General features: G+C 40.5%; 3 protein-coding genes across 4 annotated transcripts; 2 read left to right on the top strand and 1 right to left on the bottom strand.

The window, feature by feature from the left end:
• The first annotated feature begins 3,432 nt into the window (after positions 1-3,432).
• zgc:163098 (uncharacterized protein LOC100037380 homolog) lies at positions 3,433-20,735 on the top strand. Its single transcript, XM_049592324.1, has 24 exons — positions 3,433-3,690; positions 5,503-5,587; positions 6,366-6,477; positions 7,082-7,191; positions 7,350-7,417; positions 7,521-7,657; positions 7,749-7,813; positions 7,894-8,059; positions 8,165-8,364; positions 10,872-10,915; positions 13,773-13,877; positions 13,960-14,026; positions 15,598-15,767; positions 15,854-16,016; positions 16,110-16,189; positions 16,291-16,378; positions 16,482-16,610; positions 16,758-16,947; positions 17,215-17,289; positions 17,371-17,434; positions 17,544-17,694; positions 18,592-18,702; positions 20,152-20,297; positions 20,392-20,735. Exons 2-24 carry the CDS (start codon positions 5,510-5,512, stop codon positions 20,510-20,512), a joined length of 2,640 nt encoding a protein of 879 aa, XP_049448281.1. The 5' UTR covers positions 3,433-3,690; positions 5,503-5,509; the 3' UTR covers positions 20,513-20,735.
• A 148-nt stretch (positions 20,736-20,883) lies between these two features.
• Positions 20,884-32,130, bottom strand: wdr44 (WD repeat domain 44). The gene is made up of 20 exons (XM_049592323.1): positions 31,561-32,130; positions 30,217-30,250; positions 29,033-29,116; positions 28,064-28,679; positions 27,583-27,722; positions 27,401-27,496; positions 27,159-27,295; positions 26,795-26,878; positions 26,586-26,692; positions 25,701-25,852; positions 25,467-25,605; positions 24,767-24,828; positions 24,523-24,639; positions 24,285-24,407; positions 23,987-24,178; positions 23,799-23,900; positions 23,575-23,690; positions 23,334-23,461; positions 21,934-22,068; positions 20,884-21,846 (listed from the first exon to the last, which is right to left on the bottom strand). Exons 1-20 carry the CDS (start codon positions 31,635-31,637, stop codon positions 21,758-21,760), a joined length of 2,730 nt encoding a protein of 909 aa, XP_049448280.1. The 5' UTR covers positions 31,638-32,130; the 3' UTR covers positions 20,884-21,757.
• Positions 32,131-36,602: 4,472 nt separating this feature from the next.
• Positions 36,603-86,668, top strand: klhl13 (kelch-like family member 13). 2 transcript variants are annotated; one of them, XM_049592329.1, is made up of 8 exons: positions 36,603-36,684; positions 38,579-38,649; positions 64,867-65,008; positions 67,404-67,536; positions 69,316-69,512; positions 71,116-71,911; positions 77,236-77,349; positions 85,617-86,667. In XM_049592329.1, exons 2-8 carry the CDS (start codon positions 38,597-38,599, stop codon positions 86,102-86,104), a joined length of 1,923 nt encoding a protein of 640 aa, XP_049448286.1. In that variant the 5' UTR covers positions 36,603-36,684; positions 38,579-38,596; the 3' UTR covers positions 86,105-86,667. The 2 variants fall into 2 exon arrangements, with proteins under 2 accessions (XP_049448286.1, XP_049448285.1); XM_049592328.1 differs by lacking the exons at positions 36,603-36,684; positions 38,579-38,649 and adding an exon at positions 44,211-44,492 and having other exon boundaries at positions 85,617-86,668.
• The last annotated feature ends 14,433 nt before the right edge of the window (positions 86,669-101,101 follow it).

Genomic DNA, 101,101 nt, shown 5'->3' with positions numbered 1-101,101 from the left:
TCTTCATCATCTACTGCTACTGCTGGTTAGGGAACAGCTACCGGCAGACTGAATAATGGAAGCTCTGAGCAAAATAATTTACATAGATCGTTGCTGCGATAACCTCCACAGCAGGAAATATCTGGGTCCTAATGGTGCAGTTCATTTTCTCCCCTAACGTCACACTAGAGGAGCACAAAGGTAGCACAAGCTGCCGTCTTCTGCAGAATTGCACAGACTGTGCTCTAGTGTGCTGAAACACACCTTGTTATCCCAAAATGTTGTTTGGCCCACATGCTCCTGTAAGCACCCCTCTGGTCAACACTGCTGCAACACACAGCTGGTTTCTCCAAGCTCCAATGTTCATTGAATTTCATTGCTTTCTGTTTTTCAAGCAAAAATATCACTAACAACAAGTGTGCTAATTTTTGTGTTTTCTGCAGTTATGGCTGTACGTACTGTGAATGAATTTAGCCTACAGTCTATATGTTGACTTTCTTTTTCAGTTCTCTGCATCAGATTATATCACCACCACAAAGCTTATAGATGCTTTTAATATTATCATTGGTAAATAGCAATAATGTATTGTATAATCTGCTAACTCCATGACACAATGGAAAAATGTGTCAAAAATATGCCATCATCTACACTTTTTTGTCTCAATATAATGAGACGTGTAATATTCATATGATGATCAGGTTTGCTTTGGTTGATATTATACTGTATTCTGTGTTGCGGAGTAACTAGTCACATGTAATTAAATGACAGAATTAATATAATTGTAACCACTTACAGTTACAGAGAAAAAATACGTAATCATAAATAATAAATAAATAATCAAAATGTTGGTGATTACAAAGACGTTACATCTGAATATATTCTTTTCTTTTCAAATTTTAGACTGTATGTGGAACATTACAGTTTGTTGTTATACATCTTTTTGCCTTGCAGTAATTCACAATATTTTTCAGCTTTGCTGCCCAGTTTAAAACATTAGTTAGCGAAGTAATCAAATGTTATAAGTTGCATTATTTTGAAGTATTAAAAATAGTTACATTACTAATTAGATTTTTTTTAACAGTGTAACTAGTAATCTGTTTTGTAGAGATGTTCTCCACCAGATTGCTTCTGTCATTGATCAAATGACTGATTATGAGGGACATTTAAAATCACTTAGGGACTGTTTGTTACTTATGAGAAGGGAAGGGGTGGTGCAGAAAGTGAGAGGCATGCCAAATGTTTTTTTTGAGCACTGGGGAGGGACTTATGTTTTTTATTTTGGCTTACAGGAGGGGCATACAACTTTAAATGTCTGTATTTTGTATTTATTTAACTATCGTGGTTTCTTTAAAAAAAAAAAAAAGAAGCCAAACTTACACCATTTATCATAGCCAGAAACTTTAAAAAGAGAAATTATCATTGACACAACACATTTTGTGGGACGAACACTTCGGTCAGAAAAAAACATAACCAGCTGCTGCTGTCAAACTGCGCCTACTTGGGGCAACAGAAAAGTTTGTCTTGGGTGCGTCGGGATACAATAAACAAACGAGAACTTTCCTATCATTCTGTGTACAGTTGTGTTTTTTTGTACATTCGTTTCTTACTTATCATATATTGGTATTTGAGGATGTTGTGAATAGTGAAGTACTTGTATGACAGGTCATTGTGATTTGGTAGTCAGGCTTCTGCTCCTCAAAGTTGATCTCATGTGATGAGTGGCACCAGCTGATTGATTTATCACCTGGAAGGAATCTGTCTGTGTCTATATCCAACCCCCGGGCAAGGGGGGTGGGGGGGGGGGGTCAAAAGGCACAGATGACCCTGGCCCAAGGCCAATAGGGGGCCCATGTAAAGTCTTTGGTAGACCCTTGAATGGGATCAAGTACGATTCACTTACTGACTTAAACCACTTACAATACAAGTTCTATGTATTTACATGATAAACAAATGTAATTTTAAATTAATACACATTTCAATGTGCCATCTGATACTCCCAACCCCTGGAGTATTGTGAAATGGAGCGGGTCAGGTGCACCATGGAGAAAATGCACAAGTGTGACTGATGTAAACATGTGAGGTGAAGTGCAACCTGATGAGCTAAGTCAGAATGCCTCACAAAAAGTCAGGGGCTCCTAAAGGAAAAGTCAAGGCACAGAGAGAACAAGAAAATGAAAGAAGCAGAGAGGGGATGACCAAATGTCTGACAAAAAATGTGAAGAAGCAGCAAGTATGACAGGCAGAGCTGAAGGTGAGGAGTGGAGCAAATAAAACCTGCTGTATCAGATCAAGTTAAAGCCACAGTGAAGATGCAGGTATCATATTAAAGTAGAGGACCTAAAAGGCATCCATTGGTACCAACAGTCTTATGCTATCTTGATGGAAAGGGGGCAAAATAATGCTCCAACATAACGCTAATTTATCCAATTTCCTCAATCCATGTTTGACTTTACTTTTCTCTAATCATTCATTGGAGGGGATTTCTTTGGCCCAGGACACGTGACTACCTCTGCTTTTCAGGTAAGAAAACATGTCTTAACTAGGGATGTTCCTGGCGGCTGACTTCCCTGTTGACTAAACAAAAATTTTAATTAAGTCGACAAGTCCAAAAAGAGAAGCACAATTTATTGTTAAGTATTTGAAACACTGTCCCAAAAAATATTGTGTACATTAAGAGCCCTTTGAAGTCTTAAATCACAATCTTCATCGACCATGTTGGATTACAAATGCCCCTGAAGTATGAGACACTTTGCTCTGTGCAGTATGAATGTGAACATGAACATACAGGCTCAACATATTGCATTAACTTCCTGAAGCTTTTACCTTTGACAAAGTTAAATGGAAGCATATCTTGTGAGATCATCGTCGTGATGAGCTGCGTTATCCTCACAGCGTCTCCGGGTGAAAGATTCTGCTGCTTTTACTCACTTTTTTGTTTTATTTTGCACTTTTAGCACCTTTTTTGTGCACAGGTGTCTTAAATAAATAGACTATTTTTGCACTGATCCCAGCCTGTGGACTTTTTGTGGCTCTCTAGCCCAGTTGCATTGGTGTGCAGGTACCTCCTCTGACATCATTTCTCATTTAAAATTTGGCCAAAAATAAAGCAGTTGCACAAACTAACCTGCATGCGAGAAACCAAGGCTTTTTTCCAACTCCAGAATTTTGTCTTCAGCTTTTAACTTTTTAAAATCTAACAAGTTTATAGTGGAGGAAGGCTCATTCATTCATCCCCTCCTCTGATAAGTCAAGAACAGTCCCTTATTCTACCATGCTCCTAACATTACCAGTGAAAGAGTGAAAGAAACAGAGAGAGGCTTTGTTCAGTGGACACTTACACAGATTTTAAAACCTTAATGAGACCTGGTTAAACCTCAAACTTCAGTACAGGTCATATGTAGGCTGTTAGATATGAGCAAACTACCACAACACACATGGGAATATAAATAGGGAGCACTCCATAAACTGTATCAGTAACATGGATAACTCGACTACATACCTATGAAAGTCAAATTTCCATGAGAAAGAGTCTCCTTCATGAATATGTACGAGCAGAGACAGACTCATTTATTGAATGTGCAGACGGAGCAGGCGTCCTCCTCACTCCACAGCTCCTCTTGGATATCTGTCGCCTCCTCACAGCTTCATGTTGTTATAGAAATCAATTGTCGTCGCAGCCAAAAATGGTGAAGCAATAGCATGACCCACATAGTAAGTCACAGTTTAAGATGAAATACGAAGCTATGTGCATGCTGTGTGGGTTTACAGTCTGCTGTGCGGCCAGTCGGTGCTTGTTTTGTGGCGATAACAGAGGAAAATAGACTGTTGTGTTAGCTAGCGTTAGCTAACAGTGTCACTGTGTGTTATCTACAGTTAGCTGCAGATGATAGCGGTGAGATAATGTTGCATCTGTGTGGCTCATGAAATTATCAGGATAATGCTCGACTGAGATATATCAGCTGTATTCAGCGTTACTCATCTAAAGGCTAACGCAGGGTTAGCTAACCATGTCACTAGAGTTCAGCTACAGTTAGCTAAGCTAATCATTATTATTAGCTAACGTTAGCTAAGTGTAGCTCATATTTAGTTCAGGCCTTTTAAACAGCGTTTGTTCACCAAGCTGACCAAAATAACTGCAGCAGAGGATATGCAGGACATTTATTGAATGGTTTTATCAAGTTAAAACAGCTAGTTGTGTATAATATTATGGGGTGAATGTGCTTTGCTGCAGCTGTCTGCTAACTTATTAGAGTATCCCAAATGTCCATCCCCTCTGACCATATGTTTAAGCTGTTTGCAGTGTAAATAAGGAATGACTAGCACCTGATGTTGCTTTGTTTTGGCAACTCCTGTTTGTTTACCTGATACACTGCCTGTCTGACCTTAGAAGAAATGCCATAATGATACAGGTAAACTTAATAGCACACACATATTTATGCAGTTTTTGCCCTCCATTGCATGTGTGCTGTGGGTCCTGCCCTGTTCCCCAGAGGATAAGGGAGATGTCTTAATATTTATTGTTCTCCACTGACCCTGACAGTGATGCGCAGTGTGCACAAAGCATAGAGGATGTTAGACTTGTTTGAGACAAGGATACATACACTGCAAAACTTCAATTAGTAGCCCTGGACTATTTGCATAAATCACTGAAAGCAACAGGCCTATATTTGGGACAGGCCTTTAATTCCTTTGACACAAAACTGTTAATCAGTAAAGATGGGAAATACAATGAAATTGTTGATTTAAAACAGTATGAATAATACTTGTTTAAAAATTAGGCTTCAGATAATATATCTGATCGTGGATACAAGCGTTGAAAGGGGTCAGTTGAGGTGGTTCGGGCATCTGATCAGGATGGCTCCTGGGTGCCTCTCGCTGGAGGTGTTTCGGGCACTGGTAGGAGGCCCCGGGGCAGACCCAGAACACGCTGGAGGGATTACATATCTCATCTGGCCTGAGAACACCTTGGGGTCCCCCAGGAGGAGCTGGAAAGCGTTGCTGGGGAGAGGGATGTCTGGGGTGCTTTGCTCGTCCTACTGCCCCCATGACCTGGCCCCAGATAAGCGGTTGAAAATGGATGGATAATATATCAATTATAAATCATTCATTTGATCTAGCTCTAGCATACCGACACAACACCACTTTATCCTGCTGAGGTAGCCAACAACCCGCTTTCATACATCTGAAGAACTTCTGTTAAAGTGAACTGCTTGGCAACCAGACCAGGCCTCTAATTGAGACAGGCCTTTATTTGTCAAAATGTGTAGCCACACCAGGCTAGTAAAAGGGACTGGGCCTTTACTTGAAGTTTTACGGTAATAAGATTAGAGCCATTTGAACACCTATTGAAGATAAACTATCTTCTATTGATATACTATTAAAAGAATGGGTGTTTGGGATATAATGATATAAATAAAGGGATTATGTCATGAATTTAACAGAGATGCCATTCTTATTTCGAACAATTTAGCATTTTGGTATTTTTATTTTATTCATGTACTATTATTGTTGTTATTTTTGCAGTGTGAGCATGGCAGATAGAAAGGGAAAACCTGTCACTCCGATCAAAACACTCACAAAGAAAGAACAAGAAGAACTCAAGAAAAAGGTAAGGACATTTGGGGTGTTATGATACTGGATAAGATTTAGTGCTTTTTAAATTTAGAAAACTGCATTTTGTAGTATGAAGATACATGTGTTCCCAATAAAAATTGTGTGTGAAATAAATGCATAAGTAATCACCAAGTCTAGAATTTTGAATTTGATTAACAGTGAACTAAAGCAGAGTTTCTCAAATGGTGTGCCGTGGGATTTTGTGATAAACGCACATTATTATTAAAATATTCAACTGGGCCTATACGAAAGTTTTTATTTTATATTTTATTGACTGCATCAGTATGTTGTGTGCACCCATTTACTAATAAAGAGGCAAGCTCTAGATATAAAATGTTATCTAATTTGATTTAATTAAAAAAAAACAAACCCCTTCATTAGGAATCTATTTGTTATTATTAGTGTGTGACACATCAAAAGCCCTGACTGGCAGCCAGTGTGAGGGGTGATAACATTTAAAAGGAGTGGGACAATGGATCGCTTTATTGTATGGAGCAAATTACAACAAAGCACCAGCAAAGACGACCTACCACTGTCAGTAGACAGTGTTATGAAAGCTGCCTGTCTTGTTTTTGTCTTATTTTCATTGTCTTTCGTTGTGAAGAGTGACAACACACATTATAGAAGCTACTGTGCACAGATATAAATACAGGTGTGCCTTGAGATTTTGGCTTGCCCTTTGATGTGCCTTGGGTACAAAAAGTTTGAAAAAAAAAACACTGAACTAAAGGATGGATAAGATACATGTGTTGTGTTTCTGTGTGATGTTTTAGGAGGAAGAGAAAGCAGCAGAGGTTTTTGAAGAATTCTTGGCATCATTTGAGACCAGCGAGAAAAGTGGAGTGAAAACTTTTGTCCGTGGGGGCATCGTGAATGCAACTAAAGGTCAGCAGCAAGGACTTTGAATCCAGCATTATGACAGCACACAGTTACATCTTAGTCCTGTCCACTTCCTCTGTGACTCATGAGTTATCTGCTCCAATAATATTAAACTGAATTGCCCTGAACATCTAAAGAGAACTGAAAATAATTATTGAAGAATATCAGGCTGACTCAGCAGTGAAATAGTTCACCTTCATCATTTTTCAGGGCCCCTATCTTTTGAATAGCTTAATAAAAATCACCCCTCTGGGGACCCGTAGTCAGCAGTCCATTATCACTTTAATTAAAAATAAAATAAAGCTCTTTCAATACTGAGCACTTCTTCAACTTTCTGTTACACATAAAGACATCCAGATAATTTAAATCATTACAGCAAACACAGCAGGAAGACCAAGCCTCAACAAATACATCAGTTGTTTTTTAAACCAAGGTCAACCTGTCTTCTAATTATACAGGAAGCTGCTCACATATCCTGCAGACCAATAAAAGAACAGTGGTGACAACAGAGCCTCCTCCTGTTTTTACAGACCTAACTTACTATTACCGAAATAATAGTTTGCACACCTAATCATCATTGTTCAGGGATCACTTTGATTATTTTTTGCAGAGGAGGAAGCAGCAGAGGTCAAGAAAAGTAAGCTGTATCGACCTGCAACAAAGTTTGTCCCCGTGTCCCAGCATATCTCACCAGTTTCATCTGCTGAAAGCAAAAAGTCTGTAAGTTTGTACTCTGATATTTGTGTTTACAGAATTTATTATTACTACTTACATTCATCTTTAAATGTGTCTCATGACCTCTCACTTAAGTCAGTACAGTTGTACAATGAGTCAGTCATTGTAATAATAACCACAGTGGCTGCCTATCTGATTAACAGGCATTTAAAAGAAAGACAGAAGAAAAGAAGAAGAGTAATCTTGAACTCTTCAAAGAGGAACTTAAGCTGTAAGTCTATCTGTAAAAGTGCCTGATGCCATGTTTCAGATCAATAAGTTGACTCTTTTTTGGGTATATGTAAGCCTGTTTTCATGTTTGGAAAAAAATGCAGAATACAAGAAGAGCGTGAGGAACGATATAAAAGGAAGAAAAATGACTCCAGTGGAGGAGCAGCAGGAGGAGGAGGAGCAGGAGGAGGTGGAGGAGGAGGATATGGAGATCTTGACACACCATTATCAGGACGGTCAGGTAAGAGCCCCTCTCCAAAATGAGAGTTTTATAAGTTGAAAATTGCTAACCTCTGTATCATTTTAACCTCAATCCTGCTTTTTCCCTGCAGTATTATATGACGACCTAACAGTGCCAACCACCACTAACCTCTACATTAGCTGCATTAGCCCAAAGGTAACGCAGCACGCTGACTTTAATTGGCTTAGCGCAGCATAGATGTACATTTCTCACTCTTCATAGTTCTTGTTTTCCAGATGAATGAGGAGATGCTCTGCAAAGAGTTTGGTAAGTATGGTCCCCTGGCCAGTGTGAAGATCATGTGGCCCCGGACAGACGAGGAGCGCTGCAGGACCTCCAACAGAGCCTTCGTGGCTTTCATGACACGCAGAGACGCAGAGAGAGCCTTGGCTGCACTTGATGGTACAGTTGGCTCATAACAAGCAGGTTGATCTAATAACCATTCCCCCACTGCTCTTATCGTATAGTTATGTTCCTCACTGACTGTAATTTTGTTTTGTATCGCAGGTAAAGTGATTATGGGGTTTGAAATGAAGCTGGGATGGGGTAAACCAGCTCGTATTCCACCTCAGCCTCTCTACACACCGGTGGGGGTGAGGGCCACGCCGCCACCCCCATCTGGTCTGCCTTTCAATGCTCAGCCAAGGGATCGCTTCCGCAATGACTTCACCAAGCCGCTGGGCATGTCCAAAGGAGAGCTCGACAAGGTAAAATTGTCTCTGTTCTCTGGGGGTGTCTGCATGACCATTTTTCTCTGTGATGTGCGCTCCGCTAGGCACGACAGGCTCTCATATTTAAGTGACAAGTGATGGATGTTAACTGCATTGGGGTGGTGGTGCACTAGAACAAGAATTACAGTCTATACAAAAATGTGAATATTAAAGGAGGGTGAGCCTTTTACTGAGGGTTTTCCTTTATACTGGAACACAGAAGTAGAAGAAGAATCTTTCTGCCACTTTTTAGAAAAATACACTCCCTGAAAATGTATCATTTGACCTTAAAGGGATAGTTCAGATTTTTTGAAGTGGGGCTGTATGAGGTACTTACTTGTAGGTGCCGGATTACATATAGTAGATAGCGGTCTGTAATCTCCTTGTTTGGAAAAGCAGACCAAAAGAACACCAAAGAAGCTCACCGATGTATGGCTGTGAATAGGGCTTAGCAAGAAAATGGATTTTAGCCACTTAAAAAAAGCCTACTTAAAAAAACATCCCTATCAGTCTGAGCAGACGCTATATTGGGAAATATTTTCACTGCTTTACCTCGCTGTCAGGCAGCCCTTTTCTTTGGCACCACATTTTCTCAACTGTATAACCTCCTTATTCCTAGCCATGCACTGCATCATGCCGCAGGTCAGCTGTTGGGGTCAGAAAGTGCTGTTGAGCAATCCAACTGATTCTGACTTTTCTAAAGATTGTAAAGATGATGCTTGTGTTTTTCCTGGTCAAACAGAAATTAAAACAGTTGTAGCTAGTTGCATTGAATATAGACATCAGCTCCACCTGCAAGACTAAGACAACTCTGTGTTTGCAGTTAACATTGCTCCCAAGAAGATTATGTAAAACTACCACCAAATAAGCAAGAGAGAATCTTGCTGAAGTGCACTGCTATGCTTAACCATCAGGTAAAAATAGGCAAAATACCTAAAGTAGATTAAACTAATTGCCAAACAACTAGTAAAGTGTGAAGCAGTGGCATCCTCTGCTTCAGAAAGATTGTGAAGTGGTGTTGTAACCAAGTCTCACTCATGGCAGCAGTAGCTCTCTGGGACAGTGAGCATGCATTCCAGAGTTAGTCTGAGCTCTTTCTTGGCCTCCAGTTTGCACAGAAGCTCCCCCTCCTTTTTCGGCCTGTTCAGTCCCTCTCCGCAAAGCTCTTCTTCCCTGTACTTTATAACTTTATAAAGGTATCCTTTTGTCTCCATGGTAAACTGCATTTCTTCCTCGCTGTCATAATAACTCAGTTTTTGTATTGTCTTGTATTTGTCATTTCTTCCATAAAATGCTGAAAGTCTGACCCAAACAGCTGACCTGTGGCACAATACAGTATGTGGCACCTTTCTATAGGATATAGACATTATACAGTTGAGAAACATGTAGTGCCAAAGGAAAGGGCTGTCTGACTGCATGGTAAAGCCATGATCATCATTATAGTATCCACTCAGCCTAATATTGAATTGTTTTTTGCTGGCCTTCTTTAAGTGGCTAAAATACGTGTTGCTGCAAACCCTAATCCACGACAATGCATTGCTGAGCTTCTGTGGTGCTAGTGCCCAGGGCTGGGAATCACCAGAGGCCCCTCAATATGACATTATTACGATACTTAATTCATGATACAATATTATTGCAATTTTAAATGTTTTGCAATACCCTGAGTATTATTACTGTTTTTCAGCTGCAAATCATGTCCCAAAGGAAACTTGGTCAAAATGTTTCAGCTAATAAGATAAAGTGTTCAGTCTGTTCATCTTGCTTCAGTTACTGTTATTGCAGCAAAATGTATCCAGTGGACTTAAAAGCCAAATTGATTTATTCTAGTAGGTTACCAAAAGTTTAATTTTTGTTTGCAGTATTAATAATTCATAGAATTAAAAAAATCAATACTTGGCGTCTACGCAAAAATATCGCTGTACTATGCTGTATCAGTTTTTCCCCCCATCCCTAGTAGTGCTGTCCGCTTCTCCAAACAGGGAGCGTGCTGACCACCATTTACTGTATGTAAAACACTGATAATAGATGTGTATCTCATGCTGCCCCACTTTACATTATCTGAACTGTCCCTTTAATAATAAATTGAAATATAAGCATGTAAAACTGCAGTTAGTTCTAGCACTAATTTAGAATATGTCCATGTCTAAGAAATCATTGTACAAACTTGGGAATCAGACTATTATATGTTGCATGTTTGTTCATTCGTTTAATTGACCACCTTGTCCGTGCAGTGTCATATCACAGGATGCAGGGGTATAGAAATGCACAAATGCATAACAGTTTGAGTGTTTATACAAAATGTTAATATAAACTTTTAGATCATTTAGCTAGTATAGATGGTCTAGCATTTTTGAGTAGTTGACTAAAGCTGTGTCACCCTCCCCCCATTTCACTGACTCTGAATGCTATCGTGGTTTTCTATGCTGTATGTATCCTGCAGTGTTTCATCTGTACAAGTACTCACTCTTTAATACTTTCACTATTTGATTTGACTTCACAAACAGACTCTGTCCGAAGCCGTAGTCAAAGTGGTTATCCCAACCGAAAGGTACACACACTCTTCTTACTACGACTGACCCGCTGTTCTTACACAAGTGTTGTAGGACCCACACAGATTCTGTCAGGCAGGAGGTTCCAGTCCTAAGATCTGTTCATGCATCTGACATATAGATCATGGTAAACAACACATTTTGACATCTTTAAATTAGGACTGAGGGTTCTTGTTGTAGATGTCAAAGGTCCCATCAGATTTACACATAGTGAATGCAGTTTGTATTTTTTTCCTAGTTTACTCAAATACCTCAGATAACTCATGTTGTTCCAATATTTATATATTAATGTGTTACTATGAAAAGTGTAAACCAGTAGACATTGTAAAGGACTGTTAGAGCCACTGATTTAAACCAACATCTTTGAGCCCTGGGTTTCCCATGGGTAGGCTGAGACACTGCAGACCGATACAGCTAGAAGGCAGATAGATGTAATATTAACTCAAGTCAGACGATGTAGATTCATGCTAGTGCCATAAGTCAAACTAAGTCCCATGTCAGGTTAGAGTAGTGAGTAATATATAAGTCTAAACTGCAGTGGTAGATCTGACACAAAATCAGCAACACTGCGTAAACACACTTTACACTGATGCTTCACTTCAGAGAGGTTTCAGGCCTGAAGCCCCAATCCACAGTAACTTCTCTACATAACTGCCTGAAGAGATGTTGTCACCCTGATGCTGACCTATCACTCATTGACTATGTTCTGTTACAAGTTATTTTCCAGAGACATACATTTTCAGACCATTATACCTAAAGAAAATATCTTAAATTTGATGGCCTTACAACTGAATACCAACTACGTATAAATGTTGTAGTTGAGACTTTTTATTACATCCTTAGAATAAAAACTGGCCTCTAAACTCGTGTTGTGTTGAATTTGTGAAGAAAACTTTTTTTGTATCCTTCCAGTGAACGAAGAATTAAAAAAGTGAGAATATTCTCAACGAATTGAAGTCATGGGGGCCATGTTTAACAACAGAAAAACTATATAAAAGCATTGATTCAAAACCTCTCACACAACTCGTACAGTATAATCCAAGTCTCATTTATCCAATTATATGCTAAATACCTCCCAGACACATGCATTCATTTTTCACTAAACCATTACTGTTTATAACTGAACTGAAAGTACAATTTTTTTTTCCATCACCCTTAGCCGATGACCAATTATGGACTGCCAATTTTCTTGAGCCGATATTTGGGGCCGATACTGCTTTTGCTCCCTCAATTTACATCAAAAAAATGACACGATAACAAATATTACAGGTCTCAAGTTTAAAATAAGAAACATTTATTGAACAGTAAAAAATACTAAAACAAGATGGAAAGTTGAGGTAGAACAGGTAGAATATTATTATTATTATTATTATTATTATTATTATAATACATTCAAATAAAAAAAAGAGTTCAGTGCTCTTAAATCTTCCAGTAATGTCTTTATAAAACAAACAAATATTTAAGCTGAAGCATAAATAAAACAACAACTACTGTACACAGTAGGATTCGCTGCATGTGCGCTGCAGGGTCTTCCGGCAACACAGAGCTGCCCGTGGATGCCTGTCTGTAAATCATGCCAGGGAAAAATAAATCCGCAAACCCACACGTGTATCGGCCGATGCAGATACAAGTAAAAAAACTCAAATATCGGCCCGATATATCGGCCGGCCGATGTATCGGTCTATCCTTACTCCACGGCATGAACAGTGGTTACATGAGCCTCAAAACCAGCCACAACCCAGCCCTGAGCAGAGTGACCGTCCTCTATTGACCAATCAACAGACTGCAGTGTTCACAGCTCCACCTTGTAGTACCAGATCTGTGTGCTAGGTACCCCAAGAGAGGGAGGACCAAAAATGTGGACGGTACGGAGTTCCATCCGTAGTTCCATCGGTACCATCCACAACTTTTCAGAGTGGAACGGAAAAAAAGCGTACTGAACTGAACCGTACCGTACTGCTCAGTGGAAACTGGGCCTTAGATCACTGAACGCAGGACTTTGTTGTTTTAAAGGATTAGTTCAGATTCACCAAAGTCATACACTAACTCAAACAAACTACAGATTGAGGCAGCAGTAGACCAGCAGCTCTCATGTTCAGTGAGGGAAAATTACTTTTTGTTTGAGTCTGGTTTTGAGGAGAGCATAGATAAATCCCACCTTAAGTTTAGTGCTAAATTGTAAGGTTTTAGCAAAATGCATGTGTGTGAGAAGTACTGAACATTTGACTGGATAGATGAGACCTGGACTATACTACATGAGTTGTGTGAGAGTTTGTAAACGGATGTTTTGATATAGTTTTGCTGTTGCGGCTTCAATTCATCAAGAATTTTCTCAGTTTTTGGATTCTTCCGTCACTGCATAGGCATGGAAAAGCATGGAAGTTTTCTTCACAAATTCAATGTAACACACTGATATATGATTGATAATTGATTTACAAATGGTCGTATGGGGGTTAAAGTATCCTTTTAAACTTTGGATTGGGGCTTTCACATCTTAAAAGCTAAGTCAGTGTTCATGAATAAATATTGTGTGATTTCTTTTACCCCTTTTCATGGACACAGTGACCCGGGAATATTACAGTGTGCTGACATTGTCTGTCCAGAAGGCAGTGACTCTGCAGTTCTTGCACAGTGAAATATCCCTCAGGCTGTCGCCTTATTATGGTCAACATTCTTTAAAGTAGTGAACGCTGTGACATGGAACGACACTGTTAGCGGTCAGCTACATTCAATCAGACGGTCAGCCTGCAGTTTGCATGGGTCACTAGTTCAGTGTAAAGAGGTGTTAGAGATCTCATACTGTAACTGACAGGCAGTGTGCAAACCCTGGTCTGATACGCTCTTCTCTCCCCACAGGAATCTGTTATTCCTCATTCACAGAATGATAGAGTTTGTGGTGCGTGAAGGCCCCGTGTTTGAAGCCGTAATTATGAACAAGGAGAAAAACAATCCAGACTTCAGGTGGGTGTTGCTGCACCTGGCTGTGTGTTGGCTGTGACCTTGAAGGGTTCGTATTAAATTTGCACATTCTTTACCGTCTCAGGTTCCTGTTTGACAACAAAAGCCAGGATCATGTGTACTATCGTTGGAAATTGTTCACCATCCTCCAGGTATGTTTTTACAGCACCACCTTGTTTCTAAAAATGTCTAGGATTTTATGTGGAGGAACTAAAAAACTATTCTATACTATAAAAGCTGTTGAATACCTGAATTCTCTCTAGCTTTTACTCCATGAAAATGAAACTGCGGCAGTGGTGCGAACTTGACACCTCTCAGCAAAAATCACCTTTTTAAATACAGAATAGGTCATTTCTGAGATTTGTGTAGATTGGATGAGTACCCACATGCCTGTAGGTAAGAATGTCTTACAATTGCGTGATGATAACCTCACTTGGATTATATGAGGATCTGTGATGTTGTTCTGACACAGTGGATGCTAGCCGGTGTTTCCCCTCCATGCATTTAGCAGCAGCGCTGCAATAAAATCTCCCTATGCACAATTAACTCGCTCTTTCAAGGCTTCTCTAAACAGCTAGAGTCGTGGACCAGCAAGAATTATAAACAGAACACCCCCAGATATTGGAGCTCTGATTGATCAGCCACTGACTGTTATTGGCAGATATTCTTTCTAAATAGTTTGAAGGCCGATGAGATGACACAAAACAGGAGAGACTATTTTTATAAGCAGTACTGACTGAACTGAAGCTCACACTGAACATTCACTGTCACATTCATGGTTTACTGCTAATCTGATGTCCATCTCACCTGCCGGTCCTGAGTGCAGACACACCGTGTCTCTCTCCTCGCTTGCAAGACACACACACACACACACACACACACTGCACAGAATGCTTCTGTAGAGGCTACAGTACACTCCACTGTTTTCTGACAATGTCAACAAGCTGCAGTTCAAAGGTGAACAGTCTTATGATGGAGCATTACATTAGGTTACAGTTGTGTTATTTATTCTTGTAATGTATTGAAAAAATGTCAGTGTTTGAGTGCTTCAACTCTTGCAGTGAGAAATATGACCAATGAGCCACAGTTGAATGTTTAGATTTTTCAAAATAAATGAAAAAATGTGGGCAATTAGCTAAAATGGACCTAGGTTACTTATAATGTATTTAAATTAAAGGCTTGTTACAGTACCCTAATATGTAGCATAAGAAAAGGGCAATTGCTAAGCTCACTGAAAACAATAGAAGCTGAATCTACTTTGTTACAGGTTTACTTTTAGTTGTAGTGGCTGTGAGATTAATTTCTGAAAGGCATATCGAAGCCCTGTCTTTAAAATGACCAAACAGCAGTCATTCTAACTGTAAAGAGCAACCCCCCCCTGATTTTTAATAGCTACACCAATGTAGTAAAGGGCACTTTAATAGATTTTTGGACTTGGCTCTGCACTACTGTGTCCTGACCTGATGTCCCCCTTACATTACTTTGACAGTAAGATCAGATTTATTCTAGGAGGTGTTTGTCACAGTATGGTTGTGCTGAAATCAGCTTAATATCCACATTTAAAAGCTGATATTTAAGTATCCTCCCAGGGGAGCATGCCCCGGAACATCCTAGAAGGTTCGCAATTCACATCACAGTCACCTTTTTCACCCGGATGAGTCTGCACCCCTGCTATGATGTATCCGTATGTAAGTTTCCATGTCCCTGGCCTTCATTACCACAGGGACAGTCACCGACAGAGTGGAGGACCGCAGATTTTCGTATGTTCCGGGGAGGATCCATGTGGAGACCTCCTGTCCTAAACAATTACTCTCAGAGAGTTGAAGAGAAAGCCGAGGTGGAGGAGGATGCTCCCCCTGAGGAGGAGGTGAAGAAAGGGCAGCTCAGAGCTGAGTAAGTATATCTAGCAGACATAATGACATTTATGTATAGATATAACTTTAGTTAAATCAAATTATTCTTCTGTTAATACCATTCAGGCACAGACAGAGGCTCGAGACGTTGCTGAAGGAGCTCACTCCGAGCAGAGAGGATGTCGCCAATGCCATGCTGTTCTGTCTCGAGCGAGCAGACGCAGCAGAGGAAGTGGTGGGGCACATCACTGAATCTTTTTCCTTGCTTCAGACGCCACTTCAGAAGAAGGCCAGTCTCCTTACTCTAAAAGTTTTTTTTTTTTTTTAATAAAGTGTAGGTGATTTCATTTACATTATGTATTCTCTGTCCTCGTCTCTACAGATTGCCAGATTGTATCTTGTGTCAGACATCTTGCACAACTCGTGTGCCAAAGTAGCCGGTGCATCATATTATCGTAAATTGTAAGATACTTTCCCTCAATTCTATCCTCCTTTAATTCATCACCATCTGATAATCTTAAAATGGTCTTAAATCCCCTCTCTCTGTTGGTTTTTTTTTTCAGTTTTGAAACAAAGCTAACACAGATATTTGGAGACCTTAATGCAGCGCATAAAAACATACAAGCCAGGCTGCAGGCGGAACAGTTTAAGGTAAACACGTGTTTCATTTGCCTCACACAAGGGCATTTATTAAAAATAGAACATCAGCAACAGCAACAACAACAACAAAAATTAATTCTCTCTCTCTCCACAGCAAAAGGTCATGAGTTGTTTTAGAGCATGGGAGGACTGGGCCATATACCCGGAGCCTTATCTAATCCACCTTCAAAACATCTTTCTGGGCTTCGCCAAAGCAGCGGAGGAGCCGACAGAGACGCCAGAGGTGAGCTGAATATTTATCTGCTCATTACACACAGTATTACCTTTCTCTGATGACATTTCAGCCAATTACACAGCTGCTCATGCTGAAAAATATTTGAACACGAAGAAGATCATGCTCAAACATATTTGGACATCTGTCTCCTCGCAGGAAGCATCCTCTGATCTCGACGGTGCTCCGATGGACAGCACGCTCATAGATGGGTTACCTTTGCAGAGCACTCCAGTGGATGACCTTGACGGCTGCCCCCTAGGCTGGGACCCTCTTGATGGAGTCCCTGTCGATGACATAGACGGCGTTCCCTTAGGAGCAGGCATTGACGACATTGATGGAATGCCCTGTGAGTCCAACACATATCAAAAGCACATCTTTCAACCAGAGGTCCACCGTTTCCTGTTGGTGTCGTCAATTATCTGCCCAACTCCAGTGTCTTAGATCAATACACAATCAATCCTCCCTCTCGTGGGTTGTTGTCTTTAGCTGAGTGTGCACTTTAAACTCTATTAGAACATGACAATGCAGAATTTTCCAGCAGGGATTAATGAACTCATCAACACCATTAAATGATGTCACTGTCCTGACCCTGCTGTGTCTCTTGTGTCCTCAGTGGATGAGAGCAATGCTCCTCTCTCCGGAGTGCCTTTGTCCAAGTGGGAGAGTGACACAGGGACATTTTCTCAAGGTAACACAGGTCAAGATGCACTTGTGTATCATATTAATCTCCCCCCTATGATCCTGCTCATCTTTCCCTTTTCTCTCTAAGCCAACCCTGAGTCTAAGTGGGACATGGTGGTAGAGAATAACAGTGAAGATGAAGTCAATGTAAGGTAAGGCCTCTGTGTTTGGTTTGAACGCACCATCAGTCTGCATACAGAGTGTACATAAACTGTCAAATAGTATGTAAATGTGTTGTTCTCCTCCCCCTCCTGGTGACAGCATCAACTCACAGGACCGAGAGGAAGACTCGGAGAGTGACAGTAGTGATGACTCGGGCGGTTCGTCCAAATATGAGAGTGCAGACTTTCAGAGCTCCCTCAGAAGTTTTCAGATGTCTGAGGGCAAAAGGAAGAGGTTGAGAGAGCTGGAGGCAAGTACACATTTAAAAACAAAACAAAAAAACAGATGAAAACTGTGTTTGCTTTTAAATAAACTGTGGTTGTCGTCCTGTGTTATCTGCTGTGGTTCAAGCCATCCAAATTTGAAAATCGCCCTTCAGTCCGTGTCAGTATCCTGCTGAAAGGGTACCTTAAGTATTTCTCAACCTGGACCCCATGTTTTTGTGTCAAAGCAACTAATTGGAAGTGTTTGAAACTGGTTGAATATTGAGGGATATTGCTGCAGCAGACAGCAGCGACACAGGCTGAGTTTAGTCCCACTAAAAATGTTTCTTTTTTGCCACTGACAGGCTCAGATTGTTATTCTAAGTGTCTGACAACTTTATGGGAAGGATCCCTCAGAAATAGACCTTTTTGTTTAAGAGTAAGATCCTTTTTGTCAAACCAGAAACTCCCCCGAAATTGCCATTGCCAAACCCACCAGACATCTTTAAATAATACTGTAATTTAAGTGTGCAACGAGCCAGAATATTTTTTACATCTAACTGGGTGAATCAAGGGTTTATTTCAACAAGACCAGAGTTGGTGATTGTTGGAACAATAATAAGACTGGGGATGAGGTCTCACTCAGTACTGGACCAGTTTCAAAAGATGTTGTCTCTATAAGTCACTTAGACACAAAAACATGGGGAAACTGGGTCCAGGTTGAAAAATACTAAAGTTACCCTTAAGATCAGAAATATACAGTTTTTAATTTCAGAAAGAAATGTCACCAGAGCAGTTAGAGCCATAACTGTATTGGCATATCCCAGTTCCTTTCCACCTCTTTAGACCTCAAGTGTTAGCTGCGTCCCCACTTCTTCAACCATATTAAAATGTCAAATTATAGTTAATAAACTGCAGGACTAATGAGATGTGTCCTGACACAGGTAAAGGTTATGAAAATCCAAGATGAGCTGGAATCTGGCAAGAGGCCAAGGAAGTCTGGAATGAGCATACAACAACAAGTGGAGCACTACAGAAACAAACTGTTACAGAAGGTGGGCTATGGGACACTTTTTTATTTCATATTGCATGTTTGAGTTTAACCTTAGATAAATAGGAGGTGTCCTGAATTATTAAAGCAGTTAATTACGCAGTATTATTTACACCCAGTGTTTGTTCTGCAGGGAAGGGTCCTTAAAGGAATATGTCACTCAGAAAATTAACATTTGTATTTCAGTTTCTCACCCAGTGTTATATTGAATTTGTGGGGGACAACTGTCTTTCTTGCATGCCTCCATGGAGAACGAAGAATCCAAAGAATTCTTGATGAATCTGAGTAAAAGGGCGCCACGTTTAACAACAGCAAAACTGTAACAAAACATCCATTTGCAAACTCTCACACAACACGAGCGGTATGATCCAAGTCTCATTTATCCAGTCGTATGCTCAGGACTTAGTAAACACAGATTTTTTACTAAAACCTTAATATTTAAAACACATGCACATGAGTAGAGCATTTGAACTCTGCTCATACTCGCTCAATAATGCTACTGGCCGTGTGCATTTATGTGGAAGGGTTTTCAATAGTAAGGTTTTTGCAAATTTGCATGTGTTTGGGAAATACTGAGCATAAAACTTGATAAATGAGACTTGTAGTAAACAGATGTTTTGATATAGTTTTGCTGTCGTTAAACACAGTCCCCTTTGACTTTCATTTATCAAGATTTTTTTCAGTTTTGGGATTCTTCGTTCACCATTAAGGCATGCAAGAGTTTTCTTTACAAATTCAACTTAACATCGAATGATCATTTTGTGGGTGAACTATTCATTCAAAGAAAAAATGCAACCATCACTGATGTGCAATAGAAAGAGTTCTTTAATCAAGAACAACACGGGGCAAAATATACAAAAGTTCTTGTTCTGCGTACATTAAAATTAGACTGTTAAATCAGTTAATTAGCACAGTAAAAAAACAGTGGCACTAAAAACCAGACACAGCTGATGGAGAGCCACGGTAGCAGTTTCAGATCTGCAGATTTAGTCCAGCATGGCCATCTACAGGAGAGGAGAGTCTAGCTACAGTTGCTGTTTGTATTTAACAAGTAAAACATACAATATTGATGTTTTGTTTACTGGAGCACAATCTGTGTTTAATACTAAAGTAAGCAACAGTTTGCTCAAAGTATTATGAGCTTTTTTTGACACTAATATTTTTGGCCACACAGAGAAAACGATTGCTCTCTCTGCCTGTAGGTGTCGATGTTGATATGCATACATCTCTAGGTCTGAATGAATTATTTTTCCATTACAGTAGGTGGAACAGTTTAGCATGTGTTGAACTCATCTGACACTGACCAGACAACTCCCCCTTGTGGAGGAGCCGCAGGCTATTGAGCGTGAATGAGTGGGTGTGTTTGAGTTACAAGCCAGCTCTGTTTTCTTGACAGGCAAAGATAAAGAAATATGTCTGACCTCACTGGGATGTTTTACTTTGTCCATTATAGGAGTTTGAAAAAGATGAAAACAAGATTGAGAGGTCGACGTCGAAATCTAAAGACAAGTCAAAGGACGACAGGAGGGACAGAAGACGAGGATATAGTGGAGATCCTGACGACCAGAGCCACAAGTCAAGGAGCATCTCTCCTTCAAAGTAAGTGCCATGAGATGTTGTTGTAGAGTGCTGCCAGCGTATTCCTCCTGATTGTTATTCTTGAATCTATTATACGTTGAACCCTTTTAAACAGGACAAGGTCTCCCAAATGGTCCAAGCGTTCCCGATCGCCATCTCCAGACCGTAAGGCAGGGAAGTCCAGGTCACGGTCGCCGCATCGCTCCCACAAAAAGGCAAAGAAGAGCAAACACTGACTCTCAGTGACGCTCTGGACCCTGTCATCCATTAGCCTGCTGGGTTACACAACGCAGTGCTCTTTAAAGAGACTTGGTACGTCTGTTGTCTTGGTCCCCTCTCACACTATCCATGCAAGATTCAGCACTCTTTTGTATGATGAAGTTTGAACACTGTAACTAATTATATATATTTTGTTTTAATGTTTGTTTTTAAAATGATAACCAGAAATGTTGCTGCAAAGTTCTGACACTAAATAAATCACTGCTGGTGATAAATGTGTGTGTGGAGGACGTGTTTCAGGGCCAGGTATCAAAATGTTACTCACTCACCTAAGTTGTTGGCAATGATTTTGATTTCTCAAGGTTAAAAAAAAGGTTATCAACAAGCATTCTTCTAGTTTGTGTTTGCTTTTATTGAGGAAATTAATAGAGCATTTGGTTCTGTTTACAAAAGCAGCAAGTATGCAATGTTAAACACTGAATTTACAGTACTATTTTATAATGAAATGTGCTTTCATTGAACAAAACAATTTATCAAAAGTACGTAAGAGCCAGTATTGTTTCTGAAAAAAATTTAAGATACCCAGCCCCAATCACAAATAACCATATACAGATTTCCTGTACTGCAGATTTGCTGTCATCCGCTGAAACATCTGATAAACCTTAGAGGAAAGCTTGAAGTTAAATTTAGAAAAGCGATCTAGATTTCGGAGGCACAAATAATTTCAAACCACCTTGCTTTCGAGACAAAGGGTTACATCTCTTTACATAAGACACATTGAAATTTGTGACTGACGTTAGGACAGTGTCTTGCACATAACTCTTCTGAAATGTGGGAGCAAAAGAAATTAGTAAGGTGCCCATACTGTTACAAATAGCCTTCTAGCTATACTCAAGTCTTACAGCTGTAAATTAGCACATACATATCTGAACAGACCGCACACACTCAACATATGCAGCTCTTTTTGTTTCTCGATGCCACACCATTCACAGTTCCTTGGTATTAAAGATAAAAAATAGAAATGTGACAGGGAATCACACAGTCTGTTCTGTACAGTCAGTTTTCTTCCACCCATTCCCTCATCTTCCATTTTAAGGGTCCCTGTTCTCCTGAAAAAGCTACAGACGGCTCTTTGTTTCAGAGGAATAACCGTTAGGTAGTTGGGTGATGTTAGATGGCCCCTGACGGGCTGTCCTTCATCTTCAGGACTGATCTCCGGCAGGCAGGCCTGAGTGCGGGGAGCCGACAAACCTCTGAAGTGCTCAGTACTTTTTTACATTGATGAAAACCTTGATGGCTCCAGTGAAGTCAGCGGAGAGTAGAACCTCCGTGTGATCGGTCTTCAGGGCTCCTGCCAAGGACAACATTGTTTTATAGCTCTGAAGTGACAGTCTGAGTGTCATGAAATCTGTCCGTGAATTAATTCAAGCCAACATACCTGAGGGTATCGTCTCAGAGTCTGTGGAGTCCAGGCTCTTGCACTCCGCTTCTGGTTTGTCTGCTCCAGCTTCCTGTGGAACAATAAGGCCCGGGTGCGGTGCAAAAATCGCTGAGGTGACCACTGCGTTGTGTGCTGAAAGATAAAGAAAGCTTCAGTACCAGTTCAATCAAGGGGGCACAAATAGAGCGCTCCAGACAGATGGGTTAGTTAGCATCACCCTAGTTCCCTTGACAAAAAGTCTACAGGATTTTTCCACTGGAGTTTGGATTATTGTAGACAATACAATATTTACACATTTTGTTCAGTAGGATAATCATCTTAAATGAACCCCACATTTAAGAGTTCGGTTGGCAGAGGTACAAAGCTAACGGACTTCACCAGGGTGAAATAACTTAACATTCCTACTACGGCAAGGCTGTTTGGCATGATGACTTTCTGTAGTCTCATTTAGCCACTTGTTAGCAACTGCCTTTTTTAAGAAACATAAAAGCTACAAAACTCACAAGTGGGTTATTTCGTGACATATTGTATGTCAGAGAAGAAAACATGAAAGCATCTAACCAAAATGCCCTTGACTTCGAGACTAGGGAAATGGGAGATGCCAAATTCCTCATTTCCAGGTTTCAGGACTCATTTCTGGGGCACATAATTCGTCAGACAGGTAGTCACATAAAAGGGGCAGTTCAGTTGCCCCGTGTCGGAGATATCAGCTGTAGAGATGTCTGCCTTCTCTCGAATATAATGGAACTAGATGGCACTCAGCTTGGGGTGCTCAAAGTGCCAAAAAAATACATCTGACAAATTCAACAGCACTGTCTCTTTCCAGAAATCATAACCTGGTTTCTCAAGATAATCCACAGACCTTGTTGTGAGCAGTTTCATGTAGAAACTATTTGCTTTCTACGAAACTACATTCACCAACCACATCACAGTGCAGAAGAAGTGTGCATCTATTCCTGCACGAGAGGCTTGTGCTCATGACAGCGCAAGGTGTTAACATTAATGGTGGCTGAGCTGTAATGTATGTTAGCTCAGTGATACTAGGTGAGCTAGCTATCAGATGTACGCTTCCCTTTGCGTGGTGATATGGTTTGTAGTCTGTAAATTATCTTGAATGACCAGGCCATGATTTCTGGAAAGAGACATTGCTGTAGAGATTTTCAAAATGTATTTTTTGGCCCTTTGAGCACCACAAGCCGAATGCCACCTAGTTCCATTATATTGGAGAGAAGACAGACATCTCTACAGGCAATATCTCTGACACTCATCAACTCACACCAAAACAACCTAGACTGATAAACAGCTCTACAGGTAAAAGCAAAAAATATGTATTTTTGATTTTCAGGTGAACTGTCCCTTTAAAATCACCTTTGTCATCCAACACACAGCACAGTTACCTTTAATTCCTTCCCAGAAGTCATTGCGGTCCCGTCGTACAGATGTGAATTTGCTCAGGTCGTGGTAAGTGCTCCAGATGTACACGTATTTATCCTCTGAGCCACTGACTATGAAGGAGTAGTCATGACTGTAGGAAGATAACCCGCAGTAAATCAAGGTAAAGAACAATATATAAACAAGACTTTTGTGACTTGTTCAAAATGGTCAAGTTGAAACTCCAAAAAAGGGAGTCATCCTCACCTAAAGCTCGCCTTGATCTGGCTGCTGCTGTTCACATAACCTTTGTACTTCATGGATAAAGACAAGTCCCTCAGGTCATAAAGGCGAATGCGGGAATCATTTGAGGTCACCAAAATCTATCAGAGGGAGAAGAGGGAATTCATCATTTACAAGTCTGACTGGCGTCTCATTATACGGTCATCAAACCAACTCTAGATGTGTTTGTAGTGGTGATGAGATGTTACCTTATTCTCTCCAGGTAAAGGTTCAATTCCAGTGATTTTGCGTCCAACTTTGTTCCTGCCTCTGGTGGACCTCACGTGAATTTGTGTATGGTACTTCAGGCGCTACAGAATGGACAAACAGAAAAATAAGTTCAACCTGGAATGACAAAAACTCATCATAAGGTCGTAATGAAACCACTGCTGGGTACCTCTGTGTCATAGAAGATGCATCTGCCATCATAGGTGCCGATGACGGCGTACTTCCCATTTTGACAGAAGTTAGCTGCCGTGATGAGGCGTGTCTGACCGTCCACCTCGTTCCAAAGCGCCACCTTCTTGTCAGGAATGTTCCAGAGTCGTAGCTTTCCATCCAAAGAGCCACTTAAAAAGTATCTGTCATCCTGGAAAAAAACAGAAGCGAGTGCTAGTATAAATACAGTCTGAGAGCCAAAATTAATAGATGTCTGATTTTTGCTGAGAGAAGTAACGCAAGGTGACTCTACTTACTCTGGGATGGAAAGCAATGGCTGTGACAAAATCAATGTGCTGAAAGCAGCAGAGACACTCTCTCCTGGATATGTGCCACAATCTGACTGTTTTATCCATGGAGGAGGAGAGCAGGAAGAAGTTCTACAGTGACACAAAAATGGAAAAAAGTAAGGTGAAGATAAAACCAGTGCTGAGAGTGTCTAATGTGTGTGAAGAGGAGGGATAAAAGGACAAAGAGAGGGCAATAAGATATCACCTTTGACCAGGACAAGTCCAATAGATCAGCCGTATGACCTTTATACTTGCAGAAGGGGACTTGACGGAAAGGGGCATTCCTATCTTCTGTGTCTGGGTCCTCTGGAGCACAACTTGCCTAAGATGAGAGTACAATCTGTTAAGAATCTCAAGACTGTGAAAGACACAACACTGCAATAGTCGCACTACTATTCTTAGCATTTTTGGATGTCCCCCAAATTAAAGGGATCATTGATTTCACTCACCCCAGGGTCATCAGATTTAGAAGAGCATAGACTTTCCTGAGAGGGAGAAGGTGAAACTCGACCTGGAGAAGCCAAACAAATAAATCTAGAGTTGTCTTGCTTTGGTCTGAATCAGGGACTAATTTTGTTACAAAGCTGTATAATTGCCTAGAGTTGGTTCGTGTTCTCACAGCAGCATTTACAAGCGGACCGGATCAAATGCCTTGCGCAAGAAAGCTGCTCTTGATTGGTCAGAATTTCCATGTGGGAAAAATCCAGGAAGTAAACAAACCATACAGTTTGCAAACAAGGCGCGACTCCAACTAGAAAATGTTTTGATGCATTGGATATGCTGAATGTGCATATTAAGGCAGTACAGGAGGAGGTGCACATTAATAATCCTCCAGGACTGTAACATGCTCATGTTTAACCCAAACAATATGTCATGTGACTGCAGTTGGTTCGGATCGAGGTTGGAACTAAATGAAATGCACCAGAGTTCGTTTGTAACTGGACTGAGACCACCTCTACAACAAGGTCTGGTTGTTTTGGTGCACACTCAAGTGCGATTGCTGTGTTCACACCTGCCCAAATGAACCGCAGTTTGGGGGCAAACAAACTTGACATCGATTGAACCGAACCAAACGGGCCAGGTATGAAACCATTAACATAATCAATCATCATACAACAACAAAAAAATCTGAGATTTCGATGATGTTACCTTCAGTATTGTACTTTAATCTCATGTTATTAAAGTAGTCAAAGGCAGTCTTCAACACCCAGATGCGAACCACATTATCTTGGCCTGCTGTCGCCAGCAGCCTCCCGCAGTGAGAGAACTTCATTGTCCAAACGGCCCCCTGAGGACAAGACACAGATGGTGTAATTCCAGCACTCATTGGTGCACATCTTCTCTTAAACATTAATATCACACAAAAACCTAAGCTCCTCTCACCATGTGCTCTCCACTCAGGTCCTGCACAACTTTAATCTGATCAAAGTCAAAGGGACCCTTGAAGCTGTGCGCTGCCTTGAACTTGGCGGGCCGGGTGTAAGGCATGCCCTCATCGTCACTTGACGACGGATCGTCCTGATCTGTATGGAACACTGACCCCACCGGAAACAAAAAGCATAACTGATGTTATCAAAACATTTACAGCAGGAGCATTAATATTTCACAGGCATGTCCTGCCAAATCCTGTAAAATGGATGTACAATTTTGTAGCAGCATTCAATGTGAGATATTTAATAAATTGCTTTAGCCATATCAGACAGAATTGTCAGCTTCGGGGGAGTGGGTGGATTTCAAAGCCTGGACCCAGACAGCATTAGCAGTTACCATCCTCATGATTATGTGGAGCTTGAGCCAGATCTAATACAGTGAAACATTCCTCAGGGAACGATGTCAAATCTTGTTAACTCATTGGAAACAGTTTAATAAATACGCACAAAGTGAACGCATGTAGAGTCACATAGTTCACCAAGCGGAGAAAAATAATTGAATAGTGTCATTGATTTGTGGGTTTTGATGAGTCAGTGGGGCATTTACTTGACTTCTGCCATTTATGGTTATCACAGTGAGAAGTTTGAACTCAGCTGTGATACCCTCAGCACCCACATCCATTTAGAAATGGCAATCTCAACCAAGTCTCTTCTCCTGCTTGCACTTATCACTCTGCATCCTGTTGTCCTTCCACTTATCCAGCACTTTTGTTGACAGAATAAAATATAAAAATACATGGCTGCATTTAAAATGTTTTCCTGAAATTTAACTTTCTGCCCAAATTCTTCAAATAATAATATTAATAATAATAATAATGATAATGATAATATCTTTTACCTTCATCGCGCACACTCTTCACTTTGTTGACCGCCTTCTCTCCGTACTCCTCAGCAAGATGCTTGGCCTTCTTCACAGACTTGCCCAGGAATTTTTTAAACTGGGTTCTGGATACAAATGAGAGACAACAAATGATTATATTCTATATTTGATCACATGGTGAGAAGATGAAAATCAATTCCAGCAACAGGCTATAAGAAGACACTTACGTTTTCTGTTTCAGCTTTCCACCATCTGTGTCTGCCAGCGGAGCCGCAGCCTTGTCATCATCATCTGATTGTGCTGCATCATTCCTGAGAAGAAAAAATAGAACAGATGAACTTCCTCCAGAAAATGTTACATGTAAATGTACTTAGGTTAAAAACAAAACACTGCCAACACTGGCAGAAAAAAGGGTTTTACTTGAAGCTTGTTTTGACAGTCAAGTGTCTGGATTCAGTAAGTGCATATGTTGTAATATTAGACAAAGCACCGCCTTATTCTTTTATACACACTGGTTTCTCAGTTTATAGAACAGTGTTGAGAAAGATGCATAATATTGCAGCTAATAGAGAAAAATAATTTTCTGCTCACGTGATGTACTCCTTGGTCCTCCTCATGATGTGCAGAGTGAGGGGGTTAATCCCTGCAGGAAGTTTCTCCTCTGCCTGGATTAAAGGGATCTCTTCCCCAGTGTCCAAATTCTTGATCATCACACTGGCCAGGATTTCCTGTTTTCAGATAACACACATTTTGAGCGTACAGTGCCGGTGGAAGGAATGTGTGAGGGGTTGGGTGAATAAAGGCAATAAAAACAAACACAGAGGGAATCTTACTTCATCTGTCAGCTCTCTACCAGAGTTGGAACGTGGACGCTGAGGGCCTGGAGTTTGTCCTCCACTCTGAGACGAGGCCTGTTCATCCTCATTTTCCTGGAGAGAGAAAAAAAAAAAAGCATATCCTAGCATCTGAGCATATTTAAAAGGAGGACAGAGATTAGGTCTGCAGCCTCACTGACCTGTGCTGTCACCACTTTGTCCCCACTGGTGGCACTGGCCAGATCCAAGGAATGCTGCAGCTCTTTGGTTAGACTCCTCACTGTGCTGCTGGGAGACACCAGGCCGGAGGGCTCCAGAGTGTCGACGCTGACTGCAGACACTGGACAATCATATCACAGAACACACTTCATTTAAAAAAAGACTACATATTTTCAGAAACTGGTGTAGCATTGAGCACATTTTCTGGCCTTTTGTGAGCAAAAATGAAGTTCACTGTTAGAAAATCATAAAAATAAAGGTAAGCTGTAACATGGGAAGTGATATATCAGCATTACCCTGAAATATTTGACTTTTTAGTATGAGATCAGTGCTGTTCTTAAAGATTTTCCACACATGGTATTGCTCTAAAGGCTGTACACACAACAACATCAAATGCTTTAAGTTACTATTCCAGTGATGTCTTGTATCAAGCACCTATCAGCTGTGAAATGTTTTCTCTACCTTCCAGTCCACTTGGCCTCAGACACTCCTGAGACTTCTTGGAAGGTAAACTCTGCCAAGCTGGCGGAGGCGGTCTCGGGGGAGGACCTCCAGTGGGAGGCGGTGGACGTGAGGGAGGAGGCTTCTTGGTGCTGGCTACGATATCCGGTTCCACTGTGAATTGCCGTGGGGGCTTTGTAGGCCCAGAGTCCGAGTCAGCCGGCCTGTCTGTGAACGGGACCTGTTCTAAGATATCTGCAGGTCTCCGCTCCTGCTCCCCTTCTGCACCCGCTCCAGCCCCATCAGGCTGACACAGTCCTACAGTGCTGGTGATGTCTGGGGGTTGAACACTTTCTTGCACCCCAGCCGATGGCCCGGGGAGATCTGCAGGTTCAGGGGCAGGTATAGAGCATGCTCCGTTCGTCGCTGCGCTTTCCTGTTGTTCCTCCGGCCTCTCGACAAGCAGAGGTTCGACAGCTGGTGCTGCTAGATCCGCAGGAACTTCCTGAGCATCACTCCCTTCCTTTGGCTCCGGTTCTTCTCTTACATCAACATGGAGCTGATCTAACAGCTGATCCACCTCAACAGCATCACTAGCACTTCCCTTTTGACTCTCCTCAATGATGCTATCAATGATCTAGGAGGAAGAGAAAATAATAGGCAGTTTAACAATACAGCAACTACAATGCAAAATCCAGGTGTCCAGCTCACCGTTAACACAAATATGTTACTGTCTGTACATGTACCTTTTCTTTCTTTCTTTCTTTTCACAAAACAAAAACTCACAACTAGTGATATTCACATAAAAATCTGAGAGGTACAGCAAAGGATGCACTGCAGGATATGCCATTTCTAAAAATGACTACCACAGATATCTATAAAGTCCACACTAGTTTACACTTTTCTTATACAAAAGAAAAAATATATATGAGAACATTTGATCTGAGTCATCTTGTGCAGGACACTGTGCAACAACAGAGAAAACCATACCAGTAGGGAATCATCTTGCTGAGTCTCAGATGCAGCCACTCCACAGCTCACATCTTGTGCAGCGTTCACTGTCCTCTGTGAGAGCTGTTTGGAAACAATAAAAAATGTTTCACTTACAATAGATACACACTGGACATAACAAAAGTCACATGCCAGCTTTGATTTATATCAGGGTTCATTAAGCACATCAAGAGAAAAACCTATATTCACACACACATTTCTTTAAAATTTACAAAGTTCTCACATCCAGTTAACTTTTACTTTTATCTGTCCATTTTTCATTTGATGCAGACATTTTGCCATGTGGGTAAACTCAGTGCCCTCTGTGACTGCCCCTATAGTCATATTCAGGGTCTTCACGCTGGTTTAATCTATGTATGACACATTGTTCTATAAGTTAATTTCCATGCAGGGCTAATATTGCTCTGTGAGAAAGGTTCACCACCTGGGTCCAGTCCAATATCACTTCAGTATTGTTAAAGTAGTTCTTATTTGCAACCTCTCGTGAGCAGGGGTAATTTGAATTTCAGTTGTAACGGTCTGTGTGGGAAGGGCTGGCAGAGCAACAAGGTCAGATGATTCATTTTCATTTCATTTACATTTTTCTAGCTGTCAGGTACGAGACGCCGACTAACCACTGTGGGCGGCAGACATCGTGGCAAAGAGTTGAGTATTTGTAGTCAATGACTCATTACACAACAGGCTGCGGTAATGTTTTCACACAGGCAGGAACCAATACCTTACTCTGACGTCTCCTGAGGTTGGGGCAACTTCAAGGAGAGCTACTATAAACACTGCAGTCACCTCTAGATAGTTACAGACTTGTTGGAACGGTGTACTGTTTTAGTAGGTTTCAATTCCAAAGGTGCCTAAATCTGGTAAAATACCAGATTAATTTAGGTGCAATTCTGGCAAAGTCTCTCTTTTTTTAATGAGAAAAGAACAGCAGTTGACAGTAAGTCATTTTGCTTAATAAAAACATTCAGAAGTAATCTATCTGGCAAAGATAACTCCATAGATTTAATAAAGAATATGACAGGAATGTCATGAATTTTATGTATGAGCTACCTCCACTTCATGTCCAAGCCTTGGTAACATTGCAACCGCAGTTAAAGTAACCATTGCAATAGTGACTGAGCAGATACTGCCTTGTTTCAACAGCAACTGGGCTTAGATAAACATACCTGAGGGGAAGGAATGACAAACTTTGCAGGTGACCTAAAAAAAACACAAAGGGATAAAGTTCAAAAAGGCGATGCAAATCAATGTCAAAAACACAAGCTAAACATCACAAAACAAATCTAATCTGAAATCACATTTGTTATGATTTTATCTGTCCCTTTGAGCAACACTTTTATCCTAAAATGAAATACAGATTTTAAGGCCTCTACTATCACTTAGTGCAAGACATAGCAGTCATGCACATGCAGAAACTGTTTAAGTGAGATGGTGGACAAAAGAATAGCAATATACAACATGAAAAAGGCTGCACACTGTAGCTCTCTTAAGTGCAATTTATTGGCACATCCACAAGTGGCATCTCGAGCTGAATGCTGTTCTTCACACTTGTGGATGTGTCAATAAATTGCACTTAAGAGAGCTACAATGCACAGACTTTCTCCTGTTGTTTATTGCTCTTATATCGCTTGACGAACTTTGAGGACATGGCTGCAAACAAGTAAAAGACACAGCATCAATAGGCTTTGATTCGGCGGTGTGCTGAATGTTGTTGAGTAAACATGACTTGATCAATACTCAAAAAAAAAAAAAAAAAATCAACCAGATACTGCAAAAATTTGGTTTCTGAGTGTGGTCAGTGCTAAATAGCAGCAACATACAGCCAAATTGTCGTTTCAAAAAAGCTTTAATAACTAACATACAATGCATGTGATCTTACATGGCAGCTTCAACCATTTATTTTTACTCTGGAAAAAACAGTCACTTGCTTTCATGTCAAATGGACAAAAAGTGGCAGAGTTAAAGTTTAATCTTGCTGTAGTTTACCCTTTCCCCCTAAATTGACAGCTTTTAGCATTACTTTGAAAACATGACAATGTTTCTTGGTTAAGCTTGACTGAAGTCGTCCCCACCAACCAAAACAAACAGCTCCCACAATGACAGGCAGTAGCATCTTTTTGGTGACACAATAAACAAAGTTTCTGTCCATTTGATCTCAGGAAAAACATCATGTGACTGTGTGTGTTGGGGTTAACTCCGCCTGCATTGACATCAAACAGCTGGTAACCTGAAGCATCGTTACTGTATCACTGTATACAACATATTTTAACAGTTTAAATACTAAATTGACTGGACATTAATTTGCCCCCTTAAAGACTTATCTCTGAAGCAGCTCAGTTAACTTGATGCTATCGGCAGCAATCTGGATTTTGCTAACTTAACGTTGGCTAGCTGTCATTGCTAAACTGACTTGTGACGTTAACATGACACAAGATGGCCTAAAACAAGCAGAAAGACGTGTGCATTAGTCACTGTTATCTGAAATAATATTACAAAAAGTGTTTCCTTACACTTTGGGAGATGGAGTGAAATTAACGTCCTCAGCAGCATCATAGAATTCCTCGGTGTCACTTGTATCTGACGCCATGCTAACATGAATTTAGCTCACTAGCTAGTCAAAGTTCGTCGCCAGGCAGCTATCTAAAAGCCTAACCTGCGAGAGGAAGTGTTACACACATGCGCTTGTCTCTCTATACCCTGCCCCCTCTATATTTATGTTATAATTTAAAAGGCTTGACCCAGGCGTCGTCAACCACTTTCCTGTCCAACGTCACTCCATAACGTTACAGTAACAGTGAGACGCTAGCGCTACTAGCCAAATGCTAGGCTAACAAATGTAATCTGGCCGTAGGACTGACCAACGCCTAATGCTAACTAGCTTTCTACCCTGATATAAATCTGTCCCGCTCACAGCGAGAGTCTTCTATGAAAGCAAACACCAAAAAGCGCGTTTTAAAACAGCGTACACTTGATCAGACGTCAAACTAACGGAGCCAGGGAACAGCGTCATAAACAAACCAGTAACACAAAAAATACATTAGCGAGGTGAGTCAAAGGGCGGGGCCCAGGCGAGCTCTTCTTCTACCTCATTGGTGGAGATGACTGTGACGTGTCACTGCCCCCTACTGGACGCATTACAGAACAACAAGCAGGGAAATGATAAAACAAGGGATGAGCTGTTGATGTGTCATGGGATGCTGGGTGTGGAGATTTTTGAGCCATATGACACAGAGATATTTGACAATATGATAAATCTATGACATAAACAAAGATTTCTTTTGACAATAATGTCTAAAATTTTGTTAAAGGGGGACTACACCCATTTTCAAAGTTCACACATGTTATTCCTGTGGTTTAAGACAGTCCAAATATATAAGTAAACACTCTCCCAAATCCAAAAATTAGAGCGCTAACTCAAATTTGTGATAATAAAACAAAAATAATAATAAACTTTATTTATAAAGCACCTTTCATACAAGAAATGCAGCATTAAGTGCTTTACAACAATGGCAGTATAAGCAGAAAATAGACAGAATGAACATAAAACAGAATTGATTCATAAAATCATAGAGCTGTAAAACTATATATCATAAAATCAGGTAAGATTTTAAAAGAGTTGCAGCAACATGGAGTGTAAAAAAAAGTAAAAGCGTAAAAAGAGTTTCAGACCTGTATCACGAAGTCAGAGCTAGTTAAAGGCAAAAGTGAACACATACATTTGTAGCTTTCTTTTTAAAAACATTTAGCAATGTATCTAAAGGTAGTGTGTTCCATAGCTTTGGGGCGTAATCGACAAAGGCTGCATCCCCGATCTTCTGGCTGTTGCTGGGAGACAATAAATGTCATGGGGCATAAAGTCTGGAGCTGCTCTATAGATGATGAATTTGGAAAGATGACACTGAGAGCGCCCAGGGGAATGTTCTGAGTATATGGGTACATGATTGGTTTCAGAACTGAGAACACTATGATACAATAAAGCTCATTTAGGTATAAAAAAGAAAACAAACCTTCTGTGAGTCCACAAAATCAGTCTCCAATGTATTGTCTATGGAGCAGCTCCAGACTTTATACCCTGTGACATCACAAGTTTGAGACCTATGTCTCTGGCTGTTAGAGAGTAGTTCATGTTCACAAATATTTATTGAACTTTCCTAAACCATGGAAACAACATATTGATATTCTTAATCTATGTGGTGCCCCCCTTTAATAATAAAATATAGATGTGTAGGCCACTGACCAGGACATTTTACAATTAAAAACTAACCAGAGAGCACTGAGACTGAGGTTTATCTGACTGAGGTTTATCCACACACTTCCCCCAGCAAACCTCCGTCATTTGATGCACCACCTGCTGTAATCTCTATTTCTGAGACTCAATTCCAATGAACTCCTGAAGCCAAGGGTCGGCTGTCGCTAACTGGCCGTCCATATTTAGCTGAAAAGGGGTACTACAGGCACTATTTTTCCATTTATGAACGCCTTATAGCTCTAAACGCTGACTTTGCTTATTTACTGTATTTAATACTAACAAGAACAAGACCTAATGGGAAATCAACACAAATGAACACCCTAGCTAACAAACAGTAATAATGCTAAACACAACAAGAAGAGAATTTACAGTATGTGCTTGTTTTTGTACCACGTCTTGGATGGCTTTTGCCTCTCCATCTTCTCTAACTCTAGTGCTCTCCACACCCTACTCTCCATTTCCCTTATGTTCAATTAATTTTAAATGTTTAAATTTCCTCAAACATATTCCTGACATGTTTGCAGTGTAATTTCTTATTACTTGTGTGCTTACATACACACCTATACAGATCTGTGATGATTCCTTTGTCTTTCTATTCATGAGGCTATCTTTGATTATGAATTTTCATTGTACTACAGAGAATGTAATTACAAGGCACTGTATACCAGTTGGATGCCTCCTCAGCAGCCAGTGCAAGTCACGAGGTGAGAATTGGTTGGTAAAACATGCACATAAATTAGCAGCTGCAGGTCCCATTCATTCACACATAATGTAGGCAGGCACATAGAAGTGTAGAGTCGCCAACAGTTCAGCAGAATTACCCCTGAATTTGAAGCCTGTTCCAAAGCACTCTTTGTTCCAGATCAATGCAGCAGCTGATTAATAATGAGCCTGCAATTTAATTGATGATTGGAGAGGACAAAAAAAGGTGGTGGAGGTAGAGGAGTGATTATTGAAAGAGCCTCATGCATTTTAATGAATGCATACATTAAACTGTTTTGGTCATACTGTAAGAGCGTAGCTGCATTAATATTATCAAGCATGTTGAATATGCATTGCAAAAATAATCACTGTCATGCTTTAAGCTATTAATTATCCTCAGCCATGTTTAAATGTTGATAATTAAACTCCAAACACACAGCGTGTTTTGATGCATAAAGATGCATTTTAAATTGTAGGCTTCACTAGTAAACAATTACCAATTCTTCACAGACTCATTTTTAAATATAGGGTTGACTCCTTGTCTATATTTTCTTCATTTTTTTTTGTTTTAAAGTGAAGTTATCAGTTTGTAACTACAACAAAATGCTGAGATTTAATGGGTGAAGAATCCTTAAATTTCTTCAGCATTAAACAACACTTAAAGAGAAATATCAGACATTATGAAATAAATAAATGAGCATTATTCCTGTGCCCAAACAATTTTTGTGAACGCATCCAATTTGAAATGCTAAAAATCTGAAAGATAACTCTAGAACTGATGGAGTGCAGTAGCCTATAGAATTATTTTTATATGAGCAATGAATTGATTGACCTACAGAGATGTATCACCTGAAGCTATTTTACGTCATTATTTCATTCTTTTTGATTTACATATTTACATTACATGTTTTCTTCTGTTGGGGAAGCTTCTGAGTTTGAAGATAATGAGGATGTGTGTGTGTGTGTGTGTGTGTGTGTGTGTGTGTGTGTGTGTGAAGAGAGAGAGAGAGAGATACTTGAAGTTGAAAGGAGACACTAAAGGCAAAAGCATAGTTTTTTGTTGTAGTTTTGTTTTATCTTCATGAATTTTGAGATTTAGGCCTATTTAGCTCCCATGTCTTATTTCAGATTAGTGGAAAGAAATAGTCCAAATTCCAGAATTAGGTATTTATTTAAGTTCATGCATCATTTGCATGTTTAAACCTAACATTTTAAAAACCTGTGCTACAAAAGAATTATTGTCCCAATGTGAGTAATCAACTGGGAAAGTTTCATTTTATATCTTTTAATTAAAAATTGCACTTTCTTCCCCTGTGTACTTTTTGTCTATAAATATGGAATTTAACAATACACATTTTAAAACCACTTTCTCCACATTTTTTTCCTCATTCACTTACATACACCAAACTCTCCAGTTTTATTCATGTCTATATTGTTAAGGTTTTCACAGGGGGGTTTGTTCATTTATCATTTTACATAACATATTCTTAAAAACCTAACAGAAGTGTATACTTTTATGGCTCCTGATAGTATTTTTTATTCATGGAGTGACTAAAGGAGATGACCAAAATCCCCTCTGTAAAACCTTTGACTCCAGTGTTTAGATTTCTATTTGGGAATATGCAAATTACTGCATATTAATTAGACAAAGTCCCATTTGAATATGTAATCATAAACTTTTAATAAACTTGTAGTACGAAAACTAATTTACTTAGTTTAGTTAGTTTATTTATTTGTAAATACATGTATATAAAAGACAAGAAATTAAAAGTTAAAACATTGTCCAGGAGTGGTTAGAAGCCAAAAATGGCTTATGAAGATACCTCCCCTATTAAGTTACAGCAATCATACATAAAAAGAAAAAAGATAAATCAACTTTATGTGAGTAATCAACTGGGAAAGTTTCATGGTGATGTCTTTTATATTTTATATATGATAGTTTTACCCTGTTTACCTGGAGTGTCTCCTCTTGAGAGAAAGAGATAAGGATTTGAAGAGGCAGCAATTGTTTTGATGGTACCAAAAATAGGGGGTTATTATGCAAACTGAAATATTTAACACATTTATTTGTTTCAATGTACATTATTAGCAATGTGTGTTGACTTCAATGTCAGCAATCACATCCACTGTAGGTCTGCTGTTAAAACGGACAGCTCCTGTCATTAACTCATCTGGAAATGTACAGTTTCACCACACTTATATTAAAGCACTCAAAAAAATCCGACTTCTGCTTTTGTGAACTTCACAAGCACATCACTGAGTCCTTCTTTGCATCATATACACTGTTTGCTTGTTACAGTAAATTCTAAATTGAGTGGAAGGCTTTTCTGTAAGTTCATACTTCATAATTTCCCTTGTAGCTATAACTGGGCGTTGGGAGGACTCTAAATGATGACAATTTATCGTTTTGGAGCAGAGCACTACAGACATTTGTTTGAGGGTACAAACGCTTCACAGAAAGACGACTCGTCTTTAGAAACACTTTATTTAGTAACGGAAGTTTTGAGCCAATGAGAAAAGATTGCCATACTCTCCAACCAATGGAAAGTTCGGATGTTCCAGCTCTCCGAGTAAGACGCGATTTCATTGGATAAAACAAAGAAGGAGGCTCCAGTGGTATAAGTGGATTTGAGGGCTTGGAAGGAAAACAAGGACGCTAGTTAACGATATCTCGTTTTTGAAGGTATGGAATCTGATTTTTAAAAGTTTACAGAGTGTATTTAAGCTACATACGGTGATTGAAATATAATATATAGCATATTAAGGTCAACAAATACCAGCTTGACAGGTAGTCACAGTCATATGTTGGTGGTGGCAAACCAACCAACCAGACTAACTAACAACTAACCCAACTAACTCATGTTAAGACCCCGGTCTTTTACGCTGTCTTTAGTTAAGCTAACGTTGCTAGCATGTGATATTTAACTGTAACCAACTTAACAGTCGACTGTCCGCATCTAACGTTAACGTTATGTCAAGCTAGCCAGTGTTAACGTTAAAGGGCTAGCTCAGCTAGTTAGCTTTAGCCTGTTCCCACTGGAGATGTAAGGACTGTGTTGAGCCAACATGGCCAGAAAATGAGCAAAGCTCCGATCTGACAGCGTTGCCTCTTGTGACAATATAACTGTCTAATCCGGCTAAATTATCAGTAACATTTTAAATCACGATAGCCTAGAGCCGTTGCTAGCAAGCAAGTTAGCTAACGTTACCTCGCCGTGCACTTAGTTTCTCCATACATGTATCACACTTAGCTTTAAAAGACTAACCTTACCGGCTTTGTGTCTTGTCTAAGAGCTCAGCGAGCAACACTTGGCAAAGGAAAACTGTCAACTATATCAGTTTTGTGTCACTGAAATCATGTCACTTCAATTTGTTTACAACAACAGGCACTTAGCAGCAAGGAAACTTTATTGTATCCACATTCACGTGTGTACCAGTTGCAGTTGTTTTGAAACATCGAGACATCGTCCTGCTTTCTTTCATTTCTACACCACATTAGATGAATTTTAAAATACCATGAAGATCTTTCTGTCAAGTAACACACGCGGCTGGTATTTTTAGCTTCAATTAGCCTAGTTCTGGGTAAAGCAACAAGTTAGAAATGTGATGCAACTGTCACATTTCAGCAGGGGATAGGGGTCAAGAAACGTCCATACATCTTGTTATTATTTCCCGAAGGACATTTTATATCCAAAGTGAACATGAATTTACAGTGTGACTCATAAATAATAAGGCCAGAGGGTGTGTGGAGCTAAAGGCTACCAAACACGCTAATGTTTTCTTTGAGAAATAAATAAGTTTTGATGATTACTGAATTCTGGTGCCATTATGAGATCTTGTTAGACAATTTTGAAACTTTTGTAAGTTTAAAGTATGTTAGGCATTGTGTAATTGTCCATCTCAGTTGCAGAAAATAAGCATTTAAGATGTGTATTCACATTTTTTGAACTGTGAGACAGTGTTACTTGTGATCTGTGGTACAATAACGATTTTGTGTCCATGTAATTTTAAGAGATAGCATACCAAATTCATAAAACTTACATGCATTAGTTATTATATGGAAAAGGATCTCAGTTACAGCACTGAGATATTGCACCCATTAGGCAATATAGTGTGCAGACTGAAAAACAAAAAACAGGTGCCATTATTAGATCTTGTTAGACAACTTTGAAACTTTTTAAAGTTTAAATTATGTAAGGCATTGTGTAATTGTTCATCTCAGTTGCAGAAAATAAGCATTTAAGATGTGTATTCACATTTTTGCAAATGTAAGACAGTGTTACTTGTGATCTGTGGTGCAATAGTGATTTTGTTTTCCATTTATCTTTTAGAGATAGGACACCAAATAAAAAAGATGTATATGTATGGTTTATTATATGGAAAAGGTTTCTCAGTTACGACACTGACATATTGCCCCCATTAGGCAATAAATTGTCAAAAATAGTCTACAGACTGTAAAACATAAAACAGGAAGTTCTATTAAAAGTACACATGCGAAACTGACATGCAAGTGCTGAATTGAAACCTGTCTGTGTGTTAATTCAGATGTTTAAAGTACTGTGTTTATGTTTTTTGAGGTGTGGTTTGGCGAGGGTATGGAGCACCCTGTACACAGAGGGGAAACGATGCCCATCGGACTACATGACAGGTAATGTGCAATGTTTCTTATTCCATTATTTTGCTAGCAACTGTGAATATTTTTTGAACACATTCCACTTTTTTTGCTCACAAACTCGGGATAGTTAGAGAAAAAAAACACATTTTGAGGCAGGATTGATGGTTGACTGCACTTAAATTGTACACAGGACAGCAGTTATCAGTCCTGGGGTCACCCCAGGCTCGGAAATGGCTTCCGCCCAGAATCACAGGTGTTAATCAAGTAATCCCTGATTAGATTGTGGGATAGAATAGCTGTAGGGCTGTTGCGCCCAGTGACCTGGGTTGAGAACCACTGCTAAGAGTTTTACCAGAGTGTTGTCCAATGGCTTGAAAGATAATTCAGTGTTTCTGCTCCATTAATTCACCTGTGGCAATTGTCCACACCTGAATGGCCTGAGGATAATCTAATTTATCACCATTTCTCAGCAGTCATTCTTTCACTCAGACAGTATTGTCACAGCCCCCTTTTTTGGTACGCAAACACTGAAAATTGGGTTTTTGACTGGGCCCACTGTTGGTGCCTGGAAACAAACAAACCATTTTACAAGCTGGCCACGTGTGGGAGTTTGATTTACATAACAAAAACTATGGTGGATCATGCACTTTATTCTCAACTTCTAACAGAATATCTGCAAATAAATCAAAGTTAGGCATCAGTCACATTTCTCAAGATCAAGCCTACGACTTATGGCATCAGAGAAAATGACAGATGGGGTGATATATTTGGCCAAGTTTTTCTTTTAGCTGGCTACAGATGAATATTAGTTTGTATGTGAGTAAGCTGCAAAAGAGCAAAGACAAATGGAGATGATACAGGAACTGTGGTTTAATAATGAAAACTTGGCTTTATAATGAAGCAGGGATTTCTCACATTACGATCAACAGAACTCCTTTTACTCCCTGTCAGTCATGATTGGGCACACCCAAACACATGACGGTCAGGGAGAAATATACTGTGGGCTTCAGCCACATATTTCAGAAACCCTCTCTGTGCTTCTTTCTTATTTGTGGGATTTCTATGGGACCTCACTTTCTCCAGTAAACAGTGACTTGTTTGTTTATGTGGTAATTATGTTATATATCGGAACATAAAAACAAGAAAGTTGCCAGCCACTTGAAGCATTGCCTTCTTGAAATGTATGAGTGTGGATAAAAGATCTGACGACATATTTACGTACTTTTACTGATTATTTCTTGCATACCTTACCATATGTAGTACTGAATAGTTGAATTCAGCCTCCTATTGGAATGAGACCTGCATGTTGAAATACTCACGAAGGCAGCTCGCCTGATAGTTTCTGTGTGTTTGATCCAATCTGTTGGCAAAAAATTCTCCTTTACTCGTGAACAGAATTCTGACTGTGTGGAGGTGGATGAGACACTACACCAACTGGATGGGATGTTATGGTACTTCAGATACTAGAATAAACTGTTGGCCGGTTTATATGAATGAAAGAGGCATAACGCAGTATCAAGTCTCCCTCACTTTATCGTGTTCCTTTCTTTTAAAATGATTATCTTTACATGGGAAATGTGTGGGATTTTTTGCAGTTAGGGATGTCACATTTATAGATTTTCTTGGTCCAATTATTGTCAGAGAAATAATCACGGTTTTACAATTATCACAATTATTATGCATTAATTAATTTCACACTATAAATGTGTAAAATCACATGAACACTCCTTATAGATCTTTAAGTTTCATTTATTTCCATGTGCTCCTGCTTTTTCTTTTATCTCTCAACACAACAGTGATCGTTATAAGTACGTGTGGCGACTATTTTGTTCATGTATGAAAATATAGTAGCCGTACAACCGGGCTTGGTAAGGTTGGAGTGTTTTTAAGTTGATGTAAAAATTAACGATGAGCATTTGTGAAATCCCGCACTCGTGTGGACGTGAGTTTCTACCTGTCGTCTCACTCCAAAGAGCTACACGGACCCAAAACCATTACAACCTCACGCTGTGTGCACACAAACTTCAAAACTATCCATCAAAAAAGTTTTTGAGACGTGCCTTAGCTTGTCACGTTGCACTGTAAGCCCAACTCGTATCATACCAGTACACCATTAATTGCAAATGACACGCTAACATATAATTTTTTAATTCAGTTTACATTAGATAAATTGAGATTGACGTATTTTAACCCAGTTATTGTGCATTTACCTTTACTTGGGAATGTAAAGCCGGGTGGTTGTCCCGCAGGTGTTGTATCATGTTGCTCTTGTTTGATCCTTTGGCCGCGACTTTTTTGTGGCATGTTTTACAAACTGGAAAGCCGTCGTCAACATTGACCCCTTGGTCATTTTGCGATAGCCAAAATGATCCCACACGGCTGACTTTATCCGTTTTTTGGGGGGGGGGATAAGTCTTCTTCATCCATACTTCATCACTCGGAGACGCCGCTTGTGTAACTTTGTTTTCGTTCTGTGCGAGTTGCGCTGACCTACTGTATATGGTTCCGCGTCACGGCATAATCTTTGGATAGTGACGGTGAGGAATCTTTACGAATAATTAACCGTGGCGTTTAAAATCGCGGTTAGTAGTGAAATCAAGTAATCGTGACATCCCTATTTGCAGCGCTACAACGGGGATTATTTGACTTAGATGTCTTTACAAGGGGGGCAGAGATTTTGGGAGGAGAGTAATATAGTTGAACTGAGGATAACAGGTGCAGCAGTGAGTTTTCAGGCTTTGACAGAGGAGAGGGAATGACTGCTGCCCTTGCAGGCGAGGCAAGGTCATTCTGCTATTAACAGTGTAAGCTGGGATGGAGGATGGTGGAAACTTGAAGGTTTGATGACAAGGTTATTATCAGGATGGAGCTGCAGGTGGAAGCAACTTGTGCCCCCACCTCAACATCTCCCTTGAAGCCTTTTCCTGTAATAGCTGGACAATCTGAAGGTGATCTGAACTTTGGGATTGAATAACATGGAAAAAGATTACTTTTACTTTGAGCTACCATGGACTGCTGTTCTTTATCCATGCCGCTTTTTGTACTCGTGAACCCTAATAGTGATTATGTATCCTAATTTTGTGGGTGCCATTGCTTTTGTAGTAATTTGACTCATACTGAGGTTTTTTGTCTGTGTGTCACAAGCCAGTAAGAGGGCATTTGCTTTGTTCCCCTGATTGAGGTCTTTAAACTGGAATTAATCTCTTAGATACCGGTTGCTATGGGCTTTTATATAGTTCAAAGCTTCCCTTTTACCTCAGATGACTTTGAATATATTATAGAATTATGAATTACATCAGCAGTTGCTGTGTCTTAATCTCTTGCCCAATAATCCAACAAATCTAATTGATTTGATAAAAGTGGGGCGAGACGATAGGCATGACAGCTTCTGTTTTCAGTGAGATATGAATTTTTCTCTTCTTTTTTTGGGTCCCACATTAGGTACAGCTTTGTGCCCTCTCATCTGCTCAAACCTTCTTTGATTGTTTTCCAGTGATTTTTACATGAGCGGTTTTAAATTGAGAGTTGATTGGGCGTCCTGGTGGCTTAGGGGTTAAGGCAAAAGTGGAGATGAAACGGTATGAAAATTACATATCATGATTATAGTGACCAAAATGACCACAGTGTGCTTAAAATGTTCAGAAAGCACTGATGCACACACATCATTTCACCAGGTTTTGTTTCATACTGGTGCGTAAGCAGTCTGTCTTAGAAATGCTTATTCGAGTGACACTGCCACTGTAGATGACCACAAAAGAATAAGTTGCATCACTGGGTTTGCCTGCCGCACGCCCACTCTGTAAACAAGGGAATAGCAAAGAAAAAAACCTGTTGCTTGCGAGCGTGCGTCTGGCAGCTTGTTGCTAACTGTGGTTGATGCTGGGCAGTATTTACCATGAGCTTTTATAAAGCACTGTAATCAAACATGGTTTTAATGATGATCAAAATTTGAAACAGGGGATACTAACCCTTGGGAAAATTGTTCTTTTCCAGCATACTCCGAGCATGAGCCTCAACATCTCCTGTTTGTGTCTGGCCCTAAAGCTTTGTTGCATAATTTAGGAAAAGTTTCTAATACCAGAAGTGTAGCTAGCACCTTGACGTTGCACTGACAATGACAATCACTTCCAAAACTGGCAATTGATTTCAGTTGTGGAGATTTGTGAAATCGACAGCATGTTTATTTCTGTGGTCATTTTCATTGGTAACCTTTGAAGATATACAGTTAAACATGGTGGTCCGACCTAGCACTGTGCTTATTTTATGTACTGTGTTGCCATGCTAGCATCTTTGAAAAATCATATCTACTACGACCAAAGCTGGAATGTACTACTGTGGATGGGATCCGCAGCAAAACGTAGCCTGTCAGTTTAACTGTACGCTATATTTGGAACATTTTTTCCGCTCACACACTAACCAATCGAGGCAGCGGTGGACTGCCAACCCTCATCTTCAGTAAAGTGAAGTTTTTGTCAATGGAGTCTGGTGGCTTTGAGATAAAGGCTTCGGTTTCCTGTTAGAAAGGGCTGTCTGATGGCAAGTTGAAGTGGTTCTCTTTAGATGGACATGGTAAGTCTTAGGGAACCAGATATACAGTGATAGTGGTTGGACTAATGAGCGCACCGTGGCATTCACACCACGTTGCCATTCAAGCCCACAGGGCCAGCCACTGTGGTTCAGCCCAAAAGGATGCAATATGGATTTGAGGCTTATGTCTATGAGAGCTTAAAACTGGAGTTTGTGAAATTGTTATTGGCACTTTCTAGCAGTTTGCAATGGTCATTAAGTTTATAAGATGTTTGCCGAACTGAGTTGGTCCCCCTTTATTGCTTTACATTGATTGCACTTGGCCTGACTACGGCTCACTCCACCCATGAATGCTCCAGAATAATGCTCATTTATCCTACTGTCTGTTTTGTTTAACCAAAGCACAAACACAGCCGTATCCAGACATGATATGTGGGAAAGGCCTATATTTTAAGCAGAGGAATTTGTGAGCATGCTTTCAGAATTATCAGTTAATTCGCCTGTGCGGCTTAAGAGTCTAAAGACTTGGAATGCCAATGTTGACAAAGACATATGGTGAAGGATAATACAAATTTTAATTTTGTGGCTTCTGTCTATTACATCCTCCAGAAGGGTAATATAGTGCTCCTATGGTTTTCTGACACATAATTGATAAAATTAAAACCCACACTTCATCACATAAGGAACAACTGGCCTGGATGTATGTTGCAGATTTTATTTTGAGCTTTGACACATTCCACAAATTCACAATAAATCCTAGGCCAGCAAAATTATTTGCTTCAAAGTAATTGAATCATATCAATGTCAAAATAGTTTGTTCTCTTTCTCTCACTCCTTTATCTCCCTCCTAATTCTCATCATAGCGAATTCAGAACTGTAATCACATCTCCTTTAACAAGGTGGCGCTGTTGCTCAGCTACTGGGCTACTCACAAACCCTGAAAGGGTGATGGGAAGGCTGGGCTTCTCCCCCCCCCCTCCTACCACGAGACAACCGTGAATGCAGCAGGGCAAGTAGTCGTGGTGGATGCAATCTATTGGCTTCTCAGTGCTGCCGCTAAAGTCACAACCCTGACTGTAGCCTGCACTGCCTCTACCAGGGTATTTCTGTAGCTGCTGCTGCTGCCGCTGCTGCTCTCCCTCCCCCTTAAATGGTGTGGGCAGAGTGGGATGGAAGACTGCATTGGAAACCTTTTCATGGAAATGGTCTTTGCTGTTGGTATTGCTGTAGCACCATTCTGGTGACAACAACATGCCGTTAAAATGGAAAAGCGGTTCTCCTGTCAGCTGGAAATTCCCAGTGCCAGTTCTTAAGACATCCAGGTCCTCACCCCTTTCGCCTGCCTACATGTGAGTAAGAGCTAAATGGCATTCTCATTATACCGTTGTGGCAATTTATGTGGAGATAGATTTTTGTGCTTTTCAGTTAGTTTTTTTATTTTTTATTTTTTTTAAATAAATTATTGTGACAGCATTATATTTTGTTGCAGCCCTAATTAGGCAGAATGCGCTTGAGCCTCGTAGTGTGTCAGGAGATTCGACTTGTCCAGCATGCATTTTATGGTTCGCTGGCAGAATGCTTTGCTCCTGTGCGGAAGGACTCATTTTGCCGCTAGTCTGGTCATGGCAAGCACCACATCCCCGACTCCTGCCCTCTCCCTGTGGCTATGTTTATTTGGGAACAGGGACTCAGCAGCTTGGGAGGAGCCTGCCTTTGTCAGGATGTCTGGCGTGCCCTGGTTTAGAAGCTATTGTCATCTGCTACTGTTCAGGAGGGGGGGGAGGGTAGAATGGAAGTGCCTCTCACAGCCTCTCGCCATCCTCTCTCTTCGCCCCTGTTCCTGGGCTCTGCTGAAATGGACAAGTGCCTTGTTTGACTTTTGTGACATGGCTTTGGCTAACAGAGAGTGAGAACCAGAGTCTTGGAAAAACAAAACAAAACACAGTTTTAATGACATGCTAGGCTAGCAGATAGCCTGGAGGTAATTTTATAGGCTAACAAGGCTTACTTGGGTGGCTTTTTACAAAATTGGATTTATGCAGTCTCCAGTTATCGTGGAGCTTTACTTATGAGCTTAAGAGCTTAATTTTGCTAGTTTTACAGAAATGTTTATTTTAAATATTAATGCTTCACAGCAAGAGACATCTGAAACCCAACCCCAGTGAAACAGGTGACAGCTGAATCTAAATTTACAAAATAGGTACATTTACCACATAGCCTGTACCTTCCAAGTAAAAGGACGTCTTGACAAAACCGTCACTTTGTAAGCTCTTAACAAAATGATGATGATGATGAATGCTTCACTATTGACATTATTGACTTGGTAATTATGGTTTTAATCTTTATTTAACCAGGGTAGTTTAGCTGGAAAACCCTGTTTCAAATTCACACACACACACACACACACACACACACACACACACACACACACACCTGGAAGCTTTCCAGTACAACCACAGTCTTATCTGCTGGCAACTGAGCAGCTCCACTGGAGCAGTTAGGGGGTTAAGGGCCTTGCTCAAGGGCACCTTAGTGGTTGTAGCAAGCGAGGGGTGAGTAAAGGTTTTACACTTCCCCACCCAGATTTATCCAGACAGTCTATGGAGGACACAGGCATCCTTCCAGTTATTTCAGCTTCCTTGCTAACACTGTGGAACAGGATCTGTAATATATTGGCCAAAAATATGTTTCAGCACAGAATTAAGTGAAAATCTTGTCCATGAACATTTGAAATCTTCGAGTTTGCAGATGACTGTGTGCCTCTTTGCGTCTTCAAATATAACAGTGCAAGGCAACACTAAAATGGGACCATGGGTGCAATAAATATATTTCTAACTGGTTAATATTTTTGATTGTCATGAATGTTTTGGAGAAGTGTTCTTAAATGTTCCCATTGCCTATTTTAAATACTCTGTAGTGTGTCTGTAGCAAGACAGCAAAGGTTTATACTTGCTATAATATTTTTAGTTTCTATATAAATAGTGTTAGACCTGCCTCATGCTGTGTGGTTCTCTGTGGTGTACTCAATTGCATTATATCTCAGGATACTTAAAACTCACTCAAAACCCCCCACAAACACTGACGAACAAGTGGCTTCTGTCTTTAGTGGGAAAGGTTACAGTGGGCATTCGTGCTAATTTTTGCCCCCTTTCCGGCACGATGCAAATTACCTCTGTCTCTTTCCAAACCATGCTCGAACATTGTTCCAGATTAGGTGGCACAGAATTTGAAAGAGAGACTGAATAAGTAATCAATGTATATAAAACAGAAGTAACCACCGTAACATTTTACTGGCCTCCATGCTGCTTTCTGCTGTTTACTAGCCCTGTTTTCTGATGTGTTTGTGATGTTGAAGGAGACACACCACTACAAAAAAACAGAAAGGCATTCTCATCTACATGGCTTTGGTGTACTGGCAATGAGACGGGAGGCTATCACGTATTTTAGCAGTTTTGTAAGCCTTGAAAAACCTTGCATTTATGTGCTAATTTCTGTGGAAAAAGGTCAGGCTATATGTTATCAGTTACTGCTGGTGTTCTTCCTGCTACGGCATTAATCAAAAACCAGTCAGAGGCTGCATGCATTGTGTATGCACAGTATTTATTTTCACCACTTGACATTGCACAAAAGCACAAAGAGAATCTTCACCAGCACATCACCATGTCTTATGGAGGGCTAAGATAACTCTCCCAATGAAAGCGCAAGGATCAGAGTGCATTAAGTGTCTTTAAGTGGCTACGGATGGCGCTTGTTTGTCTTCATAGTGTGTGCACACACACTAGCAAGTGAAGCATATTCAAACCTTGAGGCTCCACCTTACTCTGCCCAGTGTGGCTGTGCCCCAACATACCATGATCTATTTTGAAACGTGTATATTGTAAGCTGTGTTCTTAGGCAGGCTGATATTGGGCCCCCAATTATAGGTTACTCTGTGGTCAGGGAGAAGTCACTCTTTATAGTTCCTTTGAGTGTCGCGTCTGTCCATTGGAGACATTTAAAACTTGGTACCATGCTACAGTTAGGATCTATGTATCCAAAGCAGCAGAATGATGGAGGACACAGGAGAGAGTATTTTTGGAATTTCTGACACACATGATGTGAAAAGAACTACTCTCTGTTTTCACAATGTGCTTGTCTGTTTTGAACCCGCCCTAATCTATATATAGACCCGTGAACTGCCCATGGTGCAGATTTCATGCTAGCAAGGGAGGAATGGTTAAGGTTCACTGCCAGTGCGGCCCATGAAATGATCCTCCTCTTGGTAAAACGTCACTGGGTTTATCTTTCATTCCACAAAAAGTCCTTGAAATGAATGCCATCCCTCATCTTACAGTGGTTCAGCACTAAGCACTTAATATGTGTGACTGCTGTCTTTAGTAATCACCTCTTGGAGGCGTCATGGCGAGCCAGCAACCTCAACTGTGGCAAAGCCTGTTCGATTCCAGTCAGGGACCTTTTAGAATATGTCATATCCTTTTTCTCTCTCCCCATGTTCCCTGTCACTATTTGTCAGTCTCATTGAGGCAAAAATGGGAAAATCAATCCCTCAAAGAAAATCTAAAAATGAAATCACATCTTGAACATTTTGATCTTCATATTTTAGCGACTTACCTTTCTTTCACCCTTGGTTCTACCGATTTTATATTTTGTTTGCTTGAAAGAAAAGCACAGTTTTAGAAAATACAATCTTCTCTAAACATGATGGATTTTACTCAAAGCTTTACTCAAAGCCACCGACTAGAAATATTCCTAGTGTAAGACTATAGTTAAAGCCAGTGTGACCATATTAAATTCCACACAGATTGTACAGCTACAGGTAAAATGAAACCTTTGAAAGTCTTTTTAACAGATATTTGCGAAATGGAGATGCTTCACATGTCTCATGTGGCCGTCAAATCCTTCTGCTGAATCCCCCTGTGCTGCTGCTATGAGATGATTTTTACAGTCTCTGAGGTAAATGGCCCATTAGTCTACATTCTCTGAAACCCACTTCATTACCAAGCTGCATTAATTTGTTCAATCAATTAAACAATCCATCTAATAGGAACAGTTGATTTGACAGCTGATATCTAACTGAATAAGAGCTGAGGTTCTTGCTGGAGGATTTTTCATTTACTTTGAACATCATCCGACAAGAAGGACATTTTTTACGTTTAAAAATACATAAAACTGGAATGATACTCGAGGGTCTCCGCTGATATATCACAATGTGATTTATGTGTTAATTGGACTGTGTCGGGGCTGATATGCCAGCAGAGATGTTAAAACCATGAAACTGTTCTCAGCCAACTGTATGATTGTACTCTAAAGTGCAACTACAGTTTAATCGCACATTCACACATTAATGTAAAGATAACGGCACATTCTTAAAGATGTAGCACACATTATTTGGACTACATGCCTTTTGGGGCTGGTGTCAGAACCTCTTGATGTATTGTTGGTTGCTTGGGTCTTATTCTAATGTGTTGGCTTCTCCCATTCAATGGAAGGCAGATAATTACTTTAACAGCCTGCTCTTAAATGAATGCATTATAATTGAATGATTAATATGCTCTCTAAATGCCTGGCTAGAAAGTCACTGATCACAGTGATGTGAAACAATATGATAATTTTCATAAAACATTTTAAATGAGCTTGATTAATTGTTTTCTTGAAACCACAGAGTAATTCCCCTCTTCCTGAGTGCAACATCTGCCAGGGTTTTTAAGTGAGAGTAGTGGTTTTGATGTCCATTTTCTGGTGTGACACATGGGCTCTGATGCTGGAAAAATGATAAACTTAAGAACATTGTGGTGGAGCTTTTAATTTACCTGCCCCTCGGAATGGACATTAAGTTCTTGCTGACTTGTGGCCATTTTGTACGAAATGCAAGAGCCACACGGGGATCATTTATTTTCATTGAAAGGCCAGAGGGGAGGCACAGGCAGTCTGGCTGGCAGAGCATCAAGTGAAGAGTTCAGTCAGGTGAGACTGTCATGTCTGTGCTCATCACACACACACACACACATATACACACACACACACACACACACACACACACACACACACACACACACACACACACACACACACACTTGCCTACTCAAATCTAAACTAAGATGAAGTGGGTAGAGTTTCACCACAGGGTTGACCAGTCAGGGGATTTCATTATGTCTGATAAAAAAAACCTGCTGCCTCGCCAAAATTTGATTGAATTGAATTAATAATCTTACATTTTGCGTTGGCAAAAATAACTGTTGTTGCAGTTTTTACAACTGGACTGGAAAAATATCAGCATCCAGTCTACATCAGAGGTACCAGTACATCATACTAAACACAGACCCTACCATCAGGTCATTTCAGCACTAACTTACTCTTTGCCAGTTCCATTCTTATACCATTGTATAAAATAATGGACACAGCCATCGTGAGGTCACCCATTGGTTCATAGAATCCTGTTTTTTGTTTTTTTTTTTTTTTTTTTTAAATGTTGTATTTTTGACATTTTAGTCATCGCTGTCTTTTGACTTTTGGAGCCAGAAGTGACCATAAAGCTAGCTGCTAGCCTGGATACCACAGTGAATTTAAAGCTATAGATAACAGTGATAATGCAAATGCTAATTGTTGCTAAGCAGAAAAAGAGGCTTAAAACCATTTAAACAAAACATATGTAACAGAAAACTGAACATCCGATTCCTCAGATGGTCTTTTGTACGACCTAATGCTAAACGTTACAATTAACTTTCATGAACTGAAAGCACACTAAACAGTGTCAGCTGTAGCCCTTATGGAAAATGTCTCCCAACTGCCTAACAGTGTCACTATAGCCCCTTTTACACTGCCAGATTTTCTGCGAATGTGGCCGTTGTGCCGGCAAGCTGCGAGTGTTTAGACACACAGAGCCGGATTGGCAAGTTGATCCGAGGTGCCCATTTTGCTGCCTCGTAGGGTAGTCATATTGGTGGAACCCTTTTTGGTTTGAAAAGACCAAGGTGGCCTACCACAACAGGAGGGGAGGGGCTGTTGAAGACTTGTGGGAGGAGCTGTTGATGACGCCACACACGCGAGCCACTGGCGACGGATAAACAGGAAACAGCTGATAGCAAGAATTAGCGAGCAGCTAGTAGCAAGAGAGAAACGCAAACCTGACAGACACTGTAAAGATGAGCAACTGGAGAGACAAGGAACTGCGCGCCCTCCTTGTCCTCGCAAACGAAGAGGCCATTAACCGTCAGATGACAGGAACGGTGAAGAACGGGCCGACTTATGAGAGAATTGCCGAAGGACTGACCAGCCGCGGCTTCCCTCCCACGTCACTGTTTACGTCACACGCTGAGCTACATGTTTTGTTACTTGCTCAAGCCCCCCATTGCCCCGAAAAAGGCGCATTCTGTATAAACAAAAGTAGGCAGGCGGCATTTTGCTGCACTCCCCAATTTTGTTTTTATACTGCCAATGCTGAACGAAGACTGATTGGGCTTTCCTGCAAATTTGCACAGTTCTGTTTAAAAAGGGCCTTTGGTAGCAACTCATCAACGGATAGCACCCAAGTGTCACTCAAAGTGGCCATGCCCTTAATTATGCATAACTTTAAGACTTAATGACACTGAAACAGGCGAGTTTTATGAAAAAGACAAAGACCCCCTCTGCAGGTGTTTTACCAGGCTGTAAACATGTTTATTTCTGCTGTAAATTTGGGCATTTTAACATGGGGGTCTACAAGTGTTGCCTCACTCTTGGAACCAGCCTCATGTGGGCTTTCGAGGAACTGCAGTTTTTGGCACTTCATGTTGGTTTCCTATTTCAGCCCCGGAGGCCGGCGCTCTATTATTACACTATTTTTTACCCTTGCTTACTACTCATAGCTTGTATGCTTGTATACTTATTCCCTTTGAAGCTTCTCCCACAGTGTGTTTGCTCTACTTATATAGTTGCATATTGAGAACTCAGGGGTTGTAATTGGCCCCACATAATGGAAGGTGTACCACATACGGACAGTCAGGGGAATTAAAAATATATAAAAACTTCAATATTGCTGACCTACATGATGGTGGAGGGATCTGCAATTAATTGTGCGTCCCTGTTTAGATAGTGAACCATTAAGCCCCTTTGTATGCAAAGCTATGCCTCTGTACTTATTTGAGTCCAGGCGAAATTATGCTGACACTTCTTATTCCCTATTGCTTTGACACATCTCTGGCCTTTGTGTTCAGTCTCAGGATTCTGCATATTTGTAGCTATTTCTAAAAAAAAAAAAGTAAAGCAAGCTTTCCTCCAAAATTAGTATTATTCTGGCTGTAGTTGTCCTTTTTGATTTACACATACTCAGCTGGGTCGTGTTCCTTCGTACAGCATCTCTCAGGTTGATTTAGCATTTGGTACATGTTGACAGATTGTCCGCTCCACCCACACGCATCCACGTTATGAAGCTCGTGTGGCTTAACCACTTGTGGTGAAGCCTGAAGCTGTGTTTTTTAAACTTTAGGATGGTACTTAGAAACTCCCAGGCCCTTTTTGATTTCAAAGCCTTGACCTTAAAGTGCTCTTTGATTATAAAGTGTAATTACAGACTCATTATAGCGTACAGGCTGCTAAGATTATTAGCAATGATTGGAGCAATTATCTGGAGATTGTGGATAGTTTGTCCTGCGGAGACTGAGCTGCAAATACTTTGGGAATAACAGTGGACATAATGCTTAACACAGTGCAACAACATGATCACTAAATACAGACGCTTCATGCAATTCACATAGCTGTTAGCATATACTTTGTGACACCCTGGGGGGTTGTTTTCACATGTTCACAGATTTTCATTGCTCTTTTATTGAAGCTCAAAGACATGTTCTCAGAAATACCCCTGTTTTTTCTCTACTCAAAATAACCCTTTTCAGTTTACAACAGCTCTGTTAAAACTTGTATTTTCCATGTTAATCTATTTTTAAATCGGAATTGCATGTGTGATTTCCAGCGCTTAAAAGAGTCTGTGAATAGCACATTGCAACCATCCATTCAGTTGGTTAAGCCTGAGTATTAATTAGGGAAGTGCCAATTTTCATCATAATGAGCAGAGCAAACAACATTTGTCAGACACATGGAACACAGATGTTTGCAATGGTCTGATAAGTGATCGCTTCCTTTTTACTGGAACTCCATGAATGGACGAAAAACAAAATGAAAAAGATCATGGCTCATTTCAAAAAGTGGCTGTATTCATTATTACACGATGAACGTGTTCACATTTTCATATTGCAATCTATCCACCAGACCTGTTGTCACATTTTAGATGCACCAAAGTCTGTTTGATAGAATAGGAGACGGTATGAGAGGAGAATTTTAAGACCTAGCAACTACCTCCTTTTCTTTGCCCTACTGTTTCTCGCTGTGTGGTGGTAGGGAAAGCGAAACAAGAGCTTCACCCGATTCTCTGAAATGTTGAGAGGATTTCTCTCTCAGTTAATTTTTCAGCTGAGTTGAAGGGGAAAAAGGTGTTGCTGGTGCAGGAATGCTTGAGAAGCAGCTGCTGAACTGAAGCATACTTGTATACTAGAATGCAATATACTGTATGTTGATAGGTTTGTAGTTTGATGTAAGTGTTTAGTTCACTTAGAAGTATGAAAATTATGCTTTGAAATGATAGCCACAGACATCCTCTGCAGTATTAGAAATCCAGGTGATGCTATACTGGACGTTTCCTAATTGGGCTTCAGTTCGAGCCACAGCGCTGTTGCTGCTGCCGCATCGTTGCTATAGTAATTTTTGAGGCTGCAGTCTTGGTCTGTGTTACAGATGTATTATGTTAAATTGTACCAGAAGGTGTTTCTAAAATCTCCATTTTTCTTACAACTATAAGAATGAATTTAACACCAAGTTTCATGGGCCATTGTATCAGGTTCTTTTACATTGACAGGGATTTTTATTTTCTTCATTTTCCTGAGCAGTACTATGTCATAAGATCTTTTTGTCCTCAGGAGTAGAAGCTGGTCAACATGTAGCTTTATTGCATTGCTCTGTTCGGTGATTGAAAAGACACTCTTAGGGAGACTCACTTCAGAGAGTTGCCTTTATTTTTGTTTCCTTGCAATTTATCATCTTTTCTTATGCCTTTCTGTTTTTTGTGTGTAGCCTAGACCCTCCTTCCTATCAGGCAGTCCAGCTCAGTTTTGTTTGCATCGTTACACATTAGAGCACTTGTTTTTGCATTTTCATTGTCAAAAGTTGTGGATGGTACCAACAGAACCGCTCCATTCCATACCATTTCGTCAGCACCCTTCTGTTAAGGTATCCAGCACACTGATCGGATACTAAAAGCCTGTTTCCACCGCAGGAACTTCGGGGTAATTTACCGGGCCCGGCGCCATTGGTGCGTGTCTCCACCGCAGGAATCACCCCCGTAAACTGAACAAGATTATTTACACAAACAGAATATATACAGTCTGGGTGAATGGGGTTATTGCACAAGTTAAATTAGATTATTGCAGTGTGTGAAAAAGTCTCAGGGCCTCTCAGAGGGAGGAGTTGTACAGTTTGATGGCCACAGGCAGGAATGATTTCCTGTGACGCTCAGTGGTACATTTAGGTGGTATGAGTCTCCCACTGAAAGTACTCTTGTGCCTGACCAGCACATGGTGGAGTGGGTGTGAGACATTGTCCAAGATAGTTCGTAGCTTAGACAGCATCCTCCTCTCTGACACCACCATCAGAGAGTCACACTCCATTCCCACAAAGTCACTGGCCTTGCGGATCAGTTTGTTGAGTCTGTTGGCGTCCGCCACCCTCAGCCTGCTGCCCCAGCACACAACAGCATAGAGGATAGCACTGGCCACCACAGACTCATAGAAGATCCTGAGCATAGTCCGGCAGATGTTGAAGGACCTCAGTCGCCTCAGAAAATAGAGACGGCTCTGGCCCTTCCTGTAGAGAGCGTTAGTGTTCTTAACCCAGTCCAGTTTATTGTCAATGTGTACCCCCAGGTACTTATAGTCCTCCACAATGTCTACACTGATCCCCCTGGATGGAAACAGGGGTCACTGATGTCTTGGTCCTCCTCAGATCCACAGCCAGTTCCTTTGTCTTTGCCACGTTGAGCTGCAGATGGTTCTGCTCACACCATGTGACAAAGTTATCCACAACAGCCCTGTACTCATCCTCATCACCCTTGCTGATACATCCAACTATAGCAGAGTCATCAGAAAACTTCTGAAGATGGCAGGTCTCAGTGCAATAGCTGAAGTCCGTGGTGTAGAGGGTGAAGAGGAAGGGAGAGAGGACAGTCCCCTGCGGGGCCCCGGTCTTGCTGACCACTCTGTCTGACACACAGCGTTGCAAGTGCACATACTGTGGTCTGCCAGTCAAGTATTCTACAATCCAGGACACCAGGGGGGGCATCCACCTGCATTGCTGTCAGCTTGTCACCCAGTAGAGCTGGACGTATGGTGTTCAACGCACTAGAGAAATCAAAAAACATGACCCTCACAGTGCTCGTCAGCTTATCCAAATGGGCGTAGACGTGGTTGAGCAGGGAGATGATGGCGTCCTCAACTCCAAGTCGGGGCTGATAGGCGAACTGGAGGGGGTCCAAAAGTGACTTGACCATGGGCCGGAGCTGCTCCAAGACGAGTCTCTCCAGGGTCTTCATGATGTGCGAGGTCAATGCCACGGGTCTGTAGTCCTTGGAGCCACTGGGACGTGACATCTTTGGCACAGGAATGAGGCAGGATGTCTTCCACAGCAAGGGGACCCTCTGGAGACTCAGGCTCATGTACAGGAACCTTCCTCCTACTCCGCTCTCTCAGTGGAGACATGGTAGTTGAGAGGGCCGAGTGAGAGGACGTTCATGTGGTAGTTCCTGCCCCCCATATAGTACCAGGAACTTCTTCAGTGGAAACGGGCCTTAAAAGGTGGAGCTAGAAACACTGCAGTCCGTTGACTGGGCAAGATAGAATTAACACTCTTGCACTGACTACACTGGACTGTAACAACTAAGGATGCACGATAATTTTGGCTTATCATCGGTATCGGCTGATAATGGCTTTAAATGAAATATTGGAATCGGCCAACATGCTAAGAACATCGGTACATCATCAGTATCAGTCAATATCAGCTTTAAAATGAACTATCGTAATTGGCCAACATGCTTTTTCTTACTTTGCACAATGAATGAATATTACATATGTTGAAAAGTAATATATTTCATGTCTCCATCTGCTGGTGGGCCGTCATGATAAGAGTATGCATGCATAATATGATGTCCGTTCCATGACAGAAGAGACTTGATGATCAGTAAAATTAGGTCAGGAAAAGGGGATATATCGATATCGGCTATTGGTCAAATGAGTTGTTACATAACAGCATATTGGATATCAGCAAAAAAAGTCCAATTCATGCATCCCTAGTAACAACTGTTACTACAGTGGTTGGTTTACATACATTAGTCAACTACATCTATAAAATGAAAGGAAGTTTTGCTGCCTTTTCATCTTTATTAGTTAACAGTTATCAGCTATAGAATTGGGCGGGGGCTCCAGCCCTGAGTGTTTTCTGAAAAGCCTTGAATCTGTGCTATTCCCCGAAGAAATCTAATATAATTGAGTAAATGTTCTTCTGTTGGCCTAATATTCAATTCAGAATAAGGAAGACCGCATTTACTTGGCATTGTCGGGGATTCTTGATTTGTAATTAGAGCGGCCCAGATTATTATGGCAAGGATTCAAACGTAGCAGATTTGTCAGCTGAACAGTCATTCTGTGAAGTCTACTTCAGCATAGTGTAACAAAAATAGGTTTCAAGATCAGCAGTGTTGTTTATGCCAAATTACTACCTTACCTATGTTATGTAACTTAAAAATAGTAGCATCAGAAAAGTTTTGCCTCTTTAAAGGTGGCAGGAGTGAAAATTAGTCATCCTCAGCACTTGTGTGTCATGGTTTCAGGATAATGAAGACAGCTGGAGAACAATTAGATACAAATGTGTGTGTTTTAGGCGTTATATTATCTTAAATGGCTTGAAAAATAGTGCATACAGCTGCCATAAAGGGACAAAATCTCCATGGGGGAACATGCCCCCCAAGTCCCTCTGAGCCCTGAATGTTTACAACGGCACTGGTTCTGTGATCACCAGCTGGATCGTAGAAGTCTTGTGGTCTTTTTGTTAGTGGGGCAGAGGTATCATTTTTACACATATATGTGTAAAAAATATTTTTTTGCTGCTCAGCCACTTCCACTGCTGCCTCATTGTCTTCTTTGCTCTCAGGCTCTTCCTCTGTTCCTGTGAAAACAATGTCACATTGGTCCACAGTAGCTGTAAGCGACTAAAGACAGGAATGAAACTTTCAAATGTCTGTGTAATGCAGGTTGTACAAGAAATATTCCAAGACTAATGGCCTGCAATCAATTTTTCATTAGCACTGCATCCATTTTATTTCAGAAATCTTGCTTTTCTGGGGGGGTATTCTTCCTGTCTCCTGTGAGTAAGCAGTCCTTTCGAAGCAGGGCCCAGGAACTGATACAGTGAAGACTTAAGCTACATCAGTATTCCCCTACATCTTGCTAACATTTAACCGACCGGTAATAAATCATATCTCAGGTATCACAGGGCTCTGAATTTGTTTCTCATGTCAGAAAAGATGAACGAGACGTTTAAGATTGAAAAACTGTGACTCAGTCCTTTAGCATGTATGTATTAAACATGGGTGTAGAAGTATTTTCCAGTAAATTTCACCACGCACATTCTATGTTTTGCTCCACAAACCATGACATTACTCTTTCAGATGTTCCCAACCTGAAATAGATGAGATTTAATGAAGTTTCTATCAATGCATGGCTAAGCATGACGAGGCAGCAAAGCTATACTCATTAATCTTTTAAGACCCTTCCACTGTCATCCCAGGGAAAAAGCCAAGTTGACTTCAGCTTCCTGAACTGTCATTGGTGGAAGGATGTTTTTAAGCTTTTTACTGACATGAAAGGACTGGATAGACTGCCACCCTTGTTTTTTCATGACTTCTTTTTCAATCCTCCGGCTTCCCCCTGTGCTTTTTAATATTTCCTCTGGCCCTCCCTTTTCCACCAGCCCTGCTCAGAATCTAAATAGGTGAAAATAAAGTGTCACTGACCTGAAAATAGGATCCAGAGCATTCCTGTTATTTGTCCTTTCCGCCGTAGTTAACAGTGTATTTTCCGGTGCTTGTTGTGGGGAAGAAAAAGCCATAAACTGTAACAGGCTGTGAGAGCAAATGTAAACATGAGAAATTGCTGCACTCCGAATTTATCTCAGGTTTTGCGTTTCTTTCCATGTATCTGCACCAACTGCCAGGATTTGTTAAGATTAGAACCTTAAAACTGAAATTCATCATCTGTACCATAACCAGACACATTAAATGGTGTCCCCTCTCCAATATAATTGGTACTATCAATGTACCAACCACTAATCTAGGATAAAATGTATAAGACAAAGATTAAGTATTGTTGTTTTTTCATTAAACCCAAAAAAGGAAGGGCTTTTATCTTCGTCTGTCATTTTAATTCCCCCTAATTGAATCCATCTGACAGTAGTATGTATCATAATGCATTGTTTGATGTGAAGGTTTATATTGATTTCATCCTTATAATTATGAAACTTAAACATCCGAGGCCCTATTTTGTGGAGTTGAATGGTGATGGTAATTTATCAAATTAAACAGTGACATTTGTTAATCATTAAACTCATGAAAGCTTTTCAAACAGAATTAATTATGTTACGGCAAAAGTGTTTTTTTATCAATGTATCCGAAGGTTTATGTTAATTTTTTAAATGACTTCTTCAATCATTTTTTAAAATAACTATCAAACTATTAAAACACATAAAACAGACCTAAAAGATATCCTAAGCCTAATAGATTGTGATATATACTTTGATGTTTAATACATTTTTTTTGCATTGGTCAGTGTTGAACTGCAGTAATGTCTTAGTCATTAATTATCTACAAACACGCCACAAACACAGCTAGAGATTCAGTCTCCGGGTTCTCTAGTGTCTTTGAGAAGAGCAGAACTTTTATGTGGGATGCTGTAGCTGTTGTCTTTTTTTGTTTCGTTCCGGCAGCCACCAACACTCCTTTGTGGTTTGGACAACCCACTCTCTCCTCGCTGCCTGTCCGACTTACCACCTGACGGGGTAAATGTGCCAGTACATCGCCTGTGCTGTGTGTCAGTGTGATTGTGACCACTGTGTACGCCGTGCCAGTTCCTCAGCTTTTTGTGGTGGTGCTCACAAAATTTCCTAGTAGACGTGGTACATGATCATCTCCTTGTAAAGTGTAGCTTATTACAATCCCATCCTCTCATCATCATTTTAGAAATGGTGCTGTATTTAAAGGTGCAATGTGTAATACCTGGCCACATGCTCCAAACGAATAATGGGCAGCTTTTCAACTCTAAGCCAACTGGTACTAGCTCTCTAAGCTTGTTTTTTTTAAATGAGATTTTTATCATGATAATAATATAATAATATAATAAATACTTTCCATTGTAACAAAACTAAGTTGCACAATGTTAACAAAAAAACAAAACTAAATTGAAAAAGGAAGTAAGGGAAGTAAAACAATATAAAACCACAAATTAGATTTGAGTAAATGGACCATTCTTTTTCCTCTTTCTTCATGGGCTCAATGCTCAATGACGTTTCTCCCCATATGTTTTTAAATTAAGTTAATTTGTTCTTTTCCATGGCTTTTGTCTTTTCCATATTCAAATAATAGCACATTTCATATTTCTAATGAATTAGTGTAGGAGGGTGAGTGGATTTCCTATCTTGGAGTGTAAGTTTCTTTAATACAATTGAAGAAAATAGAGCAATCCAAATCCGTGGAAACCTCAGTGTCATGCAACATGTCCTGTATTATACAAATTGCGGGATTAAAATTGAATTTTACACCCAATATGTCTGATAACCAAGGGTCTATTTCAAACTTAACTCTCTGAATTCTGCTACATTCCCAAAATGCATGGAATAATACATCTGTTGTTCTGCATTTAAAACAATTCCCTGATTTGTTCCCACAAGCTTTTTTTAATCTATAAAATAAACAAAATAAACTCACAAACCTCACTTGCCTGGGATTTACTAGTCAATCTGACATTATACTTCGGGCAGTTGATTTCGTTGAGTCCTGCTCTTACACCTCCTGAATTTTACATTCTCTCTTTCCCCAAACTAAGTCTTGTTAACTCACTGGAAAAACATACTTAATTCAAACTCAATAGCCACATAATAAAACTCACCAAAACTGTCTTGGATAATCTTTCCACTGTTCCAACAACCACCAGCTCTAGCTTGGCCAAAATAACACCTAATTCACCCGTCTAGATGCGAAAATATGCTGGATCTACATGCTGTTTCCCCCTGCTGTCTCTCGCTTTCCAATTCTTCCCGCTAAGCTGCAGCTCTCACTCGTTCTTGGGAGGCAGACCCTTCAGTTACCAAATAAGATAACAACATCGCCCCCCAAAAAGCAACCAGTGATGTACTCAAACAGTCACCCATAGCCAATAGATTCATTCAGTTGCCCAACCCTATTGACAAGCCCTCCAGGTAGCTTTACTTCTTTGTCCTCTCATGTTAGACTGAGGGCAGACTGGATGCTTCGTTGACTCACTATCACGTGTTGAGGTACAGGTGGTATTACAAGACAGGACGTGTCAGATAAACGCCTGTGACATAACGTCACAACTGTTCTTCACATTCTGTTGATAATAGCTCATTTTTTTTAATCTTTTAAACTAAACCTCTGGCCATATCTTACACATTGCACCTTTAATTATTGATCATTAATATTTATATGTAGTAGACCTTAAGCATGTGTGCCCTAGGTCATAGAGTTGTTTCTTTCCTTACCTCTCGTGGTAGCAGAACTCTCTATGTATTTGTGCTTATTTTTGCCTTTGTTGTGGATGTATCCTCATTGGTCTTCCTACCTGTTCCTCAGTTTCTGTACAGCATGTGAAAGGAATGACAATTAGATTTCAACCTGACCTTCTCTTAATGTTTATCCATCATATGCCCCAGATGTCTTTGGCCTAATCGTTAAAGTCTTGAAAAGAGACTGCAGTGGACTGATAGTCGGCTGAAGTCTTAGCGGTGTGTTCAAGTGCAAAGATGTGAGGCGACGTGAGGTGACACAAAACGTTTGATCAGTCAGCCTTTGTCGGCTTTGAGGTCGGCTCAGAGTATCAGAGCCCCAAAGTGAAGTTTCTTTTAAAGGAAAGAAATGGAAAGTTTTCATCCTACAATTCTGAAGATAAAGTGGCCGGATAACTTTTTTCTCTCAGTTACTTTTCTAACCAGATTATGCAGCCCAAAGCAGTGTTGACATGTCTATTTAACAAATGTTTTTCACCTCTAACCGACCTTAGACAATTGTGACTCACAACTTTGCAAAAAAAGTAGTCATTATGCATTTACAACATTATGTTCTCTTTTGTTTTCATACAGCATAGCATAAAGAACAACTTCCAGCATTCTCTTTCAGTCTGTAAAGTTAACCAATCATAGTGCAACATTCACTTAAAAGATGATTAATAAAAACATGACAGTCTCATATTAATGCGGACACTGCGAACATTACCTTCCATTGTCCTTTTCCTAAACAAAGCAGGCTAAAGCGCAAGTTTCTGCTGCTCTTACAGACCCTAAATCATCAACCTGGCATAAATTAGTGATTCAACCATTAGTGTAACTTTATCCTGAGCCTTTGTGGACAATTGTCTGTCTAGCTGTGTGCAGATATGATGTCTATATTCAATATCAAATCTCCTCAATCCCTTTTTAAATTGTATTCAAATAATTCCAAGCTCTTTTCTGTTTTCAGTATCCCATTTATTAATAGCGTTGTGGTCGTGATCTCTGTCAGAATTGTCAAGTTATTAACAAATTACTGACACTGTTTCTAATCAGATATGTCATGGTGTGCTACCTTTGAAAGAACAGACAGGCAGAGGAGTCTTTATGTAACAGATGTACTAACCATTATGCCTGATTACTCTTAATGATAGACCCGTATGGAAATAGTTCACCATTAAGTACATCGGTTACATAAACACTTACAGATATACATAACATTATATGTGATTACTGTTATAGAAGGAATAGTCGCACTGAAAGGTTTGAAGTACAGGGAGTGTGACAGGTGAAAAAATATTTTTATGAGACGTTCTCAGCAAGTTCTTCGTTGGCATGTATGTCCTCCTGCGCCTGAAAATAATAAGTTGTCCTATCTTAGTGTCACTGTCGTCAGCAGTGAGGAGAAAGCAGTGATGTTTATGCCTTCGTGCCAGCAATAGCCGTGGCAGGAAGCATTGTGTTTTTGGGGTGACCGTCCGTCCCATTCTTGTGAATGCGATATCTCAAGAAAACCTCAAGGAAATTACTTATAATTTGGCACAAATGTCCACTTGGACTCCACAATGAACGGATTAGATTTTGATGGTCAAATGTCAAGGTCACTGTGAAATCACAAAGTATGTTTTTTGGCCATAATTCAAACGCCAATTGTGACAAAATTTCACACAAATGTTTGATAGGCTAAAATGATGATAGGACATTTGACATCCATAAGGCCAAAAATCAGCTTTACATCATAACATTCTGCAAAAACACTTTCCTGGCTGCTGTGCAATGCCATAACTCAGGAACAGAAGGGGAGACATTTGGTCGGATACAGGATTGGTGATGCTAAACCACCTTGAAACTTAAAGTTGTAAATAAGTAAGTAAATAAAAATATTAGCCTTAATATATATGTTTACTGACACTTTTCAAGGCAGTCATTTTCCTTAAATTTTTTGAAGCAATATCAACCTGTCAGATTTTACAGTGCATCAGATTATTAGCTGAAATCTGCCGCATTAACGAACAAATTCATTATTTTCAGACATTAATCTACCATCTGAAAGCTATTATTTATTTAGACATGTTGAATAACGTCCACTCAAAGCACAGAGGACATTTACTTACAAATGATAAAACCACTCTGCTAACCACAAAAAACACTCAAGTATTCATCCACACAAGGACTTCAGAATTACTTCATTATATAAATAGTCCACCCAAAAACCATTAGTCTTCAACATCTGACAAGTGCTGCCTGCTCATGGGCCTGTTTGAAGACACAGATTTACTGTTATGCTGAGCCAGACATTTTTGTAAAAGAATATTTTATCAAAACCAGGCCAATCTACATCTGAAAATGAGCGCCTTTCAAGTCTCACATGCCACATTCGGTGATTGGTCTGTCATCTCTATATATCGCATGGAGAATAGTTGTAATATTTTATGCTTGGTTTCCGTTCAGTGGGTGAAACGCTGGTCTTTGTGGGCCATTGTGTTGTGTAGCACCCTCTGTCTGTGAATCACCTCTTACCAAAATGGAGCAGGCTATGGTACTTTATTGACGTGAAGCACACTCATTATAAGTCACAAGTCATTCCTTTTGGTGTTACATCCATAGAAGGTACCCACCTGGCTCAGGTAAACTGTCCTTGCTTCTCGAGAAATGGTTTATGTATTTAACAGATAACATTATTGACACCATGGCCGGCCCTTTTTTTAATAGAGGTGGCAATCTCACTTTTGAAAATAGGTACACAGGAGCTTGGCATCAAAATCAAAAGCAGTGCAATCAACATTGTTTGCTTATGATATAACCTTTAGAGACAGTAACGCTGTTTGATGGCAGATGACAAATGCTTGGCTGATTGTGTTGATCCACAGACTGTTTACCCAAATGAGCTTCATTCTCTAATGTCAGTTTTGTCAGTGCAAAATGTACCCATATCCCCGAGAGTATTCCCCTTGGGGCTCTGAGTCACACTCGCTTTCCACGTTCACTCTCTGTGGAGCATTTAAGGACTTTACGTTACATTTTTAGTTAGACTGCCCTAGAGCACAGGAATATCATAAAAATGGGACTATACAGATGAGACACACTAATATTAAGTTCTTCTGAGTAGAAGGCTGTTGCTGCATTATAAATCAATTACACATCTTGAAACCAAACTATCATTTACATCAGTCATCATTAGCAGTCTTTTGTCTCCTGAGTTGTTTTTTTTTCCCCTGAGTGCCGAAGACTGAGGAATAATGTCTTGCAGTTTTATATTTTAGTCACAGCTTTTCGGAAAACTAATGATCTTTTCAGTGCTGTGCAGCCCATTTCAAAATAGCTTAATTTCATTTCATGTCCTCATTTAACTCAGAGACATGATGCATCGCATAGCTGTGTGGTTTATTGAAGGAGCAATCTTCCACACCCATCGGTGTCTTGTTCGAGTCGAAACACAGAGTATCACTAAATGTAAAAAGACAGCTTTATGGGCTGTTTATCAATAAGCCTCCACAATCATTTTAGTTTAATGCTCTGCAAAAATCCCAGTAAAGCATAAACTTGAATTAAGTCATTTCAGTGTCACCTTCTTTTTTTATTTTGCAAATACTTTGGCGTGATGGTATTTTTCTGTGATGCACTGTTTATGTCCTGGGTCCTAAAGCCTCGCTGGTGGCTCTAAAGGCCACAATGTTCATTACCTCCTGCAATACAGATGTGGTTGATGGAGCAAACATGAAAAATGCAAAGCTGGTCTTTCTCATGGAGCATGAGGAAAGGTCATTTAGAATTTTAATAGCTTATCTATTTGCAAATTATTCATGCCAGTTTTATGACAATATGACTATTACATTTTATGATACGTCTTACCTTTATAGTTGACATTTTAGCCCGAGGGTGGCACTAGATGGAAGCTGATGGTTCATCATCCAGTAAGCATGAATGTGTTCCATGCATTTTGGGGGAAATTGCTCTTTAAATTTTTATATTTACTGTGTACAAATTGTAAATGGTTGTATTTGAACACCGTGTTTATCTCAAGGGCATTACAATTTGACTCACATTCATGCGCACACTCACACACCAATGGCAGATTTCAGTTGTTGACATCACTTGCTTTGGACCAAACTGTTAAATGGACTGACCAAGTAACACCACCGTTCCTGGCCCCCTGCTGGCAGCCGTGGTTTGGGTTATATACCTGACACATGCATTGCTTGTAGCGTATCCATCTGTCTGTTTTACAAATAAGTCAGAGTTTGTGTGTTTATGCTTCATCATCTCAGAATTCTGGCACAACATAACTGCTGATATGAAGCACTTACTGTCGGTTTATTGAGTACCTGGGGTATTTCAAATTTTACAACCTGCTCATCTGACTTCTGAATGATCGTATGGCTGATAAGAGACATCACATTCATAGCTGGTGTTACAGAGAGAAATGTTCTGCAGCTAATGTTATCTAATCCATCCTGAGCTCCTGTTTCTGAGATGTTAGAGATGTCTCGAGGAGTTGCTTTACTGTTATGTCCATTTCTTTCTCTTCTTAACTAGGAGGAATATTTATTTTTTACAAAATCTGGAAGCAGCTTGTTGTCATATTTAAGACTAGTTAGTGGCCTTACTACTCTTGCCCAAAAGCACTTTGGGAATGGAGAGAAGCTCTTGTTCACTCCCCCTGCCACAGTTTTTCCAGCTGCTCCAGAGTTGCAGATCTGCAACTTTTAGGTGACAATTTGTCTAACAATTAGGCTACCACCACCCAATATGTCCTTAAGTAGTGTCACTTTGAAAACTTCTCTGTCCTACTTTCCGGAAGCTAAAATTAGATGGAAACATGTTTTTGCTACCCGTTTTGAAGTGAAAACTTGTCTCCCTTTTTCCTAATAGATCCCTCGTGGAGGACGACGACGCTCACATGAAAGTTGCTCTGGGCTATGGTGATATGGGCATCTCTGCTCACCTTCAGGCATCAAAGACTGGAAACACTCGTTTTTTCACAAGCAACACGCACAGCTCAGTGGTTCTTCAGGTGAGAGTTCAGTTCAGAATGTTAAGTCATACACCATCATTAGCTGGCAATAATGTTTTCATGTTTCTTTATTGTTCTTTTAGAGGTCCTGCTGAGTGCAGGCTGGTGATGCAGTAATTCAGATTTGTTCCCATTGCTTTTGAAATGAGATCAGTCTCTATCCAAGTTAATCTACGCCTACTACAAGACTACAAACTGGTTAATTTGCACAATCAAAACTACGTCGAAGAGCATGGCATGAATTACAGGATAAAATTTTAATAGCTTAGACAGTATTCCAGTGATTAGCCAAAAGCTTTTGGGATTTGGTTTCTGTGTAATTTGATATGAAGAGTGAGCACAATAAGAATATTATGAAATGCTGCTGCTGGAGAATGTAACAGAAAATAATTCTTTTAATTTTTCATTTTAAGTTCTTGAAGTGACCTACTTTCTTCCCAAAAAATGTGTATATATTTAAAGCAGGAATTAAAGCGCATAAAATCATATTGTTAACACAAACACACCCTCTCATTGAAGTGTATCTCAGCTTTTAATGTTGGCCGTGCTCATAAAATGAATAAGAACAACAGCTTCCATGCAGCAGAGAACTGAATAATCTATCAAAACCGTTAAGGAGAAGCAGTGAGTTAAACAGTTAATAATTGAGGATTAAAAATTGTACATGTTGTAATATATATAATAGATACATGGCAAAAAAATGGAAACCATAATAAGGGATTGTTTAGGGCAATTATTCTTAAAAGTTACAGATTTCATCTAACAAAACAAGATACTGTATGATGGCATACACTTCCAATCTGTGCTTGGTGGCCGCTTTAGCGTGTCACTACCAATTTGCATAAAGTAAAAATCAGCCTCAAGTTGTTGTAGTGGATGCTGGCATTGCGCTGTTTGCTGCTGCCACAGCAATGACTGCCCTTCGTCACCAGATCTCATTGAAAATGAATGGCTGTTGGCTGCTTTTGCTGCACATTAATCTCTCGGTGTCAGAGCACAGTAAGGGAATGATAATGATTTTTTCTAGGCCATCCCATCTGATCTTACGCCCTGTAGCCACAGTTAGTTAGCACGTTCATTTAGCTGGTGCATTTGGAAGCGGCACCAACTGAAAATCTCCCATTGATCATCACAGGACTTTGAGTTGTTGTAGTATGCTAATAGATCGCTGCAGGGGGGACTTTTTTTTTGTAGGCCAACCTGGGAGTTAGCATCTCCATGATTCCCTCAACAAAAATCCAATGGGATTATTGCAGAAAATAAGCTCTGTGGCAAACAAAAGTTTATGATGCTTAATCTTTACAAATGAACACCACTTTCATGATTTTTGAGGCGTCGATGCAATCGCCAGAAGTAAAAAGCTAACATTAGGCTGTAAATGAACCACACCGTGGTCACATAACTTAATAGTCACCACCACAACAAGGCTGTAAGGGTTGGACGTTTAATGTCCCAGACAATCTCTGTAGTGTCATTTAGCCACAACCACATTTTTTAAGAAATGTAAAAGCATGATGTATTTTAAGTCATAGAACGAAAAGGTAAAAATTTGTTAAGCTAGTGTGAACTGCAGACCTTATTTCAGGCATCAACCAAAAACCCATTCTAGAAAACCATTGACTTTGAGACAAGGGACCTGGAAGTGCAAAACCGCTAACTAATATATAGTGTTTTAGGACTCTTGCATGCTATTAATGCTACCTGTTCTGACTGGCTCATAGCTGTGGCAAAAAATGGGATGGATATTTTCCTGTTTTACTGCCAAAAGCATAAGATGTGGTAGTGAAACAAATTAGGATGCTTAGATAATTGAGTATGTTTGAGAAAATAACAGCCTCATGCTGTATGTGTAGATGGCCTCAGGTGCGCAGCAGCTAAGCGATTAAACAGCGGACACAAACTATGACTCTCCGAAGACTCACTGCAGTTGACTGCATCATGTAAATGAACAGTGCAGCCATTCAAGTCACTAATAACCTCATTGATTAAAGGATAAGGATGGGATTAGTTTTAAATATCAACACTTTCCCTGAAGAGACTCAAAAAAGTAGTGAATTAATCTGTGTAGCCAAAGTCCAATGTACTGCAGCTAATGCCTTTGTGCTTTACAAGTCCCCGCTGTGTTGCTACTGTATGCCTTCAAGGGGATAATATACTGTAGCTGTAGCTCCAAACATATAATTCTCTACCAGTTACGTGCAAGAAAACAAGCAGGCCACAATCAGTCTGACGGCACGAGTGGTCACATACCATTTCGGGCCCATGAGCTCACATCTGACAGGCTGCGGTCCAGTTCTAAGGAAAACAACCACTTCATAGTTCAGGTCCTCTAAGCTTGACTCACCAACACTCATCCCTCTCGTGCATCCCTCACCTTACTCCCCTCTCTCCTCAGGGATTTGACCAGCTGAGGATAGAAGGTTTACTATGTGACGTCACACTAGTGGCTGGGGACGGTGATGAAGCTTTCCCTGTACACCGCGCCATGATGGCCTCCTCCTCCGACTATTTCAAAGCCATGTTCACAGGTGGGTCTACAAAGCCTCGCACTGACCAGAGCATCTGCTCAGCAACGGGTTAGGCCATTTTACTGGTACCTGCTATGCTGATTTGTGTAGGATGCGCTCCCTGCTTTGATGCATGAACTTGATTGCTTTGTATCTTCCTCCCTCCTGCACTGTATTCTCCCATGAAGCATTTTTTATTCATGAACGTTTCCACGCTTTAACACAGTCGCTGTCATTTTGTATTCTGAGAAATTATTCAAATTGACCTTGTGCACACATCCCTCTAGTAATGTGTGTATTTTCATAACCGCTCCCATGTTATAAAACCAACCTGCTCATTGTTATGCATTCATGTTCATGGTCATTTCTACTTGTAATGATGGTAAATGCGACTTATTAGCCCGTTTGATCTCCTCGGCACACTGTATGAGAGGTAGAAGGGCCTTGAGTACATTTAAATACATGCATTGTGTGAACGGTATTTTCAGGAATAGCAGATCTGCATTATCAAAAAAATAAGGTACTTTTTTCTAGATATTTTTCATTGCAAAAAGGAAATTAAACTGAAAACATAACATGTTAGATTTTGTGTGTCTTTTTTAAATTAAAGGTACAGTTTATCCCAAAATAAAAAAATGTGTATTTTTCCTCTTACCTGTAGTGCTATTTATAAATCTAGATTGTTTAGGTGTGAGTTGTTGAGTGTTGGAGATATCGACCATAGAGATGTCTGCCTTCTCGCCGTCCTCCTCAGCTGAGCTGTAACAATAGCAATTTTAGTGGTGCTATGTGAGCTAGCAGTAGATGCATGTGTCGTTCGTGCAACTCTGCACGGTGACTTGGTCAATGGGTGTAGTTTGCTAGAGGAAAATAGCTCCTACATGAAACTGCTCACAACAAGGTCTGTGGACTATCTTGAGTAACCAGGTCATGATGTCTGGAATGAGACATCGCTGTTGAGTTGCTGCCGAGTGCCATTTAGTTCCATAATATTCAAGAGAAGACAGACATCTCTACGGCTGATATCTCCAACACTTGGCAACTCACGCCAAAACAATCCACACTGATAAATAACTCTACAGGTAAGAAGAAACATTTATAACTTTGATTTTGGGGTGAACTGTCCCTTTAAATCCAAAGAAACCTGGTAACACTGATGTGTGTTAGTAAAAGTGACACTTTGATTGGACCTTGTGTTAACCTGTAGCCTATTGGTGTTTATTTTTCATGACTCAATCTTTGATTAGTAATTAAGCACTCCTGTCATTTGCATTAATGAGCACTGAAAGAGAATTTTAATTTTGGAACAGTCAGCGGAGTTACTTTGGGTGTCACAGACAACAGTGTAAGTATGTTTAGAGATTTGTCAATTAAAGTATATGATAAAAATGAAGAAGCCTCTGCAGTGAGAATAGAAGAAGAGCTTGCCAGGAGTAAGGGGAAACTGTACTTAGAGTGTGGGATAGCTCATTAGTGATAAGGAAGCTGTGTGAGCACAGATGCTGAGCAATGGGATTCTCCTTAAGACCTTCAATCCTTTCTCTGAAGATAAGTCCTTTGACACTGAAAACATTTCATTGCCGTTTACGCACAATGGTGTATGCATCTAAATGAAATAATGCATTGTTTATTTTCAGCTTAATTGAATTTGTTCAGTTAAATATGCTTTATTCTTTAAGTTCTTTAAAAATTCTAATAAACATGGCTGCCGACAGAGCTGTCAGACAAATGAGATTATGCATGGGTTGAACCACGTGCTAGTGTCTCCTTCTTCTGATCCCCTACTCTCTCCTGATGCAGGTGGAATGAAAGAACAGGATTTAATGTGCATCAAGCTTCACGGAGTTAACCGAATAGGCCTGAAGAAGATCATTGACTTTATCTACACGGCCAAGTTGTCACTTAACATGGAGAATCTGCAAGACACACTCGAGGCAGCCAGCTTCTTACAAATCCTTCCTGTGCTGGACTTCTGCAAGGTCTTTCTTATATCTGGGGTAAGGAGGCAGAAGCACGAGCCGCACAGCTGCACGCTATTGCACAACACAAAGCTATCCTCTAGTGCTGGCCAGCTGTTTAGGGCCATTGGCTGAAATAACTGGATATTATGATTTTAAAAATAATTTCAAATGAAAGCTGCGGTTTATTTCCCTAAATATTGTGGCTTTAAATCATGGAGTGGTATTGGATTAGAGGAGGCAAGCACACACACAAAAGCATATTTCAAGATGGATTAGAAGAAGAAGTAGAAATTGTCAGTCAAGAAATAATGAAGGCAATAAAGAAGAGGAGAGCTATGGTTAGGGTGGACAAATTATGATGACTAGTAACATGCTGATGACTAGTAACCCTCTAGTTCAGGGTCTGTCTCACAAAGCTTGCTACATAAAACCCAGAAGAAGCACCTGAAATTCTGAAAAAGGTTAAAAGCGTTTGTATTCAGCCAACTTGACCATTCTGCTTTGCTAGGAAGGCACCAGATAAAATGTTAAAGATGCTCTAATAGAAGATAGCAGCTGTCAGTGTGTATTAACATTTCATTTTGATATAGAAACAGCACATAAAATGGGCAGGATTACCCATATCAATGTGTGTGAACTTTGATGTGTTCTGAAGGTTTGAGCTTGTTTTTACTTTTGAATGCATTGCTAAAATGTAACTACAAGCAATTCATGTGGAATTTTTTTTTCCAAATGATACTTAGAGGCCATGTTGACATGGTAAAATTGCTTTTTGTCTTGACAGCAGTCCAAAAACTAAAGGGTATTAAGTTCACAGTGACAGAAAACAGACCAAAAAGCAAACCCTTGTGTGCTACTTATGTTTTGCCTTATAGCTGCAGACAGTATGTTTATTTGGCTTTGATTGCAACATCCCTCAATGCTAAATCATTGATATTTTTTTTTTAACTAGAAGGCGTTCTGTCCAAGGAAATGAGTTTATCTATACAAGTTGGGAAGATTGAGTCACTCATCTTCTAAGATTTGTTGTCATCTTAACTTTTGACAATGTCCACATAATCAGGGCTGGTTTACCTCACACACATGTAGCACACAACTGAAGATCGTCCGTGTCAGACCGCTCACAACTGGCAGTACTTCAAAACTTGGTTTGGTTTAAGCAAGAAATGGCACCTGGGTAGAGCGTGCAGGAGGTAAGACATGATGCAAAAAGTACGCTGCAGCTCTCTTGCTGTTTCTTGAAGTAGTCTGACGATAACGGCTTTGGCTGTTACCGACACAAGTTCCCAAATCTTATCTCTCCAGTTAGACATTTTTATTAGTCTCTTGTTGTAAAATTGTACAAATGTCTGTTCAGACATTTCTTCCAGTTTCACACCACTGGCATGATAGAAATGTCATGAACAGCCCCACTTGCTTGCTGTGAATCCTCCGGACAGTCACCTGCAGTTTTTACACATGGGCTCAGTTGCACATTACACAGAGTTTGTATTAGAATCATAGAAGAAGAAATGTCTGTTCAATGTCCAGTTGCCTTCTCACATATAGCTCCTCCGAATGATGTCTAGATAAGTTCAGGGTTGCAGTGCTTATGTGAAAAGGACAGCTCTCCAGAATTTCGATTTCTCCTCCCCTGCAGGTTTCTCTTGACAACTGTGTGGAGGTGGGGCGCATCGCCAACACGTATAACCTCACAGAGGTGGACAAATATGTCAACAACTTCATCCTGAAGAACTTCCCCTCGCTGCTGGGCACGGGAGAGTTTGTCAAGCTGCCATTTGAACGGTTAGCTTTTGTACTGTCCAGCAACAGCTTGAAACACTGCACTGAGTTGGACCTGTTCAAGGCCGCTTGCCGCTGGTTACGCTACGAAGACGGCCGTATGGACTATGCCCCAAAGCTCATGAAGAACATCCGCTTTCCCCTCATGAACCCACAGGAACTCATCAATCACGTGCAGACAGTGGACTTTATGCGCACGGACAACACCTGTGTCAACCTTCTCCTGGAGGCTAGCAACTACCAAATGATGCCCTACATGCAGCCAGTTATGCAGTCAGAACGGACAGCCATCCGCTCGGACAGTGCCCACCTGGTCACCCTGGGTGGCGTTCTGCGCCAGCAGCTAGTTGTAAGTAAGGAGCTGCGTCTTTTTGATGAGAAAGCTCATGAGTGGAAGGCGCTGGCACCCATGGATGCACCCCGCTACCAACACGGCATTGCAGTCATCGGAAACTTTCTGTACGTGGTGGGTGGCCAAAGCAACTACGACACCAAAGGCAAGACAGCAGTGGACACCGTGTTCCGGTACGACCCTCGCTACAACAAGTGGATGCAGGTGGCATGCCTTAATGAGAAACGAACCTTCTTCCACCTCAGTGCACTCAAGGGACACCTCTACGCTGTCGGTGGAAGGAATGCTGCCGGGGAGCTCGGTGAGTTTATTTCCCTGCTTGTTTGTTTTCCTTTTAAGCAACAACAGACGGCTTTAATTAATATTGTATGAGATTATACACTTAAATATCAAGGAGCAGTAGGAGAAAGACTGTGCAGTCGTAATAAGGCTGCAAGCATACTGACGCTGGTAATCAAGTGTTGTGCCTACACATCATTTGCTGTTTCAACATGTAGCGTGCATAATCTCTGTGTAATTTAATATAATTTAGAGGATGTGCACATTGTCATGAACACCTTAACAATCTAATTTAATCCATGACTGAAGCATTTCAACACATACAGAAGCCTTTGTGGAGTTTAGCGTTCAGGTTCAGTTCTCACTGTGTCAGAGAAGTTTCATTATTTTTGAGGTTGTATGTTGTTGAGGTGTTGTTTTGGGTCTCATTATATTATATTTATATTATTATCAGGGCTGTACTGAAGAGTTCAAAGCTTCATTCACAATGTTGACATTGGAATTCTAAATACAACATTCAAAAGCTGCACAACTTTTTTCTTTCACAGTATTTCTGCACAGTTGCAGATAAAGATTAAAGAGAAATAAAGAGAATTAGATTCCATTGGTAGCTCTGTAGGATTGTTACCGACTTGTGACACAAACATAATAAGGTAAGATAATTTTATCTGCCACTTGTACACCTGCACACAGTCTGGGTACATACACAGATTCTTGTGCAACAAACACACATTATCATTTCTGTTGTAGCATAATGTTGCTGTAAGCCTAAAGGTGGGATTATTATTTAATTGTTATTGAATCATTATGAAATGCCCGCATTGGGTTAGCCCGCTGCCTAGCTGCCTACATGTATTTACGCTGACAACTGATGAGTTATAGTAATTAAAGAAAGTTAATATAATACAAAAAAGACAAATTAAATCCAGTTAATTGCTTTATTCAAATTGTTGGGGGGTTTTTGTTTGTTTTTGGAGGATTTTTTAAATTTGAATTTTTAATTTATCCTTTTTTTTTTTTTTTTTTTTTAAGGGTGATGAGGTTGTTGAATTTAAGCGTTACTTAGGAACCTCAATAGAAGCTTCAGATGTAAGACAAAAAAAGCCTTTTGGTACAGCACTAATTGTAGGTTTTGATATTTTTTCACCTAATAATATACACCCTCTAGAATTTCTACTGAGTTGAATGTTCACTGATATTGTCTCAACATTTTTTTTTAATGATTTAAGTCACAGCGCTGTATCAGATAACACTGAATTTTCGGTCCTGAGACACAGCTGAAGCTGGGTCATGAACCGTACAGGCAGAGAGGATTAAGTGAAAAGTTGTCAGTGATTATAAAGGAGTCGTATCAGATCATCTTTAGTCAGTAATCTGATGCTTTTCATACTTTAAACATCACTTTGTGACATTTGGACTCACAGTTCACCCCTCTGGGACAAGCGCTTCAATGAAGTGATATATTTATATCTGCTCATTGTAGTTTGGTTGCTGAGTAACCAATCTGGAATCTCTGCACCCGTAACTGTGGACCACAGAGAGGTGCCACCCAATACTTAAATTCAGCTCAGTAACTGCAGCGGAGAGAGGGAGAGGCCACTGTGTGAGCCGTCTTCTCTTCTGGGTTATAATTAGACCAAAGAACACGGCCCCGGTTCACTGCCTGTCTACACAACTGCCTCTTTCTGCTTTACGTTCCACTGCCCTTTCACTGCGTGTGGTTTAGCCTTGATGTTTTTCTGGATGTGCCCAGCCCCTGCATTATATTTGTTTACTTGGAGTAGGTCATACAGGCGTGGTTTTATTGTTATACCTCAAATTCCCTAAAAAGAAAAGCTTAAAACAGTCATGATGGATATTTACAGGAGGAAGCTTCCAATCTTGACGGGTACATTTAGCTTTGTTTTTTTGTTACATAGTCAGACTCCATTTCCAATTAGGCTTTGCTGTGTGCAGACGCCATCTTTTAAGATGACGACAATTACATTTTGGAACAAACTGATGTGATTGAAAAGCATTAGGGTCTCATTTTTAAGATGTCACTATGTCATCTTTAAATATGGCGGTGGGGTAGCTGGTACGTATTTCAATATAGGTTTGTTTGTCAGACTGTTTATAGATATTTAAAATACCAATTACAAAATTGTTTACCTCAGTCACACCATCAAGGAGTAAAATATTTTCCTCAAGTGTCCCATGATCATTGACAGTTATTCAATAATTGTCAATAATGATTGTCAAGCACAGCACAAATCAATTACAGCAATGTTCCATCCCATTACAGGGTCTTGGCCTCACATGTTGGGAAGCACTGCTCTATGTAACAGAAGTATTTTACATTGTGATTAAAACCAAATATCACCAGCGACCAAGTTGACCCTTGTAGTGCTACATTGAGTCTTGGTGAACAGCCTGCAGGGAGAGATTTATGGTCATTAGGAGAGTGACCTTTTCAGCTGATCATAGAAAAACCTGATAGTAGAGTAAAGTAGCTATTTTTCAATTTAAATTAGTGTACCCATCAATGAAATTACCTCAGATAACAAGCTGTGGTCTCTTCAGGCAATTCAGCAGCAGTCAGAGTTTATACACAGGTCAATTCATCATTTGTTTATTTGAAAGATTTTTAATATTGATGCATTCCCTTCTCAGACCGACCTGCTCTGCATTCATGTAATTCAACCGTGCTCAGTACAAGTATTGTCTCCTAATATGTCTGTTCTACTTCCACTGAGCGGCTGCAAGATTTTGTGCACTGCTCTCAAGGTCACTTTGATGATAGTTGTTGAGCAAGCAGAGAAAGGTATTCACTCATTTTCCCCGCTGAGATTTCCCCAGCTGGCTCACACTGCTTTGTGGTCCTGAGCTCGCTGCTGTATTTTGGAACCAGTATGAATGTTTTTTTAATCTTTCTTCCAAGTCATTGATTTAACCATTGATTTGACCAAAGCCTGTAAAAAGTGTTTTTTTTATTCTCGGTGTTCAACTGAGATCGCTTACTGTCTTCGTTTATCAATTCACCAACTACTTCTTCTTTTAGCTGCACTCTGTGAAAACAAGATATATTTTTTTTTTACAATATATCCAGCCCTGTTTAAAATACAGTAACTCTTTATCCTGTGATATGCAGATGAGACTTCCCTGAGCCGGAAAGATAAGAAGATAAGTTATCTACTGCCCATGATGCTCTAGTGAAATGTACACTTGTGCTCCTCCTTGTGTCTACAGATGGCGTTTTGATGCAAAGAGTGAACGGTGCGCACTAGGAATGGGACAATATACAATTTTATCACGGGTTATGTTATAAGACACTAACAATAAGTTGATCATTGTGAATTTCCCTTATCGGAATTATTGAGAATATTGTGTCCAGCAGCACCCAAAGAGACTGATAGGCATTGGGCAACCAGCAATATAAGAGAGCATGCATACAGGCTGCATAAGCACTAGGGCTGTCCCCTAATTGTTAACCAAGCGTTGGTCGACCAGAAAGGTCATTAGTCGGCAAGATTTCATTGGTTGCATAGTCGCAAGAGAAAAAGAAATAGTTAAACTCTATTAGGAGCTGCACCTTGTCAAAATAAATCAAAACCTATATGACTGGACTGTGTGGGAATTTCAGAGGCCATGCTTAGCAGTCACACAGGAGTCACGTTAATTTACATGGCTGGTACCTGCGAACATGTCGGGCAGGAAATCCAAAGTGTGGGACCATTTTGAGAAGGTGAAGGAAAAACCCAAGGTGATATGTTAACTCATTCATCAACTACAAACGTGACATATATGCACCAACTCCAAAAAACACAAAAGATCTTTATCAATCATCTTTATATTTCATATCAAAGGACATGATGTCGTCTCAAATAGTTAAAAAGCCTGGCTCTTTAAGATTGCTTTTCTCCACTAAAAGGGATGTCACCTAAAAATAATAAGATGTGTGTCCTATCTGCATTCATGCGCGTGGGAACACATTTTTGCTAAGGGGTGCTGCACAGTATAAATGTGCGTTAATCACTCTATATGTGCACAGCCTTACAGGAGCTAAAGGAAGTCTTCTCAGATGTACTGATATTGTGCATTTCCTCACCTCAGGAACAATTTCTCTTTGGAGCGCATGTGCCAAATTTCTAATATTTCATTTTGAATGGTGTCGGATGTCCAGTTGTCTCTTCGCTGAAGCCACTCACTTTACATTTGTTTCCATCTTTAGCTTGATGGCAGTGCCCCCTGCAATGGAAGTTTCTCGCCTTCAGTATATTTTATGGATCAAAATGCAGCTCCGAAACAACTGTCCTGGCGATTTCCTGGTCTCTTTCAGCCTGTTCAGCCTATCCATGCTTTTGATTAGTTCCTGCCTGATTAGGCAAATCTCTTCCCAAGATTAATGCCCCATGTGCTGACCCCGACCCTTGCCCTTTAACCTGACATGATGACATTATCGTTAGCTGTTTAAAATTTAAAGCAAATGTTCAGATAGCCCATTAGTATGGTAAAATACCCAATTATTTACACACTGTGTTGTTCCACGTCTTGTCTCTGGGCTGTGACTCAGAGGTAGAGCAGGTCGTCCACAAATCGGATTGAAGTGTCCTTGGGCAAGATACTGAACCCCAAATTGCTCCCGATGGCTGTTCCATCGGTGTGTGAGTGCAAGTGAAAGTGAATGAGTAGCAGGTGGCACCTTGTTTGGTAGACTCGGCCACCAGAGTGAATGTAACGTGTAGTGTAAAAGCACTTTGAGTGGTCGGAAGACTAGAAAAGCACTATACAAGTGCAGTCCAGTGATAAAAATATTTATTTCTTCACAGCCTTTTAAAGCGTTTTAAGATTATTATTGGGATAATATTGTGAATCACAATTATTTTGGCTGGGATAATCATGACCTTCATGTTGTCCCACTCCTACCACACATGCTCTTGGTGTAATTTTAAGTTATAACAGCACATAGGAGCTAACATCCTTGATTTGAAGATCCTTTGATGCAGTCATAACGCTTTTCCAACCCCACAACAGACCTACAAGTTGATGGACCCTGGCTTCTTGTTAAGGGGTCATTCACCTATAAGCATCACTCCTGAATCCCAGCGTCCCTATTCCTGTTTCTCACAGATTTTGTAAAAACCATCCCCGGGGGCCACAAGATAAAGGATCTTACACTCTCCCCATTTCCTGTGCAGTCAGTGCATTCAGTGCTGGTGGGGTTGAAGGGATGTGTACTGTGTATTTAAATCCGTGTTTTAGCTCCCACGCTGAGAACCTCCAAGGCCTCATTTGCTGCTGTTTGTCCTCCTTAGTTGTGTCTTGACCTACTTTCTACTAATACGTTCTTCCGTCTTTTTCTTCAAGCTACTGTGGAGTGCTACAACCCAAGGACAAATGAATGGACATATGTTGCCAAAATGAATGAACCACATTATGGCCACGCTGGGACGGTGTATGGAGGTTATATGTATATTTCAGGTAAGTAAGTTAATCTGCAATCAGCCCAAAATAAAGAGGCTAATGTTGTGTGAGTGTGTGGTGAAAATAGATCTCATGTCTTCAAGTCATAATTAGAATGAGTTTCCGTGCATTGTGATTTCCAATTAGATTTTTTTTTCTTCCCCAAGAAGCAAACAGCTGATTACATCTCATGACACGCGAGGCCATAAAATCTAATCAGTGGTTTCCTCGTCTGATACCTTCCCTCCAAATCAAGCATTGCTACGAGTCATCAAGAGATTTAAGATTCAATTTGTGATTGACACATGCATAATAGGGCTGCAGGGGCAAGAGGGGGTCACACAAGTTAAACACAATTCAGTATTACAAAAATGGATTGAACATGAATTTGGTATTCAGATTTTTGACAAGTAGTACATACAGTACATTCGAGGGTTTAAGTTGTCAGTCTGTAATAAGATTTGGAGCAGTATGCTAATGCTACACATTTGTGCCTTTTTCAACTTCTTATTAAAAAAATGTCTTTCACACTTGCACACTTTTACAAATCCTTCCTCACACACTCGACTCATCTGTGCCGAGCACGCAGGTGAAGTTAGTTTAAGTGTGCAAGGGTTCAATGCGTAGGTCAGAGGGTGGACACTGAGATCGCTCCTTAGGTGTCACCTCGATGCTCGTTCACTTCGTAGGATTGAAAACAAATCCTGCATTATGGAGATGAGCCCTAGTTTCTCAGTGTGACTAATCCAGAGCGGTGCTACAAAGGAAGGGGATGGGAGGGGCGGGAGGGAAATTGGGAAGGATGAAGCAAAGTAGAGGACTGAAGCCTGTGTAGGAGGTGTAACACAGAAGAGCCTGTGTTAATCCCTCCTGGCCGTGGGTACTGTCAGCGTTCTACAACACATGAGAGTAAACAATGTTCATAAACATTACTGGAGGGTTCCAGCTGTGTACATTTGTTTTCTATTTTTTTCTTGTGCAAAACAGAGGTAGAGAAGAAAAACAAGGAAGCAGAGAGTCATCCATACCCTGAATATAAAATAAAACAGCAACATGACCAAGTTATCTCTAAACACACATTGCAGTGTATAGGTTCACCACTTATTTTGTACAAATCCCAGTTCAATTACAGACATGTAACCAGTGGAGCTCGATAAAGTGAAAATCTGTGAACACACCACCAAAGGAATAAACATCAGGGGCCGGTTGCATAAAGCACTTTACTTCAAGATTTTCCTTTAAATCCAAAATCGATCGCCCCAAAACATCCCTAAGTGTTCTCCTTAAGGTTTCCTTAAGTTTTTCTCCGTATCTTGGACTTATACTTAAGGAATTACTTGAAGTTTGTTAAACCGTTTCACAGAAGACCTTAGTCTGCATCTTAACAGCAACATGGCTGAGTTTATGGTGAAAAAAATAGGAAAATGAAGGCATCCTGAGAACAGTGTTCCACAAATGGGAGAATCTGATGGACACCCTTCATGGTGAGCAATTGAATTTGCACCATAAATCCCAGTTCCATTACAATTAATAATCGCTCTGCAGTTTTATGCAGCTGGATCTTTCCAATCAGTTATTGGCGAAGTCCAGGATGTGACACGTGATTCACCGTGTTTCGAACACCCTCACCCGTCTGCCAACACCATAGCAAAGTATCTGTCCTAGCGTGAGAAGGATGAGATAGCGGCGCACTTATTTGATGTTGCCATGGCTCCCTAAAAGTGTGCGGGGTGATAGACGGGACCCACATCAGGAAACAAGCGCACACACAACATGAGGATCATTCCACACTTAATCAATGTCAAGTTAGTTTGCAGTCGAGAAAATGAAATAACCAACATCGTAGCACAATGGCCTGGCAGTAGGCTACCCATGATGCTCGAATACTGGATGAGAGCATCCTCTCAGTTTAAGGGGTGGAGCATAAGTCATTCTTCATGGGAACAGTGGTTGTTCGTGTCGTTCGTGGCTAATGACGCCATTCAGAAATCCTGCCAACAGATCTCAGGCAAGTGGTCTAACTTTCCAAATTGTATAACTGTAACATCGCAGGCTATATTCACCTCTGTTCTACTTACTGAGCTTTTATTTACTCATCTTTTCACTTGATATTAATAAGATTTGTAATGTTTGTTATAATTGAAAAACTCTAATGATTATTAAACAAACTAAATTGTTCAGATGCATGCTTAACCTTAAATCAAAATGAATTTAATGTAACAGCAATAACAGGTAGGCTATCACAAGCGCAAGTGCAAGCAAAAAAATGGTCTCCGTGGAAACAGTAGAATTTCACTGCTGTAAAATCGCTTTCAGTGCAGTAAAAGACTTAGTGTCTGTCCTTGAGTAAGGAAACCTTTTAAGAGATTCTGTGCAACACCCTTAAGTAATTTTCTCAGCTAAGGAAAAACTAAAACTTAAGTGCCATACTGAAGATGCTTTGTGCAGCCTTCCCCCAGCTGTTTAAGTGGTGAATCAACTACAAGTAACCACCTCTTCAAACAGTTCATGGACGTATCCCCGCTGAGTTAACATACAGACACATGAACAACATCGACATCTTCTTTGCACTAGTCCTGACACGCTGTACTCGAGGTGCTGGCAAATAAAAATAAAATATTGAAAACCTCGTTAGCAGTGGTATTAAGCTTATTTACAGTGTAAGGTGCTGACCAGCATGCACACTGTTTTATTAGACACACTCCCTGATTTTGATTACTGTGCACACAACCAGCGAATTTAATTTCATAATCCACAGATCTCATTATTTTTCCAAATCTTTGACTTTATTATGTAGTTGAATACACATTACCTACAATATTAGCTCCACTTATCTTTATGTTTTAGCTCCACATAGTAAATCCCACAGCTGATATACAATAACATGTATTTGTATGTTCTTTGTGTTTATCTTATGAACAATTTGTCAGTTGATTGTTTTTTGTTTTGTTATTAATGTGCTGCATGATTTGTCACTGTGTGCACGCATGTGAGGAACTTAACAGTGCATGCAGCCCCTTTTTTAATTTGATTTTAATAATAACTAACTGGTAACAGTCCAGAAACTAATAACTAATGTCATATATGATTGCTATCATTGTTTATATAAACAAAAAGCAAAACTTTAATAACATTTTTAATTAGTTAGTGTCTCAATTGGGAAGCAAAAGAACTGTGGCATATTTGGGGCCACAGGATTTGGCAAGTGTAATGTTACTGTGCGTAGAGCGGAGATGAAAGGCACATTTTCACTTTTTAAAATAAATAAAGTGAAATGATGAGTAACATAATGGTCACGGACCGAGCTAATCCGCTGGTAGCCAGCTGTTTTTTAATCTTTTTGCCCCGGGCTGTACTCTGTAGTACATAGTATTTATTGCACACTCGTTTTGATATTCTAATGGATTCCTTTTGTGTTGGTTTCATGTTTCAGCGATGCACTCAATGGTGGGCCAATAGCCTGGAAAATTTCACAGACACAATGTCATGCTTTGTACCTGCAGCAGCTAATACTACACGCGGGGGGGAATCAACATTTGCGTGTTACAGCACAAAGCTGGTAAAGCAGTTCTGCGAGTACAGCTGTGGGTTAGACACATGCATAATGGCTCATATGAAAACTGTAATAGACTGAAGTGCTTTTAGGTACAGAGCGTTGCCCATTAGAGGAATTTTGTTGCGCTGAGGCCCCGCTGTAGCGCCCACAGTCTCGGGGGTTACAGTCTTGCTGTGCAAGGTGACCCATACTGAAGTGCAGTTCTGTGTCCGTCTGTCACAGCAGATCAGGTCACATTCTCCGGCTGTGCTGCTGCGCTGTCTGAAGGTATTCTGTCAGCTGGATGAACCTGACAAAAGCACTCAACCCACAGACCATCACCGCTCAAGTGGTGTGGCAGAGTTCAGACATGAGTACTGAACCAGCACAGAGCCACACAGCCTCCGGTTCACCGTCTTACCTGAGAGATTAAGGTCTGTGTGAAGGTCCGGTGGTCTCACAGTTCAGACCATTTTTAGTTATTTACTGACTCATGTGGACTCATCTAGCAAGGACACTTGACTCGCTGAGTAATTTTGACTTGAGTGTATGACAGCAGAGTCTCATAGTCTAGAGTTGTTGTTACTATTTGTGATTATTTTAAATTACTTTTAAACTGATTTGCAGTCATTATAGCATGACTACAGGATTTTTGAGGCTGATACTCATATTGATTTTTGGGAGTCCCTTATGTAGGACTGGGCAATTAATCCAGTACTATTTCTAGTGACTGCCAAGCCCAAATCCCTCACTTTCAGCCAGGCTGTGCACGTTTAGTTCACCTCAAGCCTGTTTTTCAGTCAAATTATATTCAAAGTTCAAGATAATCCACTATTAAAATTACATTTTTTTCCTAAGTTGAATAAATGGGCATTGTTTCCAAAGTCACTAGCCCCTTTTACACTGCCAGATTTTCCGCGAATGTTGGGCCGTTTTGCCGGCAAGCTGCGAGCTTTTAGACACACACAGAGCCGGATTGGCGAGTTGATCCGAGGTGCCCAATTTTCCGTATAAAGTCAGAATATATGTGTCCATTCTTCGATTACCCGCTAAGTTATTTGTATTCCTTAAGTTTGTAAGGGTCCACCAACCAAAAGAATCGTAAGTGTTTTTCATATAAAAATTAATCCAAGTTATGAATATTGTTCAAACAAAATAAAGTGTTTTCTTGGTATGCCAGGTGCCAGTATCCTCGGGTGCTGTAAAACAGGTCTCACAACATAACACATAATTATTGTTATTCAAAGCCTGATTTTTATACAATTAATATTCAGACTGTTTCAAATAAACAAATTTGATCATATTTCCCATCTTTGCTGAGCAACAGTTCTGTGTAAAAGGATTTAAAGGCCTGTCCCTTATATAGGCCTGTTGAGTTTAGTGATTTAACCAATTAATAGCCCAGGCCTAATTGAAATTTTACGGTGCACTAAAATAATTGTGATTATGATTTTTGCTGTAATCAAGCAGCCCTACCCTTGTGTGTATTTTTGATTATTATTATCGTGACCAAGATGCATACTGAGTGGGGCTGTTCGCCTTTTGAAATATTAACTTGCCTGGTGGACAGCAACCATGACACTGTTTCTCTGGCATTTTACTGCCACTTCTTGTTAATTACCAGCAAATATATATACTCACATATATCTACAATATGCTAATATGAACACTTAGTTTGGCTGATTTGTTTCTCTAGCTCTAGTACTAACATTTAAAAATTGCACTTCAGCTGAGAAAGAAGTTTTATTTTGTTTTCTAACTTGTCATAGTCATCATGTATCATGAGGAACTCTTGTCAGAACTTTGGTGCAGAAGACACAAGCAGTAGTTGATGATGTGACTTGTTTGTGAGCATTCCTGTGGTCATTAGCAGGTTGTCTTTGTGGACAAGATGAACACTCTTGAGTTATTGTTGTTGTTGTTTTTTTGGCTCTGATTTTTTTCTCTCCAGACTGTGACTAAGTTTCATATAAAAATGTTTTGGTTTTTTGGGGGTTTTTTTGGGGTTTTTTTTTTGCTGCAAGGCTAGAGATTGTTAACTTTAGGTTTAAAGATACAAATGATTTGCAGAGAATTCCATTAGTGCACGGGATGATGTACAACCTGAGTGAGGGCCGTCTCAGACGCTCATTAGGCATTTTAATGTATTTGAAAGAGAGCTGGTTTGTTATGGCCGTTGTTAGATTTTTTTAGTTGAAATGGCTTCATAACAGTGCTTCTTAATTAGATTACTTTATGCGGAAGAGGGCAGCGGTCTGCAAGTGTTCTCGCCACCTGATCGTTTTTGAAACATTGTGACATAATGGCAGCTCCTGCAAATAATGTGAGGTTTGATTAAGACTGTGTCGGAAATCACACCTTATGTTGTCTGCTGTGCCATTTTATTCGAGTGTCCAAATTCTGTCCGTGGCATGCTCACTGTTTTATGTGATTTTACAGAGGTGAAAATTACTGTTGTGTGACTCAACCTTTTTCAATAATGACCCAAAATGGCGATGATTGAAGTGTCTGAAGCTTCAATTTGCTGCTCACTATAGAGAGTAATGACTGTGTGTTATAAAGGGAGCAATGGAGTGATTTTAGACACGGCTGAAATTTGATTGTGAAATCTCATAATCCAGCCTTCAACACCTCGTTTCCACTTACGTATGTGTACGGAGACGAGGCATCCGGATGTCCAGTCATACGGGAATCTTTGTGATATCCGATGTGCCTTCAAAATTCCTCCCCTCCGTAATATTGTGGTCCAGAATTTGCCTCCAGTACGTTAAAAAATCGAACTTATGTGGTGGATTTCGGAGAGGCTGTATGACAGTGTGCTAGCTAAGCTAATGGGCTGTTTTATTCAGTATTCTGTTGAAATATGGTTATACATTACGAGTCATACAGATTGTCAGTATGACTTGTTCAGCCATTCATACGTCTTTTTAATTAAATATTTCACAAAACATGCCGCATCCTTGGCAGGCCAACATATTCATTTATTTGTTACCATGCAGTATCGGTCCTGTTTCTGTCCCGGTAATGTTCCAAGCGTTTATTCCAAACTGCTGGATGGCGAAAATCAGACAAAAATAGCCGCTCTCCCTTGGCTACAGGTAGTTGGTAAATGCACCTCCTTGCGTTGGACACTAGAGGCATCATTCTCTATATATTACGGCTCTACGGACACCAAACACATTCGTAAGTGGAAATGAGGTGTAAAAGGTGGCGAGATTTGGCTGTGGAGAAATAAAACCTGAATGGGGACTGTAACAGAAAAGCACTGCATTTTTTAGCTTGATCTGACAAGTGAAAAGAGGAAGCCAAGTGACTTCACTTGCATTCATAATGCACTCAGAGCTCACTGTATGTTAATGTCGATCCATATGTTCCCTGCCGTCCTACAGAGAAATGAAGCAGTTCCCACTATAGCTCGTCTCTAGCTGTGTGCATCCGTAAGGGATTTAACCGCTCATTTGTTTTTACAGAAACAAGCACAGTGGTTGTAATTCATGCGTCTGGACACTCTTCATCATTATAGGGTATTTTTGGAATATGCTGAGGCCCCTTTTCCTGCTTCACCTCTGTGTCTATTCTCTGTCTTCTCTTTGGGTCCCGCTTGTGCCGGCACTGATTCAACCAACCAAGCAGGTCACTGGTTTTACGAGGGGACTCTACAGTTATATCTACGTGGCTGAACGGGGTCATGTTTTTAAATGGCCCGTGTAGCAGACAATACAAACAGTAACCCAGTCTGTCCTGCGCTGTCCATGGAAGGGCAAACGCTTTAGTGTCTCACTAATGGCACTGATTAGACATTAGGATACCGGGATACTGATCAGACATTACTGTATCAGGGAAAGGCCAAAGCCCTTGAACTGAATCAGAATAGCAGCAAGGCCTCTCGAGAGGAATTATGAGGACCTTACGTCGGCTCCAGCACTGTTCCCTTGTCAGGATTTTAATAGCAGACTCGCCCCGTGGACTACTTGGATAAAGAAAATGGATAGTCAGGCTATCTTTGAGTTTGATCAGTTAAGGAGGTGCAGCATCACAGATCTGAGTCATGGCAGCTGAATAGACAGCTTAGGCCCCAACAATAAACCGAGCACACGATCACTGGGCAGCAGCAAAAGAGGGATTCTGCCTCTATTCGGCATGCTCTGCAAATCTTCTCCGCATTTGCTCCTAGTCACTCTGCCTAAGGGGGGGAGGGGTGGGCTGGCTTCCACCCAAATGCATGCTGGGATTGTGTTCCTCTTTATTTTAAGCCTTCCCTGTAGACATGTCCTGTTTTTTTGTTTTTTTGTTTTTTTCCTCCCCACTTTCCCTCGGCTTTTTTTGTGTCCCGCCGTCTACAGTCTGTTTGTGTGTATGCGCATGAACGTTTTGTAATAGTGTTCCTCTTTGTACCGAGCGCTCGTCATCGGCATTATTTCACAGTGCAGAAAAGAACACTGATGTCACTCCTGTTTGTTCAATTACATTTTACCTGGTGTATTGGTTGTTGAGTTTGCGTCAAGGTTTGAGAAATAGGGATCGAGGAAAGGTGAGAGCTAAAAATGTGCAGACTTTGTCCTGGTTCTTGTTCTTCGTAATGTTCCGGTGTTGTGGCTGGTGCTCCACTTGGCCTACATAAATAAATGTAGGTTGACATGGGTGAATGAGTCACAGATAGGTCAGATTGACAGGTCTACAAAGCTGTTTTTACTCCCCCAAATGATCAGTGTGGAGGCTAATTTGTGCTCTTTTTTCCTTCTCGCTGCAGGGGGAATCACTCATGACACTTTTCAGAAGGAGCTGATGTGCTTTGACCCAGATGCAGACAAATGGACTCAGAAAGCACCCATGACGACGGTGCGCGGCCTCCACTGCATGTGCACGGTGGGCGACCGCCTCTACGTAATCGGGGGCAATCACTTCCGGGGCACCAGCGACTACGACGACGTGCTGAGCTGCGAATACTACTCCCCCGCCCTCGACTTGTGGACTCCTATCGCAGCCATGTTGCGAGGCCAGAGCGACGTGGGTGTGGCGGTGTTTGAGAATAAGATCTATGTGGTGGGCGGCTACTCGTGGAACAATCGCTGCATGGTGGAAATAGTACAGAAGTACGACCCCGAGAAGGACGAATGGCACAAAGTGTTTGACTTACCCGAGTCGCTGGGCGGGATCAGAGCCTGCACACTCACAGTTTTTCCCCCTGAGGATATCTCGGGCTCCCCCTCCAGAGAGTCGCCCCTCTCAGCACCTTGATGAGTAAAGGGGGGGAGCCCGGCTCATACCCCCGTGTCCCCTCGCCCACTCAACCCCCTCAACAAACACTCCTTATAGACATTGTTTGCACTTCCTCTTCGGACTACATCTGTACTGCATCCCTAAGTATCCCCGAGTCCACCTCCCCCAAAGCTGTGCAGAATCCCCTCCCTAAGTGATTACACCTACGTACCGATATGGTTTGGCAACCTAATTACATGTTAATGTTGCATACTCGGTATATTTTGGCAGGAAAAACCTTGACTTGAAAAGTGACTTTGCAAATCAACTTTTCTACCTGATGTCTACAAAGTTTTCTTATGTCTCGTTTTCTTTAGGCGTTCTACCTTGAGATGTTGACTACCGCACTGACTCTCTCTTCTAGTCTATGCCAGGTTAGATGCAGGTGACTCCAGAAAGCAGAAGCGTAGGGACTGATGAGCTCCAAAAACACAGCCGGTTTTTAACTCAGGGGTTGGCCCAGGCCCCGTCTACGTTGCTCTCTTACAGTTTCAGTTCTTTCCTGCTATTGCTATGAAACTGTTAACAAAATGGTGTTTTCTAAATTTAATAAACATGATTTTGAAAGTATTTAAAATGTTGTCGTCTTTGCTGACAGCAGCAGACTCAGGCCACAATTCAAAAGCGGAAGTTGTTTGAATGTAGGGACCGGACAAAACATCTTCATCATGCATACAACTGTGTAATTCGTGTCAGACTTTGTGCATGTCGACCCTTCTCAAATAATAGAATGTGATCTTGTTGTTATATTTTATTGTTCTTATATTTTTTAATTCTGATACCAGTATCTGAAATGCCTCCTTACTGCTGGATGCTGGATTGGATATCGGCGAGTACACACGTCTATGTACCAATCTGATACCATGTAGTTTCTCTGATAATTAATGTAGATGACACCTGGATAAAACAGCAGTGGTCCAGGAAATCACTTCTTCTTCCCCACTCTAAAACAGTAGCCTACACAGCAAGTGCCACTGGCAACTACTGTTTTAGTGCGGCAAAGAAAAATTGATTTCTGGTAACGTTAGCCGTTAGCAACATGCCAGATTAGATAATAAAAGTTCTGTAAAGCCTGTGTGTGTGAGAGAAAAGGAGAGTGACAGAGAGGAGGGAGAGAAGGTGGAAGTTTAACCACTGCAGGCAGTGTTTTCTTAAGTTATTAAGAAGCTGCTTTGTCTCTGTTGGACAATTGATATTTTTCTAGTAAGTTTACCAAACGTATTGCATCACTGCTGCTAATAATAAGGTGATGGATGGAAGTATTAACGTCTCTCACAGGTCAAACACACATATTCACATATTTGGGGTTGGTAAATCAGTCCTAACAACATGTTTTCATCTCAATTGTTTTGTGGTTTGCTTCAATGTAAGAAGGAAAAAGTACTGGATATCATAAATACTGTAACATGTTTGTTACCCTCCTCACATTTTTCAGAATTAATTAATATTCCTTGGGCTGGATAGAAAGCTCTGGTGGGCCGGATGTGACCCGTGGGCCACCTGTTGGCAATCACTGTTCATTCTCTGTATGTATTGTTCATGTTCTACAAAAGGTTTACCCTGAGCTTTGCAATACAACAATAGTATTTATTTCTCAATTCGGATGTTGTACGTTGGAGGTTCAGGATTCAACTGTCATGCATTTAATCGCAACCCCAAGAGGATTCATAATAGATACATTTTTGTCCTCCCCTCAAACTTTATTTTTTATAACTTTGTAATGCAATGGTATTGGATCTGTACCCAGAATCAGCCCATTCGCAAGTTCAAAAATTGCTATCGGAAAGGAAAAATTGTTCTGGCATAGGATTGCGATATTTTTGTGTGGCAATATCATCACACAGTGCAGTGGAGTGAGTATTATTTTTTTTATTATATAAATGATTAATATTACAAATACTTATTAAACTTTCGGTAGCCTACTAGAATAACATAATAAATTGCTTTTTCCGTCTACCAGATACATTTCGCTGCGACAAAAAAATGGCTGAGGTGAGATGAATAGACTAAAAGCTTTATCTAAAGTTGAGAAAAGGTAATAAATCACGATATTTTTTTATCGTGATACTCAACATATCGCAACATATTCATAATCGCAATAACATAGTATCATGATAATATCGTATCATAGATCCTCCTAGTGGTCATTGTTGACTCAAGTGCAGCCTTCTGACTCAAGTTAAAGACGTGGGCAGCTGTGAGAGAAAAGCTGGCCTCCTTTTTATTGTTGTAACTTTGACTGTAAAGAATGAGCTCTAGTTTGGAGGAAGGGTTAATTTGCTTCCTGTTATTACAAGATGAGACAGCACAGAGTAAAACTCTTAATCGGGCCACAATCAAGAATTGATCACTGTCAGTAAAAGTAAGTGTGTATGTGTCTGGGTTCAGGCAGTATTTTACCTCCATTTTAACCTGGTGTGACCTTGCGACATCTCCAGCATAAGGGGTAAAAAAAAATCTGTCAGCTATAGTGGGTGTGAGTCCAACTGTTGAAAGCACTGAGCGGCCTACCAGTGACAGTGTGCTGCTGACCAGTGTTAACTGGATAACTGGCGCTTCACCACTGTCGCCTCTCCTCCTGGCAACAAGACAGACGGTAACGTCGTCCACAATCTGCCCACCTGTTCCCGGCCGATTAAAACCCTTATTAGCAGCATATGGTGTCCGAGACGTCTGCTTCATGCTGCGACCAGGAACAAAAGATTTGTGTAATCATCAGGTGAGTTTGGTCTGGGCCTTTAAATCCTCATTATACTCTCATTATATCGTATTAATGAGACGCTGCAGTGGTGCCTCTGATTCCTGTGTTGGTCATAGCAATAAAGCCTCAACTAATAGGTTGTTTTACATAACGTCTTAAATTTATGACCTGGACAAACTCTTATATGTTACATTTCCTTTTTTAGCAGCCATATTGTAAGTTTTGCATGTCGTCTTCCTTCCTTCATGGAGTCTTGTTTTTTGTGGTGCTTTGTCACGTTGTTTTGAGAAGGCCTACGTTAATACCTTTTTTGTGACATTTCAAAAGCTCTATTTTGTGCATCGGCTTATTGTTAAGTCCTTTTGACGAAATGGTTTGCGTCATTTAAAAATAGGCCGTTTGTAATCCTTTAATGGAAAGCCACTGAATGAACAGAGGAGCCAAAATGTAACGGGCTCAGCTGCTGGCAAACGCACACATGACAGAAGGCGGTGAAAGGGCAGGAATTTAGTGCCATCTTTCCCAGGACATTACACCCAAAATAAATCCCACACTGCTGACCATCCACCCCGTGTATCACCTGGACCTGAAGGCATTAGTACAAGTCAGAAGAGAAGACGAGGAGTGATGCTGCAGATAAATCACCACAGCAGTGATGCTGGCTGGAAAAGAAGGATGAGACGGTGAAACAGCTCCAGTTAAGCCAACAAAGGACTGAAAATATGTTGCCTGTCTTCCTCTCTGCATTTTTGGCAATGAACGGATTTCATATTTGCCAAAATATGTGACCACATACAGTCTGTTACTGAGATACATCATTATTATTAGTGTGTGTTAAAGAAATGTGTACTGTTTGAGGCAATAAAATGCCTCATTAAGACTCAGAGATATGATGATATAAATGTAAATGTGCCAGCTGTTGGAGATGTTTACATAGTATTTGTCGTGTTGCGTGCATCTCTCTAATATCTTTGGATGTATGAGGTCACTGTAGGTTGATAAGCGAATCAATGCAGGACTGCTTTATAGGAAATTGGATTTTGTAGGCATGCTAGCAGTATAGCTTTAGGGATGGCAATATTGGTCTGTTGGTCCTCCACTTTAAGTCCAGACTGAAGTATATCAACAATTATTAGATAAATTGCTGTGACATTTTGTACCAATGCTCACTGTACCCAGAGGATGAATCCTAATAACTTTGGTGTTCCCCTCACTAGACTTATAGCACCACCATGAGACTGAAATTATTGTTTTTTATTGAAAACTGTTGGATGGTTTGTCATTAGTGTTGGTAGAGACATTCATGGTCCTCAGAAGATGAATTGCAAAAACTTTGGTGACCAGGCCCCCAAGAAGTGCAAAGTGATGTGAAATTACAACATCCGAGTTCGTCACATGATGCCATTGGGCCCAAAAAGACTTTTTCCCATAGACTTACATGCATTTGGATGAGTTGATCAATTTGGTCCGATAACATCTACAAAGTTTAAAAGAGCTGCAATATTAAATTATTTTATCCCCACTCAAGTTAGTGGAAGGCTAAGTTAGCTGCGCAAGTCATTAAAGTTCGTGGTGTGCTTGCTCTATGGCCCCAACGATGCAGACGACTCGGGTAATTTTACTTCAACTTCAACTTTATTTTGTCCCTAGAGGGCAACTAGTTGCACAGCAAGTAAAAACACATAAGAATATAAATACTCCACTCTAAATAAGTATTTGGTACTGTAAATATACCAAATACAGTGATCTGAAACAACCATCAGTATCAGCAACAACACCATCACTATCACACATCACATGATCATAACGAGAATAACAGCCAGCCAAAAGAGAAGCCTCAGTACTAAGTTTGACTCTTTCACTGCATAGAAATTCATTCATTCATAGAAATGTGAAAATCTGCAATGTCGTCACAATGTTACATTTTTGAGCCAAGCGGGACCTCGCAGGTGGGGCTAGCGGGAGGAACACTACTGTGCATATTCAGTTGGCCACACACTAAAACAAGGCACAGCAAGAGGGTTCCTGGCTCAAACCCGGGGTGGGGGAGCCATTCTGTGTGGAGTTTGCATGTTCTCCCTGTGTCAGCATGGGTTTTCTCCAGGTACTCCGGCTTCCTCCCACAGTCCAAAGACATGCAGGTTAATTGGTGACTTTAAATTGTCCAATTGTTGTCTGTGCCTGCTCCTTTGGAATGTTTAGGTACCATCTTGGGGTCTGGGATCTAAACTGGACCCCAGAATCTATGGGCTTAATGTGCCACTGAGCAAATTCACAGGAATGAACGGAGCCCTGCTTTGAATGCTGTATCCATTTCACTTTATACATCCATACCAAACACCTGCAAATATAATGCCGTCCCATCAGCCTCAGCTGCAGATTGAGTTTACTGTTAATTATCAAGTGGTGGAGATGGCAAATATTATTCGTACCAAACATCAGCATGCTAGCATTATCATTGTTATCCTGCTGATGTTAGCTCAAAGCTTCTCTGTGTTTAAGTAGCTTCATCCTCACAGAGCTGCCAGCACGGCTGTAGACTCTTGTCTCATATGATTAATGCATTAGTGTGATGCAGCGCCTCCATTTGTCAGATTTTAAATCAGTTTCTAAACTGACTTCCTAACAAATTACTGTCCCGTCATATATATATATATATATATATATCCATACTGCAGTGTGAAATAACTTTTACCATGATGAAGGATTTTATTCATGCCACCCCTCTACCTCAGTGTGAGCATTGTTCCAGCAGTCAGGCCAGACAGATTGCAGTCTGCGTTTTACAATAGCACTCAGCTGTCCTCAGACATATTTTAAAGCATTAATTGATTTTTAAATGGATTTGAGAAAAGATATTCAAGCGCTGACACTTTAATGAATCTTCTCTGACTGTGCAGAGTACTTTAAGGACACACCAGACGAAAAAAAAAAAAAAAAAATCCACCTCAGCATATCAACTCTCTTTGCAGCGATGCAGCACATGATGTTCCAGATCCAGCGTGTAATTCCTGCCACATGGTTGCATTGTTTCCAAGCCAATGTCAATATTACATGACGCAGAGCTTTGTGTGTCCTGAAGACTGAAGGCTTGGATTTTTAATGAACAGTGTGTCCTCGGTGCTAAAGCAAAGAGAACTGGAGCAAGAAATTACAAGCGTTCACCACTCCTCCCCCCTCCTCCTCCTCTTCCCTCCTCCTCCTCCTCCTCCTCCTCCCCTCAGCTTCACTACCTGTGTTCCTCAGCGGATTTCACCACCACTGAAGGGGCACGTTCACTTGATTCATGAAGCAGATAAAAGAGGTGCGTGTGGATTACAGCCTGACTCTTGACACAGCGCACATTTGCGACTCGGTGTGTCTCCAGACAGCTCCTCCTCTCATCTCATCCCAGCCAGAAAATGACCTAGTTTCTGCAGGCTGCTGGGTGTGTTTACATACACAGCACACTGATGACATTGTCAGTCAGACAGCATCGCTCTCAGCAGCGAGGAGAGGGATGCTCTTACAGTAACTAAAGCTCCAGTCCGCCTCCTATCATGATGAAATACTCTGCAGAGCCACAGATCCCTGCTGTCCTCTGACTGCATGCATGATGGTGTTAATGGCTATTGATCCTTCTGGCTGGCAGACGGCCAAGATATCCTGATGTTGCTCCTGCTAGATATATTTATTTTCGCACTGAATCACAAGCTGCCTTCTGTTATTAGACTCCCTAAAGGTTTCAGGTCTCGGAAAAGGTTTACATCTCTTTCTTCTCTTTCTCCCTCTCATCATGAATATTCAGAAAAGGTCAAGTCCTTGCTCTCCTCTCGAGTCTCTATCCCCCCGTGACTGTGTCCTGAATAATCTGTCCCTGATTCATCTCTTGTTCCAGTGCTTGTTCCTGCCCCAGCTGTAGTGTTTTTTGGTTGGTTTTTTTTCATTATAACAGAGACGGGAGGGGTAATTGGGATTTGTTTTGTTCAACATCTGGCCATGCATCAGTCCTAGATTCTAGTTTATGCCTCAGTTGTATCTCTGAAGGTATTCTGCGTGCTTGCAAACAGATTGGACGGAAAGCTCACAAATTGTTCCCTACTGGAATCTGTTCTCCTGCACCTGGCCCCTGAATACAGGACAGGATGTGCAGAACTACATCTTTGCATCTTGTGTTTAAAAATTCCCAGTTGTCATACTGTTGTAATGACGCCCATGAAGATGGACTGCTGCTCAGTTTGCATGTTCTCCCACTTTTTCGTAGCTCAGAGTGGATCGGAGAGTCTGTGATTGACTGGCAGCCTGTCCAAAGTGTCTCCTTACCTTCATCCAAATGTATGCTGGGATATGCTCCAGTGCCCGCCTGACAAGGAAAAGGAAAAAGCAGGAAAAGAATATAAATGGGAAGAGTGTTGGTGGTGGGTGCACAGGCAGAATGATGCCGTTTGCACACTGAGAGCGATTCTCCTTCGAGTTAACAGAGAACATATGATTTTATAAAGTGCGTGAAGAGCTGGGACAGCAGCAGCCATTCTGGGAGAACTACTTAACCTCCCAGGGTTAAATACAGCTCCGACTCTATGTCCCTGTGGGCAGACAGATTCTGCAGACGGCACCTGAGCAGGTCATACACTTAAAGAACACGTACAAAGTGTACATGCTGATTCTAATTATATTTTTCTTCCACGCGCGGCCTGCTAGTTCATCGAGGTGATATTATGCAAGAAAATAAGCCGAAAGAAGTGTGAAAATGTGTTTAAGTCTGTTCTAAAGGTACATGTTGTGATCTGTCTTCTTTCAGCGTGTACTGTGTCAAGTATTATGATGTTCCCCACTGTAATAATGAGATGTTCTCCGCCTGTTGTGACCTGAATACATTTGCAGGTTTCTCTCCAGGTTCTTGGTTTGTAGTGATTCGTGTTTAAAAAGCAAGTTATAAAAACCCTCATCATTATATGTATTCATCGTGAGCCTGCAAATCTCCACAGAGATCTTTAATTTGTTCAACAAGTTTTTTAACAATTATATCTGCTATTGCAAAACAAACTGAAACATAAAAAGAGGAAGAACAAACACTGAGAAATCATATTCTCCTGTGAGTTCAGGAACTTCTGTTTTTAAATTAAGTACATAAAGTTAATTTTATGGCTGGAGTGGAGTTTTGTAGCCCGTTCAAATCCCCTGTTCAGAACAATAGGTGTAACTTGTCTAGGATATGTAGATTTATAATAACATTCCACCCAAAGGCCCAGACTTATTTGAGTGGATGTCTGTAAGCCAATCACAGTGCTCCACATCATCCAAAGTGGACTGCAGTAGAGCAACACCTCATGTTTTTTTTTTTTTTGGTTTTTTTTTCTTTAACCAAGCATGGCCAACTGAGGTAAGGTGGAAGTGCCAGGCACATTTTAATCTATCAGTCATCAAGTTTTACAGTAAACATTAGCTTTTTTCTGTAACTGCTTATCCTGTTCAGGGTTGCCGGTTGTGCCAGAGCCAGGGGTGCAAATATGGACAGTGCAGGCAGTATGGTTGCGCTGAGGCCTGTGGGGTGGAGGTGTGAGGGCCCGTGCAAATGATTCAGATCACAGATCAAATGGCAGCAACTCAATGAATTTAGGCATGTAGACATGGTCAAGATGACCTGCTGAAGTTCAAACTAAGCATCAGAATGAGAAAGGTGATTTAAGTGACTTTGAACGTGGCATGGTTGTTGGTGCCAAACAGGTTGGTCAGAGTATTTCACAACCATCTCTAGGGTTTACAGAGGATGGTCTGAACAAGAGAAAATATCTAGTGTTGATGCCAGAGGTCAGAGGAGAATGGCCAGGCTGGTTCAAGATGAAAGAAAGGCAACAGTAACTCAAATAACCACTTGTTACAACCAAGGTCTGCAGAAGACCATCTCTGAACCAACAACACGTCCAACCTTGAAGCAGATGGGCTACAGCAGCAGAAGACCACACCAGGTGCCACTCCTGTCAGCTAACAACAGGAAACTGAGGCTACAGCTCACACAGGCTCACCAAAACTGGACAATAGAAGATTGGAAAAACGTTGCCTGGTCTGATGAGTCTGTGACATTCAGATGGTGGGGTCAGAATTTGGTGTAAACAACATGAAAGCATGGATCCATCCTGCCTTGTATCAACAGTTCAGGCTGCTGCTGGTGGTGTAATGGTGTGGGGGATATTTTCTTGGCACACTTTGGGCCTCTTAGTACCAACTGAGCATGGTTTAAACACCACAGCCTACCTGAGTATTGTTGCTGAGCGTGTCCATCCCTTTATGACCACAGTGTACCCATCTTCTGATGGCTACTTCCAGCAGGATAACGCACCATGTCACAAAGTTCAAATCATCTCAAACTGGTTTCTTGAACATGACAATGAGTTCACTGTACTCCAATGGCCTCCACAGTCACCAGATCTCAATCCAATAGAGCACCTTTGGGATGTGGTGGAATGGGAGATTAGTATCATGGATGTGCAGCCGACAAATCTGCAGCGACTGTGTGATGCTATCATGTCAATATGGACCAAAATCTCTGAGGAATGTTTCCAACAGCTTGTTGAATCTATGACACCAAGAATGAAAAAAAGGGGCCCAACCTGGTACTAGTAAGGTGTGCCTAATAAAGTGGCCAGTGAGTGTATATGCAATGTGTGAAAACATCACTTTATTCATTGATATAAGTTAACCAGTCATGACAAATTAATTAACCCATATTTTGGTTGAAGAAAGGTTTGTCAAGACTATTTATTGTACATTTTTGGTGGTTTCTGAGTTCCTTTGTCCACTGGAAGGTACAGGAAAGGTAACAAACAATTAAGTATTTTAATGAAAAGTAATAATAAATAAAATAATTTACAGTGGAAACCCAGCTTTACAATATTTTTTTGGTGTTAGGAACAAAAACAAACACATGGATTATAATCTGGCGTACAGGCCGTGACAAACACCTTCATCCCCTTTAACATGAGCATGAGTGTTATACGCATCCAGATCCATCTTCTGGACAGCCGCACACAGAAGTGGATTTTTTTTTCTTTCTCTATGATGAAAGGGAAAATGTCATGATTCCTGGCCTGTGAAGGCATGTGACGGTTGAATAAGCATGCATGTGTGTGTGTGTGTGTGTGTGTGTGTGTGTGTGTGTGTGTGTGACAGTGCCGATGCCAATGTGAGTGATAACTCACAGCCAGAGCTCAGTTTCAACCTCCTCAACTCTGTCCTGTATAATGCCAGGTGGTTACCATGGTTACCCTTGCTCTTCATACAAGGAAAATGGGGGGACGTGGGTGGGTGGGGGTGAGGGGGGGGTGAAAGATTTTCTCCTCCTCTCCTTTATGAAACGCTCTTGCTGAGTTATCCTGGGGAGTTGAGAGGAGAGCGCTGACCTGCCTGTCGAGCAGGGGATGAAGAATTTTTTAAGAAGAAAGATGGAAAGCAAACATTTAGCCGCCTCTTCAAACACAAACCCTCACTCTCCCCTGCGATGTAGAAGTGTGGCTGAGCTGATTACCGCTGCAAACTCATTTTCATCCTTATTAGAGCAACTAATTTCCATTTCCATTACATTATCACTGAGTGCATGCCAGAGGTGGCTTTGATTTCTGCAGTGCTCTTTGCGATAATGACCTCTAGTGGCTCCTGTGGAAACAATAAAAAGCAGCTCTGACTCACACTGAACCTGTTTCGAAAGATGTCTGGATGATGAAAGATGTCACACTCTTGTTGGGGTTTTTTTTGGTCTGTGACGGTGCCAAAAGAAGAAATGTAATCTAACGCACGCCTTGTTGCATTTACATAAACCCCGATCATCCTTCCAGTGACATCAGAGTTACACTTAGAGACAGAAGTTAATCTTTTTATTTACAGAGTCGTGGTGTGAGCCAAGACAGACAGACACACAGTCTGAGACATAACAGGAGTAAACAGGATGAGACGCCTGCAGGGGGGGATCAGTTTCTACAACCACCCACTTGCACCCAGAGTTCCCTCTGATGAAGGCCACAACATGGCCCAGAGTCTTTAACTCTGAATGACACCTAGCTTGTTTGGCGAGGACTTCTTTGACTGACACCCTGTCATTTGCTTTTCCTTCTTATTCATCGCACAAAAAGCTAAGAAGACCAAAGAGGTGGAAACCCTTTCTACATTTGAATAAAACCAGTATGCACACAGGGCTGTCTAGATCCAATAATGGCCGCTGATGGATGCCTGACCCACTTTGAAGATTTTATGCCCTGTAAAAGCTGACCCCAGCGGGCAGAGAAAGCAGCCATTAGTGCCCCTGCTGGTGGATTACTAATAATAAAACCCAGTGTTCATTTTCCCCAGCAGCAAATGTAAATTAATTTTTCATGAATAATTAATTGCATGGAAATGAATGACTGTTTGGAATAGGTGCCGGTATAATGTTACGAGATGAACGTAATATTACAACCTACGATTACTTTCATTGCAGCAAAGCCTCTTAAAGCCTCGGCTACAAGCTGCTGCTGCTCATGGAAATACACTCTGATTGTTTTTATCTAGAAATGAAACAATTACTCCCCATTCAGTGTAATTTCATATACAACACGGGGGGTAGGCTGAATAATGCAATCACTTTATGATAAATAATTTAATTGTGCAAAGGCTGCAACACGAGGGGGTCAAATTAGTTTTGCCAACAACATTTTTTAACCCTTTAGATCCAGTTTATTCGACATATTACTGAAGGTTAGACTCAGCTACAGCAGCTCCTCCTCTTTGATATCTGTGTTCCACCCATGCTCTCTATAATTCATTTCACCCTGACATATTAAATACTTTTTGACTTTTTAAAATACTTTTTCCACTTTTATATTTATACCGTACAATTTCTAACACCAGACAATATATACTTGATTATGTCCATTTTATGCCACATTGCACTTCTGCTTCACTGACTTGAATATTATATTTTGTAGGTATAAACTTTGCAGATTCAAAATGTGCATGTTAAATTTATTGTTTAGTTGTCTTGTAGAATATGAGGCTTTGTTATAAACTACCCAAAATATGTAAGATGTTATTAACCTTCATGTCAGCTAGCTCCAGTGTCAGAACGCTGCTTACCAGAGGTTGGAGACTCCAGTCAAATGACTCGACATGAGTCAGACTTGAGTCGCAAGTTTGGGGACTTGAGACTTGTTTGACTAACACTGATAAAAGACTCAACTTTGACTCAGTATTCATGATTTGAAACTTAGACTTTAGACAGATGACTCTGAAGGATTTAACTTTTTTTGTATTTTTTTTTTTTTCATTTTTCAAGATAGAGTGCTGCAGGAATGAGCCCTAAAAACTGAAAATGAGTCAGCATTTATCGTTCCCAGTTCCCTCATCTCAAATTCAGTGGGTTTTTGGTGAGATGCCTGAAATAAGATCTGTGGTTGACACAAGCTTAAGAGACTTTCATGTTTTGTTCTATGACACAAAATGCCCCAGTAAATGCCCCACTTGTGAATTTTGAAGGTTTTATGTGTTAAAAAGGTGGTTGCTAACAAGTGGCTGACTGGGACTACGGAATACCATCACACCAAATGAACACAGCTTTACAGCCGTGTTGTGGTGGTAACATTAAATCATACGACTGTAGTGTAGTTTTTTATCGTCTAATGTTAGCTATTTACCTCTGGCAGTTGCATTTACACTTAAAAAATCCTAACAGTGGTGTTCCTTTGTGAAGATTATTTTGCTGAATAAAACATGTAAGTACTAGGTGCGTTTGCCACAGAGCTTATTTTCTGCAATAATCCAAGACTGTATAAAATAGTGTTCTCTAGGCTTTTGATGAGGGAACCAGGTCGACCCTAACTTCCACGTCACCCTGCAAAAAACATCATCCCTGCAGCACCCTATTGACAAGTTATGTTTTGTTTTTGAAACATGATTTGATGATTTCAAGGGCAATGTGCCCAAACCTGGCAAACTACTAGGACACTACAGAACCCACAAAGAAATGTATGTGAATATGTCCTTTAAGCTATTTGCTATCAGCTTATTGGCTGGTGACATGTTAGCTTCCTAGCTAATATTTGAGCAGATCATCAGAATTTTATAAGACTTGTGATTTTGCTTGACCTGAGCAACTTGTCTTGTGTGATGTATAGCAGGAACTTGACTTTACTTGGGGACTGTTTGTTATTTATGAGAGGGGATGGGGTGGTGCAGAAAGGGGGTGGCATGTCAAATATTTTTTAAGCACTGGGGAGGGACTGATGTTTTGGTATTTTTGGCTTAAGGGAGGAGCAAACAACTTTAAATGACTGTTATTTGTATTTATCTTACCACTTATTTTTAAAGAAAACATGGCTTCCAAACCTGCACGTTTTCAGAATCAGAATCAGAAATACTTTATTGATCCCTGACTGGAAACTGTGATTCATTACAGTTGCTCTGATGTAAAGAATCAAGAATTATAAGAAGTAAGAATAAGAGTATGAAATAGAAGTATGTAAATAAAAAGAAATGAAATAAAAAAGAAATGAAGATGTATATTAAATTAAAAACAAAATAGAATGTGCATTATGCTGCCGTGTTTAACACTAGGACTTAAGATATTAGAAGTAAAAATAAAATATATACTGTGCTGAGGTTGCAAGTGTGAAATTTAACTACAAGAATAGAATAAAGTAACGTAAGAAATATGTACAGTTGTGTTCATGATAAAGTCGTTTACTGAAAAATATTGCACAGCTGAATAATTGCACAGAATGTTGCGGCAGCTTAATTATTGCACCAATAGATAATTATGAATTATAAATGCAGAAGGTAAATGACGTCCAGATGTCAGTCTACTGACTCAGAGCAGCAGACACTCTGAGGCCACAGGCAGGAATGACTTCCTGTTGTGCTCTGTGGTGCATCGTGGGGGAATGAGTCTGTCCCTGAATGTGCTCCTGTGTTTGAGCAGCGCATCGTGGAGGGGGTGGGAAAATCAAAAATCTCAAAAATCGCCAAAAATACACCAGCTATCAAGGTCAGAAACTGTAAAAGCAGGTGGATTTTCAACTTTCTGATGGTCCTTGAACACATTATGTACGACGAATGCCTCCTTTAGGGAAAAAAAAGCAAAACCAAATCTGGGCTCAAAATAGTGATTTGTCAGATTTGTCTTTTTGATTTTGATTTGTCAAAATCACTTTCATTTAAAATTTTGCAAACATGCACAACATGAGTGAATGTCAACTCCAGGATTTTGTCTTCAACTTTTAACTTCTAAGCATCAGAGGGTAAGTTTTTAAATCCTAACAACTAATTCATGAAGGAGGGACGGTCATGCAATTCCTGCCAGTCACTCAGGGAGGCTCAAGGAAAACTATTTGTAACTTTGGGGAGGGTCAAGCCACCCCCCTCCTCTGATGAGTAAAGAACAGTCCTTACGTGATTTTTACCACAGCAATTTGTGACTTGCACATGTGTGACATGCTCCTACCTCTGCTGCTTAAATATTAATGCATCTATTACATATAATGAAACACTGACAGGCATTACTCTGCTTAATGAGTACTTTTGCTTTTGATACTTTAAGTACATTTCTCTGATAATATTTGTGTACCTCAAGTAAAATTTTGAAGCTAGAGCTTTTACTTGTAATTATGTTTTTATACATTGTTCATATAGAAATATTGATTAAAGCAGTTTTAGGTAGAGGATCTAAATACTTTTCTGATGTTGCATTTGAAGATCTGTTTTCTCTCATGTTACATTTAGATGGATTAGTAGAAGTGATTATTTTTGTGATGATTTTTCTTTCATGTTAACATCCTCCTCTGCCCTTTGGTGCACTCAGGCCCCTTCTCTCAGGATTGAATGTGACCAGCAGAGGGCAATAAGGTGACTCCTCTTCTCCAAGCCTGAGGGCAGCTCACAAAGGCCTGTACAAGGTACCTTTGTCTCTGTTGTGAAAATAGTGTTATTTGTTGGAAAGCACTGTTAAAGATCCTACATTACCTAATGTCCCTTTAAACATTTCTAGTCTGCTTATATGGCATACGCGATATTTTTGTATTTAGCACGTGAGTCATTTCTCAACACTGTCCGTTTAATCACTGGCCTCAGTCATAACATAGTGCATCACCTGCAGGTAGATTCCAGAACTTCATGAATCCACATAAAAACATGTCATGCGGCAGTTCTTGGATTATGTAAATACTCATTCTTACACATCAAACTCCAGCATCACTGTTAATCACACAGTATCTGTAATAAAGGGGAGGCAGGTAGAGGCTGACACAAAGTGTCTAATTATTGTGTAAACCCGC

This window comes from Epinephelus fuscoguttatus, linkage group LG12, assembly GCF_011397635.1.
Source record: "Epinephelus fuscoguttatus linkage group LG12, E.fuscoguttatus.final_Chr_v1".
Lineage (NCBI taxonomy): Eukaryota > Metazoa > Chordata > Actinopteri > Perciformes > Serranidae > Epinephelus > Epinephelus fuscoguttatus.
The sequence above is the reverse complement of the archived record's forward strand: the minus strand, read 5'-3'. Positions and strand labels throughout refer to the sequence as shown.

Excerpts from the sequence above, each read along its gene's own strand:
- zgc:163098 (XM_049592324.1), top strand. The coding sequence starts at position 5,510 with ATGGCAGATAGAAAGGGAAAACCTGTCACTCCGATCAAAACACTCACA. Across the intron at positions 7,418-7,520 it reads TTCAAAGAGGAACTTAAGCT|AATACAAGAAGAGCGTGAGG; the intron begins GTAAGTCTATCT and ends AAAAAAATGCAG. Across the intron at positions 16,948-17,214 it reads CGACATTGATGGAATGCCCT|TGGATGAGAGCAATGCTCCT; the intron begins GTGAGTCCAACA and ends TTGTGTCCTCAG.
- wdr44 (XM_049592323.1), bottom strand. The coding sequence starts at position 31,637 with ATGGCGTCAGATACAAGTGACACCGAGGAATTCTATGATGCTGCTGAG. Across the intron at positions 30,251-31,560 it reads TTCACTCCATCTCCCAAAGT|GTCACCTGCAAAGTTTGTCA; the intron begins GTAAGGAAACAC and ends TGTTTTTTTTAG. Across the intron at positions 27,497-27,582 it reads ACAAAGTGGTGACAGCACAG|GAAAATGAGGATGAACAGGC; the intron begins GTCAGTGAGGCT and ends TTCTCTCTCCAG.
- klhl13 (XM_049592328.1), top strand. The coding sequence starts at position 44,395 with ATGCCGTTAAAATGGAAAAGCGGTTCTCCTGTCAGCTGGAAATTCCCA. Across the intron at positions 65,009-67,403 it reads ACAGCTCAGTGGTTCTTCAG|GGATTTGACCAGCTGAGGAT; the intron begins GTGAGAGTTCAG and ends CTCTCTCCTCAG. Across the intron at positions 77,350-85,616 it reads AGGTTATATGTATATTTCAG|GGGGAATCACTCATGACACT; the intron begins GTAAGTAAGTTA and ends TTCTCGCTGCAG.